Here is a 144,179-nt window from a genome sequence, read left to right on the forward strand (position 1 = left end):
TCATTAAAGGGCACCTATTATGCCCCTTTTTACAAGATGTAATATTGGTCTTGGGTGTCCCCAGAATGCATTTGTGAAGTTTCAGCACAAAATACCCCACAGTTAATTTATTATAACCATTTGAAAATGTCATTTTTGGGGCCTGTTTTAAAAAGAGCTGTTTTGGAGTGTACCACCTTAAATGTTAATGAGCTGCATATCCCCGCCCTGCTGCTGGACCCAGATGATGAAGAGACACGAATGAGAATGGACTAAACGTCTTGGAATGGTTATTTGATACATTTATGTACTTACAAAGTTTTAATCGCGTCCCCTTTGCAATTATGGATGTGCAACACACACACACACACACACACGAACTGTGATGAGGCTCGCGCAATTTTTTGAAACCACACACACACACACACACACACACACACACACACACACACATACTGTGATAACGTTTGCTAAGTACAAACGATTTATTTATTTTTTTCTTAAGGGGAGGGAGATAGACGTTTATATACTGTCTATGGAGATAGAGCAGACCTTAATTTATTTACATTTGTAATTGCTGCAAAAATGATAGCCTACGTGACATAAAACTGTCTGACGTTGTTTGTTGAGACATCTATGACGACGACAATAAATAGCTTTAGACACATTTCGTGAGCTTAGAATTATAAGGTTCTATCTCCGTTTAGGGTAGTTCTGAGATATTGAGCATCAAAGTTTTTACATCCCAGCTGGCAAAACTGTTATGTAGTATAATCTACTATTATAGCTCAACAAGACCATCACCCTACAGGTACTTTGAGGATAGAATATCAAAATCCTGGCACATTTGGAAATGGGATTTTTTAAGATGGCCCAAATGGAGATAGAACCTTATAATTCTGAGAGCTCTGATTCTGTTTGGAATTATAAGGTTCTATCTCCACTTTTACAAATAAAACCCCACATTTCAAAGAATAAATGTATATAACCATTGATTTTAATCAATTTATATATTTATAATACAAGCTTGATTGGATTTTTGATTTTGATTGGATATTGAATCTACTGGAGATAGAACCTTATAATCCCAACTCGGTTTATGTTTTTGTGAGATGGAACCTTTTTATTTGATTAATTATTAATAACTACTAAAAAAATTTTTTTTTTTTACAAAAATAACACCACACAGGCATTAATAAACACCTAATGGATCAGATTGTCAAACTCAATTTCGACCAAAAGTGGAGATAGAACCTTATAATTCTAAGCTCACGATTTGTTGTTGAACTGGCTGACATCGATTGAAATGACTATTTGCTCAAAAATCATAAAATACACTTACTTCTGGAGGTGACGTTGAATCGCGAACTGTAGGCAATGATCCACACTTGATTAACTTTGACCCTCGTTCACTAAACAGTCAGTCAGAAAATGAAGGAAGTTTAAGTGGCGCCGTTTCTTCATAAATAAAATCCATCCGCTGCGTTTTCAGTGGCTCTGATGTCAGTGAAGACTATATGTCCATTCTTAAATTCCACAACAGAACACCTAAGTTACACTTCTTATGAGACATTACACACCGGCTGTCGTTGAAACAATGGAGGATGCAGATCACCGAGGGCGGGGTCTATGCCAAAACCAGACTGTCAATCAAACCGCGTCGGTGGGGCTTAGCGCATTTCTACGTCACAGTGAGGGAAATCTAGAACAGGGCGTTCTGAGACAGTGCTTGTGATTTATTGAGATAGTAAAAAAACTACTGGGTGGATTTTTATCATTCTAGGGTGGTTTTGCTCACACACTGCCAACACACATTTATGTTCAAACATAATAGGTGCCCTTTAAAGTCCTCTTCCTGTCATTCCAGTTCCAATTTAACTTTCTTTAGGGGTGTGGCCAGTTGAAATTAATTTCATAATCATGAATTGAAAAATAGCTATTTCTTCAATTCTGAAATTTGTCCAACCCAGGTTTGCAGATGTGTTTTACCTTCTTAAAGCCAATATAACTTTTTAAAAAATAATAATTTAACTTTAAATTGTGGCATGTTTCTGAGTAAGACAGTGTATTCAATGAGAAACCCACTTTATTTATTGAGCTATTGTTTTCTTTTTGACCCACTTAAACAAAGAGAGCCATGCAATGACAGTGTTCACTTTTTTGGGGGTAATTAAAAAATGTATTTGAATGCATCAGCTCAAAAGTGACCCATGTCAGCTTTAACATATTTCAGGCTAAATGGTGACAAGCTTATGATGAGGTATGAAGAGAAGCGAGTGAAGAGAAAATTAAATGGCAACGTTCATAATGGGATGTTGAGCTTCTTTGCAGGTGACAGGGCGTCTGGGTGGCATTGGATGTGTGTCTGTTGGATGAATGTCCTTGTGTCTGTGTGCTGTGATTTAAATCAGCTGCAGGAGACACAGCTCTGATGGCTAGACAAAGATACAGGCAAGAACACAGCTGGAGGCATGAAGAGGTTGAGGATGAGCACGATAGAGACTGACTGTGACAGAGAGTGTTGTTAAAAGTAAGTGTGCAAAATCTGTCCAGTTTCAGAGGTCCGTTCACTTGGTTAGACAGAAAAAGTCTGATCAACATGTAAATCAATAACAGTTTGTTTTCTGCACATGATGTGCATGGGTTAAGTAAATCTGATTTGATGATACCATACTTTTATAAGGAATACAAGTAAAAAATTATGCTGAAACTAAAAGAAAATTCACTGTTAAATAACTAAACCGAAAATTAAACCAAAATGCAAAATTAAATGAAAATGAAGGCTGAAATAGATTAATATTAAAGTGGTTATTTACCCAAAATTGCCTTACTTTCATTTACTCACTCAAGTTGTTCCAAACATGCATTTTTCTTCTGCATGAAGACTGTTCAGTTTTTTTTTTGTGTGTTTTTTTTTTTAGAATCTTCTGTGTTTCACAGAAGAAAGTCAGTCATACAGTTTTGGAACAATATTTACATTTTACATTTATTTACATTTATTCATTTAGTAGATGCTTTTATCCAAAGCAACTTACAAATGAGAACAATAGAAACAGTTAAACTAACAGTAGGACAACAATATGCAAGTGCTATGACCCTTCTCAGTTTAATCTAACGCAGTAAATGTTAATTTTTTTTTTATATAGAATAGAAGAGAAAGTTAGTACAACTGGATCAAGTGCTGTCGAAAAAGAAGAGTCTTCAGCTGTTTCTTGAAAGTGGCTATGGACTCAGCAGCTCTGGTTGAGTTAGGCAGATCTACATGACTGGGCAGTTCTAGCAATGTGGTCTGTAAAGTTCAATTGATCCATCAATTACCACAACAAGGTTCCTGGCTGACCTTGATGGAGTTATGGATGACGAGTCTAGCTGAATGGTGAAGTTGTGATGAAGTGTTGGGTTGGCCGGGACCACGAGTAGCTTTAGTTGAAAAGCAGCAAAGGTTTAGTTGAAGGTGATGGTCCTTCATCCAGCCAGAAATGTCTGTCAGGCAGGCTGAGATACGATCATTATTAAATAATGATCTTGCAATATGAGGGTGAGCAAATGATGACAGTTTTTTCATGTTTGGGTGAACTATAATTACAAATAATTGACATTATAAAAATAATATTTAATAATAATTCAATATTTGCCTGATTATCTCTCACTTGAATTTGTTCTAGAACATTTGGCAAGATGTTATGGTGTGTTGGAAGCCTGCCGGGATAGTTTTCAAAAAACACTGTCTGTTAAGTCATTGACTGTTTGGCAGCTGCATTTTGTTTTGGACACAGCCTAAATGTGTATATGGAGGTGTATAGAAACATGAAATGAGCTAAACAAGATGTATTAGAGGTAAAGTTTGTCTGCTCTCATGTCACCCTGCCATCAGTTTAGCCACAGCTCAAAATCTCCTTGCAACTCCCATCTCTTTACCCACTTCTGAATGGCTTTACTCATTACTCCTTTAAGGGAGCTCATTCTTATCCTGATTATAGGCACTGACATCTCGGTTGCCTTAGAAACGAGTGGATCGTCACTCACACACAGAAAAATGCCATGTGTTTAGTACACACACATATTCCGGAATTAAGTATTTTTGTGTAAAACATAGAACTGTTTTCTCTTTTTGGTCAAGACTCATGGTCTCTTGAGTGTAGCATTTATTTTTCAAATCAGCTCTGTTGAAGACTTCTATTTTACCTCAATTTAACCCTTAAAGTGACCCGGGACGTGATTCACTGCCCTCCTCATTATTTATTTTTTAAAGTTAGACATCAACCTTCTTAGTATTCCTCAATCAATTTGTTATAAACAATATAATTTTTTTTATAACATTATAAAAGATTGCCTGTTTCCCCATTCATACTTTGTAAAAAATGTATAGGGTCGCTAATGAGTATATTTTTTATCTTTGATTACTGAATAAGTGCAGTTTACCTTTATTCCACAAGGTGGCGATTCTCTAATACAGAATGATGAAGTGACTTTCACTCATAGTTTCTGCAGGAAGAGAACAAAAGGAAGTATCATCAGCAAAACTTGAAATGGCTCAGCGATTTTATTGCAGAGCAAGTACTAAACACAATCAAATATTAGTGTCACTCTCACTTGATGGTGGATCTGGTGAAGAAGCTGTCAGGGATCAAAACTTTGTTTTGAAGAAGTTAAAAATGATAGTTTTGAGAATATGTTTGAGATCGGGAATATGAGCCAGATGCTGAATGTACTATGAAATGAGCTCTGACAAGGACAGTGATGATGGTCTAAAACATCTGCTCAAATGTAACCCTTCCAAGCTCCAAAAGGTAACAAACATGCTTTATTTTATCCTTCTGTAATTATTACTTTAATATCAGGAGTGTTTTTTATTGTTGCGACAGGTAGAGATCCATCCGTGTTAGATATAGATCCGGGTCGCTAAAGACCCGAATATGTAATGATGATTGGCGAAACATTTATGCATTTAAGCGTTAATCAAAACTTCTTGCATCGACTCTGATAAACACAACATGGTACTTATGACTTTCAAGGCATCTGTGAGAGCTTTCTGTTGACGTGTTAAATGGCATTAATTCAACAAGTACATTCAGCTTATGTGGTGCTTGTACACAAATACATGTGGTAAATGCAGCTAACCTGCTTCCTCTGCCTCTCACTCTTCAAGCACAAGCTGCATATTGGCTTGTCGTGTTTCAAGGATGTAGTGTAACTATATAATAGCCATGAAAGCTATTTATTTGCTGCTCTTGGTGTGCTCAAGAATTGTTTTTACACTGAATAAGCAAGCATTATGGAATGAGAGCGAGTTGAATAGAAATTGCAGAATGCAGACTGTTTCAAAAGCTAAACATCATATGAATGCATTCATAAGAGCAGAAACCTTGTGTTAGGAATCTACCATTCATTGTTATTTTGTTACACCATCCATTATTTTATATTGTAATAATGCAGTAATACTATTTATAATGTAGGATGCTGCACAGAGATTTTAGTCTTGTGGTTGTCAAAGAGGTTGACGGATAGATTCCTTGTTGGTTTCTGTGCTTTAACGCTCTCATCCCCCCCTTCATCTGTCAACTCATTTTCTATACTTTGGCTTTCCAGTGTTTAACAAACACCTACAATTCCAATAGGTTGTGTGGATGGGTGGCGAGGTGTCGATGAAGGAAATAGAATAATTCTATGGTCCTGTTCCCTGACCTGGCTGTCAAGGACTGCAATACACCTTGTTTCCTGTCTGTATGCATTTATGGTCTTGGATATTTACTATTGCAAAGTTCAAAACAAACATATATTTCCTTGTGGCTGTTCCCTGTTGCTTTATACTTAATATAATTTGGTTTGTGTTATTGTCATTGTTTCTATAGCATACTGGTTTCTGGAAATCAAACTTTCTGTACAAGCTGTTCTTTAAAACGATGCAATCAAGTACCTTTTTCCTGGTTTTTAAAATGTGTAAAAAACGTCATGTGTATTTAAAGGGTTAGTTCACGTAAAAATTACCCCCCAGAGGAAGAGAGTGATGTAAACTGATGTAAACTGTGCAGTGTGCTTCGGGGACCTGTTGTTTAATGATAATGTAAACAGGCATGCACTGAGATTGTCATGTTGAGTGGAAGTGAAGAGAGTGGAAGTGAAGACATTTATTTTATCTATTATTATTTATAGTTATAGTTAGTATTTATATGCTTTTCAAATATTTTTCCCCCTGATTTTACCATCTTGCGTGAATTATGACGACTTCTCATGAAGCAGGGCTGGAATAACTACATATTTTAATATTTACAAATGTATTATTTCGATAAGTGATGACTTAGCCTGAATATTTTGCCTAATGCAACTGATATATGTACTCATCCACTTTATTAGGTATACTCAACAGCTTGTTTAAGCAAATATCTATTCTGCAATCACATGGCAGCTACTCAATACATTTAGACATGTTCAAGACGATCTGCTGAAGTTCAAACTTAGCATCAGAATGAGGAAGAAAGGGGATTTAAGTGACTTTAAACATGGCATGGTTGTTTGTGCCATAGGCTGGTCTGAGTATTTCAGAAACTGAAATTTTTCACTTACAACCATCTCTAGGGTTTACATAGAATAGTCAGAAAAAGAGAAAATATCCAGTGAGTGGCAGTTCTGTGAGCGAAAAAGCCTTGTTGATGCCAGAGGTCAGAGCAGAATGGCCGGACTGGTTCGTGTTGATAGAAAGGCAAGGGTAACTCAAATAAACACTTGTTATAACCGAGGTATACAGAAGAGCATCTCTGAATGCACAATTCATGTTGTCGAACCTTGAAGAAAATGGGCTACAGCAGCAGAAGATACACCAGTGTCACTCCTGTCAGCTAAGAACTGGAAACTGAGGCTACAATCACCCAAATTGGACAATAGGAGATTGGAGATTGCCTGGTCTGAGTCTTGATTTCTGCTGCAACATTCAGATGGTAGGGTCAGAATTTGTCATAAACAACATTAAAGGATGGATCCATCCTGCCTTCAACGGTTCAGGCTGCTGGTGGTGTAATGGTGTGGGGGATATTTTCTTGGCACACTTGGGGCCTCTTAGTACCAATTGAGCATCATATTAAGTATTGTTGCTGACCATGTCCATCCCTTTATAACCACAGTGGGACCCATCTACTGATGGCTACTTCCAGCAGGATAACATGCATGTCACTAAGCTCAAATCATCTCAAACTGGTTTCTTGAACATGACAATGAGTTCACTGTACTCAAATGGCCACCACAGTCACCAGATCATGGATGCACATCCTTCAAATCTGCAGCAACTGCGTGACGCTATCAAGTCTATATGGACCAAATTCTGGAATGTTTCCAGCACCTTGTTGAATCTATGCCATGAAGAATTAAGGCAGTTCTGAAGGCAAAGGAGGTCCACGAACACAGTAGGTGTACCTAATAAAGTGGCTGGTGAGTGTATACGTTTGGGGTCAGTAAGATTCTTTTAAAGAAATTTTATAAAAGATTTTACGCAAAGATGGATTAAATGTGACAGTAAAGATATGTATGTTACAAAAGATGTATATTTCAAATAATATTGAATGTATTGGTTTGCAATAATAATCCTGTTCTTTTGAACTTTCTATTCATAAAAGAATCTTGAAAAAAAAAAGTCAGTTTCCACAAAAATATGAATCTGCAAAAACTGTTTTCAAAATTGATAAGAAATGTTTATTTTGCAGCTTATTAGAATGATTTCTGAAGGATCATGTGACACTGAAGACTGGAGTAATGATGCTGAAAAATCAGCGTTGCCATGAATAAATTACATTTGAAAATATATTCCAATAAAAAACAGTTCTTTCAAATTGTAATAATACTTCAACAATTTTTTATCAAATAAATGCAGCCTTTGTGAGCAAAAGAGACTTCTTTCAACAACATAAAAAAAATCTTACTGACCCCAAACATTTGAATGGTAGACTGGATATTTGTTTTATTAGTCATCATTACTTTGTATTGGTCGATTCTCTGCAGATGCAATAGATTTGCCAAACTTCTCTACCTTCCAGACTGTGTGAAAGGCCAACAGTCTCTCTATCAATCCCTCTTTCTGGTGTCTGGACTAATCAACGGCACTAATTGATTTGAGCGCTGGTGGGGGTGGGGGGCACCAGAGGAAGGGCATGAGCGGGTTATCTCTGGCCCATATCCAAAATCTTTCATATTAGCAGTAAAAGAAGAGTGAACAAGTGAAGAAATAATATACTCCCAAGGAAAAAATACACGATATTCATTCAGAAGTTCTTTCACAACAAATAAAAGCAATCATGGTGCTGATGCTATAACTTACAGTTTGTTCTTGTGTTGTCAGTACCTTGAAGACAATGACTGGTAACAGCCGAGGCTCTGAAAGAGAAAGTCGCTCATCAAGGACACACCAAATGTGGAGAAGGCCAGAGAAATAAATAAATTATAGACTACTGTGTGGAGAGAGACTGCTGCTTTTTTTTATATATATATACACTAAATCTTCATCCCCCAACCTTAACTAAGGGTAAATGTCTAACTTCATTGTGACTGTTTGCTTTTGTTCACAACTGGGTAGACCTCCATTTATTCAGTCATGATGTAGTTGTTGACATTTTGCCTAAATATTATGATATATGGAAATAATTAATTTAGATAGCAAAGCTGTCAGTTGATAAAACATGAAAAATGTTTTGCCAGGTTGCCTAACCTAAAAATGTGCTTTATTACATCTTAATTAACTGTTATTCATGGCAAAAAATTATGACTGAATCAATGTGACTATTAGGTAATACAATTAAAAGTAATTTAAAGATCTATATCAGGTAACAGCTGCCACTTTTTACAGTGAAGAAACCCGAGTTGCTGAAAAGCATTAACTGCTAAGTAATTATGTGTAACTAATCTGATGTCTGAGTGAGACTGCCTATAGAATGTGAACAATGCACTGTCAGTAAATCCAGGAAAATGTCATTTTCCCATTGTCTCTTATGAATTCTGAAATACTATTGATAAAAAAATATTAGAGCCAAACGTTTGTTTCAGACCATAAAGCAAAATAAGTAGCAGTCTAACCATGACATTTAGAAATATACCTAGCACATTTTAATTTATATTTAATCTTAAACTATATTTTTTCCATTTTATTTAAAAACGGACAGTGGGAGGAATATTTTTTTTTCTCTAGGAAAAATATGGTCAAATAAAATATCAATTAATAACAACAATAATAATAAACGATACATCCTGTTAATGAATAGCCACATAATATTCACTTTTTTTGACAAATGCTTTTCGACTAAAAAGAAACACCAAAATTTATTTGAAACACCACTTTATTTTTATTGATTGGTGTCCGTTGTTCTGCAAAAATCATTTATACAGAATGAGTTAAATGCTTTTGGTAAAAAATAAAATAAAAAAAAGTGCGGATTTGACAGGTAATTCCAACGTTGTGTTATAAGGAAACGGACAGACATTTTAAAAGAAAAGATGCACAGGAACATTTTTAAAGAAAAGATGACGCAAACGCATCGTTTGTGTGGCATAATCCCGTTATTATAAAGTGCAGCTCCACATTGAGGGCGCTGAGATGTAGCCTACTCAATACCAATATGCATGTTATGAGATTATCTTCATGAGTGCCTCCTTCACATAATTATTTAATTTATTAGGGGAACATTTGCTTAGTCTGCAAGGTTTTCTTTTCACATTAATTTTATAAAATAAACAAACAATTCATAACTAGTTTATGTACATGCATAATTTAGCTACATAAGAGCAAAAGTCTATTTAAATATGTCCAGAAATTGGTCCATTAATCATTGTTTTTACTCGATTCTTGGTCGCTCTGATCATCTGTGAAGCAAACATCGACGTCGCTGTCGTTGTCGCTTTTTTGCTCGGCGTCCTCGAAGATGCCATCCATTTTGTCGTCGGATTTTTTGATGCTTTGACCAGGATGCCTCGATTTGACGTGCCTCTCCAAATCTCGCCTGCGCACGAGCACCTTCCCGCAGAACTCGCACCTGTAGGGCGTGTTTCCCTCCGCGTGCAGTCGGATGTGTTTATTGAGATTGCTGGGATCGCCAAAAGGCCTAAAACACACTTTACATTTGAGTGGTTTGTAGCCTGTATGAGTCCTCATGTGAATCTTCAGCCCGTATTTTCGAGAGTACAGTTTGCCACAATAAAGACACAAATGTCCCTTTTTTGGCTTGCCCGAGTTTGGGTTCGATGCGGGCATAGACTCCAGTCGTGAACGGTTCTTCTCTACGGCGATTTCAGACAGCTGTTGCGTGTGCATTGCAATCTCCCTGTCGATATTCGTAATCGCGTTTAGATCTGGATTTAGAGCGGGCGCGCCGAAATAGTCTGGGTATTTCAGCAGGTTGCCGAAGTGAAATTTCAGAGGGTAGTAGGGGGAACTATAAAGGAGCTCTCCATTGTAAACCGTGAATGGCATGAGGGGTATGTTGCAGTCTCCATTGTAGGATTTTCCACCATCAAACTGTGGCAAGGAGAACCTCTCGAAGTGAAACCCGGCCGGAAGCTGGGAGTAGCGCGAGGGCGACAGGGTAGGGTGCATGCGGTTGTCAACGTGCTTGAAAGCTGAAGTCTCCTCAAAATGTGGCAGTAGAGGAAAGCCACGGATGGTGTTTGCGCAGGGGATCACGGGAGGGGTGCTGTCCATGGTGTGCGCGCATTTTGAGGGATGAACGTTTGGTTCGTTTAGGGTGCGCACTGACTTGATGTTTCCCAGCAGTTTACTGAACCCAATACTGTTTGGTTTCCCATTGGGCTCATCTCTCGCGACCTCAGCCGGGGAGATCTTTGAAAGTCCCATTGGTTTGAAAGCAGAGCGCACGCCGGGATGGAAACCCATGCTGTTGAGCACAGACGATGTCCCGCCGAGGCCCAGGATGTGTCCTGAGTTCCTGGCCGAGGTCACGCTCATGTCAAGGGCCCTGTCCTGCTCCTCTGCGCTGGGTTTTTTGGATAGTCCCGCTTTATTGGCGAACGGTTTCAATGCGTCTGACATGAAGGTGCTGTGGCCGATTCGTGGAGAGGACGACGTATTCGGGATGTCCCCTGATTTCGGAGATCTGTTGAAGTTGTCTGTGCCTCTCACTTGCTCGTTGCTCACCAAACTTCTGCCGTTGCTCAACGCACAGTGGAAATGCACGTGAGCTTTCAGGGTGTTCGGGTATTTGAATATTCTCCAGCAGTACCAGCAAATGTAGCGCTCCTCGCCTGAAACAAAAATTTAAAAAGCAATTAAATTACGTTATTCTCAGATACAAAACTCTTAAATTGCATTAGGAAAATGTTTTACAATCAGATTTCGTTGGAGACTCTTTTTGAAATAAAACTCAAATAGTGCGTCAAAGATGTTTTAATCTCTAGAGCACCATTATAACAAATCAAGAACGACTGTAAATGATTCTTGTTGACAAGATGGCCTTTTGCTGAATATGATAGCCTGCAGCCATGACTTTTTATCACCGCGCCTTGGTCACGTTGGCATGACACCAGTTGGGCAGTCTGGGGTCAATGATATAGATGTAATGATTTTGTAATCCTCAAAACCCCGTTGTTTATTGTCACTATCAAAAGAGCAAGCGCCGGCCCAATCTGGCGCTTACAAACCAATACATTCAATAGGGACTTTCCCTGTGCGCTTTCCCGTGGAATTGACGGCAGCTGTTGCTTGAAATCGCGAGTCGCATAAGACAATGAGGCTGGCCCATCTGTTGACGCTGGAGAATAGGAAGCGTATGTCAAGGAGCGCACCGTGTATTGGCCCGAGAGCAGCGCTCACAGTACAGCGTCGCAAATCAGGGCAATATACATCCCACATAAAAGTTTGCATTCACTAGCAAACAATACATTATGCAGCCAGCTAATTTACCGTAGAGCACCTTTTTGAATGTATTTGCTTTTGAATACATGAATATTAATGGCTAGATGACATTTGTTAACCCTCGCTGAACTACACCGCGCATCAGCCCAGGAGAGCACATCCAGGACTTTATTAGTGAATACAACTAATTAAGAGAGATAATGCATACAGACCGTAGCTGAGCATGAACGATCAATCATATGTAAATATATAGCAAATACAGTAGCCTGCAGTGTGTGTGTGTGTGTGTGTGTGTGTGTGTGTGTGTGTGTGTACTCTACTCAATAATTCTCAACCAATCACTAGGAGTTACTGCCCCAGACGCCAGACCTTTCGATTTACTAACTAAACAGGGATAATCTGACAACATTCTCAGATAAGCCTATTAAATCGGATTTGAATAGGATTTGGCTTTGATTGTGCTGGTGGCCGTGTTGCTTAAAAAATCGTTCATAGCGCATCAAAACTAATTTAGCCTATTAGTTTTAAAAATATATAATATAATATAATATAATATAATGTGCTTATTTGGGCTAATTTGGTAATAAACTTTCGCTTTATATGATAATTGCAAAATTACCGGAATTTCATTCGGGATTTTTTTTTACGCTAGGCGTTTTGATTATTATTATTTTTTTAAATCGTAATTTGAATGACTATATAGCCTACAGCTTGCAGGGTACTTTATATTTCTGAAATATATTCAAGTAAAGTGAAAAGGTCTGAGGTATTCTCTACTTCAAGAATTATATTTAATTATTGCACATTTCTAAATAAACGAAATTATGACGCACGTCTCACCTTTTTCGTCATGAGTTGGAGTTGCAGTCGTAGGAATGTCAAACCATTGCGCCAGTGCGTTGGAATACCAAACGCTCAATTCCTCTCCAGTCTGTATTTCTCTCATCACACGGTAGAATATCTTTCGAAAAGAAGGAAAAGTATTAGAAATAGTCTGTAATTTACATTGGATCAAATTCATTATTTTTTTCCTTTCTCACCTGTCCTCCAGGTAAATCCGAGACTGCCTCGAGGTTCTGTTCTTGACTGTTCCTGGCCGCGCGTATTAACCCGATCCAATCTGGAACGGCGCTGCCAGACTCATCCACGAATTCTCCCCTCACCAGACGAATCTACAAATACAAATTTCAACATGAATAACATAATATTGTTTACATGGTTCATAACGAAAGGAAGCTAAAATAGTCAAACTCTTCATTGAATTTGAATTATAAAATTGGCTCGTGATGTCTGCATGAAGCGGTTGAATATATATATATATATATATATGAATCATTTTTATGTAAAAATGTATACACATATAGGCTACCTAATATTCTTTGTTGTCTTTTTTTTTTTTTTTTTCTCCCCACGCATTTTTTATTATATCACCCCAAGGTATTTCAAACAAAAGCGCGTTAATGTCGTTTTATTCGGTCTATTAGACAATGGTGATAATTTTACAAGGAACAGGCCACATAATTGAGTTGATATGAGAAACGAATTTGAAGAGTGTCAAAGCATTTCCATTCTGTTCAAACAAATTAAAGATTAAAGCGTGACATTTGACACGGAGATTGCACCTGATGATCGCCCATGGCCCGCGGCGTTGCATTTACGCGCATCAATCACAGAAGCAGACAGCGGAAAGAGCTCCAGTCTATTTACAACTTATTTAGGAAAGTGAAAGCCGTTTACATGCAACGCCTTTTAAACCCATTTGATTTACGAATATTCCACATTGAATTTTTTTATATATATATTTCATATTCATACATTACATTTTTTTTAAAATAAAATACATTGGCCATATTGTGATTTTATACTAAAATTTAATATAATGTTTCAGTTAAATTGAATCAAGATTTTATATACTGATCGGTTAATTGTCTGATTTACTGTTATCTTATATCGAAATAAATTGGTAGGCTACTTGGGAAAAAACAGCCCTCAAGCCTTTGAAATGTAATAGGGTAGAAGGCATGAAATCTCGCCCAGAAACTCAGGTCACCCTATTAAGGCGGTTAAGTAAAAGAATGACATGTTGTCCTGCTAATATAACTCAATTATTTCTAACCTGACAGCACAAACCAATTAATACGAGGATGCTTTATGAAGAGTGACAGGTCAGCATCGAGACTTGGAAAAGTAAAGTGCACTAACTTTTTTTTTTTTTACGGTATAAATAATTACTTATAAATGTATAAACAAATGTTTTTATAAGATACTTTGTTTTCTTTGATTTAGTTTGATTTAGACTTTTTTCAGATTAAAGCATTATTAGTTATTATTATTATTATTAGTAGTAGTAGTAGTAGTAAACAATATAATCAAAATATAATAATAATAGTAGTTGTTGTTGTTGTTTATTATTATTATTATTATTATTGTATTATTATTATTATTATTATTATTGTATTTTATTTATGCTTGTATGTAGGTGTCATTCAATAAATTAAATCAAAAGCTGCAGAATAAAATACAAATGTGAGAGGCATATTTGCAGGTATAATCTATTCTACATTGTACAATATTTTGCACATCTTGTTTAAAATGTCCCGAATGCATAATTCACATTTCTCACGGTGTGCATTTTATAAAAACTTTCAAAAGTCATAATAAAATGTTCAACATTCTAATCTTTCTTAAAGAGCGCGTTGGAAATGAATCAAACTAACCTTCTTTTTCACTCCAAGTTCCTTGCGGTCCGAAACATACTTCCCGAGTTTGAAGATGCCCGGGACCGGACCTATCCGAAGCCCGGCTGGGATGCTACAGTCAGCGAACAAACTGATAGTGGGTGTCCGAGTCGCTTGCATGGCTTGCTCTGTGTGGGGCTGAGCTATCCGAACCAGGACGATCGAGCAGCCACTGATTGAGATGAGCAGAGAGTCTGAGATGAGGACAGACTAATATCCGCCCGCCAAGTGACGCGGTGGCGTGTGTGATCCGGCTTTTCTTATGGCGCAGTCAGGTTCCCCTCGGCACATTAATGCGCAAGGGCGAGCAGCGCGCTATGAGAGAGTTGCGCTCTTTTAGCAGCTGTAGAACCCTCCGAAATAGTCACATGGAGACTTTCCCTCACCCTCACGCATAATGAACCGCTCCAAACGGTCAAGAGACAATAGGCCCCAGCGACCTTCCCATCCCCAAAATCCAATTTGTCAAGGGCAGAGAAAAGAGAGTGCAGAATCAAAGGTCTGGCGCAACCATTAATCCTCAGCATGTGGCTTTGTCCGTCAGACAGTTCCGATATTTTAAGTGACAAATCCACTGTATAATTTCTCCATAAATTCTCTCCCCTTTTATTGTTCCTATACAAACCAGTTTTTGGAAATCAGTGACTACTTTAAATCTACTTGGCTGCATCCTTTTAGGTTTTATGTACTTCAAAGCTCTTTATTCTCTCCCTGGCTGCATTGTCTGTTGCCGTTTCAACAAAAGGAGCAGGAATGTTTGGGAGACTTGTTAACTTCTATTGACTCCCGGCGTGTGCCGTGCTGGGACCGGGCAGGTACTCAACGGGAGAACCAGCCAAAAAAATAAGAGCCGCTTTCAAAATAACCACCACCTTATCATTTCACACTTTTTGACAACAGGTCACGTATCAGGATGGTCGCATTCAGTTTTGATGAAGCACCCTGCAGGGCTCTAGAACTAATGGAGAGGAGAAAAAAAGATTTGATAAAAAGACGCAGGACAAAACAGAACAGAAAATCCTGTGCAAGACAATAGTTTCTGCTTGCAAATGTTTAATCTTTTAGCAGCTTTATACTAAGCTGTTATACTAAGTATTGAATAGTTTCAAGGGGAACGCAATAATATTTTCTAAGTTCATTTTATTCATCCAACATTCAGATAAAGTGATCATTTTAGCCTCTACGAATTAAAACACTTGGCCTATGTAACAGGCATTGCTCTTTTGAATAAGTTACTAAAGAGTTCAAACATCATAATAAATAACAGTTTAGTGTTTTATGTTATCATTTGGACATGTGTCAAGAAGAGAACACATGGCACTCTGATTTCACTCATGCAGGAGCATTGGGTGTCATTTGAAGTGACCACTGGTTTGAAAACTTCATTTGACCTCTTTGATCGTGGCCCTCAATGACTGAACAGAGGCCGAAGGGAAGAAACAAGAATTTGTGGGCGATAAATTCAAGCCATGAACATGTCCCGCTAACCTCTGCCCTGGCGACTCTGCGATGACACTACGCTGTAATTGGAGAAGCAGAGGTGGGATTTCTTTCTTCAGGAAAAGGTACCCCACTGCTCCTTTCTAGGAGTCTTCTCTTTGGGCTCCTTAATGAGTCAAAGAGCGTGAACGACACGCGAACAATTTTTGAATAGGCGCATGCAAAGGCCGGCTGTGCGCTGCGTTATTTATTAATGTTGCCATTTGTGACTGGTTCCCATCCGCTCTGCAACAGCGGGTCCGGCCTCTACAGCTCTCACACCAGCCGGGCCCATTCTCATTCTCGTCTTGTGTCTTTAAAGTCGAAGTTCTCCAACTAATAAATTGTGCACAAAGGCGGAAACGGTGACGTTTTCTTTTCTGTCCTCCTAACCGGGAAAAGCAAAGGGTGAAAGTCATCCCAAAGCGCTCATTGGAGCAGGGGTTTTGGAAGCTAAAGCAGTGTTCAGAGCAAATGGGATGGAAAATTAAATGAAATCAAATAGCTTGAACGCTCGCATTGTCCCCTGTCTTTTAAATGGCACATTAATTACACGGCAGCAGCTTTATTTCGGAACAATATTGTGGACCCAAACAGAGCATTCCAGAACATTTTTTTTTACCGTCGGATTGTGAGATTCAGAGAAAGTGGTCAAGTGGTTGAAAGCATTTTCTCAGGGTCTCAGCGTTACAATTCGAGCTAAATGTGGGATTTGATTTAACAGGTTGCCAAATAATGAAGCATGAATGTAGGGTAACAGCGACTGTGTGAAGAACTGCAGTGTCCCACCAGGGGTTTCATTCATGCGTCCAAACTGGGCTTGAGTGCCAAGGGTTCACCACTCTATCTGAACGATGCACAATGCCCGAGCTCTATAGAAAACATTTTTTTACTCCGACCATAAACGCTCTACCATACAAACTCCTTTTGTAGGCTCTTTCTTTTCTCATCGTTTTTCTTACATTCTCAGTGCAAATAAGGAAAACGTTTTGTAGGCTATACAAATCATTTGCTGCATTTCTTTTTACTTCAGTTGTATACGTCAACATTCCATGGCTTAATAGTATAATAGGCTATAATGAAGCTATGCTGCAAGAAACAAAGGTCAGACATTTTTTTTTTTAATTAATTAATTTATTTATTTAACATGAACGAAAATATGTTTTCCTACAAATATTAATCTTGCATGCCTGTTTGTATGCGCTGAACCTACTCGCTCTTGTTGCGGGAAAGTGCAAGCCTCACAAAGGGCGGACCAGCTGCGTCGCAGATAGGGGATGCGGGTGGGACATTAGTGACGCGATTGAATAGTAATTATGCTTGTATGGGAGTCCCACCAGATGACATGATTGGGATTTTAACCCAGACTAATATTCAAAGTCGCATTAGAAAGTGGCGAGATAAGTGGCTCCTGATTTGACTCTGTTCATGCGTGCTCCCATTTCTAAATGCTCTCAAAAGAAAGGGGGCTGCTTCGTTTCAGTATTCAAAGCCTGAACAAAGTTAGCTCTGCCTTTTGAACCGAATTTCCCCAACTTTACCTCTCTTGTCCCAGTTGAAAGGCCTCGCATAATGGGGTGTAAACTTGTCTGAATTGAAATGTTTCGGTGTACCTTATAAATTCATACCCTTTTTCACTCGAGCGCGTAAGAATGAACCTTCAGTCTATCCGATTCTCTCTGCTGTTGAACGCCTTTACCGCGAGCTCTATTTGTGAAGTTCATTTTTAGGCAAATGTATTCAGGGGAGGTTTGCAGTGAATAGTTCTGTGTGTCAGCCGGCCCTAATTGGGATTAAAGCACTAAAACCATATGCAAAAAGTGACAGGATTTCTCAGGTTTTAGAGAGCACCAACTTTTGCCCCCTTTTAATCCTCAGATCATTTAAGTGGACGCTGGGAAAAAAAGAAAAAAAAGACTGAGGGAGTTTTGTGTGATGCTATGTACAGACAGATCATTAGTTATTCCATTGAAGAGATTCTTTCAAGTCATGGATTGAAAACATTTTGAATAATTTGGGTGTCTGCATGACATTTTCTGATGATCTGAAAACGAAACTATTCAAAAATAATCTTCAAGTAGGCTAAATATGTGTTTCTGGATATAATTTGTGAGGATTTATTATAATTTTTTTCTGTGAGGCCTAAGCTTTATTTAACATAGAGAATCCCTGTTTCACCATTTTGGATGATAAATCACACTTCTTCTTTTTTTTCCTCAATATTTATTTTCGATCAAAATAAATGGAAATATGTTTAAATTAATAAATCGTCTTTAAAGTAAAACAATTGATTTTTCGCATTGATTTTAATAAGCTGTAATGACCATATTTAAATCCTTTTTCAGCAGCACTCGGTGTTCATGTGGCCTGGCAGGACCCTGGATAGCTCCCGTCTTTGAAAGGTCACTAGCCACTCACGTAAACGCAGCTAATTATATTGATAATGCACGCATGCAGGCAATGCATGAGGCAGATAATTTTTATCATGCCGTAATGCATATCACCAACTTAACAACGCCTATAGCTCGGAATGCATTTTACATGACTGGCAAAATTCATACTAATGATATGAATCAGCGACCATCACTGAAGACTGTCTGTAGCAACCTCATTAATGGACAGGATTGACATTTCTGGGTTTTTCATAATGTCCAGTGCATTTCTGCGGAGAAACAATGCAAGGCAAGTACTGGCCGTTAATTGCGCCTCCGTTTCGGGTGGGATGAGCTTGTGGAAATGATGACCGTATAGCTAAAGTAATGAGGGGCTATTGATTAACCCGATATGTTCAAGACCCTGAATCTTTCCAGTGCTGTCAATTAAAAAAAAGGCGAAATCTAGCGAACGAGGCTGAGATATCACAGTATAATAATTGTTATAATAACAATAAAACACATACATTTTGTTATTTTTTTGTTATTTGTCACAACGAACTATCCTATTTAGACGAACTATACTCATGACTGGATAGCTGTTTTAATGTATTTTAATCCGGTATAATCCCTTTTTCTTTGGATTGAATTAGTATTGTAATCCCAGAGGGCCTGTGATTCTCCCAAATCTGCTAAATAATCACATGACCTTAAATCCCCACTTACAATGTAAAACAAAAAGTCAACAGTGAGGTTAATTACATTGTGTTTGTGTATTTGAGCTATACAATATAATACATGTTGTGTTTATGTGTGAATTTAAAATGATAAATTAGTGTAATTTATTTAATAGGAATATGATTAATACAATAAAATATTAAGGTTTAATTTGTTAACATTAGTAAACATTAATGAACAATACTTCTACATTAGTCTCAGGTTTCTCAACATTTACTAATATATTTTTAAGATCAAACGTTTTATAACTAAAAAAGGTTAATAAATGCTGTAAGAATATATTGTTCATGCTAGTTAAGGCAATAACTAATGTTAACAAATGAGACCTTATTGTAAAGTGTTACCAATTACACTTGTCTTTATTGTCTCCAGTCAGCCTGTCTTTGAAATTCACACAAATCCTATGACACTGTGAAGAGGCCTTTGAATTATTTTCTCTCTTTTCAGATATTGGATACTTCCTTCAATATTTAGACTTCCTTGTCTTAATTGGTTAGTTCTAGCAACAGTCACACTTTTTAGTGCTTGTTGTGAGCATTTATCTTTTGTTTGCTGTAGAAGACTATTGACTCAAAGTGTGGTTTAAAGTTGTCTTGTCAGTGCTCAGGCTTGTGATCTGAAAGTTGTTTTGAATGAAATCATCAGTTCTTCATTTAAAGTCTAGATAAATGCATATAAATGCATATTTTTTTATTGGATAAATTGTGTCAACATGCTGCTTTTGCCGACAGTAGTTTTATGCTTAAGTACTCCAGTGCACATCTACCTCACACTTCTAGAAAGTTTTGAGTGTTTGGACATTTTCCAGTGTGAACCGATCAGGATGGATCAGATGCAGATGAAGAGGGCAGATTTAGATAGAATGGGGCCATAGTGAGTGTGATTCTTGTTGTGGCAGTATACCGTACAGCTTGGGGTTCCCCTTTGGCCAAAGAATCAAGGTCATAAACTGAGCCTTGAGTGACAATCACACTCCCTTAAGAAGTGTTCCTGTCTATTCCTTCCTCATCATAAACAGTCATAAGGTGCCCTGCATGTTACACCTGTTGATATTGTGTAAAAGCGGATTTTATGCACAGACAATGTTGAAACAAAACCCACAAAAGGACATGATGCTCAGAGCTTTATTTCCATTTGTGGACAAGCAATGCAAGACGCAAGCTGATCTTTGAGTAGTAAGGCACACGCATCTGAAGGCATGACTGGTGAGCAGAAAACACCACTACTCAACATCATCTGCTGCTCCAGAGATGGAATAAGATTTCTCCTGTGTGTTGCTCTCCAGAACGTCATCCTCGGTTTTAACTGTTCTGTGGGAGAAAACAATGCAATTCATTCAGCAGGCTAAAATGAAACTCTAAAATATTTATTCTACACTTTTTATTTGACTTTATATCACTCTGCAGTATCTGTTACATTTTCTTAGTTTATTTGAGTTTATTGATAGAACATTTAGATTTATTTTTATTATGCCATCACTCTCAGAAAAAAAGGTACAAAAGCTGTCAGGGTGGTGCCCTTTCAAAAGGGTACTGCCCCAGTGACAGCTTTTTACCTTTTATGTGCAGATATATTTGAGAGAGGACATGAAACACCGTGGAAAGGGATACAGGGAGTGAGATGGGAATATGATTCATGGCCAGAATTTAACCCAAGTTTCTACACAAACACCACAGAATGAGCACAGAACCACGGTTCTGACAGAAAGCTTTATTTTAATGCTACCTGATAAGCACAGTCTTCCTTTCTGTCATCTCCACAGCCTGCTCTTGATTATAGTCGACAGTGGTGCCTGGGCCGCCAACCCCACCGGTGATCCCATTGACAAAACCTCCGTCATTACCTCCGGGAAGACCACCACCAATGCCTCCTCCAAGACCTGTACCAAGACCACTACTAAGACCTCCAGCAACACCACCTCCAGTGCTTCCTCCAAGACCTGTGGCAAGGCTGCCACCAAGACTTCCTCCAAGACCTGTGCCAAGACCACCACCTAGACCTCCGCCAACACCGCCGCCAATGCCTCCTCCTAGACCTGTGGCAGGACCACCACCTAGACCTCCGGCAAGACCTCCACCCGCTCTATCAGCAACACCTGTGGCTCCAGCACTGTGAACACTCATGCTGCCACTCATGAGGGACATGGTTTGCATGCTCTGGACCATGGAAGATAGACGAGAGTCCTCACCCTCAATGAGCTTCCTGTGAACAACAATTAAGGAGGAAGAATTGAAGAAAATGGCACTTTTCAAAATGATTATATTCTGGTATGTTTTACTCTGAAAGATAAGTGTTGTGGGATTAACTGTTTTATGTGATCAAATATTTAAATTGCTAAAAGCTACCTGTATGTGGTAATTTCAATCTCGAGGGACATCTTCACATTGAGCAGATCTTGATATTCACGCAGGAGCAGCGCTATCTTCTGTTTGGAGGATTTCAGCTCAAGCTGCAAGGCCTCAATTCTTGCCTGTCAGAAGTGTTTATATAATTTATGCTTGGATTTCTTTCTTCGATTTCACTTTGCATGTAGGCCTAATTATATTTGTCTCACCTGGAATTCTTCTAGTTCTTTTCTGTACTTTTCCTGAGTCTCACGGATCTGTGCTTCCAAAGCCTCATTTTTGGTTTTCAAAGAGTCCATGTCACGCTCCTTATTTTGAATCTAAAAAACAAGAGGGAACAATGAATACTGGAATAATTCGAGACGTTATTTGTTTTTACTACTGTTATAGTAAAAATCAACAAAGTACCAAAGATGTATTGCCCAATGTAAGCACGTTAAATAAAGATCATTTATACTTACATCCTTCTTCGCAGTGACAATTTCCTCTCTCACGCTTCGCACCTTGTCCACATGTTTTGTTGTTTTGTTGTTGAGATCTTCAAATTTAGTTTTATACCAAGAATCCATTTCCTGTAGACAAATGAAAAGTAGTTTTGTTAATATGGAGACTAGGGAGTGTTGTAACATATTTTGTTTAAACTGCAGTGTTTTTCCTTTAATAAAAGCACAGTCACAGACAGTGTATTCAATGCTCATCAGCCTCCTCAATTCCACAATTTAAACAATATTTGTAATTTAAAAATACCCACCTGTAAGTTCTTAGCTGAAATGTCATCATACTGGTGTTGGATCTGCTTGAGAGCGCTTGAGAGGTCGGGGAGACTGTAGACGTCTAATGCTGTGGCGTGGGCTGCGTATATCTGTTTCAGAAGCTCGTCGATTTCCTGCAAGCGTGCGGTTTCAAATATTAAAACATTTCGATTTTATTTATCAAGTGAAAGTATAATTATTTTTGTGATTTAATCACCTGTTTGTGCACTCTCTGAAGGAATTCTATTTCCACCTCCAGGTTTTCTAGCTGCTTCTCCAAAGCAATGCGCGCGGAGGTGGCGGCGTCCACGTCCTGAGAATATAAAAGATGTTCGGAAGAGATCTCATTCTATCATATTTCTTTGTTAATAAAGATAAATGTTATAAGGCAATTTGATGGGAATCATACCGGACGGAAAGCTTCAATGTCAAGCTCGGCTTTCCTCCTCATCTCTAAGGCCTCCTCATATTTAATCTTAATCATCTCCAACTGACCCGCCATAGCATCCTTTGCAGCAATAGCAAGGTCCTTTAAAATTAATTGGAAGCATTATTATCATAATTCATAGACTTGTCGAAGTCAGAGACTATTTCTCCTCACTGCGAATTATCGCCTCAGAGTTGCATATCAAGGACAACATTGAGCAAGATTTTTGAAGTTTTAAAACAGGCTTGTAAATATGTACACTATCAATATTTTATGGATAGGCTAATTCTATATAAACTTGTATGTCTGAATATTAATTAAATAGGCCTACATTTATTGTAGCCGTTTTTAAAAATATGATTTATTTATGAATTATTATTATTATTATATAAAGATCTGTTCAAATGATTACCCGCTGCACTCTCATCTGGTCAGCCAGCCTCTTCAGCTCCTTGAGTTGCTCCTCGTACAGCAAGCGGAGGCCGGTGGGCTTCAAGAATCGATTCTTCAGGGACTCGATTTCCGTCTCCAACAATTTGTTTTGCTGCTCAAGCGACCGGACCTTTGTTTCGACAGGAGAACAAGAAAACAGTACGCGTGTTATGTGCCCTGTCTGTATCTGTATGCCTACAGAAGTGCGAATAATGCGCTTTATCTCGTGGGCCAGCAGTGGCATTTGCACTGCCAGTGAGCGCGACGCATTCAACCGTGGCCAAATCAGACAAATGCTGTCAAAGATGGCTCTAAAAATGAGGCTCGTCTCCAAGAGCATTAAGAGCAATGTTAAAGAATGTAAAATATATAGCATATTTGTTAGTCTATCAATAGCTTATGATGTTATAAATAATGTGACATGGCATGGGCTAATTGACACATCCATGGAATCTTTTTATTCCACAAAAGGTTCTTTGTTGTCATAGTGGCTCTTTAGATCATAAAAATGTTCTTCGTGTTAAGAAAAAAAAATCTATTGCAAGGTTCACTGAATGGAACTTTATTTTTTATTTTTTTAAGAGTGGATACAAGTGCTGCCAAAGCTTTGTGTGTGAGCTCTAATAGTAAGTGTTTCAAATTGCACCAAGGGCATATTCATTTTGTGCAAGTGCACTTGCCTTCTCAATGTATGCTGCCAGTCGGTCATTGAGCAGAATCATTTCTTGTTTCTCACTGGTTCGTGTGCTGAGGAATTCACGGTTTTCTGCAGCAGCCTGGTCGAGATCGAACCCTGGACCCCCTCCACTGAGACAGATGGCTCCCATTCCGACACTGCAATCAATTCAGTTTGCATAACTTGCATTTTAAGATAAAACACCATGAGACCAACTGTAAGTGAATGCAAGGTAGCGTGTTACTGATATTGTGAAGATTCATTTATTTGTCACTTTGGGTTTATTAGGTCACGGTCACACTGAGCGCTCTCGAGTCTCCTAGAGGCATTGTGTGATTTGTAACGGATCAATAAGTCAAATGAAAAAGAAAGTGTGTTCTATCAAAGCAATTATTTGCCACCAGTCAATAGTAGGCTAGGCTACTAATTAAATAGGAAACTTGAAAAGTAAAGTCAAAATATTAAAGCCACCTTTTGCAAGCAACCCAGTTTTTATGTTAGTTTTATATTGAGGTTGATTAAAAATATCTTAACTCATATAGCCTGTATAATCTGTATAAATAATCATTATTATAAGACAAAATATAAATAAGAGAAATCATGAGGACAAAAATAACAAAAAAGTCTCTATAATGGAAAATTTAGTTTTAAGCATGTATATAGTTACACAAATATTTTAAGTAATTGTATTATTAGATATTTTATTAAATATTTGCCATTTGTAATACTACAAAAATGATATACAAAAAACTATATACAAAAACTTACATGGAATTTATTCACAAAAACACAGTATGTGTGTGTGTGTATTAATGTAATATATAACTTACACATGCATGTATAACATTTGTAAGTTACACTGTGCACCTTCTAAATAACAGAAATCATTCATTCCATTGCTAGGCAGATAAGATATTTATTCTCCTCAATTGGTTTAACAAATTGCATTAAGTGTAATGCATGATGTTCAGTACTGTTCCTTTGCTTCATGTGCGATGCTTACCCAGTCATGAGGGGCTGGCTGCGTGAGGATGAGATGGTCCTCCGTCCCATGGCCATGCTGCTTCTCACAGCGGTGGCGTTACGGGAGTAGCTGGCTGAACGGCACCTCCCCACATCCCGTCTGACGGGAGAAGGGCTGCTGACCCTCACCTGGTAAGAGGAGGTGCTGGTGTCCTCGAAATGCCGGCGATAGGATGAGATCCTTTCTGGGCTGCGACTCATCATTGATCAGTGGCTAAACTTTAAGGCCTTACTTTGTTGATCTTCCTTTTGCAAGCTCTGTTCACAAATCCACACTCCCAGAGGTCCAGGCATTTTATACTCAGCTATAAACATGAGTCAGTGCTTTGGGAATGTTGAGCCTCTGCACCATCAAGAAATGGGCCAGTCACTCAAACATCTGTCAGGGTCTTGAGAGGTGTTGAATGGAGGGTTAAATTAAGAGGCAGTCGTGATGTTGATGTGCTTTGATATGTAGGGATTTTAATTACACATGCTTCTAGACAAAGCAAGAAATAGTGTCACGGGGTCAATCTGTGCAATGGGATACTGATATGTGAGAGATGACATTAATCTGGTCACTATTTACATGGAAGTACGTATAAAAATGAGAAATGCGAAGGGAAACGAACCACAGTGGTTTTCTAAGGCCTGTCTGAGATTCACGGTTGAGATGACTAAAGGTTTTAAGTGGGAAGTCCTCAAGAGTCTTTTTAATCATAATCTGAAGAACCTAAAATAATTATTTTTCCTTAAAAAGGTGCAGATAGAGTATCAGCCGAATTATGCTCTAACGTTTTCTTCATGACACAAAGCTGCTGTTGTTCTTTTTGTGCTGACAGAATGTGGTTTATGAGATTCTTTCCAACGATCTAAGATTTGCCAGCCATGTGGGAGGAAGGCTGGGTCTGCATCTCTCTGAGATGTGAACAGTGGCTAAATGAGCTGAATCACTCAGCCGTTATTTTACTCCTGCTATCTCATTCAATTACAGTACATTAGTCATTCCTCCAGCAGTGCTCATATACAGAAAATAACAATGACACCATTGATAAAGACAATAGGCTAGCCTCTTTATTGGCAATAATAAGGCACTATTGTCTTTGTCCATTTGTTGTTGAGGCTGCTTTGCTTATATATATTTTTTCAGATTTATCGGTGAAAACAGCTTTATCACGTCCACATTAATGGCAATGGTACACATAATTCTTATAATCGGACACATACTTATGGCTCAAAGACACATGCTAGTGTGTAAGAAATTCTGATGATATTATTATAAAATGGCAGTACAATAGCTGTTGTTGTCATAAGTCACAGATGACATTGCAACTTGTATAGGACTATAACAAAGTCTTATAAAGTGCCAGTCAGATTATGTATGGTGAAGAGGGTTTTCTTATTTGTAGGGTAGAAGTTGTTGAAAAAGTTTGGAATCGGTAAGATGTAATGTTTTTGAAAGAAGTCTCTTATGCTCACTGCATTAAGTAAGTTAAAAGTAGTAAAACAGTGACATTGTGAAATAATATTAGAATTCAAAATAACTGTTTTCTGTTTTAATATATTTTAAAATGTAATTTATTTTTGTGATGGAAAAACTGAATTTTCAGCATTATTACTCGTCTTCAGTGTCACATGATCATTCAGAAATCAGTCAATATTCTGATTTGCTGCTCAAAAAAACATTTCTTATTATTGTTAAAATGGTTGTGCTGCTTAATATCTTGTTAAAACCGTGATCCATTGTTTTCCAGATTCGTTGATGAATAGAAAGTTCAAAAGAACAGGATTTATTTCAAGAAATCTTTTGAAACATAATGAATTACTTTACTGTCTTTTTTTTTTTAACAATTTAATGCTGCCTTGCTGCATAAAAGGGCTATTTCTTTCTAAATAAATATAGGCCTATATTGCACATAAACCAGCAATTAAAGTGTTTTGTCTTGGTAGCTTTCTCTCACTAGATTACACATATAATGTTTACATTAGATTTTTATATTTTGTGAGCAATTCTGTACACGATGATATTCAAATGAAGGATGAGTTACATCTTAAATTGTAATATTTAGGGTTGGGGGTTTGTTTAAATTGACATTTTTATAGATACTTTTATCAAAAATGACAAATGCAAGGTAATGCAGATATACTTTTTCAAATAAGCACAATAAACACAATGTAACATTAAAGTTTTACTTTCAAGAATACAAAAACAACACTCCACTCTATAGTACTATGCAAACTGAACATAAATCATTGGATAAATGTTTTTGCCCTGATATTTGGATTGCCTGCTCAAAATATTTAGGTTTGCGTATTAGGCAAATAGCCAACAGCCCTTTGAACAGAAATTGTACCGTACACACTGCAGGTCACTGCACTTCCCATTCCAACTATACTACAGTATGCTATATGTCAAATGAAATATAAGAGTAGAATGTGCATTGATCCCAATATGTAATATACTAGTGCATCTTGGTTTATAATGTAATCACACCATTCCTTTACTTCCAGTCAATACCATTAAATTACACTGTCTTAGTGGTACATTTTGACTCAGTGTCAATTGAGATTGCAGTACAAGTTAAACTTCTATCACAGTGTTAGCATGATTACAATGGGACAATCACTCTTTGGTTTGTATTAATTCACGTTCTGCCCATTCTTGCCATCCGCCTGGAAAATGCTGAACCCTACCGGAAGAGAAAAATCAATTAGGCAACTAAGGCCATACAAACAGAACTTCAATATACTGTAGCGTATAGCTTATTGATATAAGAAACAAATCTGGTTTGTATAATCTGGTGCATATCCTGTTGCTTCTTCTTGGTGGACAGACACCTGGAGTATATTGTATAAAATTCACAGTAGCCCTGCTTATAAATGTACTACATACTACATTAAAGGCACACTATGTAACTTTTTTTTTGTTTAAAATGTATATTATGAGCGAGCACAACATGAATTCATCCTCCAAACTGTGTTTTTGTCTTATTTTCTATAAGAAGTGTTTATATTCAGACTAAGTTAGACACACATACCTGCATGACTAGTCATAAACAGACAAGTAGCTCCGACTACAATATTCTTCCACAAGGCACATGCAATTTTGTTTATTAAACACTAGAGTGCCAAAAGACACATTGTATACCTTTGATGTATTTAAATACTTGTAATAAGAATAACAATGGAAAACCATTAAAACAGAGGTGGCCAAACCAAATTTGGTCTGTGATGATCTTTGATTTGGCCTGCCATGCCATATCAGGAGGAGAAAAATAGGAAATAAACATGCCATTGAAGCATATCTTCATTTCTAATTTATATTTTAATTTTATTTTTGCATTTAAATGTAGAGAATATAAGTTAACTTCGTATAAATAAAATGCAAGATTTAATTTCGGCATACGGCCCTCAAACAAGTTCAATATTTGGCCCATCATAGTCAAACGTTTGGGCACCCCTGCATTAAAATAATCATACATTACAATTTAATGTAACTTAATGCATTTTAATGTAGGAGGGATGAAACATAAAGCTGAACTTTAGATTTGGTTGAACTTAACTTAATATTGCATTTTTTATTAATACTTATTTTGATATGTTTTTTCTTGACCAAATTTACTTTCAAATCAAATACTAATTGGTGACTCCCCATTTGAAGACTTGTGCCGTGAGGTATAGCCTAACAGATGCTGTAAATGCTACATTTAGAGTCATTTTCTTTTACTTCTGGACTGAAAATACAATAGTCTTGAGAGGTCATGCTTTTCAAAGTTTCGCTCAGAACTCAAACTGTGTAAAAAGTGGCAAAGAAACAAGCACTATAATAGTTATATAATAAGCATAATTGCTCACTTGGTGTATCCTAATGACACTGCAGCTTCCAGGGCAGTTTTGCTTCTTACACCAGCTAGGCAGGTGAACACTATATTTTGGGATTGTGATGGCATATCTCCTCCGTATTTCTCCTTGAATTCATCAGGTTTGAGCTGGAGAGCTCCATTCAATTGTCCCACTGCAGATGAGAGGGTACAGTATTGTAATTATATAATGAGACTTTAAATATACAGAAGCCTACATGGATGAGGACATACACTGACTTACGTGGAACGTTAATAGACCCCTGTATGTTCCCGTATTCCCTGAGTTCCCACGGCTCACGGACGTCTATAACCACACTGGATCGGGACACCAGCAGTTTCTTCAGCTGCTCATATGACACATCTATTGAAGGCTGACTAGAAGAGCTGAAATTTAGTAACGAACCACCATCATAACGAATGACGCGGGTATCTGAAAGATAACACACACACACACACACACACACACACTTGACCGATAGAGGCCGTTCTTTTGCTAGACGTATAGTTGTCGTTGTGTGATATTTTACCTTTAAAAATAAAAATGTCACCTTTTAGAACAAATTAAACAAGCTTGTTTTTTTTTTTAAAGTAACGTTTCTTATTACAGCCCAAACATTTTCAATAAACGCTGAGGGAGAAATCACATGTTAAAGCGGTAAAGACGAATGCAAGATTGGCCGGGATTTTACAGATCTGTACATGTCAATCACGATGTATTACATTTACACAATACAATATTTCAACACTCACGCTGTAAGCAACGTAAATGTGTCCAGCATGAACTCGTCAGTGGTCTTGTGACAAGAATGACACTTCTGCTCGCTACAACGCGGACAAAACTTCTCGTCAGCCGTGAACAGACATGTAACGCCATGCTAGAATTTATAGTAAGGAAAGCTGCAAGATGACGATATTACTTTTTTCCTTGTTTTGTGTCTAAATATTGACGAAAACACGGTGGGAAGTCAATCTATGCTACGTAGCAGGATTGCAGCTATCCACTACTCCTGTACGCATGCGCACAACTACTACGTATTACCAGTGACGTATGCTACTCTTTTTTTTAGCCCCAATTTAACTTTTAAGTTGTTAATTTATAACGATATAGTTTTTTTCCCTTTTCCTTTTTATTTGCATGTTTTCTTCATATTTTCTCCTTTCCTATTATTATTATTATTTTTTTATTTTTTTTGCATATGTGTTCAACAAAGTGTTATACTATATTTTGACATGCAAGTGATTATTTAACAGAATATGAAGTGGTTATGTCATGTTAATGCATAATTTATGTTTAATCAGACCCACACGTCCAATATTAAACTAATTATAAACAAATCTTCGTAGAGAAAGTGGGCATTCAGGAAATATTGGTGCTTGCAAATGAAAGCATTTGTTTAATGTAGAAGTGTGGTTTAATTGACGTTTGAATAATACATTGTTAATATAGGCCTAACTTTCATTAAAATGATCGCAATATGTATATTAACACAAACAATACCAAGACAAGAGGAATGTTCATGCACAATCAAATAATAATCAGCCGGTTATAATGCACTTATAATGCAAAGAATAACTGGTTAAATTATGCAAAAAATTAAATAAGAAAAAGTAAAAATAAAAAAGGTTTTTTTTCCCTTCTTTTTTTTGACACATTTACTCTAATAACAAAAAAAGAGTTAAAATGTGACACTTTTTACATGATATATAACAATAATTTTGAATTCTCAAATAGCTCTTTTGTGTTTACATTTTTACAAAACACTACAGTACTCGTCTGAGCCAAACAGCTCTATTATAGCTACAGTAGATAACCAAACGAGTTTGACCATACAAGTATCCGTAGCGCGTCGTTGAGGGTGTGACCACGTGACATATGTGATACTTGTGCTTTCTGTTCTTCTTCCCCAAATGCCACCAAATACGCTGAAAAACTCTATAAATCAGAATACAAACTGTCTCGGGATTGCGCGATTCCTGATTGTCGAAGTTTTAGATCCGAACACCAAACTACCGACAGAAATTCATCCGTATTTATAAACTTGGAAGCATATGCAAGTTATCAGCCTCGCTCTTCCACCTGGCCACTTGACAACTGACGTTCACTTGGTTGCGAGCCTAGAGAGGAGGGAAACATAAACAGGGTGAGTTGGGTTTATTACTATAATCCAACGACCTTTTACTGTTGTAGCTACTTTAACTGTGTGTTATAAACAGATCTTACTTAATACTAGGGAAGCAAAGGCCTTTAACCAGCCGGTACCTGCTGTCAGTAACTTACTTGTATCAGTTACCTGGGCAAGTCTCATGTGTCGTGCTCTTGTTTGCTTTTATACAGTGGTTTGCTAATAACTAATTCTCTCGTATTGCTTTATTATCCTCACTTACCGATTCGTCAGTTATAGTTAATGGTTAAACTGCTGACAGGATACTTCCCTATCTAAACCGTATTCAATTGCTGTCATCTTACAGTATTCATGAGTTCAGATAGATCGGGTAACTTAGTCTGCTACTGTAGTGTTTGACCACTGAGATATTTGAGATGGAAAGGAAAAATTCGCAGGAGTGTAAATAGATAATTCCTGAGCTTTCCAGAACCTTGTTCTTCACTAAAACAAACAGTGTTGTGAAAAAAAAAAAAAATCAGACTAAGAAGAAATATAATATCAGTTTACATGTTGTGCGTCCTTATTTTAGCATGTTTTAGTTGCTTTGGATTGTTTTATTATAATTATAAAAAAAAAGGGTTTTAGCCTTTAGTTACATTAAATTATATATATATAAAAGTAAGTTACAATGGATTATTTTAATATAAGTCTTTTAAATAATTTTGTCATTTTGTGCCCATCTCGGAAGTGTGCTGAGGCCCTCATGTGTATGTGTGTGTGTGTATGTTTTATGTGATAATGTTAGGCTTCAGAAACACAATTTTATCTGTGCTGTTGGTTCTCATACTTAGTGATTTTTTCCCCCCAGATACAAATGCGGTTGAAAGACCCCTTCTCTTTAAAAACCGCAGACATGACCAAGCGGTCTAACAAGCCAAAGAAGCCTCGCGATGAAGACTCGTCCGACGAGGTTGGCGGTAAGGAAAGGTTATGATGTCATTTTTCATGCCAGTACATTTTTCATTGATGTACGTTGCAAAATCACAGAGAAGCATCCAAAGCATTTATCAGACATTAAGGATCTATCATGCATGTAGTTCCTCAGTCATTCCAATTCAGATTGTGGATTTAACGAAGCTTGTGTAGAGTTGTAAACTCTTCAGTGAAGATGTATATTCTTGTGTCATCTAGGGTTGACGTGCCAGCATGTGAGCAGGGCTGTGGACCTCAGCTCAGTGAAGAAGGCAGTGACAGGCAGCCTGTGGTCGGTGTGCTCCGATTGTCTTAAGGAGAGGAATGTGCTTGAGGGAGAAGCAGCAGGAGTACATGACATCCTTGTGTGCCTCAAGTGTGGGTTCCAGGTGAGATCTTCTCATTCTGAAACACTAATATATTGTGTACTATACTGTCAGTGCGCAGTGTCAGGTTGTTTGCGGCATATTAATGTTTCACAAATATTAGAAACTTTACTGGCAAAACTTATAAAAAAATTATAAAGAAATTTTTCACAGAAAGTCATTTTAAGTATTTATGCTTTTTTGTGAATATGCTGTCTAAAAGTTTGGGGTCAGGGTGATTTTTAAAAAGTATCCTATGCTCACCAAGGCGCAAATACTGTAAAAACCGTGACATTATTATCATTTTAAAGGGGTGGTTGATTATGATTTCACTTTTTTAACTTTAGTTAGTGTGTAATGTTGCTGTTTGAGCATAAACAACATCTGCAAAGTTACAACGCTCATAGTTCAAAGCAAAGGGAGATATTTGCTTTTAAAGAAATTGCTTTTTAGGACTACAACAAACGGCTGGTAGGGACTACACAAGCTTTCCTTCTGGGTTAGTGACATCACGAACCCTAAAATTTACATAGTCCCGCCCCCGGGAATGCGATTTATAGATTATCATGACAGAATATGCTAATGACTAGAAGATAACTACACATAAGCTACATAAATTCATCAACTAACCATTCAGAAATGTCCTGTTGCATTCTACATGTTGTTACTTCTTCTTGAGTCTCTCCATCATTGTCTGACTCCGGTTTTAACATAAAAGGCTAAAAGTATTTGAAATTTTCAGTGCATGTCTGTGTGAGGTAAAAGGACACAAGCTCTTGAAGCTCCGCCCTCTGTGCCGGGAGCAGCAGCTCATTTGCATTTAAAGGGACAGACACAAAACGGTGCGTTTTTGCTCACCCTCAAAAAGTGACAATTTTAACATGCTATATAAAAATATCTGTGGGGTATTTTGAGCTAAAACTTCACATACACACTCTGGGGACATCAAAGACTTATTTTACATCTTGTGAAAAGGGCATTATACCACCCCTTTAAAATATTCCTGTGATGGCAAAGCTGAATTGTCCACAGCCATCCAGTTTTCAGTCACATGATTTGGTTGGTACTTAAGAATACTGTTTTTTTGTAATCAATGTTGATAAAAATTATAATTATTTTGTGGATTCTTTGATGAATAAAAAGTTCAAAAGAACAGCATTTATTTGAATATAATAATATATAATTTTTTTGTAACAATGCAAAAGTCTTTACTGTCTCTTTTGATCTCAAGTTTGACCCAAAACTTTTGAACGTTAGTGTTGTGAAAAGAGGTGATAAAAATGGCAGCAGTGGTTGTTGGGTACTGCAAGTGTCAAAACCAAGGGGAAATAAACTTTTATTAGGCCTATGCTTAAAAGGGCATATTATTACCCTGTTCGCACAGCATTTTTGAAAGTGGATTGAGTGACCCTACTGTTTCCTTTTCCTTTTACTCACAGTATTTGAATGGGTCATTTAAGATGTTCAGCATATTTGGGAGTATGGTAGAGACTTTGTTTGACAGTGGGAAAAAAACGTATTGACCAAAACTTGACTAGATCTTAAAATATATGCCAACCTTCAAACCTTGCTAATGTTGCTCTCTCTTCCAGGGCTGTAACCAGGCAGAAACCCAGCATTCCACAAAACATCAGCAAGCTCATCGCTCTGACTCTCACTGTATCACCATCAGCCTCAGTACATGGAAGGCCTGGTAGGAAACGTCAATTGATTATGCTGTATTGCATGATTATTTTATCATTTATCCATAGGTTTGGTGTCAGTAAGATTTAAAAAAAAAATTATTAAGGATGCATTTAATTGTAATATTTACATTATTAAATGTTTTTATTTAAAAAAAATGTTTGAATGATTTCTGAAGAATCGTGTGATACTGAAGACTGGAGTAATGGCTGCTGAAAACTCAGCTTTGACATCGCAGGAATAAATTACAAAACAGTGTATTAAAATACAAAACAGTTACTTTCACATTTATTATTTCATTAGTTCATTTATTATTTCACAATATTACTGTTTTTACTGTATTTTTGGTCAAATAAATGCAGCTTTCAAAGACGTCTACGCTCTTTTGTATTAGACATAAAATGCGTAATAGATTGCATTTTGACATTAGTTTTGCTCACCTTTAACAGGTGCTTTGAATGTAAGGAAGAGCTCTCCACTCACTGCAATAAGAAAGCCCTGGCTCAGACTCTGGACTTTCTGCAGAAGCACTCAGCAAAGGCCGCCTCAGGTAGTTATTCCACAGAAAAACATGCAGAAGTGTGACTTTATCTTTAATTATTGTAAAACACTTTTTCATCCGCTAATAGTAGTGACAGTCATTACGCTGTTGTGAAGATTCATCTTTGATCGAAGCTGACTCTTATTTACAGATTAAAACCTGAAAATTGCCTTGTTTTATAGAGTTTTTGGAGCTCAAATAAGAGCTGGGTTTTCTTTCAAATGGCTTTTTTTTTTAGAAGCTCCTCATTGTTTCTCTGTACACAGCAATGCCATGTTAGCACAACTGTCATCACTGACCTTTGCCCTGGGATCACTCGTTTTAGTTTTCCAGATACAATGAGGAGACATACACACTCTTTGGGCAACCTGAAAGCACTGTGATATTTCATTGACCAAAAAATCTGCTGTTTTTTGAGTGTCCTCTCCTATATTTACGTAAATTCAGTTTTGTGCATATAGCTTTTTTCTTCTTCTTTTTTTACAGTAAATATGAGGCTTTTCACACATTAAAGAGTTAAAGTCATTCTAAACCCCTAGAATCCTTGGATATGTTGTCTCAAGTTTCAAACTGCTCATTCTTTATTTCACACTGTACATTCCTAAGCCCTGAGTTAACAGTTTTATTTGGATATTTGTGGTGCCAGTAACCATGATTGGATACATACAGCGTATAACCAATTTAAATAATGACTAGTCTAATTTATTATTACATTACAGAACACAGTTTTTCAGTTACTGTACGAATCTCAAAAACATTATAATCTTGTCTAGAATATGTATGATAATATTGATTAATCAATTAAATGTTATGATAATAATTGTAAGCAAAAAGTGCATCTTTTGGCAGTAGGGTACAGTACAGAAACTGCAAAGACTTAGGCTAAAATTGCTTAAAGGCAACTGCAGTGGCCCTCATTTTAGCATTGATTTGTCTCTTAGGTGATATATTAAACTTTGTGTAATTAGCTGTAATTAGCTGATGCTTTCTGTCATAGAGCAGCTCCCTGGCTCCACCTAGAGCTCCAGTAGCAGCGATGCCTTGGACCCATGATAAAGTTGCTCTGCTACACTTTTGTTTTTAATCTGTTGGAGTGATTCATGAACTCACCATCATCACCATTATGCCCTTGAGCAGGAGGCTTAACCCCTGGTTGCTTGAGTTGAACTGTCCTTGTAGTAAGAGTATACACAACTTCCGGGAATGCATAGTGTAGTTTAACCCAATGTTTATTTATAACCACACAGCACACTAGAAGTCCTCCTCTGAATATTTAGGATTTCACCATTAGTTCTCCACCTGCTAATCTTGACTTTTCATCAGGTCCATGCACGTCATGATCATCCGCATCACAAACTTTACTGAATCTACATTTTGATGTCTTCCAATAGGCATACATTTTTTAAATGAATCTGTAAAGAACACATGTGGGTAACCTCACAATCAGAAAAAAAACATAATTAGAGAGAAATAAATTAAATTTCTATTTCTAATAAAGATAATGAAGCTCATTTTTAGTTTTCCCCTCCTTTTTTACATTGTGACATTTTCACAACAATGTGCTTAATTGTCATAAACATAACGTCACAATGTACACTACTGTGCAGAAGTTTGGAGTCTGAATTGTATTTAAATTTTTTTGAAGGAAATTAATACTTCTATTCAGCAAGAATGAATTAAATTGATCAAAAGTGACAGTAAAGTTTACATTTATAATGCTACAAAAGATTTATATTGCAAATAAATGCTGTATAAATGCTTTTAAATGTTCTATTCACCGAATAATCCACAAAAATATTAAGCAGCACAAATGTTTTCAACATTGATACAATAAGAAATGTTTCTTGAGAATCAAATCAGCATATTAGAATGATTTTTGAAGGATTGTGTGACACTGAAGACTGGAGCAATGCCTGCTGAAAATTTAGCATGGCCATTAGTGGAATTCATTTCCTTTTAAAATATATTTAAAAAAAATACCAGTTATTTCTTTGTAATAAGATTTGATTACTGATTTTACTGTATTTTTTTGTCAAATAAATGAAGCCTTAGTGAGCATAAGTGACTTGCCAACAAACTTTTGAACGTTTAAATATGTACGTTAGCTTAATTTTCTTCAGGCAAATTGTTTCTGTTGTAATTCATTAATATTGTAAAGCCTGGCTGAAATAATGAGGACCAGCATCTCAGAGTATTATCGTGAAACAACTTCGTCGTTTTTTTATTATTATTATTATTATATATTCATATTTCAACTATGTGCCATGAAAGACAGCTTTTTTTCTCTGGTATGTAAGATTAGACGACACCTCTCCAACCGAGGCACAGTGTCTGTTAAAATGCTCTCTTTTCAGTGAAGAGCAAAAGCTAGTGTACAATTTCACATATCAGTGAAATATGCTACCACCTTGTCCTTGCATGATGCTTAACAGTCATTGAATCCATTTCCGTCCCTGTCCATGGACTCTGGTGTATCAAAGTTAAGTTCAGTTAAACCCAGCCTAACTGGTCTCCCGCCACTCCAAGGGCAGCCAGGCTCTTGCTAGAGAAGCTGCGCTCCAATTCCGTTACTGCCGCATGGCTGCGCTCATTAATGGCATTAGGCGCTCGAGTGGTGCTCCCCGGTCGGATTCCCTGAAGAACGGCTGCAGCTGTGTGGGGATGGGATCCTGAGCTCTGCTCCTCCCCCTGCCCAGCCACATCTCCCATGATCCCTCTTTGCTCACTCCGAGCTTCTGGGAGAGGGTCTCGTTTTCTTCAGGAGGGGAGCTTGTTTCGTATATAGAGCATCCTCAGCTGTTGAAAGGCGGCGGATGTTGTGAGAGAGGTTTTTTGCTTATGAAATAGCTGTATTTATTCCAAACATGTGAAGAGAAAACTCAGTTTTGATTATTTCGCAACTAAGTTTGGGAACAAACTTTTATTCTTTCTTATAGAGGAAAACCTTTCCAGTCCAGACAGACTCGCTTATCTTTGCACCATAGCCTTGACTAAACTCAAACGTCTTGATGTTTGTCAGATGATCATTTTTTTTATAATTTCTTTCCAGTCAAGCCTGATAAACTCTTCGAGACAGAAATCTGAAGACAGAAAAGGGAAAACAGTTGCCCACTTGGTGTTTTTTTTTTTTTTTTTTTTTTTTTTTTTGAGGTCCAGAAGGTAGCTGGTGGTGGTCTGTGGTTTTGGGCCAGAGTTGGGCCACCTCCTGCCCACATCCTTCTTACCCAGCTCTTTAAATTACCTGTTGCCATTCTTCCATGCTCATTGTTCCAGGCGGGCTGACTAAATGAAGAAACAGGCGGCCATTGTGGCTGTGAAATGGACTGGCGCTGGCATAGAGGAGCTGGTGAAATTGCATTTCTGCAATATTTGAAGGCCAGGGTTTTTTTAGACAGAGCTTGTTGTTGTGTTCGCTTTTTCTCAAAGACCCGCAGCACAAAAGAGCCCCAGCAAGAATTTTCCAGAATCCATAATAGTTTTCCACAACAACAGCAGGGAGAAGAAAGAAAATCTATTAACCGCTCTCTCACCAAAAAGGCCTTCAGCTCAAGTACCAGAGTCTTGGTAGAAAGAGACTTGACCTCAGAGAGCCAGGCTTGCGCTTGAAACACAGCTGGGAAGGCATTGTTTGAGGAAATTAAAATGTTTTTGCTTCAATAGGCATCACAAGCTGGCACATGCAGCAGTTGAATCTTTATTTTCTCATATTGATTTTCAATCTCATTTCATATTTCATGAGGTGAGGGTTCAAACTTATTTTGCTTTACATTTCAGCTTTTTATTCATTTATTTTTTTAAACATGTTGTAGCCTTAACTAATCCCTGACTAACTGAATATCCATTTTTCATACTGTACATTACAATTATGTTATCCCCAAATTAACTTATCATTCATCTATTTTCAAATGTAAAAATGTTGTTTGTAGTTTTATTTTTCATTTATTTGGACAAAATAGTATATCATTTTGTCGATCATAGCATATTAAATAATTATCAGCTTATTGGTATTATCCAAAACTTTTAACACCAGTGCATTCCTACTTCCAAATCTACTAAATGCCTCCTAAATCGAGTGATGCAGGGATGACGTCAGAACTCCGAATAGGGCTGTAGCTATCGATTATTTTAGTAATCGAGTATTCTACGGATTATTCCATCGATTAATCGAGTAATCGGATAAAAAATTGTGGTAATAAAAATAGATCCAAGTGAACAACAGCCTTTAAAATTACTTAAAGACAAATAGGTAACACTTTACAATATGGTTCGTTAGTTACTCAGAATGAACAATATTTATTTCTACAGCATTTATTAATCTTAGTTCATGTTAATTTCAACATTTGCTAATACATAATTAAAATTAATGGTTGTATTTGTTAACATTAATGTAATGAACTAACATGAACAAACAATGAACAGCTTTATTTTTTATGAACAAATGTTAGTTACAGATGTAGCTATTGTTCATTGTTAGTTCATGTTGATTAATACATTAATGTTAACTAATGAGCCTTATTGTAGTGTTACCCAAATAACAATAACAAGCAATAATTATTGGTTCAAATAAAGTATCAAAGTAATCATATGGGTTTTATTAAACAACGCTGTTAAAATACACCATGTAAAATATATGATAACTAATAAACATAACATTTAATTCAAATGTCAACTTAATCTTTCATATTTGGTCACTTCTGTACGATAGAAATGCAACAGCTGCCGTAATTTCTTGAAAAGAACATGTGCACGTCAAAACATGCAAGCAGTGCAAGGGTTAAACTTCTATTTTGAAATCGCGATGAACAACAATTCGCACATGAGAATATATGCGATTGCGAATATATTTCTGAATATATTCAGAAACATACTTATGTATTCTCCTGTGTTGGCGAAGATTTATAAATGAGCTGCATTACGAATCTTGTGAAACGGCGCAGACTGCGTGCAGATGAACGTTATAAGCCACACAAACTCACAGCATGCAAAGATGGAGTTTGAGAAACCCGAGACGCTCCACGCATATAAATGATGACAGTAAGTTACTATGAAACACGCGTCCGGGGTTTTGCGTTCCCAAATGCACATTATTGGAAACTTAAACAAACAGCACATGCAGAGACTGAGTATACGTGTGGAGCAGCGTTTACTGTGAACGGAGCTGAGGTAGGCCTACTTTTAACACAATCTGCACGCATGTAAATAATTCAACCGTCATGCTTCTCTGTGGGAGAAAAAAAACAGCGCATATATTTATTTAACTTAATCTTAGCCTTTGTGATTTCACAATATCATGATTGTAAACAGTTAAATATATCGCGTAGCCTTAGAAAACTGTGTAATGCGGTTCATGGACTCTCATCTGTGGAATGCGCCACTTCCGGTATTTTGCCGGTTACTCGACACGGGTAAATTGCAATCGAGGATTTTTTTTAATCGAGTACTCGACTTTAATCGAGGAATCGTTACAGCCCTAACTCCGAAGACTAATTTGCCAGTGGTTCCTTTCGAGATTTTCCTTTGGGGTTGTATAATGGGTTTTTTCAATTTATGAGTAAAAGAAAGCGTGTAGTAAACATAACTTGACGATACTTCGACGGTTTGTTCTACAACGTAAATTACACGCACCCATACCAAAAATTATTATTATTATTTATTTTTTTAAAGGTATGTTTCTAATACGTCACTACATAAGACAGTTTGGGTGTTAGTGTGTGCAGTTTTAGAAGAGAATTTATATGTTTTAGAAAATAACTTTTAAATTATGTTAACCACAGGCTTTATTTTACTCATAAATTGAAAAACATTGACTGTTTTCTCGAATCTCAAATTAGCCTATATTTGATATACACTTGGATGGTTTTTAAACATTGTTTTACATTTAATCTATTGATGTTGAGGATTTTACAGCTAGGTCTTGTTGATTATCGAGGATGGTTAGCCTCGGGTGGGAGAATGCTTTTCTATTTAGGTCGATCCGGGGCCAATGTGAACAGCACGTTATGTGTGTGTGTGTGTGTGTGTGTGTGTGTGTGTGTGTGTGTGTGTGTGTGCATGAAGGAATCAAGACGTTGGATACCCTTGGCCTCAGATGGCAATGAAGCACGGTTTTCATGCCCCATGGCCACAACAAATTAACAAATTAGTAAGACATTTGGTGTTGCTCGGCCTTCCTCATGACTGCTTGCTGTCTTCAGCCTGAGGAGAGTTGTCCTTCACTTTGTGAGAAACAAGGGAAAATTTGTATGAATAGTGTACATGTTCAATGCATTAACTTCTATAAATCTTTGCTTGACTCTTCTCGGATAGTTCTCTGCTATGATGTTATTCATGCTTTATGACCTTTTGGAGTCATGTATACAAAAAGCAGATATAAAAAATAAATTATCTCAGTATGATGGTGTTTAGGACCAAGTGTAAATGGTTCACCTGAAATGAAAATGTTATTCGATCCTCTTGTCATTCCAAACCTGTATGACTATCTTTTATGCATGAAACACACAAAAACACAATATTTAGCAGAATGTCTTACCGTATAGGTTATAGGATGATATAAGAGACTTTTTTTTTTATTATTCATTTTGAGTGATATTGGTTATTTAATTGGCCATGTTCATTTCCCATATTTTTCCCACATTACTATCTAACACTGAATTTTTAAAACTAGTTTAATAGCATTGTTCAATATAATCTTCAGGAAATCTCTAAATAAATGTAATTTTTTTATTATGCACAACATAATGTTGTAATGCCTAAATTCACTTGTAGCATTTAGCAATGATTGAGTTTAATTTTAATTTAATTTAAATTTAATTTAATTTTATTTAGACTTCTATCAGTTATGGGCCAGAATGCAGTGTTGTTATTGTTAAACCTGCATTCTGTAATTTTTTGGGGTTAAATTTTTGAGCAAGTACATAACCAGCCAGTGTTTAAAACTATTTGCTTGCCTTAGCTCGATTCAAAACGGTAAGCTTGTAATAATGATTTTAATTCCAGTGGTACTGGTGGATTTCTGCTGTAAATTCGAGCACGTGTTTGCGTCATCACGCCACATCTGTACACATAAAGAAGGTGTCTCGGCTAGTAGGCTATATTGCGTGTGAGGATGTTGGAGGTGGAGATTTATAGCATTTTCTCACAGCACTTGATATAATTAAACTTATAAATTTGATGGTGGATCCAGAAAGGTCAAACGACAATCACCAGTGACAATTGGGAGAGTCACCCGTTGTAAAACGCAAAAGACTTCGGACTTCGGAGTGGCTACAGAAAAAAAGAGACTGCAACCGTGCCCATGTGAGCAGTCGTTAGATTTGATCATCGCGATTACTGCAATGCTTTTTTTCCCTTAGTTGGTCAGAACAAAAGTGGATGTTACTCGTTCAGATGACATTTTCTGATGAAAATTCTTATGTTGGTCATACTTCCAAAAAGTAGAATCTGTGATTCCGAAAGACAGTATCCACACCGGCGCAGTGACTGACAGCCGCACATTCGCCTCAAAACATTGGATTCATCCGCGCTGTGCCTCGGCAAAAGTTTTTACTCTCAAAAACATTACAAAACCTTAATGTTTCCAAACTTTTCACCGGTCCTGTATAATATATGAAAAAGGTTTATTTTTTATTTTTTTTATGTTACCTAGTTTGTTGAATATGTATGAAAATGACTAAACCTGAAATAAAGAATTAAAGCTAAATAGAAATATAAAAATGACAAAAGTTAATAAAAATGACAAAAGCACACTGAAGTACAAAAACTTGAAATTAAACTGTAAACTGAAAATCTAAAAATAAAAGCTGATTCAAAATATTAATAAATACAATAATCGCATATAAATAATGCTAAAATAACTCTGCTAGAATGTTAATATTGATGCCTGCTTTTTTAAACTGTGTTCTATACAACCTTTTTTATATACAGTGAATGTGGATGGGGACCAGGTACCACTGTGGTCACTGTTCGCTTTCATTGTATAGAATAGAACAGCTTAGACATTCTGCTAAATACCTTTTTTGTGAGGGCGAGCTATGGAAGGGTTTCACAGCTCTTGTTTTGCCTCAAAGCTCTTAGGGAAGATCTTCTTTTAATGCAGTTATCAGGAAACCACATACAGTTCACTTTGGCGCTTGTGCATTTTGGATAGAACTGGGTGGGGAGTGGGGAGTGGATTGCTGATCGTTTAGGCTGCCCTGGGGACATGCTCCACAGTGTCACTCCTGCCCATATTCGGTGGCTGAGCAAGGAGAGCCAGGTGGTGGTGCCGAGTTCAGGACAGTCAAGCGTGGCCGTGGTGCATGCTGACATTTGCCTTTGCTAACTGCTGCAGGGAGAGGAAAAATCTGTTTTTCCATATGCTTGTTCAGGGCACTGTCCTCCCCCCCCAGTCCCCTCTATGTATCTCCTTCGCTGCCACGCTGGCAGATGGCTCTCTGAACATTGTTTACCTTGATCAGCGGGCCCAGATGTGATGCAACTCCATAGACATTCCCACATTGCACCATTTATTCTCCTGGTGCACTAAAAAAATGGGACCGACAAAATGCAAAAAGTAACTTATTTTGACATCACTCTCGCTCATTCTCCTGTTTGCACATTGTATGAGCTGTGCGTCCCCATAGTCTACACTTGTTTGCACCACAGTGTTCATGGACATATGGGCTCCCTCTCGAAAGGCTGTATGGACACAGACAAACTTCCAGATGTTTTCGTGTAGCGCTCCAGATGCTTTTGGCCCCACTTAGGAATAGCAGCACTCCAGTCTATTGTTTTGATGCCTGATTAACCCCTGTGAGAAAATCATGGGGGCACAGAAGCTGCCCACTTCAGATTTTAATGGATTTTTCCTGAACAGGGCTTTATACTGGGGCAGTTTGTACAATAAGTGTGTGTGGATCTACATAACATTTGGGGCAGCTCCGGAGAGCATTATTGCACAAAGGAAAACCAATTTACTACCTGAATTGGAGAACATTGGTTGTCCTTGGACTTTCCCTCAGATGTGGCAGTGTGACAATACGGATTGGACGGGGGACTAAATAAGATGAACCTGTGGACACAGCAATGTTAGCTGAACCTTAAAGAAAACACAAGACATTTAGTTGCACTCCTGTTGTCAGAAATGATCTTTTCCACCCCATCATATGCTTGACCAAATCTGAAGGGTTAAGAGCATATATTGCAGCTTTAAACAGTTTTTAAATCCATCTATGTTACAGACCCCTGGTATTGTCCAAGCGGAGATTCGTCAAGGACAGGTCTTGAGTTGATCTCGCCAGACATGCAAACATCTCATCATCTACACAGCCATTCAACAGTCTTTTTCTTGTAATATTCTCAATTCTCTTGGGTGTACGAGAATGCAAAGGACATTTTTTTTTATAAGTGCTTTGGTTTTGTGTAGTTGTGTAGTGACCTCCAATACATCATATTCCATGTTGTTCACAGTGTGTCAGTGGGTGTATTTTTCTAACAGGAGGTAGAGTTGAAGAGGTAGGGGGAAATCAATGCACACTAAGGCATGTAAACATCATACCTACTTAAACTGCTAATTTTATCAAATTTTCTTAACAGAAATCATTCATGCAAGAATAAACCAATTGGGACACAAGAGTAAGGCATATTATTCCACTTGAGGGAAGAACAAGCTGTAGATATGTACAACACCTGCACTCATCTATATGATATGAATTACTTCAGGTCATTTTGAAGTTATTTGGGGCACATTACATGAATATGATGCATTTGTGTCTCATTAAATTTTTTACAGCATTAGATGTACAAAGAAAGAAAATAATGAATGTCAAATAACTACAAAACAACACTTGGTCCCAAATTAACGATAGTTCAATTTGGTCTGAATTTCCAATCTGTTACTTGAAACCCTGGTACCCATTTTGCCATATTTTTTATATTAAATATTTTTTTCATTTTATAAATGTATAGCTAATTTTGATGTTTATGTAATGGGAAAATGGAATTTTAAATATTTAGTTTAAATATTTATAAGTTTATATATATATAAGGACTCCTGAAATGCAAATATAATATTGAGCTGGTCATAAAATAAGTACTTTTAGTTTCTTTAATTGGCCGTGCTCCTGCTTTTGCATAAATAATAGTTCAAAGGAGTGTAACTAGTATTTAGTTGTGGCAAGCAGCACCATGCTGACTTTCACTTTCATTCTCAGTGCCTTGGGTGCTTGCAGTTGTTCATTAATGCTTAATTTGACAGAACACTTGTGTTCTCCTTCACAAATGGTGCCAGTGACAATAAAAAATATGAGTCCTGAGCTGTTCATGAATTCGACCTTTTGTTATGGCTTGTCCAATGCCTTGTTGCAAAAGGCCACCAACCAGATTGTCAACGATCCACCAAATCAAAACATAAATAAGTAGTGGCGGACAAATAAACTGCATTTTTCCCAAACGTAAATTAGTTGTATCTTTAATACAAATATGCCTGAAAATTTCTGTTGTGTATATGTAGTCCACTCTGTACAATCCACTGAGTTGCAACTGTTTTTTTTGCCCAGTGGAAAATGCAGATAATTGGTCAATGCGTCAATGCAAGGTAATGTTATCTCATAAAGGCTAAATTAAGCGGTGTACTTCATAATGTTCATTATTGAAAAATACGTCAACCCTATTTTACCAAGGTCCATCTTGGAGATTTCTGCCTTACCCCCATGCAAAGATCCATGATAACTAGCTTTAAGCTAACAAATAAAAAAGTTAAATGGATGTAGTTGTCTCTTTTTCAATCATGAATACATACCATGTATTTTGCATGTCATTGGGTACAGGATATCCACTATTTATTTATTCACCAGACTCACAAAATTAAGACGACTTTTAAATGACATTGATATTATTTTGTTTTAGTATTTAAATAGATTTTATGCAATATATATTTATTAGATGATCAAAGATGGTACACAATGCAGAACAAAAAAATACTGAATAAATATTAAGTTGTTACTCAATAATTGAATATTTTTTATGACCTTGTCATTGAATTGTGTATAGTATTCTGTGTCATTTGAATTTAATAGGTCATAGAACACAATATTTTTTCCACTATAACTTTTTAGATAATTTTTGTTGTCGTTGAATTAATGTTTGCTCAAAGAAGTTGCCATTGTTAGAAGTCATTGATAAAATAAATCGCATCATTTTATGTATCCTTATTGTTGAAAGCCATAGGCACCATCAGCCTCTCTTCTGAGGGACTGAGAGTTATTTACAGGACCGACTGCTCACTCTGAATTATCATGCAGGTTGCCTTCATGTCTCCTGAGTGTTTAGGGCAGTGCACCCGTCATTTCTCTGGAGTTTAGCTGTTTTTGTGTAGAAAAACTCTCTCTTTCTCTCTCTGCGGGCCTTGTGTTTAGCCGCCTGGGCCAAGAAGCTCCCGCAGTGTCGTGGCAGTAGCGGGGAGCAGCTGTGCTTGTTCCCTGCTCCCTAACCAGCGTACTTTTTATCCAGCTGTCATCTGCAGCCTCTCCCAGCTGCTACCCAGAATGTTAACCCATTTCTGCGGCAGAAAAATCAAGCGCACACTGAGACCAGGCCCACTCCAGGTTTGCGTTTCTCAGAAGCATTGTGAGCCAAGTTGATCGTAGTGACCAATGGTGCCAGTGGTTCTACGATCTACGTAGGCTTGCAATGCTTTTGAGAAACGTAGCCCCGATCTTCATATAACAGAAGATCCGTTTTCATTTCTCTCAAATAAATTGACTTAAAGTTTAAGTCGAGTTTTCTGCCTTTCTCCATTTTTGGTTGTAGAAAACCTACTTTACTATTTAGTGTTTTGACTAGAGATCTGTCAACTTGATTTCTGTCCTGTCTTTTAGCAACAACCTCAAAAATTATCAAGCTCAGAGAGGAATCCGCTGAGTATGTGGACACTCAGAGAGGGAAGAGTCCAGTGAATAGCACACTTATCCCGGTCAAGGGCATCAACAACCTGGGCAACACCTGCTTCTTCAATGCTGTGATGCAGGTAAAGTCTTGTCTGAGAACTCGGATTACTCACTTTACCTTTACTTTTAACTTTTGTTTGTGTCAGTTTTGTGTGTCAGTTTTTCCAAAGCATACATATTTTTTTTTAATTACCACAAATATTAAATTAATATACAGTGAGGAAAATAAGTATTTGAACACCCTGCTATTTTGCAAGTTCTCCCACTTGGAAATCATGGAGGGGTCTGAAATTGTCATCATAGGTGCATGTCCACTGTGAGAGACATAATCAAAAAAAAAAAAATCCAGAAATCACAATATATGATTTTTTAACTATTTATTTGTATGATACAGCTGCAAATAAGTATTTGAACACCTGTCTATCAGCTAGAATTCTGACCCTCAAAGACCTGTTAGTCTGCCTTTAAAATGTCCACCTCCACTCCATTTATTATCCTAAATTAGATGCACCTGTTTGAGGTCGTTAGCTGCATAAAGACACCTGTCCACCCCATACAATCAGTAAGAATCCAACTACTAACATGGCCAAGACCAAAGAGCTGTCCAAAGACACTAGAGACAAAATTGTACACCTCCACAAGGCTGGAAAGGGCTACGGGGAAATTGCCAAGCAGCTTGGTGTAAAAAGGTCCACTGTTGGAGCAATCATTAGAAAATGGAAGAAGCTAAACATGACTGTCAATCTCCCTCGGACTGGGGCTCCATGCAAGATCTCACCTCGTGGGGTCTCAATGATCCTAAGAAAGGTGAGAAATCAGCCCAGAACTACACGGGAGGAGCTGGTCAATGACCTGAAAAGAGCTGGGACCACCGTTTCCAAGGTTACTGTTGGTAATACACTAAGACGTCATGGTAATCATGCATGGCACGGAAGGTTCCCCTGCTTAAACCAGCACATGTCAAGGCCCATCTTAAGTTTGCCAATGACCATTTGGATGATCCAGAGGAGTCATGGGAGAAAGTCATGTGGTCAGATGAGACCAAAATAGAACTTTTTGGTCATAATTCCACTAACCGTGTTTGGAGGAAGAAGAATGATGAGTACCATCCCAAGAACACCATCCCTACTGTGAAGCATGGGGGTGATAGAATCATGCTTTGGGGGTGTTTTTCTGCACATGGGACAGGGCGACTGCACTGTACTAAGGAGAGGATGACCGGGGCCATGTATTGCGAGATTTTGGGGAACAACCTCCTTCCCTCAGTTAGAGCATTGAAGATGGGTCGAGGCTGGGTCTTCCAACATGACAATGACCCGAAGCACACAGCCAGGATAACCAAGGAGTGGCTCTGTAAGAAGCATATCAAGGTTCTGGCGTGGCCTAGCCAGTCTCCAGACCTAAACCCAATAGAGAATCTTTGGAGGGAGCTCAAACTCCGTGTTTCTCAGCGACAGCCCAGAAACCTGACTGATCTAGAGAAGATCTGTGTGGAGGAGTGGGCCAAAATCCCTCCTGCAGTGTGTGCAAACCTGGTGAAAAACTACAGGAAACGTTTGACCTCTGTAATTGCAAACAAAGGCTACTGTACCAAATATTAACATTGATTTTCTCAGGTGTTCAAATACTTATTTGCAGCTGTATCATACAAATAAATAGTTAAAAAAGCATACATTGTGATTTCTGGATTTTTTTTTTTTAGATTATGTCTCTCACAGTGGACATGCACCTACGATGACAATTTCAGACCCCTCCATGATTTCTAAGTGGGAGAACTTGCAAAATAGCAGGGTGTTCAAATACTTATTTTCCTCACTGTATCTTAAATATTTTTCAAGTTTGTAGTTTTGTTGTTCATTAATAATATTGATAATTAAATTAGTACAATTCTGTTTTGCTGCTTTGATAATATTAAAAGTTCTCTTATATTGTCTTCAGTGTCACATGATCCTTCAGAAATCACTTAAAATGCTGATTAGAGCTCAAGATACATTTCTTATTATTATATTAATGTTGAAAACAGTGATGTTCCTTGACTTTTGATCAATTGAATGCGTACCTGCTATTATTTTGTTTAACATTTTTTTACTGAGCTCAGAATTTTGATTGGTTTGTATCTAAATAAATATATATATATATATATATATATATATATATATATATATATATATATATATATATATAATATATATGAAGTCTTCATATGCAAAAACCTCTAAGTCTGTCTGACATTTTTCTTTTAAATTAGATTTATTTTTATTTTTATCAGGCTCCTATGTTTAGGTTTAATGGCAATGAAAAGGTTATTAGTCAGTTTTTGAAATGCCTTCTTTTAAGTCTTTTAAGACCTCTAATGGCGCTTTTCCACTGCATGGTACGGCCATCATTCATCTTGAAATTGTGATTCGATTCGCATCTTCTGATTGGTTCTGTGAACTTAAAGGCCTTTGCTGGCAAAAGGAAGTAGCTTTTAGAGGTTTCTGCCAACGAACCGGTATATCTGAATAGGCTGAGGCTGGGATTTTGCAGGTTTGAAACAAAAGTATTTGATGAGTGTATGCTATGTGCGTAGAGCATTCGCTCCGTATCGTTAATCTAATTTTTGACGGAGGTAGCGTTTAGCAGCTTTTGCATCTGAAGTCTACACACACACGCACACACGCACGTATATATATATGTAAGCGGAGAGTGTGATAACTAACTTTTTTCCATTGTTTGTTTTGGTTTAGAATCTCTCCCAGACTCACATGCTGAATGACTTAATTCAAGACGTCAAGGAAAAAGGCCATAAGATGAAGATCTGCCCCTCTGCTGAGACTAACTTGGTATGTTCCAACTAAACTGAACTGGACTAGAACAGTCTCTCTCATAATCTCATTCATGTTAGCTTTTAAATATACAGAAACCCTCACTGTTTGTATGTTAGATGTGATATCATTACTATGCTTTCTTGTAGGGGCCACTAACTGTGACATTGCCCAGCCCGGAACCCCTCACCTCAGCCATGTTTCTGTTCCTCCAAAGTATGAAGGAGCCTGGGAAAGGGCCTGTCTCACCCAAGATCCTTTTCAACCAGCTTTGTCAGAAGTATGTCTACACTGCCGCCATTTGTAAATATGTACTATGAAAGTCTCAAAAAGCTGTGTGGGTTAGTGGATCTAATTGTGGCTAATTGATTGTCACTGTGTGCCACGCAGTTTCAAGCCTGTTTTGAGCTTAAATGGTTGGTTGGTTCCCTGCTCTCAGGGGTTGATTTTAATGCCGTGTACTGGCTAAACGGTTCACTGGCTGTTTTTTAAACGTTGTTTGAACGTGCTGAATGGTTGGGTGGCTCAGACAGGAGCCTGCCAGGCAGTTGGGTGTCTCTCTGGTGCTTCTGTGATATTAACTCAGGTACTGTGCCTTTATCAGACCTGTGGGTTTGCATATGTGTACATGTGTGTCCTGCTCACCTGGCATCATCTCAGCCTTGAGCACACCAATTCGTTTGAGCATATACACATCACATCACTTCACATCACATCAGCCATTACGAATGCATAAAACATTTACAATGCTGTGAAAAAGTATATCCCATGAAAAAATAAAAAATTTTCTTTAACATATAGACATTGGCATTTTGCTGATGTTAATAAATAAAAAGCAATATAATTTGCAAGTATTACTTGCATTGTACATTTTGTAATGTTCTCAGAAAGGACATTCGCTGAAATTGATTCTTTCCTAGCTATTGAAAATTTCACCGCACTTAAAATAAATGGATTTAAAAATAAAGGTTTCAGAACAATCTGTTCTGGCTGGGCCGTCTCAAGAGCTGAGCACAAGATGCTTCAGGACGTCTCAAAGAACTCAAAATTCCCAATTATGTTGAAAAAGTATAAAACTTTCCTGGGGTATACTTACTTTTTCACATACACTACCATTTAAAAATGTCAGTTCTGTAAGTTTTTCTTTAAATGTTTTTGAAATCTCTTATTCTTGCCAAGGCTGTGTTTATTTGATCAAAAATACAGTAAAAAACGAATCATTTACTGCAACAAAGTTTGTTTCCAGAAGAAAATAGTGTCACAGTCCAGCTTAAGTAAGTTCAATGATGTTTCATTTTGTTGTAAAAAAAGTTATTCATTTAGTTCAATTATATGTATAGCCGTGATAACATTGTCCAGCTCAGTTCAGTTCTCATATAATGGTGTCAATGCAGGCAGATCAATATTATTGTTTAATATTAAATTAAATGTTAAATTTAATGTCCCCACTAAGCAAGCCAAAAGCCAATGGTAACAAAGGTGATAAAAGGCGAAAAAGGCGACAGTGGCAAGGAACCAAAACTCCATCAGGTCACTTTTGATCAATTAAATCTGTTTAAAATCCTTGCTAAATAAAATAAATAATTGCTTTCTGAACCCAAACTTTTGAACAGTAGTGCATGTAAATTTTTTTTAAAAAAGTAAGGTTTTGTCCTTTTTAAAAAATTATTTTTTTACATGTTTTGCAATGCAGGTACAGCTAACATTTTTCAAAAACAGTACATATGGTTTCTGCAGATGTGATTTATTTCAAAAGCTCAAATATTGACCATTTATCCACACTTTATTGGGGTTTTGAGACTGATCATTTTTGCAAAATGTTCACCCTCTCTAGTCACACAAGTCTGGTGTCTAACATGTGAAAGCATTAAAACACTGATTCTCTCTGCCTCGCATACACCTTTAATTTCGCTCTCTGCACAGCAGACCCACATTCACACACTTTCAGCACTACAGAGCAGCAGCTCGTAGGGTCAAGTGAAGGCCTTCTGTGCTGCACAGTTTATGTGTGTGTGCGCTTGTGCGTTCCAACATGTCCTTGACAGGAAATATCCTGTTTGTTTAATGCGTTTGTTGACTGGCAAACTGTGGGTCACAGCTGCTGGTCTAATGGAGTACTTGAACTACTGCGCCATCTTGAACACCATCTTGTACATTTGCGATGTTGGACAATGTGGCAGAATGGCATCTTTTGAGACATCGTGCTTTAAAGGACAGTATTTTTGAAGGTGGGATGAACACCAACCATTAAATGGGTGAAGAACAAGTAGTGTGTGTGTCAGTTTGTGTGTGTTACACAGCTGAGTGCTGTTGGCATGGTTGGTCGAGGGCCAGGTCACACTGCCAGCTGGACAGATAAGCAGCACCAGCGCCAACAGCGGTCCAAAGAGCAGTGAGCAGCCTTCCCTGCTCACCACACACTGCTCCTGGTGCTACTGAGGGTCCCAGCCTGAAACATGGCCTTATCTTATGTTTTCTGTAACTATATTTGAATTTTTTATCGTAATCAGCTCTCAAACCCTTTGCATATTTCATGTTGAGGTGGAATGGTACTTATTTTATGTCTGTTAGTACAGAGATTCAAGCATGTACCGGTTTGAAATACAGCACTTTTAATGATGTTCTGGGTGTGAGTGGTGGAATAATAGACTCTAGTCACACTGGCTGCGATTTTTGATCTTCATGTCTTAAATTCTCTCCATTGTTACTAATTTATGGGGTTCAAAACTGAGCCGGTTACAGGTTGCTTTCTCAGACGGTTTCACATTTATTAGCGTTAGTTTTGCTCTATTTCAAAAGAGCTAGAAAATCAGATTGTGTTTTTAATTTATTCCCTGTTGTTTGTTATATTTCTAGATGATCTGCGACAGAATTCGTGTTCCTTACATTTAGTTCTTGTCTATGTTAGACAGTTTTTATTACAAAATAAACCCAGAAAGGTTGATGATCAGGTTATTGTCAGTTTATTGGCTGTTTACCAAATAATTAATTGGTTCTCAACCAGGAGGCTGGTTGGGGGCTTCTGTAAAAGTCAAAGTGGGCCTCAAGATGTCTTAAAATGATTTAAAATAATCTAAAACTAGTTATTTCTCATTTTAGTTCATACTCTCAACAACTGTGTTTTATTTTTTTCTTTGAAAAAACAGGGTTCCAATGTTCTTGGGAAACCTGAATTTATGAAGTCAATTTTATGTTCATCAATTGTCAAAATCAGAACAGATCGGTTGCATAGAACTGTTTGTTGTGTATGTTTTGTGCTCAGTGTAAGATGGGAGTGTTTTATATTCGACTGATGTAGTATGCTTGTGTGTGCATGTGTGCTGGGGCTGCCTGGCGTCTGGTACTAACTCATCCGCTGTTAATTGTGTTAGTGGTTACAGCTGTCCGTCTGTGACAGGGCCATATTGGGCATACCGCTACAGGCTCCTTCAGCCTTCTCTTCCAGTGGAATGAGCTTCCAGAACATTCTCGGTCTCTCTCCCACCTCTCCTACTGGAGCCCATCTCACCCGTCAGCTTCCCTCCAGAACACATTCACTCTGTTCTGCTGCTTATGCTGAGCTATACCAGCATGATCGGCTTACTGTTTGGCAGATGCAGATATCTAGAGACATTTTAAAATTGCTTCTGCATATTTGTTTTTGGACACTTAAACATAAAAATAATCTGTATTGGTATCAATCAAAAAAAGTAATATTAGTGAATATATAATATACATAAACAGTGGGGTTCAAAATCTAATTATATTATTACAAATGATGATAATTATTAAGTTATTACAATTTATTCCTGTGATGCCAAATCTGAATACTCAGCAGCCATTACTCCGGTCTTCAGTGTCACATGATCCTTCAGAAATCATTCTAATATACAGATTGATCAATCACGATATTTAACAATGTAAAAGTATTTTTTTGTTACTTCCGATTAATTTAATGCGCCAAACTTTTTAACTAAAATGTTTTTTTGTTTTTTTTTTGAGTTTATCAGATTAATATATTAGAATGGTGGTGCAGAGAGAAAGAGGAGGAAGAAGGCTGTGTCTCCAGACCCCCTGCTCATGACCTGTGTTAGAAGCAGGTGGCTGAACGTTCTTAAACACACTCCAGTCAGATCCAAACAGAACGTCAGACCTCATCAGCCCATGGTAGAGGCGTTCCAGACTGCCTGACCATCCGTACTGCCCGTCCTGCCATTCACCTAGCCTGCCCTCACACTCACACACACACACACACACACACACAGTGCTTGCAAGCTTAGCAGGTAATAGCAAAATGCATTGAGCATCTGGACAGCCTCAGGGGTCCTAACCTGATCCAACACGACTTGCCCCTTTATCCTTGGGTTCATCACCAGACCAAATGGCCTTCCCATCATCTTGACCAGCTATCCAGCCTCACTGCTCAACAGGTTGATGCAGGGCCGGCTCCAGCTGCCCATATGTTCTTCACAGCTGGCCCACATCTGGCCTGTGTTGCCCAGCAGAGAGGCTAAAGAGATGTTTTTCCATTCGATTTACCTCTGGGTTAGCTGGGAGGAAGGACAAACATCCCCACTTTGCCACTGTCCTCCAGTCTGGCATATTTAGGGTGGTCTTGTCTGGTTCTGTTCTGTAATTTCAGTTATTTTGAACATGTGGCATTAAATGTGTTTGAAGGACACTAAAATATGGAAAGTGTTTAGAGATGCTCCGAAATTTAGGCTGCCGTAAATTTTTGTTCATAAATGCCATAAATTCTTGTTGTCGGTTTTAGAAAATATCTGGAAAATCTTGGCTGAAAATTACAGTAAAGAACTCTAATGGCAAATACTGGTTTATGAGGATGTTTTTTTTAGAAATAGCTTTTGTTTTCAGTTGATCTTTGTTAAAAATGGTTTGTTTAAAGGCAGTATCACATTGATCAACATTTACATGCAGAATTACATTGGGCAGCCATTCACTGTGGCTTCTGGGGAGCAATTGGGGTTTAGGTGCCTTGCTCAAGGTCAAGGGCACCTCAGTCGTTTCCTGCCGGGATTGAGAATCGAACCCGCGACCTTCTGGTTCGTTCTATTTTCGGTTCAATTTTAGTGAGAATACTTTTTTGCCGTTTGAAATATCAATTACAAAAGTAAACCTAAGAAACATTAACACCAGCCTAGAAGAATCAAACAAAATGACACATCAACAACAGTGAGCAAAGATGACACATACCCTAAAAATTACTTTTCTGTACAAGTTTTTTTTTTTATATATATATATATATATATATATATATATATATATATATATGAAGAGTTCAGATGCAAAAGCCTCTAAGTGCTATCTGAAAATATCTTCTAGAATGGTCATTTTTATCAAGCTTGTATATTTAAGTTCAGTAATTTCACTTAAATGACAATTAATAGGTAATTTTCATTGCCATTTAAGTTAAGTTACTGAACTTAAATATACAAGCTTGATAAAAATGACCATTCTAGAAGAAAATTTCAGATGGCACTTAGAGGCTTTTGCATCTGAACTCTTCATATATATATATATATATATTTTACAATTCTTCATTTTTAGATTTGTAATTATTGTTTAATTTGCAGTTCTTTGAAGTAAAAAAAGCAACAAATTCCATTCTTTGGATTGAAATTCAGTAGAATCCGAGAACTGGTTAATAAATGCTTTGAATACTTTTATATCTGGTAGCGTATGAAAGTATATGTGTGGCTGCATTTGTGTGACCGACCTCAGCTGGTTAAATGAGGAAATGAAAAGTGAATGAAAGTTGTCAGAGAAAAATAACAGCTGCCTCTAAGGTCCTGAAACCTGTCGAGAGACCTCATGTAGCAGAGAAAAGGCCTTGAGAGAAGATTATGTCCATTATTCTCTCGTCTTTACTCATCTATATGCTGCTGATTGCTTTTTGTGTGTGGCTAATTGGTGTTTGCGTGGCTTTGGCTCCTTTTGTCCCTTTGGATGTATTTACACTTGTGCGAATGTGTTTGTGTGACAGGAAATCTCATTCTGTGCCTCTCTGTGTGTGTGTGCAGGGCCCCTCGCTTTAAGGGTTACCAGCAACAGGACAGTCAGGAATTGCTGCACTACCTCCTGGACTCTATGAGAGTGGAGGAGACAAAGGTGAGTGTGTGATTTATTTTTTCTTACACATGGTATGAAAATCAGTCTACAAAAAGTCAGACCATTTAGAGCCGGCAGAAATGTGCATCATCTTCTGTTCACCATTTGTGATATCACTATGAGGGGAAGGTTAAAAATACTTTCCTTGCTCCATATCCAGATTAATTCTTTAAAAATGCATTAAAATAAAATTAAAATAATAATAATGAAATAAAGTATTACATTTTTTTATTTTTTTTTATATATTTTTTAAGTTGGTATTTGGCTGATCTAAATATAAAAACAGGTGAGTAGGCAGTCCCTAGCTTTTGTTTAAAGATTGAGCATTTAAACTACAAGTGCATTGTGGTCAAGTTCTAGAACTGTCGTCCTGATTCAATTGAATGCTTAAAAATTGATGTTAATACCAGGTCTATAGGGGGTCTTGTTCTCAGCGTTATGCCCTCAGTCCTCTTCAGTGCATATATAAACAATACCAGTCACTGCAAAGGGCTACTTTTGCATACTGACATTGAAGCATTGACCGCTCGTGAGCAGATGCATAGTAGATTGATAGGGTGCTTCTTGTAGAACGATACAGCTTGTGGGTCTCTTAATACGGACGTGCCAGGGGCCAAGATCCACACAACCCCACCAGTGGCCCTAACTGCCCTAAGAAAGCGGGTGCAGCATTGGGCGATGAGCCCCAGGGCCAGCCAGGCCCATTCAGACTTGTGAATGTGGACAGTTGTGCCACTTAGGAACCTTGCAAGTGGCGCGACTGGCCTCATTGTGCATCCTGGGAAACAGTCAGCTGCTTGTTGAGGCTTTGTGATGTAGGTCCGTCTCCACCTCCCTCCCTCCACACTTTGGGGCTGCAGAGGGGGAGAACACAGGAAACAATCTAGTTTAAATGTTCCTCATTAGTGATGGGCGTTATATCGAGTTAGTACAATATATTTATATATAAACGAAATAGGATAAGACAATACTGTTTATATCAATATACAGTAGTTTGATAATACGAGAGCATCTGAAAAATAGCGGAGGACACAGATTGAGCTGCTGCATGGGAAGTGCATAATCCAATTTGTCCTAAACATGAGACATGCTTGATATTAAAGGGTTAGTTCACCCAAAAATTAAAATTCTGTCATTACTCACCCTCGTTTCATTCCAAACCGTAAGCACACAAAAAGTATTCTAGTCACTTCATAAAGTTAATGTTGAACCACTGTAGTCACATTTTTTATATTTTAACGACATCTTTACTACCTTTCTGTGCCTTGAGAGTGGTTATTGCGTTACTGTCTATAGGGGATCAGAAAGCTCTCGGACTTGGATTTCATCAAAAATATCTTAATTTATGTTTCCGAAGATGAACAAAGGTCTTACGTGTTTTGAACGACATGAGCGTGAGTATTTTATGACAGAATTTTATGAACTAACCCTTTAAGGGCTTCAAAATAACTTGTAAGATATAGGTAACGCTTGTAGTTTAACACGGTTGCTCCATCAGATGCTCTAACAGATACTTGCGCTGTTTAATCATTTGAGATGTGGTGTTTTCCTCAGTGCATTTCTTACATTTCACAAGTATATTCTCCATCTGTAAATGTTAGAAGGCCATGCAAATATTTCCATTTTGCTGCCAGGAGTGGATGAGCCTTGTGTAAGAGAGTAATCATCAAATGTAGGCTATTATAATTATTAATCTCAGATGAGAGAATGTGTGGTGTTCTTACCAGTTAACTTTTTTCTTTTTTTTTACTTAGTGATTTTTGCTGGTTTAAAAAGCATTATATTTCGTTTTAGATTGTAAAAGTTGTTATTACAATGTAAAAGTTGTTGTTACAATGGTAGAATGTAATGTCATCTTTGCACATAATATATAGTGGTTACATTCACTATATTTGTTTTTATACCTTTCAATATGAACATTGAGCAGGATGTGAAAAAAAAGAGAAAAAAATTTGTTTTGTTTTTTTTTTCTAAAAAAGAGATTTATATTGTATATTACTATTCAGACAAAAAATACTGAGGTATTTTTGTCCATATCGCCCAGCCCTATACCTCGTTATCATGTACTTCAGTAAATTTACAGACAGCTTGTATTTCAATATATACGCATAACTTTTAAGATATATAAAAAAAAAAAAAAATGTATACATTAACTGTTCAAATGTTTAGGGTCAGTAAGATTTATTTTAATGAAAGAAATTAATACTTTTATTCAGCAAGGAAGCATGACGTTGATCAAATGTTACAGTATAAAATTATTTAATGTTATGAAAGACTCATACTTAGCATATTAGAATGATTTCTGAAATGACAAGGAAGACTGGAGTAATGATGCTGAAAATTCAGACTTGCCTTCACAGACATAAATGACATTTTAAAATATACTTAAATTGAAAACAATTAAATTGTTGTAGTTTTTCATAATATTGAAGTTTTTACTGTATTTTTGATAATAATCTGGTGAGCTTAAGTAACTTATTAAAAAAAACAACGATGTACTGTATATATAGTTATGTACTTATTTACGGATCTAAAGATGTGAAAGTGAAATATTCATTCAAGTTTTTGCTAAAAAAAAATCAATTTCAAAAATAGTTGGTGCTACGATCAAGATCATTGCGATTTTGATCGATTGTTTTATAGAAGCAAGCTTCAAAATGCTTTGATTCGTGTCTTAGCTACGGTGTAACAGTGCTGAGACCCCTTAAGCCAGTCACTAAACATGGACACCACAATATTTATGTCGATTAGCCAATAGGATCATTGCTCACAATATGCTAATTAACTTCAATGAATTATCACCAATTAGCTGTTGAATAAAAATGCTAAGAAAGGGGCCGTTTAAGTGAGCTCAACTTCTCAAGAGTTGTGTGGTGGCCTAGTTATTTTAGGGATGTGTGTGTTTGTGTGATTAATTAGTGTGTGTTGTAGCGGGGTCCGACACAGATGGGGGGTTTGGGGGGGTTGACTGGCTGAAGGAAAGGGATTAACCAGGCTTTTGACCTAAATAGGCAGTCCTGAGCGTGGGGACGGGACAATGGGGGAGACTGGTCGAGCCCCACAGACATCGCCACCACGGCCAATTATCTATTGATTGGTGCTTTACTGTGACTGTGTCTTCTAACAGCTCTCTCACCAACACAGTCACTGACCATGTCACCTCTCATTAAGAGCACAGCGACACTCGCCTTCAAAAGTCTTTATGCCCACACATAGATGGAATATACAATGCATGTGCCGTGTAAATATGTGAAGCACACATTTACTTTTCACCATGTGCACGTGTTCATGGCCTTGCGATTCCTTTAGTTAATTTACCACAACAAAAACCTGAGAAAAAAAAGAAAACATCCAAGGGTGAAAAGGTTTAAAGTCTGAGGGAGAAACGGCCATGTCTTATTTGATTGTTTATCGATTGACAAATACAGAAAATGTTTCACACATAAATAAAATGTTGACAGTTCTTTTTTTGTGTGTTTTTTTTTTATTATTTAATTGAAATGTCAACTTTTCATTATTAAAAGATACAAACGTCTTTACTGTGCATCTATTATTTTGAAAATGATAAAAGGAGCTTTTTGTGACAGCAACTGTTTGAGCTTCGTTATCTAACAAAGTGGCATCACATTGTGTTTACATTGACAGCGCATTAAAGCAGGCATCCTCAAAGCCTTTAACAACCCCACGGAGAAGACAGCTGATGAGGAGACAAAACGACAAGTGAAGGGTGCTCCACCTCTGTTTCTGTCACCTGCTTTTTACATCACTCAGAACAATATTGCCATCTAGTGACAGCTTGCATTCACAAGCTTCTAGAAATAATGGCACAATTTACATTTAAATTATCACTTAAAAAAGGATCTATTATTTGTGTTCTGCTTAATATACATATTTGAGTTGTATGTGTGTATCATTTTTGCTTGTTTTCTTGTTCTACAGCTTATGGAAAGGAAGGAGTGAAAATGAATTTTGTAGATCGGATTTTTGTCGGAGAGCTAACCAGCACAATAATGTGTGAAGAGTGTGAACATGTGAGCATTTCTCATTTGTAATGTACAATGTCCAGATACAAAGATTATATAAATATTGATCAATTAATTTAAAACATATATATATATATATATATATATATATATATATATATATATATTATTTATATATATTCATTGTGTGTTAAAATATTTTGTAATATTTTTATTTTATTAATAGATCAAGTATTTATTTAAATAATACAGTGATAAAGGGACTGCTTTAAGACAAATCATATGGGATACATTTTAGAGTCTCTCTGAATACCACAATATGACATGTTTATATGCTTCACTCCTAGATTTCCACAGTAAAGGAAGCCTTCATTGACATTTCCCTTCCCATCATAGAGGAAAGGGTGAGAGCAGCTTTAATTTGTCATTCCACAATTGTAAAAAAAAAAAAAAAAAAAAAAACCCTTCTTTCTTTATTGTACTTCCATTTCTTTTGAGGGTTTGTCTATTTTCTTGCCCAGATCTCTAAGCCCACAAACGCCGGTAGACTGGGGAAAAGTGGGCGGGAGCAAGACGGTCTGGTCTCTCATGATGACTCGTCAGCTGCCCACTCACAAGCCAATCGAAACAGCAGGAGGTTGAGCGGACAGGTTGGTGGATCCATTATTGTAAGAGAAGCATTATGTAGTTCTTATACACTATCATTCAAACGTTTGTAGTCTGTAAGATTTTGTTTTTGATAGAAGTCTCTTATGCCCACCAAGGCTGTATTTATTTGATCAGAATTTCAGTTAAAAAAAGTGTATTGTAAAATAATATTGTAATTTAAAATAACTGTTTCCCATTTGAATGTATTTTTAATTAAATGTATTGCTATGTGATGGCAAAACGGATATTTCAGCAGTCTTTAGTGTCATATGATCCTTCAGAAACATTCTAATATGCTGATTTGGTGCTCAAGAAACATCTCATATTATTATCTTTCTTTGATGAATAGCAAAAGAACAGCATTTATTTAAAATAGAAATCTTTACTGTCACTTTTGATCAATTTAATGCATCCTTGCTCAATAAACATATTCATGTCTTTAAAAAATGTAAAAAAAAATGTACTGACCCTAAACGTTTGAATGGTAATTTACGTTCTTCCTAGCATCCTTGTTTTTAATGTGACTTTATTTGTGTGTATGTGATCAGAAGCTACAGGGTCGCCATTCATCCACTTCTCACGATGAGAGAGGCGCAGACTCGGTTTCTAGCCGACAAGAGGAGGATCTCTGTGTGGCTGGTCGTGGCCTGGCAAGTTACCGGGCGGATACGATGGGCAGCCAATCAGACTGCAGTGAGAAAGACTCCAACCTTCTGGACAGCAGTAATGATGCAGACAGCGAGGCCTCTGAGAGCGAATGGTCTCCTCGAATCCCATCTGTATCCGGTCATAGTAGCACATCAGATAAAGTCTTAACTACCACGACTGCAACCACAACGGCACACAATCCAAGTCTAAAACCTAACCTGAGTACAAGCCACACTCCCTTAGCACCCATTAGACCTCAGCAGGGCGGCGCTGTAGAGCAGCTTGTCAGTGCTGTGTCCAAGCTGGGCCTAGTGCACACTTCCACCGACACTCTGCCGGTCAGCCACAGCCCAGAGGAACCAACTGAAATCCGGGAGAGAGACCGTCAACACCACCAAGGGGCCTTCCAAGCCCTCTGTCACAGCTACACCCCCAGCTCTAAAGAGTGCTCGGTACAGTCCTGTCTGCATCAGTTCACCTCTGTTGAGCTGCTCATGGGCAACAACAAACTGCTTTGTGAAAACTGCACTGAATGGAGGCAGAGACAGATGAAGAGGAGTGGTGTGTATTCTCACAGAACTATTCTCATAGCAATAGTAACTGTTTTCAACATTGATAATAATTAGAAATGTTTCTAGAGGACCAAATCAGCATATTAGAATACATTTAAAAAATATAGTAAAATAGAAAAGTTATTTTAAATTGTAATAATATTTCACAATATTACTGTTTTACTGTATTTTTGATCAAATAAATGCAGCCTTGGTGTGCATGAGACTTTCTTTTTTTTTAAACAAACAAAAAAAAGATTCTAAATTTTGAAATGTAGTGTATGAAATGTATAAATAAAGATATACTATTCACCAGTATATCAAACAAACATGTGGCCATATTCATAAAACATGGGCATAAAACATACATACAAAGTTTGACCCATCTGACAATTAATGGACAAATGATTTTACATACAATTTGCTCAGAAACTGGCAACTTGTGATTTATGAGGACCCAAGGTCTAAAATGTAGCTGTTTAACTGAAATAATGTTAAATATTAAACATTCTAAGTATTATTTATTTTTTTGGCTCAACTATGTGCTTGCCATCGTGTTAAGCATTGCAATTTCTGTCATCAATTTCTGCCTATTCATTCATTAAAAAAATGCCTTGTTCCCTCCTTATGCTTTCTGTGGTGTAGTCAAGATTCAGAATTAACACTTTATGGGTGGTAAGATATATTTATGGCTGGTAAATTTGTCAAAAAGCTTGAGTGTGTAGTTCTCCTTAACACCATTTGTTGCCTGTCACTTGTTTTATATGTATGTTTCAGATAAGAAGGCTGAGAAAGTGTACACCAGTGCCCGTAAACAGATGCTCATCTCTGCGCTTCCTCCGGTGGTCACTCTTCACCTCAAACGCTTTCACCAGGTATTTCACTCATAGAACTTGCACTCGTCATTTGTGTTGCATAAGTACATTTTTGTGTCATTTGAGCCAGTTTGTTACCTAAACACAACTGCAACAATATCATCACTATTAGACAAACAATGTCAAGTTTATATTGATGATATGCTCATTTTCATCTTCAGAGTCTATTAACAGAGCATACTTTAGAAAATAAATAAATCTATAATCATGTTTTTCCGAGCAAGGTTATGTTATGTGCTGCTTTGTGTGCCGATGCAGTGATTGAGCTGTCTTCACTTTCGCAGGCGGGGATGAATCTGAGGAAAGTTAATAGACATGTGGACTTTCCTCTTATGCTGGACCTGGCTCCTTTCTGCTCTGCCAATTGTAAGGTACTGATCGGAGTTCTACATAAAGATCAGTGATTTATGAATCTGCGCAGTTCTTTAACGTGTAAGTGTGCGATATTAATTTAGTATTTATGCGTGTGGCAGAACCTCGGGTCAGGAGAGCGTGTGCTTTACAGCTTGTATGGCATTGTGGAACACAGCGGATCGATGCGAGGTGGGCACTACGCGGCCTATGTGAAGGTCCGCACGCCTCAGCGTAAACCTGAGCAGCGCAGGAACCAGTCAGGTACATAGGCAGTATATAGTTTCCATGTGTGCGTCAATATGTTTTCTTCGCAGCTGGTTCTGAAAGGCCTGAATAACCTGTGGGTAAACAAAGGGTTGATTTTATCCTGGCATTGGTCCCCCCATTCACCACAACCTTGAAGATGCAGCTTGTTCAGTAAAGGCCAATCAGATTTTTTTTTTTGTTGTCGATATATAGATTCGTTCTTCTGTACTCACTACTCAAGGAAAGAGCCTGCCTTTCAGCAGCATTTGGGAAAAGAGAGTGAAAAGCCCACGGGAGAGCTGAGAGAAAAAGGGTGTATACCCTCGGTAGTTAACTGTTGTACTGCACAAATTCAAGCTGAATTGCTGTAATGAAGGTACAAGGTGAGAGTGCAAGACTCTTCGAAAGGCAGCAGGGAAAATACATTTTGCCCTTGTGTCTCCATGCTTTTTCGTTTTTGTGTTTGCGTTTTTGGAACCAGAAAAGACTAAAGTGAATAAAGAGGGTCAAATCTGCAAGGATGTGTATATAACTCCCGAAGCATCACATTGTGTTCTAAATGTGACATTTTATTAGAATGGGTTCAGGTGATGATTGTTTGGGTCTATTCAAATTAAAGGTTATTATGAGATTGATTGTCAAAAACTGATGAACAAATATGGTAATCTGATGATTTGCACTTAAAGACTAAATGATTGATTTCAAATATAATGTTAAATGGCTATAAATCAAAGAAAAAAATAACATTTAATAAAATACTTAATTTATTTTAAATGCACATACATTTTCATTTCAATGTTTACAAGTTTTAATATTAGGTGCGATTAAAAACTGCAATTAATTCTTTTTAATTTAATTCACAGCCTATTTTTTATCTTCACTTGGTTGTGTTTCACTGTTTAATAAATACACTGATCATTAGTAGCGCAATCTGGATGTGTTTTTGATGTTCAGCCTCATCTCAGCCACTTTGTGTTCCTCTGAATACCAACATCTCTGTATGTTTTTTAGGTTCCAGAGAGGCCAGTTCAGCCCCACAAGGCCAGTGGGTGTATGTTAGCGACACCAACGTACAGACTGTACCGGAGTCCAGAGTGCTGAACTCTCAAGCTTATTTACTTTTCTACGAAGAACTGCTATAGAGCCGTGCGGCCGCGTGAATGCGACACGATCCAGATGAATGCAACAGGCAATATCAGCTCAGTCAACCGCGAGCACTTATTGCATGCCTATATCCTTTTATTGTAATGTAGGAAGGATTCCATATACTAAAAGCTTGGACTTTCGACTCATTCATTACTCAAGGTTATCTGAATTCAAATTGGGAGCCATTATTATTGATGTAAAATAATATTCTGAAATTTAAGTTATTTATATTTTACAGCTAATATTTGAGTTTAACAATTGTGTGTGTGTGTGTGTGTGTGTGTGTGTGTGTGTGTGTGTCATTTTGCTGGAGAAATTGCCAAAGAGTAATTTAGGGTAAAAATATGTATAGAATATATTATATGAGAGGGAGGATTGTGCCAAAAGAGTCAATAACCTTTGTTGTGAAAGGGAAACTCCGCACAATATGCAGCTGTTGCTTTCAAAGCCGTTTAAACTGCACTGGATCACACAAGCTATTCACTGCACAAACATCATGTCATGATTTGTTAGGAGGCAATATTACATTCACAAGGCTGATTGACAACAATATAATAAATTGCAATTTGTTGATTTTCATTCATTTATTATTTTTGTTAGCACATTTAACTTTGATTTGCTTGGTCAAGACAAATTGTTCATGTTTAAAAAAAAAAAATGTATCAATAGTTAGACAGAGTGGGCCCTCCTGTAAGGTTTTATGAATTTACAACTGAGATGTAACATATTTCTCAATATCTAATGGTTAAGGAGTTGGTATAATATTCCTGGACTTTGCCTCATGCCTAACTAAATATGAATAGAAAACAGTTTTTTATATTATTATTTTTCACACACGACTACATCAGATCAGTATCTACAGTTTATGAAGGCTGAGATTGTTTGTGCATGCCTTTAGCAAAGTATTAAATTCATTTAAGAGTATAAAGAGAATGATTTGTGTATATACCGGTAAGAATTATACATAATTGTATGTAAAAAAATTAATCATGTTCAATACTATTTATTCTGTTTCCTGGGCAGATATTGTAACACCATAGATTTGTGTGGTGTGCAAGGCTTCAGGGTTCCTCAAGCTGTTCTTTTGCTTGAATTTTGTGAATATAATCTAGTATAAATCGTTTAAAATAATTTAAATACATTTAGTTGACAAAAACCTTTGAGTGGGCTGAACTGTTTTGTGATCTATGGGTGTCTTCTCTCTCTCTCTCTCTCTCTCTCTCTCTCTCTCTCTCTCTCTCTCTCTCTCTCTCTCTCTCTCTCTCTCTCTCTCTCTCTCTCTCTCTCTCTTCTCTCTATCTATATCTCTCTATCTCTCTCCATCTCTCCATGTTGTCGACCATTAATCTCCACTGTCGCCACAAATTCCAGGATGCCATTTTCACTGTCCACGGCTGCGATGCGGCATGACGGGTGAAAAGCCGTGCTGTTTTAGACCATGTCGCTGACTGGTGAAGAGGAGGTGGGTGTGGAATGCAGAAAAGGGCAACGTCCGAAACGATCCCATCCTCCTGCCTTCCTCCTCTCCTCATTCTGTGACATTCAAATCAAGCTGTTAGACAGTTATCAGTTACAACCGAGTGTAAAGACACCAACAAGAGTGCACAATCTTTTTGAAGCGTGTGTCTATTTTTAAAGCAGTGCTCTGGTTCTGGGACATTGTGCCGGTGATTTAATGTGAGTTAATGATAGGATGTGTTCCCTCAGTCTGAACTGACAGAGAAACCTGATCTGGGAGACGGGTGGAGATGCTTTTGCTTTCAAAAGAACCCGCTGAATGTGAAGACATGTCAGGTTGGGAAAGGGTTTTTGCTTTTCTTTATACCTTCAGGGCAGACATAACAAGTGGTTAGAGATGATGCTTGTTATCTTTTTTGACCCAGCTGTGTTTCTGGTTTACTCAACGACATGTAACCCATTCTGTCATTCTTGCAAATGCAACTCTGTCTGTTTGGGGTGGCAGTACAGTGTTACACTTGTCTGAGGCTGGGTGAATTGTATTCCCTGTCACTGGACACTAGAAACTAAATACTAGAATCGGTATGATGGATAGGATATCAGAGCTCTATTTAAGTGGCGGCCATCTCATTTCTTGCTATTGACCAGTACTAGCATGTGCATTTATCTGCTATTATGTGTTGAAGATGCCAGAGATGTTCTCTGGAATGTCTGGTGTATTCAACTCTTGGATGCTTTACATTTATTAGTTTGTTGAAGGTTTGGCCTTAAAATTCCTTCATTCCATACAAGCTTCAGTAACAGTGTGGTATTGAATTGCTCACTGAAACTATCAATACCACACTGCGCTCCTGTCTTAGAGATTAAATTCAGTTTTCACAAACTGCAACCAGAGAACCTAAAAGGAAAGACTATTACATTACATTCTTATAACAATACATATCTATTATGTTTATTGTCAATATATGGGAACTGGTAATTTTGAGAATGTAACTGCATTATTCCAACAGTTGAATCACATTTTCACAATACTGTTTCATATAAATGGTCCAGTAGTAAGAGAAATTCCATGTAATCTCTAAATTATTATAAGGTCCTGAAAATGGCTTCCATAATAATTATAAAAACCTATTAACCAATTTTATGCTTAGCAATATTTAAACTTGATTTATAATATGCAGAGGTGTCACACTGTTTCCATTCTGCTGGGCTCCTGGTCTTTTAAGATGATATATAGATTCATTATCAGTTGTTCATTATCAGCCATTATGAGACAAAACATGCTATAAAATAACAAAAAATCAAGAAGCTGAGATTATTTTTAATTTATGAACCCCGTCCTGAAAAACCTTGGTATATGAGGGGATTTTAAAAGTGTAATTGGGTCATTCCTGGGATTTGGTGCCCTTTATGTCCCCAGTAAAAATCATGATCTTACTGCCTTAAAATGTAAAAAAAAAAATATTGAATTTTAAACCTGTCTTAGTCATAAATAACACCATTTCAACTCTAAGCATATTGAAGTTAATAAAAAAAAAAAAAGTAATTTAAAACATTTTACAGCATTTTTTACAAGCAGCTTTGTCATTACAGAAGTACCACAAATATATTGGGCAGCGGGGGACTTTTGAGTAAAAAAGGTTGAGAACCGCTGACTTAGATTCATCCATAGACTTGATGATGTGCAGAAATTTGTATGTATAAAACAAACAAGCATTACATTTTGTAGTTCTAAGGGTAATTTAGACAATTTCAGTTATTCTTTTTAGTTTATACAGTAAGATCTTATTAGATTTTAGAGGATTATTATTGTTATTTAAAAAATATTATAATAATTATAAATTATAATAATGAAAAATGTGTATAGAAAGTGTTTCTAATTTTATTTTTATATGATCTTCACGCATATCCGCTAGAGGGCCTGTGGGGGTGAGGTCACTGTTGTTGGCATTGTTTCCGGGTCATCATTTCATCGCCATTTTACTGTTGAGAAGTGGAGAGGTAAGGAATCGCAACGTGTCTGTAATTCTTCAGCGAACTCCTTCAGAGTCCTGCGCTTCTCATTGGGATCAATTGCGGCGATTAGGGAAATAGTACATTTTGTGCGTTTATTATTATAATTTTTTTAATGAGTGTTGATGTTATAGACGCGCGGCCTAATGCTTGCACAGCCAGATTGACGACGACGCTTGTGTTACTTTTACTCTTGTCATAATTCTATTCAGTGAAATACAGAAAGGTAAATGCACAGAAAGACTTTGTAAAGCACAGGTGCATGTACCATCCTAGTCTGGTTTTGCAGGAGTCTGATTGCGATTGTGTTTTCTCTGTGTGTGTGTCTTCGGAACTGCAGCTGTGCGGGTTACATTACAAATATAATGATCCGCAATGAAAAAGGAGGGTTTGTTTTTCATGTCCTTGTAAGGAAACTGCTAGTCAAAACAAGTCTTAAATGCTCTGTTTGCTGTCACCCTTTTTTCCCTGTTAATTATGTGCAAATAATGTGTTTGTTTCATGCACATCTGCAAAATGTTTTTTAAATATTAGTGCTGCATAATCTGACAAATAGGCTTTTGGCACAGGAATCACAAGGTGAGAGATGTGGGACCAGGGAGGACAACCCTGGCCTCAGTGGCCTCTGGGCTCACAGCAGCAGTGGATGCAGTCGTTTCAGCATCAGCAGGATCCAGGTTAGGCCATTGTTCTTATCTGACTGAGATAACATACACTGATCATGTACTTCAGTTGTTTAAACTGTTAGGTGGTTTTGCAGGTCAAGTGGACTGGGCTGCTCTAGCACAAGCATGGATAGCACAGAAAGAGTCCACCGGAGGGGTTGCCGACCAGCCAGTGATTCAGCCCAATGGCCAGGAGATGCAGAACATGGAACCTCCAGCCCATAATAACCATGGTGCCTTTCCAGGCGATCCCAATTTTGGCAGGGGTTGGCAACCAGGTGAGAGAAATGTTTCAGATTGACCATGGGCATTTTAAAGAATGTCAAATAAAAGAAATTGAGTAAATAATGCATCCAGTTTAAGACTCATTGCTTACTGCATTGTTTGTGTCACGCCATGAAATGGAAATTTTATAAATGCGTCTTATCTTAATGATCTTATTGTGAATAGTTAATCCAAGCATGTTTTATTTTTATATATGTTTCATTAAATGAACTTGATCTTCTGATGAAACAGACTTCTCTGTGGTGTTGTATGTCAGTTTAAACCCCGCCCCTTTCTTAAAATCGACTATAAGCTCATTCAGATCTGCTTTCATCCAGTCAACAACCAATGGATTGTTTTCATTTTTTATTCATATATAAACATTGCTCAATTACTATTGGAAATCTCATCTAAATGTTTGCTCACTCAGTGTATTTGTGTTTTCAATGGACCAATTTTTATTTTATTTATTTATTTATTCGGGACAGTGCACATTAATAAACAATCTAACATTTCTGTACAGACTGTAAATGAGCCAGGTTATAGCATAAATGCTAATTTTCACCTGTAGTCCCGAGGCAGGAAGACAAACATAAAAAATAATGCAACACAAAAGAATATCCCCTTCCTACTTTTTTATTGTTTGATATGATAATTCATTTTGCTCATATTTACTTAAATGGATAGTTCACCCAAAAATGAAAATTAGCCCATGATTTACTCACCCTCAAGTCTAGGTGTATATGACATTCTTCTTTCAGACGAATACAATCGGAGTTAAATTAAAAATGTCCTGGCTCTTCCGAACTTGATAATGGCAGTGAATGGCTGTTTCTGTTTTGAAGTCCATAAAAGTGCATCTATCCATCATAAAAGTGCATCTATCCATCATAAAAGTGCATCTATCCATCATAAAAGTGCATCTATCCATCATAAAAGTGCTCCATACGGCTCCGGGGGGTTAATAAAGGCCTTCTGAAGCGATGTGTTTGTGTAAGAAAAATATTCAGATTTAAACTTTACAAACTGTAATCTCTAACTTCCTCTAACTGTCATATGTGCATTCACGAGACACTGGCATTCCAGTGTATCATTTGATTGAAAGCAGAAGTAGTCCTTTCCTTTAGGCTGCAGCTAAAGGGTTGCAAAAGGATAAACTATGGTGATGCATCGGAATTTCAAAAACCGAAGATATTCGGCCAAAACACCCACAAATATTTGTTTAGTGTCGGCCAAAATCAAATGTTAATGCTTACATAGCAGTTTTCTGATGCCTTTTAGTGTGTTTAATTTGCACCACTTGTATAAGCTACAACAAAAAAGCGTGTTTAGCAATGTAGATGCATTTTACAGGCACCAAAAATGCTGCTAGTGTAGCAATATGGAAAATTTGTTCAGCTGAAATATCGAAAGATCAAGATCTGATTTAATTCATCAACTGATAACACAACACCCTGAACAGCATACCGTGTTCAAATACCCACTTCAACACTTTTTCTACTTAAACATGCCAGTGCTGATCATAAGTGCACAGCTGATATGTTAAAAGTGTTTAAAATGTGATCTTACTTGTGGATTGTTTATAGAGTGGGCAATGCATAGCCAGCCTCCTCATCCCCCTCCAGAACAAGCATGGATTCCTCCTGGCCAAGGACCGATGGATGTCGTCAACCCGTCAGAAGACAGTAACAGTCAAGATAGTTTGGAATTTCCTGGAGACCCACACCATGGGGGCTTTTCTCAAAACAGTCATGGGTTTGGGGGTCAGCCTGACCCTTACCCTATTGGCCCAGTTGGTGTCAATCAGTTTGATTATCAGGTACGCTTGCTTAGGTCTGGGTTATCAAAAGTTATTTCCAATTTCCTAGCGTCTGTTTTAGTTACATTTTATGTCCATTTCACCTTAGCATGGAGCAGCTCCAACGGGGGCAGCATATGGACCACCCTCCACCGGGTTTCACGCACCTTATTGGCCTGAAGGACCGCAGAACAGAAGAGAACGGATTCCTACCTTCAGACCAGAACGGCCCAGATCCCCCAACCAGATGGGAATAAAACCAGAGACGCCTACTCTTGGTGAATATAAATATTGATTAATGTAGATGCATAAGGGCCATAACACACCAAGTTGACAGTCAGCCGTCAGTGATCGTCTGTCAGGCTTAGGGTTGTGCCCATATCGTCCATCGTGATGGTTGACGTCCATCGTGATGGATGAGCCACCATCGTGATGCCACGCCCCCCACCCTGTCAGACCAGCCCAGTCTCATGGCAGTTCGTGTTCGTGTGTACACCAGTGGTTGGGAACCTGCTGCAAGGTCTCTCACCCTTTACCAACGAACAATAAAAAAATTAAGAAGTGCGTGTTCAGTGCTGTTCGCGAGTGTCACGAGTCACCACAGCAATCAACTAACCGCTTACGTTTCTGTGGTAACCTAACAGTTACAGCTCCTGCACTGGGATTCAAGCAGCTGCTGCTTGTTTAAGGTGATGGATGGCGAAAATCAATAATATATCCTTTTATTGAAACGGGTGCTTTGCTGTTCAAAGAGACATTTCGAAACATTTCACCTGCTGGCCGCTGGTACTTTCACTTTTGCCGCAGAGACCCTTTATGTCCTATAAACAGTGTTGGGTAAGTTACTTTAAAAAAGTAATTAGTTATAGTTACTAGTTACTTCTCACAAAAAGTAACTGCGTTAGTAACTGAATTACATCATTACAAAAGTAACTAATTACCAGGGAAAGTAACTATTGCGTTACTTTTTCTTTTAAAAAATTCAAATTTAAATATAAGAAATTTCTTGGATACCCCCAATATGAAATGTTAAATGAATTAAGAACATGCTTCTTAAGAAATGTACCAAAAATAAATAAATAGTAATAGAAAATATAGCCTACATACACATACACTAGTGCATATCATTAAAATGATAAAACACACACTTTTACAACTGGTAGACATTCTGTATAGCCTACTTGAAGTATTTTCTTCCTCACAATATTAAGTTTAACAAAAAGTGCTCTCAATATAATACTGAACAATGTACCAACATAAATAATAATAATAAAAAATAATCTTTTGGGGCTTTATTTTTATAACCTACAGAGAACGTCATCATCAGAGGTTATTTTAGCCAAATTAGTCGTGTTTGCCGCACAACAACCGGTCAAACAAATAGCCATGTTTGAACGTTCCCTGCAGGTTATTTTGGAGTTTATGTTAGGCTATATAAACTAATTAAAACATTGCATATGATACCAATATGCTACAGAGATTATTCAAATGCTGAAATGTGTAATTTATTTATAAATAAAGTATTTATGCTCGTTGCTCGGACACACTCGGTCTCTCTCGCGCACTGTCGAGCGCGTTCTCGGACACACTCGGTCTCTCTCGCGCACTGTCGAGCGCGTTCTCAGACACACTCGGTCTCTCTCGCGGACTGTCGAGCGCGCTGGCTCGCGGCATTCGCCTCGCTTTTGTCCAGTCCGGTGCCTCATAAACACACACACACAGAGAGAACCTACTCGGATGAAAACCGCTTCAGTGAGCTCAATTATAGTAACGCCGCATTTTTATTGACAGTAACGGCAACGGCGTTGTAACGGAGGAAACAGTAATTAGTTTGATTACTCGTTACTGACAAAAATAACGCCGTTAGTAACGCCGTTTATTTATAACGCCGTTATTCCCATCACTGCCTATAAATGTGTCGTATTGTTGATAATCCGCACAGATTTCAGTTGACGATTCTGTTTAAAGTTATTAATAATAAAACATGAATGAATGAGAAAGAAAAGAGCAGGATGTGCTTTATATTGAAAATAAATATTAAAAGCGCGATAAGTCGCGAAAGAGAACTGAATTCTACTGACAGGATGCTGTGCGCGCGCTCAGAGCGCCACACGGACAAGTAGTCTTTGTCTTCGGTTGCGAGCGTAAACGGCCAAATAAGCATATAAATATTTCAAAATGCCAAGCCGAGTATTCCCGTGGCGTAAACACAGTAGAAGTAGCTACTCTCTCTCTCTCTCTCTCTCTCTCTCTCTCTCTCTCTCTCTCTCTCTCTCTCTCTCTCTCTCTCTCTCTCTCTCTCTCTCTCTCTCTCTCTCTCTCTCTCTCTCTCTCTCTCTCTCTCTCTCTGTTCGTGATGGTCAGCGCGATTCCGTAGCATCCCCCCCCGCCCCCCACTCGACGATATCATCGTCCATCGCGATGTTTTACTGTAAACATTGTCAACTGCCAATTTAGGGGACATCGCCCAACCCTAGTCAGGCTAGAACATAGGGCTGGAACTAACTGTTTCAGCTATTGATTATTTCATTTATTTTATCCATTATTTTTTCCAATTAATCTAATAATCCAGTGTTTTAATTTTTCCACCTAAATATTTTAATTTTTTCCTTCTTCTGAATAGTCGATTAATCATTTGGCTAATTAACCAATAAATAATAGCCGGAACTAATTTATGTATGAACTTTTAGATGCATTCGTGCAGAGCACCGTTTAAAAAAATTCCCACACTTTAGATCGGGCTCAATTTTTGTAATAATGGCTGATTTTCAGCATGCCCTGGGGTTTGAGCCGCAATCACTTGGAAAGAACAATAACCGTATGATATTAACTGTACAATTTACATAATTTTACCTGAGCATTCTAGTGCATGAGAACATGAGCCTCATCATGATTGATATTCAAATTGGCAAACAAGTGTTGCCGTTAAAGACATTTATTTCTTTACACGCATGCACTAGTTCAGTGTTTCCCAACTCTTTTTCAGTCACGGCACCCTTTGAAAATGTTCAAAAATTTGTGGCACCCCAAGGGAAGAACCACCTACTGTCATATAGATATTTTTAATATTATATTTAAAAAGTCAATCCATTGAATGTCTTGGAATCAGTCATTTCTTCTGAAGAGATCACTTTTTATGATTACATATTTAATTAAGGCTTTTATTCATATATAAACATTGCTCAATTACTATTGGAAATCTCATCTAAATGTTTGCTCACTCAGTGTATTTGTGTTTTTATATTGGGAGAATTTTGTTATAATTGCACAAGGTAGCTTGTTTTTAATATAAGTTTTTAATATATTTTATAATGTAATAATTTCACAGTTAATCTCCAAATTAATGTAGAAACAACATAAAGACAGTATATTTTAAATAATTATTTAATGGCATCTTTTTATGAATGAAGGCCAGTATCACTGATACAATGATGGGGTTTTTTTTCACAATTTGAAACATTATCACCATTCAGCCCTACAGTATAATTGAAAGCTATTAATTTTAACATTTATTAGGCTCCAAAAAATAGACACAGTTATATACACAGAAATTGAATAAAGTTATCAAACACTTTAATCTTCACTGCATAAATTATTAATTAAATATACACTCACCTAAAGGATTATTAGGAACACCATACTAATACTGTGTTTGACCCCCTTTCGCCTTCAGAACTGCCTTAATTCTACGTGGCATTGATTCAACAAGGTGCTGAAAGCATTCTTTAGAAATGTTGGCCCATATTGATAGGATAGCATCTTGCAGTTGATGGAGATTTGTGGGATGCACATCCAGGGCACGAAGCTCCCGTTCCACCACATCCCAAAGATGCTCTATTGGGTTGAGATCTGGTGACTGTGGGGGCCATTTTAGTACAGTGAACTCATTGTCATGTTCAAGAAACCAATTTGAAATGATTCGAGCTTTGTGACATGGTGCATTATCCTGCTGGAAGTAGCCATCAGAGGATGGGTACATGGTGGTCATAAAGGGATGGACATGGTCAGAAACAATGCTCAGGTAGGCCGTGGCATTTAAACGATGCCCAATTGGCACTAAGGGGCCTAAAGTGTGCCAAGAAAACATCCCCCACACCATTACACCACCACCAGCAGCCTGCACAGTGGTAACAAGGCATGATGGATCCATGTTCTCATTCTGTTTACGCCAAATTCTGACTCTACCATCTGAATGTCTCAACAGAAATCGAGACTCATCAGACCAGGCAACATTCTTCCAGTCTTCAACTGTCCAATTTTGGTGAGCTTGTGCAAATTGTAGCCTCTTTTTCCTATTTGTAGTGGAGATGAGTGGTACCCGGTGGGGTCTTCTGCTGTTGTAGCCCATCTGCCTCAAGGTTGTGCGTGTTGTGGCTTCACAAATGCTTTGCTGCATACGTCGGTTGTAACGAGTGGTTATTTCAGTCAAAGTTGCTCTTCTATCAGCTTGAATCAGTCGGCCCATTCTCCTCTGACCTCTAGCATCAACAAGGCATTTTCGCCCACAAGACTGCCGCATACTGGATGTTTTTCCCTTTTCACACCATTCTTTGTAAACCCTAGAAATGGTTGTGCGTGAAAATCCCAGTAACTGAGCAGATTGTGAAATACTCAGACCGGCCCGTCTGGCACCAACAACCATGCCATGCTCAAAATTGCTTAAATCACCTTTCTTTCCCATTCTGACATTCAGTTTGGAGTTCAGGAGATTGTCTTGACCAGGACCACACCCCTAAATGCATTGAAGCAACTGCCATGTGATTGGTTGATTAGATAATTGCATTAATGAGAAATTGAACAGGTGTTCCTAATAATCCTTTAGGTGAGTGTAGATTAATCCTTATTAAAGCTACTAGCGTTCTTTAGTCAAGAGCAGTGAGTAATTTTCTGTTACCTGTGTTCTTTGATTTGACAGCACAGACATAACCGATGTGTTTATGTGAATACACGGCAAGATATTTTTGTGTGATTTGACCGTAAGCGCAACAAGCCATGGAAAAGAGGCAGCTTTATGTACACTGGGAATGAAATAATGCGCAACCCCTGCAATTCAACACCGAAAACTTACAATTAGCATTTTTATTAAATGTGTGGGTTATTTGTTATTAGAGACATCCGAGATTGATGGTACGTAATACATTTATTTATTTTTCCACTTTTGAGCAATTTTAAAATGTTTGATGGAGTTTTTACACGGCACCCCTGTTGGGAAACGATGCGCTAGTTGACAGTCGCTAGTAGTCTTTGCGGTGTGTTCAAGTGCAGCTTTTTGGCGAAGACGCAGCCGACATGAGGCAACAATACCTTCACCTTCCGTCGCTGTTAGTTCTTTGACGTCGACTTGATGTGTCACGGCCTTAAGAAAAACTGCTGTTATAGAGGGATGCACATGGTAACACTGTCTTGGTTCTAGATGCTGTTAAACGGAGGACCTTGCCGGCATGGATTCGAGAAGGCCTGGAAAAGATGGACCGTGAGAAGCAGAAAAAGTTGGAGAAGGAGAGGATGGAGAAAGAGCGCGCTGAAATGGCAATTAATGAAAGGGATAGCGATATAGTAGAGGAGGAAGGTGATGGGCCTCGGTTGCCACGCAAGAGCAAATTTGTAAGCATCTTTTTCAGAATCTGTTTACAGCGAAGGAACCTGCTGAGGTTACTTTGGCAACTGTTGTCCCAGGGTTCACTGACATGCACAAATGTTCATTGACGATCATTATTATCTTAAGTAATTCAAAGACCCCATGAAATGGCTCGACAAGCACAATTTTATTTCTCTTGTTGATGTATTTTCCATTGAAACATTGAGTGCAAAAGTACACTACTTTTCAAAAGTATGAGGTTAGTAAATGTTATAAAGAAATTGCTACTTTTATTCAGAAAGGGCTGCATTAAATTAATCAACTGGAAGTAAAAACGTTTACATTGTTACCAGAAAATTACAGTTTCTAAAAAAAAACTATTAAGAAGCATAGCATAAGAAATATTTCTTGAGTACCAAATCAGCATATTAGAATGACTTCTGAAGGATCATGTGACACTGAAGAATGATGTAATGATGCTAAAAATTCAGCTTTGGCACCACAAGAATAAACTACATTTTAAAAACTATTAAAATGGAAAACTGTTACATAAATTTGCACAAATATTTCAGAGTATTACTGTTTTTATTGTATTTTTGAACAAATAAATGCAGTCATAGTGAGCATAAGAGACTTTTTTCAAAAAAATGTAACTTTCCAGGCCCAAACTTTTGAAAAGTAGAGTATATCTGCTACAACTTATAGGCATAAACTAGCACATAGATGACCTTAAAACTATCTGACAGGGACTGAGCCACAAAACTAACACAATTAATTTCATGGAGTCTTTTAAGTTGTTACATTGCTTGTTAGCTGTTGCACCCTAACACTAAAAATACCTCTCGGCGCTAATGTCATCCGCAAGCATGTGGTCTCTGGTCCAATCATCTACTCCTCTTTAATTCAGGACAGTGATGATGAGGATGGTGAAGATGGTGCCGGTGAGGATGGCGAATCTGGGAGGAGGCTGGAGTTTGGTGGTAGAACTTCTCCTGTTCAAGAAGACCAAAGTGAACCAGAAATGACAGAAGAGGAGAAAGAGTTTCAGCTGGTCTGTTCACACAATCCTCTGTCTTTGCATTCACACTCGTGACTTGTGCTTCTCACCGTTCCTATTTGCCTCTTATAGATGCTGATGACTAAAACTCTTCTCACCGAAGTCCTCCTTGAAGTCACAAATGAGGAGATCTTCCTTCTGGCTAAAGAGACTCATCGCAGAGCCACTAAAGGTCTGCTCCTGTTCTCTTCTGTCCGTGCAACTGTGCCTTCACGTTTAATTCTGAGGAAGAGCCACATTAGACTTGGTTATGTTTTGACTGATATACATGAAGATTTTTTTATCTGACTGATGTACCTTGGTAATACTTTGATAAGCAAAAGTATATTTCTTCATCGGCCATTCTATGCTAATGCAACAGAAGATGAAAACAAACCGCAGAGGGAGGGTGGATATGGTCACATAGATGCAGTTAAATGCAATCTTTCAAAGGGTTCCCAGTCAAATCCGTTCCTAGATTTACTTCCTGTAAAACAAGTACTTCCTCACTTCTGTGTTTGCCAGATGGCTTCTCATTTCGAAAGTGACACTGCATTAGTACAGACTGGTTTTCTCTTCCACTGTTTGCCTGTTTGACAGATTTTGTGTGATAACCTTTTTCTTCTCTCCATCCTTTTTTTTTTCTTTTCTTTTCTTTTTTTTTTTTTGCCGAAGGCAGCTCTTGTGAATAGTGCATATGTGTACCCTCATCTCTAGAGACTCTTGCCTATTCGAAAGTGGTGGCTGTATGTGTTTTAACATGTTGTTCCTGTTGTTGATGTGAATCAAAGCTCCTGCAAAACAGCTGGCACAGTCAAATGCACTGGCTTCTCTGACCGGCCTTGGTAAGTGTCTTTACATTTAGGTCCTCCGGGGGGGTGGGGGGAACTAAACGGGGGTGTGGGGGTTCTCAGCTCTCTAATGAACTTTGTTACAAGCTCAAGAGCTCAAGCAGCAGATCTTCTCAAAATGGTTAGCTTCCAGCAACACTTTATAGAAGATTATAAAAACGCATGCTTCTTTTATTAAGGTGGGCTTTAGTGAAGTATTATGTAGTCGAGTAGGTGAGAAAGGAGGGACTGTTAGCTTGCGACTATGAATGCTATGCTCCTGCAGTCCGTTATAAGAGGGGGGCTTTGTTGCCGCAGGAGGGCTGGGTGAGTACGGCTCGGACGAGAGTGAGGATGAGGAGCGGAGTGTGAAAGGGTCGGATTCATCGGATACAGACGATGAAGAGCTGCAGCACCGCATTCGCCAGAAACAGGATGCCTTCCGTCGCAAAGAGAGAGAGGAGCAGCAGCTGCAGGAGAGGCTGGCACTGGAGGTACAGACTATAAAAGGTTCGTACATCCAGAGTGTGTGTGTGTGTGTGTGTGTGTGTGTGTGTGTGTGTGTGTGTGTGTGTGTGTGTGTGTGTGTGTGTGTGTGTGTGTGTGTGTGTGTGTGTGTGTGTGTGTGTGTGTGTGTGTGTGTGTGTGTGTGTGTGTGTGTGTGTGTGTGTGAGAAGTTTCTTCTGCTCATCAAGCCTGCATTTATTTTATCAAAAATACTGGAAAAAATAATAATATTGTGATATATTATTACAATTAAAAATAATTGGTTTTCAATTTATTATACTTTAAATTATCATTTATTTCTGTGATGCAAAGCTGAATTTTCAGGATCATTACTCCAGTCTATCACATGATCCTTTAGAAATCATTCTAATATGATGATTCATTATCAAAGTTGGAAACAGTTCTGCTGCTTAATATTTTTTCATAACCTGTGATACTTTTAGGATACTTTGATGAATAAAAAGTAAAAAAATACAAATAAAAAAAGAAGCAAATGTTTTAAAAATAGAAATCTTTTGTAACAATATACATACTGATCAGTAATTTGGGGTCAGTCTTTTTTTTTTTTTTTTTTTTTTTATAAATCAATACTTTTATTCAGCAAGGATGTGTTAAATTGATAAAAAGTGATAGTAAAGAAGATTTATAATATTAGAAAATATTTTTTTATTTTTAATAAATTCAGTTCTTTTTAACCTTTTATTCATCAAATATATTAGGCAGCAGAACTGTTTCCAACACTCATAATAAATCAGAATTAGACTGGATGTGATAAGACTGGATGTCACATGTGACACTGAAGACTGGAGTAAGGATCCTGAAAATTCAGCTTTGCATCACAGAAATAAATGATAATTTAAAGTATAATAAATTAATATCCAATTATTTTAAATTGTAATAATATATCACAATATTGCATTTTTTTCTGTATTTTTGATCAAATAAATGCAGGCTTGATGAGCAGAAGAAACTTCTTTCAAAAACATTAAAAATAGTAATGTTTTCAAACTTTTGGCGTGTACTAATATATATACATACACATATCAGCAGTGAACTGTCATTATCACCAAAAGCGTGTGTGAATATATGTATGTAAATGTTTTTATATTCAAAATTAATCTAAATTATATACATTTAATGTATATCTTTTAATATTTAATTTACAAAAATGTATATGAATGCCTGTTCTATTTTTTATAATTATAAAAAAGGAAAAATAAATATAAAACATATACACTATTATTGAATGTTACAAAGTATATTTTGTAATATATATTGTTTTATTATAGAATAACTTTTTTATTTTAAAATGCGATTTATTCCTGTGATGGCAAAGCTGAATTTTCAGCATCATTACTCCAGTTTTCACTGTCACATGATCCATGAGAAATCATTCCAGTAGACGGATTTGGTGCTTAAGAAACATTTATCAATGTTGATACATTTGGTCAATTAAATACATCTTTGCTATATATTTTTCTTTTTTTAAAGCCCCCAAAAATTACCGGTAGTGTGTGTGGGTTTTTTTTGTTTTTTTATTGATAATTGTTTATTTTGTGTTATTAGTTGACAAAGAACATAACTATTATTCAGCCTTGTAAAATGTGTATACAATAACTTTTTGTGTTTGTGTTTTCAGAAGATTTGGCATCGGAAAGAGTGAGCAGAGAGAGAGCAGGTTATGAGGAGCAGACAGATTCCAAACACAAACAGGAAGTTAGGGAAAGGGAGGCAGAGCCTACAGTAGAGCGACGCAGGTCGCGTAGTGAGCCTGAGGTCAGTGAGGTCAAGCGTGCGAGCAAAGAGCACACAGGGCGTAACGGAGGAAGTGCCAGCCCCTCGCCGAGTGAGCGACGTAGCCGCACCTCCAGCTCTAGCTCTTTCAGCAGTCGGTCCTCTTCATCCTCCTCATCCTCCTCTCGTAGCTCCTCCCGCTCCTCCTCTCCTAGAAGGAAAAGGCGACGCAGCCGCTCCGCCTCTCGCGGGACTCGCAGGCGCAGCCGAAGTCGCAGCTCTCGCAGGCATCACTCAGAGCGCGACAAGGGCAGAGACAGGAGGCGGAGCACCGAACGTTCCTCTCGTCACAGGAAGCGTAGCCAATCGCGGCAGCGCAGGTCCAGCAGGGGCCGCAGGAGCAGGTCCAAAGCCAGTCGCAGCCGCAGTAGAGAGAGGAGGCGCAGCAGGGACCGCAGGCGCAGCCGGAGTCGCAGTACGAGCCGCAACAGGCGGAAACAAAAAGCCTCCAGCAGGGACAGGGACAGAGACAGGAGGAAAGAGAGGAGCCGGAGCCACGACAAGGAGAAGAAGAAAAAAGAGAAGGAATTAGATAAAAAGAAAGACAAACAGAAGGGCAAGGAGAAAGAGGGCGAGGGCAGTTCAGTAAGGGACGAGGAAGACTATGGCAAATCGAGGCGGAAAAAGGAGAGCGAGAGGACTGACTCTCACAGTGAGAGGTTTTCCCGGCAAGACAGCAAATCTAGCAAGAAAGGCTCCTCCAAAGCTAGCAAGAAGTATTCCGATTCAGAGTCCAGCAGGAGCAGGTCCCCTTCCCCTGAGGTTAGCAAAGAAAAAAAGTCTAAGAAATCAAAACGTAGTCGATCAAGGTCAACGGAAAAATCTCACAAGTCTGGTAAGAAGGCAAGCCGCAAACACAAGTCTAAGTCACGATCAAGGTAGTATCCATTTTCTTTCTACTTTTTTTTTATTTGTTGAACTGCTTTAATTGTTTGTGTGTGAATGATCAATAGTATTTAGAATGTCAACTGTTGCAATTCAAATTAGGTTCAAGTTCATTTTAAATTAGCATGGTACATTTAAATTTGCAATCACATAATGTTGAATGTATAATAGCCGAGTTATCCATAAATGGTTGGGCTGTGCTTCTCAAGTGCTACTGAGATTGAAATAATTTCCCCCCTTTTCTCATTCAGTGTTGATCCAACAGCTGTTTAAGGTGTGTGTATGAAGCTCTGGATGTGATCTGTTCTAGTGATTGCACTAATAGTCTGTCTCCCATTTCTCTTGCAGATCCACGTCTCCCAGCCGTCGCAAGCGTTGAGGGGTGTTCTGCCTCTTATCTGTGCACTTCTTTTAAAATTCCATGAGTTAACAGGCTTGTCTCATTATCGAGGCAACGTTGTAGGTGAACTCTCCACTCCAAATCCCTTCATTTTGTAAATATATGGTATTTTTAAGTGTTGTCTTCAAAACAGATGATTTTGAATGATAGTTTCTTTTTTGCCTTGTATTATGCAAGACTAAGCATTTAAGTAGTCAATAGAACCTTGAAACTGTAATATTTTAAGAACCTAACACCAGAGGAAATAAATTCTCATTTAATGTAAATTGTTCAATAAAACAAGAATGATTCTTTCTGTCTGACATGGCCTGTCTCGTTTTGTTTGCTGTTTGAAATGCCTTGTTCTGGGTGGAGACAGATTATCAACAATGTAGAATTATTATGAACATATTTACAATAAAATATTCATTACATGATTTAGCATTGTCTATAAACTACAGTGTTCTTTGCACAACAATTAAAAGTTTGATCACTTACCTTCATGTTGTTTTAAACCTGTGACTATTTTTTTTTTTTACTCTATGTAACAAAAAGTGAAAATATTCTGCCATTATTTTCAATAAAAAGAAAGTGAGTGGGGATTGGGCTCAACCTCCTAAAGCACTTTAAAGACGTCTCGTGCACTACTATTATTCTGGAACAAACATATTTGTCAGTTATGCACTGATAACCGTTAAGCACTGCGGACGAACCGAGGCAGTGAGTTGAACTCGAGAACTATGTCTGATTCGTGAACTCGCATCGTTCAGACTGAGTTTGTGAACTACATGCATTCTTCAAAAAATCAAGTCGTACATGTTTGAATTGACACGAGAGTGAGTATGATGAATTCCTATTTTCACGTGAACTCCTCATTCATTTCCTGAATTACATTTTTAGACTCGTGTGAGCCACATTTTTAATTTGTCATTTCATTTTTTTTTATTACTTTTTCTCATTTATCATCATGAACATGCATGCAAAGTTTCAACATGCTGATGTGTTTTGACATACAAACAAAAGTACTATTACGTTCGTTATGTTCGCGGGTCAGTTTGACCCTCATAGGCAGCTATTCAAAAGCAACTGTACAGACACAAAATAATAAAAAATATTTTATGTATGTCAGGGCACTTCAACTCCAGTTCTAAGTGCAAGTATGTAAAAGTGCTCTAACCCTAACCAAACACACTTGAAAAAGCTAAATCACGGTGTTCAGAATGAATTGCAAACTACAGGTGAAAATCTTTGTCAGACACAAGTAGTAAAATAAGCTCATTTATATATTCAAGATATCTGAAATATATAGCTTTTAACCAAACCTTTGATGTAGGATTTTCAAAGGCAGCTTCGCAGAGCCAATAAATAAAAAAAACATGTATTTGATGTATGTTTTTATGTTTTGTTGAAGATACAGAAAATGAATGGTCTTAGGAAACTAGGGAAAGTTAACTTAGGAAAAGTAAACATTATTTTCATTATACAGCAACATTTTATTGTTCAGTTGTGATGTTCTAAGCATTTAATGTAAAAAAAAAAAAAAAAAATTGGTTAAAACATTTTTTCATTTAAATCATATGTTCAGATTTTTTAAAAAGTGTAATGTTTGACTAATTTAATTTTGATATTAAAAGTTTACTGTTTGTACTTGAATCTTTGTTGTTTTTCATACTGTGATTTTTGAGGAATTGTATCCACATTATTCCTACGCCCATGACGCTTTTCGCGAATTATGGGTGTAACTTTCGTTTTTTAAACTGTGTACAATTACATTACATTATTCTACTCACCCTTCAACCATTGAACATTAAAAGGACATTAAAAAGAAAACATGAAAGAAAACTGATAGCTCATAATTGTGCCACCCATGAGTGCACGAGGGTTAAAACATACATGTAGTATTAACCATAAAGTATTAAAACGTATTCCACCTTTTCAGGTGTGTGGAAAGGGAATTAGTCGATAATACTACATTTGTTTATCCGAATGTGGGGTAGGAACGTTTAATTCCATTTTGAGTTTCTGCTCGGTCAGAAGTTCTACGAACACGCCACGGTCACATTGGATTTAATGACTGAAGTGCTCATTTAAGATACATGTGAGGCGCAATAAGATGCAGTCATGTACTCCAGTAAATTTGCACGATTAGCTTTCGGGCTGTTAGCAGAATCTACGTCCATATGCCGGCTAACCCGACACGTGTCCTCTAAAGGGAAACCATTGCGTTCTGTGTGCAGCTGGACGGTGTGCCAGCATCACCGACAGAAGAATCAGCTGTCAAATGGGTGAGACTGATTTAATCGACTTAACAAGCGGGTATATGCAGTTAAATGCATGCCTTTTTTTCTTTAATTGGTCAGTTTTCTAGTTTACCCGTTCGTTGTGTTTTTGTTTATAGTGAATCATAATTTGGAGATTTTAACATTAGTTTTCTTCTGCAGATTGACCCGTTTAAATGTCCGCTCGGTTTCCCAGAGTACTGTCGACCCCGCCGAGGTGCGCAAGTTTCAGGCCATGGCGAGCAAGTGGTGGGACTTGCAGGGAGATTTTGCAGCCTTGCACTCCATGAATGACCTGAGAGTGCCTTTTGTACGGTGTGTAACTTACTTCTACGAATAAAAGTGGCATGACTGTGAATGTGAATGTGAAAGTGAATGATGTAAACTGTGAGTGAGTGATAGATTCCTGAAGTGGAGAGTGTTTTTATGATGTGAGTGAAGTAATGCTTCCATGTATTATTCTATATTTTATGAACTTTTGTAAGTATGATATCAACCTGTCCAGGGACTGCGGGTGGAAATTAGCATTTTTTGCTATAACCTGGCACATGACATCTCTTCTTTCTTAGACTAATGTTTTTTGTGCATTGTCCCTGATTAAATAAAATAAAATTCAAATTCAAATGACAGCACGATAGTATTTTTCTTTACCATCAGAAAGATTTTAGGTAATTATTTAAAAATGTATAGGCCTACTCCCTTATACATTATAATATTTTAACCTAAAGGTGATGATACACAGGGCAACTTTTTGAGCAATGTTGCTGGGCAATCTTGCCGGACAATTGTTGCTTGGGCACTTTCCCATTGAAAATGGGCAATACATTTTTATCTGGATGATTTAGATCAGTCGTGCATATAGATCAGTAGATCATATATATGTATGTCTTTTAATTTATCAAAATTGGTAGTGTTAGAAGATATTTATTTGTGCATTCTCATTTTCATCTACAATTACATTTCAGGTGGCATAATCTGAAGACACTATCTCTAAAAACAGTAAAAATGTAATAACTGTAACAAATTAGTGTTTCATTGTAAACTTTTTTTGTAAAAAAACAAAACATTTATTTTAATATCAGCTATTTGAGTCACAACATGGCTATAAATAATTTTAGTGACTAGATTTTTCAATATGCATCGCTAGTTTAAAATAGTTTTATTTGAACTATAGAATATCACACCTACAACTTCCCAAAAGTGTTTCATGTTTTCCTACTCTACTGTTCAAAAGTTTGTGGTCAGTAAGATTTGTCATGTTTTTTTTGTAAAAGCATTTATTTAATTGAAAATACGGTAAAAACAGTAAATTGTGAAATTTTATTACACTCATTTTTTTCTGTTTTAATATATTTTAAAGTGTAATTTATTACTTTGATGCAAAGCTGAATTTTCAGCTTCATTACTCTAGTCGTCAGATCCTTCACACGATCCTTCAGAAATGATTCTAATATGCTGATTTGCTGCTCAAGAAACATTTCTTACTAATATCAATGTTAAAAACAGTTGTGCTGCTTAATATTTTTTTTCTAGAAACTGTGAAACATTTGTTTTCTCGAGATTATATGATGAATGGAGCGCTCTATAGAACAGCAATTACTTGAATTAGTAATCTTTTGTAATGATGTAAAAGTCGTTACTGTCACTTTTGATCTTTTTAATACATCCTTACTGAATACAAATATTCATTTCTTTCGTGTTAATCATCTGAACTGAATCGTCTCTATTAATCACTGTTATTTCAACAGTACTAGCATCTGTTCATTTCTAGTAGAATGTCCACAGATAGAAAACCGAAGCTTCTGTCTCGTGTCCAGGTAATGGTGAGTAGGGTGAAAGGGTGAGGACTAGAGATTATGTCTGTGTTCTTCTGTTTGCAGCTGTTTCCGCGAGAGTCAGGATGTATATTGCGATTGTCATTGTAAGGTTTTCCCCTCGTCTCCTGGAATCATCCAGTGCACAATTTCTTCCCCTTCCCTGAACACGGCATCAGTTATATCGGTGATGAGCATACAGCGGATCTGCAGCGTGTATGGGTATGGCGGTGCCCTGGGGGCTTGTTTAAATGAGGGACCTCAGTGCTGTTGCTGGTTATTATGTTGTACTTGAGGAGTGTGTGTTTGCTAGAGATCAGGCAGGGAATTCCTTCAAAGACTTGGGGGTTTTTTTCTGGCAGTGATGGGCTGAGTTAACAGGATTGGCAGTGAGCACCTCAGGCTGCTTTGCTCTGCAAGGCCTGTCCAAGCATTTGGGGAGAAACATGGGGATGTTGCCTATGGGTCCAGCGAGACAAATAGTGAGGATGTACAATTGCTTCAGGAGGACAAAGGCATGTGTCTAGCCAGAGGGACTAGCAGTAAGATGTGTTTGTGACTCAAGAAGCACATTGTGGTATTGCATGCTGTGATTAGCTTCAGATTTTCTGTTTTGCGTCAGTCTGATGTACATCACTTCAAAATTCTGCCTGACTTGTCCTTTAGACTAATGCCTTCTTATCCTCATTTTGTGACCTTTGACCTTATTTTCAGGGATAATTTGTTGAATGTGCACGGCGTCCGGCAGTTGGGCAAACCTCTGACTGGGCTCAGAATACTGGACGTCGGCTGTGGTGGAGGCCTTCTAAGTGAGGTAACTAGTGTTAATTATGAAAATTATGCTATAATAACTTGACTAGACAGATAAATATTGAGTCAGTTGTATTAGTTAGTGCAAGTACAGTTTTTCTGTTTACTGTATGATACTTTCTTATTTGATAGATCAGATCTGGGTCTCATGTTTGTTAGGTTTAATAACATGAATGATTATTTTTAGCTGGCTGCAAATGATAACTGAAAATCTGCCAAGTGAGCTACATGATTAAAACAGACAGCTTCACACCCAGTGGTGTCCTCCATTGAGATGATAACTTTATCTAGGCCGTCTCTGTGCTTGATGTGTCGTTGTTGTGTTTTGGTGAGCGTGATGTTTTTTGAGTGTCCTGTCATCCAAAAGCTTATGTCGGAAGATCCCCTTTGGCACATCAGTGGAACAGACAGTTGACTGGTTACTTCAGCCCGTTTTAGGAGCACTTCCCTGTATGACCAGCAGAGGGAAATGTGCAGATGTTTTTTTTTTTTTTTTTGTGCTGCTGATAGTTTTATTCAGTGCTTGTTCAAATTATTGTAAATAATTATTATTACATTGACAAGTGAAAAATGGATGCTTTTTTTAGTTTTTTTTTGCTCTGCTTCAACATTGAACAGTCCCTGCTGTACAATAGTAAACACCGATTTTTTTTTTTTCATTGAACCTGAACAATTACTTTTTTTTTTTTTTTACCAACATCCTAATTTTCTTTTCCATTTAATTTGTTTACCATACAAATTCAATACTTATCCAAAATCAATATTGAACATTTTTAGTTTCAGTCCCATGGATGTATTTTTATCATTATTTACATACTGTTAAAGTAGTAGTATAGTCATTATTGATATTTTGAATTGGCTTTTTTCTCTTCTTTTTTTTTACCTCAAGTAACATTAACATTTCTCAGCCACTAGGACGGCTTGGAGCAAATGTCCTGGGAATTGACCCAGTGGAGGACAGTGTGCGGATCGCAGAGCTGCACTCCTCCTACGATCCCGAATTGCAGGAGAGAGTTCGCTATCAGGCCTGCACCCTGGAGGACCTCGCTGAGGAGGAAGTAGAGGGATTTCATGCCGTAGTGGCATCTGAGGTGGTGGAACATCTGGCTGACCTGGATGCTTTTGCCAGCTGCTGCCAGCAGGTGTTGAAGGTGTGTCACAGCACCACTGACATCTCAAGCAATGACAGTAGCACAAAGCAACAGATTCTCAGCAAGGATAACTGAATGGATGGATTTAATCTTCTGGGTCAGTGTGTCAGAGGACAAACGGTCTTCCTAGAGTTACTCAAAATCCCCATAATCTTCCCTTATGCTGTGGCATCCAGTTAAAATAAGAGGCACTTTCGTCAGCCTGTTTCTGTTAGGCTTTCTTTTCCTTTCAGTTAATAGATTAAAATATATAATATATGTACACACGCACACAAAACTTAGTCAATATCCCTTTTACAGTGTATATCTCTTAAATTAAACTTAAATTAATCTTAAATTTGTTTAAAGGGAATGAATGACTAAAGTGCTGCAAAATTTAATTTCAAATTAGAGCTGCACGATTAATCGTTAAAAGATCGCAATCTCGATTCAAACATCCATGCAATCTCATTTTTAAATGACAACGATTTCGCCTGTGCCTATTAAGCCTTTGGCAAAATCACACTGGTACATTTAAAATCGGATATTAAAAAGGTTGGATATTAAAACTGATGTCTGTGAGGTAGTGATCAAAATAATCACCTTTTGATTTGACAGTACTTCAAGTAACGATTATATTGATTACATTGTTTCGCCACTAGGTGGCGACAAGTGACTATTAAAAAAAAAAAAAACAGTATTTGTCACTGAATCATTCATTCAAGAGATTCATTCAAAAATGCTGATTCATTTTAAATAATTGATTAAGCATTTTAAATAGACTGCAGCAATTAACATTTAGTCAGAACCTCTAATAAATTACGTTATTTTGTTTTGTTGTTTTGTGCGAGCATCGTGATCTCTGTTTGAAAGAAAAAAATCGTGATTCTCAATTTATCCAGAATCGTGCAGCTCTATTTCAAATAAATCTTTATTGAAATCTGAGATCAATTATATTTGCAAAACTAATGTGAGCTGGTGTTGTCGTTTCAGCCTGGTGGCTCTCTTTTCATCACCACAATTAACAAAACCAAATTATCCTACATTTTTGGGATTGTGGCAGCGGAGCAGCTGTTAAGGATTGTTCCGAGTGGCACTCATGACTGGGATAAATTCATCAGCCCAGAGGACCTGGAACGACTTCTGGAGTCTTGTGAGTGCCATTTCTGACTTCCATTTCTCTCACTATCATTCATTGATCAGTGTCTGGGTATTACTCCTCCACTTTTCTTTCATGGATCTCCTGTTGGAAAAACCTGGTATATGCATTACATAACTGCTCAATATGATCTAATGTTCCACTGCGACAGTGTTTATTGTACAGTTGCATTTGTTACTTCCTTTTACTATCTTTCTGTTTCACTGTATCCCAGTTGGTTTCTGCATGGAGGCTATCAGAGGCATGATGTACAATCCTCTCACAGGAGCCTGGAGCTGGCAGGAGAGCACTCCTATCAACTATGCTTTACATGCAGTCAAACCCAAAGAAGAGCCCCAGCCTGACCGGGTCTGGGCTGAGAGTGAGAATCTGGATGAGCCAGGTCGAGCCACTAGTCACAGTTGAGCTATGTTTAATGCTGGAACTGCTATCAAACAGACTTCACCTGCTCCAGAATAGAGTGTGATCTCAAAATGCTGCATTGTGCTGAACCAGTAATAATTTTTTGCCTTGCGTTCCTTGAGAAAACTTATTTTATCAGGTGCATTATTCATAAAACATATTTTATGACGCTCTTGTTAAGATAATTTGAGGTTGACCTTTTGAACCACACAATATAAATTTTTTGATGTATATTAATCACAATTTGCTTGTTTTGTGGTGATGATCTCTGGTTTATGTCAGAGGGCAAATAAACAGTGAGAATTATATAATGATATTTTTGATGGCACTTAGTGTAAGTACTTAATAAAATGAAAACAAAGAATAGATCTGATGAGTTGCGTGATTGAGTGTTTTATTCAGCCTAATTAATTATCTATTTTGAGTGCATTTACTTTGAGTCGCAAACAATCATGTAAACTTTCATGTATAAAACAGGAAATGCAACAGCAAGAAGTCTTCTAGATCAGCTTCATGTTTAACTAGAAAACAGCTGTTTGATTTATCAGCATTCACACAAAATATATTACAATTCATCAGAGCATTAACATGTATAATATACATTTTTATTTATATAAAAATATACTGTATACATACATACACACACAATATGAAATATATTATCTATAAAGAAGTAAAAATGCTTAATGTAACAAAGGGAAAAGGATTAAGAATTCAACAACATTTTACAATATATACATGTATATAATATATTAGTAACTCTGTGTCCCTCACATTATGCTTAGGCCTGCGTATTTAGTTTTATAAAAAGCCTGAATGTGTTTTGTTTGCTTAGTTTCCATGTGGGATGCGCCGTGACGTCACTCAGCTCCAGCACAGCAACAAAGGAGGATGCGGAGCTCCGTGCGGGAGCCAAATCCCGTTAAAATGCTTTTCTTTTGCCTTACGAGGCCGACATAGCACACAACCATGTAACAACTGTCCATATTTATATGGATAAATGAAGTGGCGTAGGATTCGTTGGAGGAAGCGGGGGAAGAGAGAGAATGTACTGGGTTGCTGGTTTCGCCTCCTCCCGGTCGTTCGTGGTTGATCTCGGCCGGAGTCAGAGCCCTTCCTTCGGGTTGTGTGGCTCTGATGAGCGTCACTTATTTTATGGGGACATAGTTGCCGTCCCTGTGCAGGATTTCGGTGGGATCATGTCGGGATTGGTATCGGATTCCTGGTGGAGGAAGACGCTTTACATCACCGGAGGTGCCCTGCTGGCTGCGGCTGCGTATCTACTGCACGAGCTGCTCTCCATCAGGTCAGTGATTTGGCCTACAATGAATGTGATGTCACATGATTTATGAAATTACCATCTGTTATTGTTCATAATATCGCATAATAAATGCTTTGTACATTTGAACCTGGAAAATGTAAATATCAGTACGCATGGTGTAGTGCCAGTTCCAGTGAGTTTTGTGTAGGCAGTGTTTTGTTTGAGCTCGCGTCAAGTCACGTTTTCTAGATTACATGCACTAGCGGGTTTCGGCCGCACTGGAGGATATGAAAACGCCCTGTCATCAGTATTCAGCTGGAATTGCTCTTGTTTACATTGGCACAGAACAACAGCAGCACCTTCATAAATTCGTTTCTTGTGTAAATGACGCGCCATATTATGCGGCACGTGATCGTGACTGTTTACATCACTGGATCGCGATGTCCTTGAGTTGTGTTGTACAAGCGACCTTTATTGCTGGGCCATTACCTAATAAATTCAGGTGAGCTGCTATGCTGTTGGAAGTCTTAACTTACAGACTTACAGCTGTTTTAATGTGGCAATACGTTCTCATCCTCATAGAATACTTCACTGGGGGATTTCAGCACCTTAAGCAGTGGACAGCGCCATGTTTGAGCCCTCTGCTCTGCAGCATTCAATTCATTCTGATGCTTTATGCTTTATTGTCTATTCAGTTTACCACAGAATGGAAATTAGTCTTTGACATTGACGTAAAAAGACATTAGACATAAATAGACATTGTTAGTGCATCAGAATGTTCATTTTAGTCACATGGAAGCATCTGAAATGTAAAGCTTAGAGGGTGAGGAGTCCTTACAAAACAGAATGGCCTTTTTAGACTAATTGGGCAAATAAGACCTGGAGTTTGTTGTTTTGGCCTGGTTAATGACATGTGACAGTATGCCAAAGGGATAGTTCACCCAAAAATGAAAATTCTGTCATTAATTTTGGCTACTTTAGTTGCGTAGCTGTCAATGGAGGGTCAGAAAGCTCTCATATTTAATCAAAAAGATCTTAATTTGTGTTCCGAAGATGAAAGAAAGTCTTCCAGGTTTGGAACGACATGAGGGTAATTAATAACATAATTTTCATTTTTGGACTAAACTATCCCTTTAACTTTGATAATTAAATACCATAAAACAATGCATAAGGTAAACTTTCTGTTACCATTATGATTAATTACAGACCCACAGGTGTAATACGCTATAACTACTCATGTTATGTAATCATTATGCAAATGAATCTCCAATCGGTTTTTGTATATTATTTGTAGAGTGTAGAAATCATTAATGTTTTTTATTAATGATAGCTAAATGTGGGCAGACTTGTCCTGTTTTCGATTATTTATTGAGATTGAAGAATTTGTATCTTGCAGCCTGTTGTTTCTAAAGTTGTTTGTGGTCAGAATAGGACTAGGTTGTGTTGTTATGAAAGCTCAGGCTTGGACTTGTATTTGCTGCTTGTAAAATAAGACCTGTCTGTGTGTGTGTCCTCCCACACACATCCTGCTGTTTCCTCATAATTACAGTATAAGTTGTTTTCCACTGCACTCCACAAGATTTTGGGGGGCTAAATGGCTGCTTTTAAGGCTAAATTGTGTTCCTGTAAAACCATTTTCTCTCTGTACTTCAACTGGTAAATCATGACGCTTTTGCCAGGGAACAATGATATAATGATAAAATGCGTATCGTAAATAAGCTGTAAGTTATTTTAGATAAAAATGCATGGCAAATGAATACATGTGAAGTTCTGTTACATGTCTGACTCTGATATTTAACCATCAGTATTTTGACTTACTCTACATCTGTTCATATCGAAATCTCGAATAGATTGGTCTGATTTTACAATCTATGTTTGATCGCCTCTTTACAGGAAAGAGCAAGAATTGGATTCTAAAGACGCCATCATCCTTCACCAGTTCTCCAGGCCAAAAAATGGGGTGCCAAGCCTGTCACCTTTCTGCCTGAAAATGGAAACATATCTGCGCATGGTTGATCTGCCCTATCAAGTATGCATGAAGCAGCAGTATGGATTATGGATTTCTTTTGATCAGTGGTTACATGCAGTTATTGGAAGTGGCACCATCTGCTGTTGAAATATCAATGAAATTCATGAAAGCCATTAGAAAATAAGATTGTTTTTATATCATTCACATCCAGATGCTCCAGAATAAAGATTATTATTATCATTATTATTATTATTCACATCTTTTCACCCTCATTATGTTTGTTTCATTGCAGAATTACTTTGACGGAAGCCTCTCTTCCCAGGGCAAGATGCCTTGGGTTGAGTATAACTACGAGCAGGTATGTGGAACTGAATTTATAATTGACTTTCTGGAGGAGAAACTTGGTATGAGCTTGAACAAGAGTCTGAGCGCTCAGGAGCAGGCGGTAGCGCGGGCCATCACCACCATGGTGGAGGAACACTTGTACTGGTGAGTCATGTGCTGGCATTCAGAATGAGTCAGTCTCCTGCTACTGAGCCGTTGCTGGAATGTGAGGGACAAATATGCACTTACTGTTATTGACTAGGGCAGGGGTTTATTTGGATGTCATGCTGGGATATAGACAGAAAATCTGGATTATAACACTGGAGGGTTGTGGTCAGGAAATGAACCTCTGAAAAAAAATGCAATATGTGATAAGTAAAAAAAACTCATTTTTGATGCAAGGGCTTAACTACGGCATACAAAAATAATTATTACCCAAAAGTATAAATCATGATTCATCCTTTAGGTTGGTGAATATATTTTATAATAATACAATTATTTAATTGATTCTTTTTTTATTTGTAATTAAAAATTAATTAAATAAATGAAATACATATCATTTATTTTTAACTTTAAAAATGTGTATATATCATTCTATCAAATAGTAATGATTTTTTGTCTGAATTTTTGACTTGGCCTTTTATTTAGAATGACTTCAAAGTACAAAGCTGCCATACACATTACTGATTTCAACTAGACCTTAGTAATTAGTAATCTTTATCATTTTTGTAATACTTAATCAAAGTGAATGATCTTTTTATGAAAATATATTTACAAATTATTGGAATATTTCCATTGTAAAATTTGAGTCCTTAAAAAATAGCCATTTCTGTTTGCATAATAAAATTAATGAACAGTTATACGAGTCCGTATATAGTAAGCCATTAAAATAAAAAATATGCATGATAAGCCTGGAGTGTACAGCTGGTAAGATTTGCAGTGCAAGCTTCAGATTTATAAAATGAATGACTCATGCTGAAACATTCTCCTACACATTGGGTATATTAGAGTAAGCATTATACTGAGGGGAAAAATCAAGGTGGGGGAAGAGCAATGGTATAGACATTCTTTTCTTACAACCTAATCTACTCCTCTTCATTGCTTTTGCATTATTAGCTTCCTTGAAATTAATATTTTTTTCTTTTTCTTTTTTTCTTGTGCATTCTGTCTTCACATTGTCAGAAACGCTTTACACTGTGCTATATATAGGCTCCCACATGGCTATTGATTGAATAATTCATGGGTTTAAATATCTGTCCACTTCAGAGTGGTGTTGTGTATGTCAGCTGAAAAGCTTGCTGAGCAGGGACATTTATTGAGCTATGAATAAGAGTTATGGATGTCATGCTGAGATATTGACGGAAAAAATGGATTATAACACTAGTTTGTTTTGGTCAAGAAATGAACCGCCTAACACACTTGACCCATTTCAATAAAAAGAAAGATAGTAATATATTTGAAGAAATGTTGTGTAGTATACAGTATTTTTTCATGGAATTTATGTATTATGTCATTACAAATTAAAATGCCATGTTGGTCAATGCAACATGTACAGTATGAATAAAGTCGTTATTTTGGTGCAGAAGTTGCACACTGAAGCTTTGAATCTGATTAAAGCCTGATGAAAGGCTGATTGTAAATTCCAAGTGGTGAGTTCAAAGCCATGAACCCAAAGTACGCTTGAAGCCATTTTGGATGAACGCTTTTATTAACGCTTTGCCTAGTGTGTAAAGAAGTTAATTAGAAGACAGCTTTAATTAATTTGATTCAGATAATCACAGAGCAGAGAATTAATTCAAAGTTTAATCTCAAAGGCCAAACTGAGTTTGTTTTCTGTGTGATATTGAAGCTGCACTCAGTTATAATAAACTCTGAATTATAAATAAGCCCATATTATGATGAATCGCTTGTATCAATTATTTGTTGTAGATTTCCTCATTTGCAAGTTGTTTTGGATAAAAGCAGCTGCTAAATAAATGTATTATGCATTTAAATATACAGTACATCCATACATATATTTACATACAGTAAAGTTTTAAAATATGTTAGTCTAAACTACCATACACTCTATTCTGTGGTTATACTGCATGTTATAATGCACTTACTATGTCAGATATGCTTTCTAAAGACTTAAGGTTTGAAATCCTTGAAATCCTTTGAAATTCTTTCAGGTTTTTATCTTTAAGAAATCAAAACGAATCTACATGTGGTTTTGTGAAGTCTCATCAAATACATTGTCATAGAAAAATGACACTATAAAAGCCAATTACTTATATTATAATAATAATTATTATTATTATTATTATTAAACAGGTTGTCTTCATTATATGACCTTTTCCCCCCACAGTACAAATGACTCTTTATACATATTTATGGAGGGAATCACCTCTAATTCACTCTTCTCTCTCGTGTCCTCGCAGGACCATTGCATACTGTCAGTGGGTGGATAATGTTCAGGAGACTCAGAGGATGCTGGACCTTCCCGGACCCCTCAGTGACCTGCTCAAATGGACCCTGTGTCAGCTGACTGGTGGGATTGTAAAGAGGGAGATGTACTGTCATGGCATTGGCTGCTTCACTAAAGAGGAGGTTTACGCCCTCATGGAGAAGGACATGCGCACACTGGCCACACTGCTAGGTGAGGAGAACAAGAAATCGAGTTTTTCTGATGTGATCACAATGTTTAACTGTAATGCATTTTGCAGAAGAACATTGTTTTGGTTGTGCTTCGGCTATGCATGACTGTGCGGATGTGAACCGTGAACTAAAAAACAGCTAACAGTTACAGCTATACTCACTAATAGACATGGTACTTCCTTGAAAATAAATTCCAGCACAGCACTACAACAACACATAATGAAATGAGCCTTATACTGTAGATAATGCTTCACTATGAACTCTGTTAGAGAGCTACATATGGCAATTTACACCATCTCTGTGTCAATTTTACTACATTTCAAACCTCTCAGTTCTCGCCCATCTCCGAAAAGCCAAGCCAATGTTGATTCTCCTTTTATTACGAGCTCTGTCTGTTTTCTCTTTTTGCAAGCAGACTCTCCTCTGCTCATTGTGACAACTAATGTATGCCATTCCCACAGCATACACGCATCAAAGTAGCCGGAGCAAATATAAATGTCTATATTTATGAATATGACGAGACACGCATGGGCGAGTGACGTATGTACACAACTACGTCAATATGCTACATTTTGAATAAATGCTGTTTTTTTACTTTATATTCATAAAATAATCCTAAAAATCACAGATTGAACAAAAATATTAAACACCACAATCGTTTTCAACATTGATAATAATAAGAAATGTTTCCTAAAGACCAAATCAGCATATTATAATGATTTCTGAAGGATCACGTGACACTGACTAATTAATTTTATTTTAAAATATATTCAAGAAAAGTTATTTTAACTTGTTTGGTTATAATAATTCCCAGTCTTACTGTTTATACTTTATTTAAAAAATAAATAAATGCAGCCTTGGTGAGCATAAGAGAGTTATTGTATGTGACTGTCCCCAAACTTTTGAACGGTAATGTAACTTTGTTATATTCCAGGCCATACAACTGTAAAAAATTATAAGCCTTTTTTAATTTATTTTTTTATTCCTGCATGTTAGTATCATATAGCTCAAGTGTCGAAGTGTGAAACTACACTTGTCACTAAACACGAAGACACAATATTTTACATACTTGTCAGCACATGGAGTTGTAGTTTCATGTAATCCATATCCGTCTGATCCAACTGAATAAACTAAAGGTTATAAATATTTTCTTGTAGTGGCTGTTTTAAGGTAATGTGTTTCTGAAACAATTTTAAAGAAGTCTGTTGTTTGTCTTACATTATGGCTGGGGGTTAATATTTATTTTCTGGACTTCCAGGGGATAAGAAGTACATCATGGGTCCCAAACTGTCCAGTGTGGATGCCACAGTGTTCGGTCACCTTGCACAGGCCATGTGGACCCTGCCTGGAACACGGCCCGAGCAGCTGATTAAAGGTGACCAAGACCTCACAACTGTAGTTTTGCACTCCTAATAGAAACATAACGCTCGGCATCAGTCACAGAAATTATTGCCAGGCCGATTAAAACATAAGCAGTAATATTTGGAGGACAAAAGGGAGATTCATGTATCTCTTGAGTTTTGGATGTTGTGGTTTTTAAAGGGACAGTTTATCTAATAATGTAATTATTTACTCAACCTCATGATGTTCCAAACATGCATTTTTGGGTTTCTTTCTTCCATGAAACAAGAAATGAGATGTTAGATGGAATATTCAAATTGTTCTATTCTATACAATGTTGGTGAATGGGGATGGGTTCTCTAAGGAGGGTTCTCTATACTAATTGCATAAATGAAGGTCTGTTTGTGATCCAATGGCTTTAGAATATATTTAACATATAGCGCACAAGTCTTTTGGATTTTGTTTATGGTACTTTGGGGTACATTTGTTATTTTTGGAGCTTTAATTGTTTCAAAAAAGAGCAGCATGAACATTCTGAATAACATATTTTGTGTTCAAACGGAAGAAAGAAAATTAAACATGGTATTGGAATTTAAATTTTTTGAATAAACTACCAGTATTTTACATTTTTGTGCCCTTGCATGGCAGTTTGTTGAATGTAATTATTCACTTTTTCCACTAGATGGCATTATAAGCATTTATTTGTGGCACAGAATGCCAATTCACCTCAGCAGTATAGATATATTATGTTACTGTATTCATAATAAAATTACACTCTTAGATAAAAAGTTCAGTGGGTTTCTTCTATATAGAACCCTAGAGTTCCTGACTCAAATTTAAAGAATCATTTATCCCAAAAAGGTTCTATTTAAGGAGAAATGTCTTAAATGATTGCATAACACTTTCATGTTTAACAGGTTTTTTTATTTTTTCTTATTGTGATAAAGTACATTTATGACTTGTTTAATTCATAAAATGTAACAAAATTTTTATATTTATTAAAATCAAATCTATAAAATGACCTCATGATGGGAATCCTTAAAAGAAACCCCTATATGAAGCACCTGAAAGAACCCTTTAAGGCTCTATATAGAACCTTTTCTTCGGCATAATTAACATTTATTCTAAATCCGCCATTCATCTAACCCTTTTTGACATGTTTCAAGAAAGCTACACAAACAATTATGTCTATCTGTGCACAGGAGAACTGATCAACCTCGCCATGTACTGTGAGCGCATACGGAGGAAGTTCTGGCCCGAATGGTTTGTGGACTTAGAGGACTTCTGTTATGACAGTGACAACGACAGCAGCGGGACGCCCACATGCCAGCTGGACCTTGGTCTCTTTTCCAGGACCGACACTTTAGAGGAGAGCGATCTAAGCCTGCCTTCACACTGTAACTCAAACTCTCAAGACTCAGACCACTCTGGACGCTCGCTCTCAGACTCTGACATTGAAGTAGATGGCTCAGATGTGGAGGAGGTCAAGGGTTAAATCTAATAGAGGTGGTTGTTGTTATCTGCTGGCACACAAAACTGATATTGATAATTCATGCCTGGATAAATCACACTTTGATGGACCTGAAGTAAAAACAAAACGTGTATACAACTTGACATCAGTCATGGACAAGCAAAAGTCGGACGCTCGCTTTAGTTCCCGTTGTGAGACGTGTAAAAGACCATCCGTTCTCAGTTGTACATCTTGGACAGTCACCTTTGTAAAACCATTATATCTCATCCATCTTTCTCAGATGTTTTAAATTACAACAGTTAATTTGTCCACAGTTTCAGTATGGTTTTGAATTAGCTTTCATTTCTAGGAAACAATTGAATTGAAATTCCACTCATTGAATTTGTAAGACCATTCAAGGCATTTCTCTCAAATGTTGATCAAACATTTGCACCAGAACAGAGTCATGTAGAAAAACATTAGCTTGCTTGATCCTAGGATGTTTGTGTGAGGTTGAGAGTTTATTTTTTTCTGTGTGAATGACTTGAGATAGTCTTTTCTTCCCTATTGTGATGTATATCCGAGTGAGACGGCTCCTCGAACAAGTAAAAATGTCGGAATTGATTGGGTCGTTGTGGTTGAGAGACAGGTCGTCCCGCCCTCGCGGCAGCAAGCATGTCATCAGAGAGGAGATGCAGTTGCAAGAGGGAGGAGAAGTTATTTTGATTAAAGATTATGAGGGCACATGATTTTTTTTATGATTTTTTATTATAAATACTGCAATATTCCATTAAAGGGTTAGTTCACCCAAAAATGCAAATTCTGCAGTAATTACTCATGTTCTTCCGACCTCGAAAGACTTTCGTTCATCTTCGGAACCAAATTAAGATATATTTGATTAAATCTGAGAGCTGTCTCACTCCTCCATAGGCTTCTCTGTAATTGAAACTTGCCGGCCCAGAAAGTTAGTAAAGACATTGTTTAAAATACTCCAAGTGACTACAGTGACTCAACCATAAGTTTATCAAGCGACGAGAATACTTTTTGTGCGCAAAAAACAAATTAATTATATTACAATATTCATTTTCCTCTGTGTGGGCCTCTGAGTGAGTTCACGTAGTGTAACAGCGCAGCGCTTCTGGGTTGTACTTCAGAACGTAGGCTCACTATTGGCCGACGCTGGTCATGTGTGTGATGCGTGTGACGTACAACCCAGAAGCTCTGCGCTGTTACACTACGTGAACTCACTCAGAGGCCCACACTGAAGAAAATGAATAGTTGAATAAAGTCGTTATTTTGGGGGGGTTTTGCACACAAAAAAGTATGACCAGGTGAACTAACCCTTTAAGATTTGTCAGTTTTGACTTCATGGTGACTTTAAACCTAATAACTCCTGCTCCCAGGTCAGCTAAAGTACTTAAAAATAGGACTGATGAAGATTTATAAAGCTTAAACACATAAAATAACAAAATGAGAATCCAATCTTCACAAATATTTAGGCTACAATAGAACAGAATCCCTTCCTATAATTTGTATTTGTTATAGCTCCAGTGTGTGTCATCAGTGTCAGCTGACTCTTGATCAGTCTGAATGGTGCTTAATACCTGTGTGCCTGACTGCAACCATTTGTACGTGTGTGTGTGTGACAGTCTTTTCTCTTCATCCCCATGTGTCTTCTTTCCGTTTTGGTTCTGTTAAACAGACCTGCTTTGCATGTCACCACCAGAGGGCACTGTGACCATTCACATATTGAGGTGGTCCTATGCAGCCACTTGTATTGCCTTTGCGGGCATCACTTCAAGTTTCTGCCTTAAAAGAATATTTCTAAATATTAATAACAACAGTAAACCTCTAGTGAAAACTTAGCAGTCAGCTTTGGTGGAGTCTGGTTATACATTTTCTTTATCCAAGTGTCTGATTTGTGTACCAAAGTGTAGAGCGTGCAGATGAGCAGATTTGCCTTAGTTGAGGGAAAATTGTTGTGATCAACAGCAGCATGATGAGATCACCCTCTTTCTGTTCAATTTACTTGAAACCCAAGCCTGTACTAAATGAAATTATTTAAATCCCTGTAAGGTTCGATCTTTTGTGCAGAATTATGTTGTTTACTTTCCATATTGTTGTTTTGCACATTTTAGATTATTGGACAATGTAAAGTTGGATGGATGGAAAAATGAGAGGACTTAAAACAGGGTCCATACAATCAGTGTGATGTGTTATATGTGTGTGTATGATATACAGTAGCTAAATGTAATACATCATTTACCTGCATGTGTTTGTGTGAGCTGGTGTAAAGTGCACCAGTGGAAATCTTTATTCCCTGCATAGATCCAAAGTTAAATACACGTCGTAAACTCAGTCTCATATTTATTTTGTGTTAATATTACTTAAATTTGCAGATTATTTTTTTGGATATAAAGTAGCCTAATAAAAAAAAAAAAGCTTTTTCATTACCTAAAGGAGATGCTTCATTTTGATTTATAACAGTTGCAGCCAAATTCACATTCCAAAATGTGCATTAACCAATGCATTTTAATTCTTCCCTGTGATATACGTTTATTAATAGACTTTTAGAGATGTGTCTGTGTGTTGAGAACATAGCTGGATTATGCTCTCATAAAATATCAAAGTCCATTTTGCTATAGATCTGTTAGTAGATCTTGAAGCCATATTACAGAGTTAATTTGCTGTCTATTGAAGCAAAATGATGGTTATAAATATATAGGCTATGTAGACAAAGTTTCTACTATTTAAAATGTGCATAACTGAGATCCTCCCATGAGTGCTTAGTTATCCTGAACTCACTGAGTGGTTGTTTGACAATGATTGCTCCAAAACATCAATTAAAATAGCTGTGGTGATTTCAAAGTGTGTGTGAGCCATGTTTTTCTCTTCCAAACCATTTAAGCCAGTGAATGCAATTAGCTACTGGTTGTTATTTGGTGGTTTGATGCTTTACTTTTGTTTTCCACTTTTACATTTATTAGGGAATTATGCAACAGTTCAGGTCCTCAGATTTGACAGGTCAAGTGGCACTTACTTTTTACTGTTTGTGTCAATCCATTTGTCTCTGTCCTTTCTTCAGGTCACATCGTATATTATAACCAATTAGTTCAAAACAGATTCTTTCAGCAACAAAACAAGTGACTGTTTTTAAGATTGAGTTATTGAGTCATTCACTGTAGCGATTCATTCAAAAACACTGATTCATTCAGTAAATTAAACGAGTGACTTTTTATGAGCGAGTCATTGAATCATTTACTCAAATGGTTCATTCAAAACACTGATTCATTCAGGAACAAAACAAATGTCTGGCTAAGTTATTACTTCACGACCGCTAAAAAGTATGTTTTATATAGTATAAATGTGTGTAGAATTAATGTAATGCTGTCATTTACATGTGACCTACCAGGGTAAGTTGCGTCACTTCACTGACATTCACAAATCCTCTCCTCTGGCCTCATGGTATGTCCATCGTATGCACACTTCAGAATCTCACCGGAAGTCGGTCATCTGGGATTTTTTTTGGCTTCTCTTTTAGGAGTACTGTGAATTCGAACACTTCTTTTGTCACACAGTTTTTCGCCTACTATAAAGTAGGTATGCGATTTCAGAATGCAGCCTTTTTTTATGTGTGAGACATTGAATCATTCACTGAACCGATTCGTTCAAAGCACTGATTCATTCAGGAATTCATTTTTATGAGTGAGTCATTGAATCATTCATGGCACCAGTTCGGTTAAAACTGATTCATTCAGAAACGAAAAACAACTGCATCCCAAACCGCATGGGCTACTCTGAGTAGGTACTTTTGAATAAGTAACTACTGTGCAACCATTAAAAAAGTACTTTCTATATAGTATGAATAATGTGTGTATGAATGTAATCCGGACAGACTACACTTCATCACGTTGTCGTTGTCATGTGAGTTACCAGCATCAGTTGTGTTGCTTCACTGCCATTCGCAAATCCTCTCCCTTGGCCTCATGCCATGGTAGAGTAAAGCGTCCTTCAGATGCACACTTCAGAATCTCAACAGAAGTAGTAAGTCATCCAGATACTTTTTGCCTATACTGTTTTATGAATACTGTGAATTTGGACAAGTTACTCTTTTCATATATTGTTTTTCATATACTGCGATTTAGGATACAGCCACTGTTTTTATGAGTAAGTCATTGATTCATTCCAAACTCTGCTTCATTCTCAAACAAAACACCACTACTGTGTGTTTCTTGGATGTTTGATTTTACTTTGACAACAGTATTTTCATTGCTGAAGCAAAAATAGACCAAGTACCTGGCAATACTCTGCCTAAAATTTAAGTTACCTAATATTGATGTTTTGTTTGTTGAACTGTTAGTAAGTTACTCAGTATTAAACTTTTGTTTATGACCTGTCATGCTGATATTCGGAACAACAACACTCTTGCATTAAATTGCTTAAATGTAGGTTTTAATATTCAAAAAGTCAGTGTGTGAATGTTTTCCAACCTGTGTGTGCATGTGTGTATGCATGTGTTTAGCATGAGCTACCATCTTTTCAATCAGGCTAATGAGTGGCAGCCATTCATGCGCAGAGGAGGGCTGATTAAGGCGTTTCCAGGCACTGGAGGCGTGCAGAGGAAACAGCAGGGGAGAGAGAGAGGGAGATAGAGAGAGAAGAGAAGAGAGACAGGAGAGGGGCCACGGATCAGGAACCAGGTTCCCGCGGGATGGAGCAGGTGCAGGCTGCGAGCAAGGCCTTTGGGCCCGACGGAGCAGCCAGAGCTTAAAACAATCTGCATAGTACCTTCTATTAATTTAGGCTCTTCTACACCCCATCTCTCTCTCTCTTTTTTCCTCTCTCTTTCTTGCTCTTACTGCTGCTTAACAGATCAGTGCTCCACAAAGAGGGGTAAACAGAGAGAGGCAAATTAAAAAGGGAACTCCCCAGATACCCCAAAACAAATTAGTGCAAACAAATTACACAGAGTCAACACACAAACACTGCAGCATCTGTGGCTTTGGACTGAAGATGGCAGAGGCACAGCCTGCACACACTCAGCACCAAGACGGGAAGACTTTAGGTCATTCCACTTTCAAACCGTGGAGCGGATCCCTTTTAAAGCTCCTGTTTGTTTCTGCTAATAGCCAGAAGCGAAGTGTCATACTCATATAAATGTGCCCCCTCCAATTTTTGAGCCAAAAACATTTTATTTTTAAAGATTAAGTAAAAAATTAAACGCTGTAGCAAAAATCACCCAAAATCATTTCACGATATGTGACCCTGGATCACAAAACCAGTCACAAGTCACATGGGTTTATTTGTGGCAATAGCCAACAATACATTGTGTGGGTCAAAATTATTGATTTTTCTTTTATGCCAAAAATCATTAGGATATTAAGTAAACATCATGTTCCATGAAGATATTTTGTAAATTTCCTATCGTAAATATATAAAACATTTATTTTTGTGAGTGAATGCAGCACAATCGCGAACATAAATGGACAACTCTAAAGGCGATTTTCTCAATGTTTCGATTTTTTTTGCACCCTCAATTTCCAGATTGTCAAATAGTTGTATCTCGGCCAAATATTTTCCTATCCTAACAAACCATACATCAATGGAAAGCTTATTTATTCAGCTTTCAGATGGTGTATAAATCTCAATGTAAAAAAATTTACCCATATGACTGGTTTTGTGGTCCAGGCAGGGTCACATATGAGAATTTTTTTATTTCACGATAACATTATATATCACGATATCACGATATAGCTATTTTAGTTATTTTATTTTAGTTATTAAATAGAACAAATAAGCAAATAATACAAACAATAGGAAAAATACAATAGAACAAAGATGCAAATTAAATAAACTTTCAGGCAGTGTACAGTAGGTTTATTTAGCATATAGGCTAAGTACAGAAACTGAATAATTAAATGTCTTTTCTCTGTTATGAATTAAACACAAATTGATCATTTTTAAAGATACTAAAGTTATTCAGTCAACAGCAGTGATTTATCTGTCTTTTGATGACAGACGGTAGGTATATTAGGCTGCTGTCACTTTAAGACCAAATGCATGGACCTACAGACATAGATATGTATATATACGAATGCTGATCAGTAGGCATAGGCTATATTAATCCGTTTTTTCCTGTTCACATTAGTTTTCTTTTTTTTGTGTGTGGCTTTTTGCAGACAGGATAGTGGAGATTGACAGGAAAGCTTTTGGGTGGAGAGAGAGGAATGGGATGACAAAGGACCTCAAGTCGGATTCAAACCTGGGTCGGCTGGAGGCACAGTTGAGCCATATGTCAGTGCGCTAACCACTAGGCTATCAGCGCCGACCTGTTTACATTCATTTAAGACATAACTAATTGTGTTGATTTGAATACTCCACACTATGGGCATTTTGACATACTTGTGTGTTTATATGACCATTCAAGCGCGATATCCGCTAAAGAGAACTAGATTCGGATCGCATGCTGGCGGCTTCTGGCACGCGCGTTCCAGGTGTGTTTCTTTTTTCACATTCACCTTTTTTAACATCATGCAATCCCCGCTTTTTATCTGCTACGCAAATATATACCGCGACATAAACGATATACCAATATCTCTATGAAAAAAATATTTAGAGTCGTATATGATTACACACAAACCCACCTCCCCTCATTCACTCATTTCATTTGCTCCAGATGAATATTGTTGGTGTTACAGGGATTGCATTTCAGCGTGGGATTGCATATGCACATCATTTTATAGATTTTGTGCTCACACTCAAAGTGCTCGCACATAAAGCCTCCTCACAGTTCTAAATTGAGTTTGTTTTTGCTGCTTATTGCACTTAAACAGTCAAATACACACTTAATGTCGGTCTTGGTAAGTATTCATGTAAAAACAGTCAGTTATGTTTTAAGTTGAATGTAAATATGCACTTAATTAAAACATAACACAAGTGAACGTAGTTGAGAAAGAAAACGCATGTGTAACAGTTGCGTCAGGTCTTAAAGTGACAGCAGCCTAATATACCTGCTGCCAAATTATGAGATAATATTAAAAATATCTATACAGCAGTTAGATTGCATTGCAGCTATGCCCATTGATATCGATATCAGAATTGTGGCCAGTGAAAATACTGAGTGGCAAGTAACTTTGGAAAATCACAAGCCACAGTGGCTGGTGAGCAAAATATATTAGGACTGGATTTGAATTATGAACTACTGAGTTGTTAAAAATGGTTGATAGATAGATACTGAGTTTGTTTTCAAAAGAGAGTGTGTGTGTGTGTGCGTGCGTGCGTGCGTGCGTGCGTGCGTGCGTGCGTGCGTGCGTGCGTGCGTGCGTGCATGTGTTTAATGGTTTAGAATAAAAAACAGTCTTATGGGTAATCAGCATGCAGGAAAATGGCAGAGACACTCTCTGCTATACACTTTCATTTATTCATTCAGTCATCTGCTCACTTGTTTGCACACTGACTCTAGGAAAAGTCACGAACACAGCTGAAAGTCTAAACATATTCCACAATCCATATGGAACATACTTCCTTCGCACCGTCTGGAATAGACAGGGAATTGTAAGGCTGTGAATCAAGATATCTGGAATCCAGCCTGTGCTGTCTCGATCCCATTCTATTTCCCTGTACATCCAATCTGTCCTATAAAGTTAAATGCACAAAGACCATAACCATAAATTTGAAGAATGTCTACAATCTATGCCCATTTCTTTGAACCGTTATGTGTATAACATTTCTGTTTCTCAATCTGTGTGTGTTATGCGAGAAGAATCATTTCTGGCTTCATCCTCAGGCCCCCTGGCCACCTGGCAGAGATACTGACCCTTCCATCTGCCCCCCGCTGTCTTCCTGTTTGTGTGTGTTTTGTGGATCCAGAGAGATGGGAATAAACGGCCCACATGAGCCCAGAGTGAAGCTCTGCATGTGCCAGGTGACTCCCTAGGCCCTCCCGAAAACCTCACTCCCCTCGGCCTTGGCAGCCAGGCTCAGGTGCGGTTCATAAAGACCGGGCTACAACGCCAACAGGTGGCGCTGTTTTCTTCACCAATTACGCCTTTGTTTGCTCTTTGGCATCCAGTTTGTTTTGGACGAGTCCCCTCGCCCGCTGGACAAGAGCCAGGGGGAGTTTGTATGTGTGTGGGCTGGTCTTTCCACCGACATCGCTTCTCAAAGCGTCCTCGGACAGAGCCAGAAACGATAAGCTCGCGGTAAGCTCCTGTTTTGAATCGAATGCGAATGTGCCATGTTCTTGATTATATTCTTTCCAAAGACCCACATATGTCTGACCATTTGTCTCACAAATAGATGAGGACAGAGAAGCCACTCTCACTTTTGATGCTTCCAAGGGTGCTTGTTCTCTGACCTACAGCTTTTCAAGATCTGCTCTGCAAGGACGTCTTCAACCCCCGTCATCCTGGTGGATTAGAGCAGGTACTTTTTCAAAAGAGAGAAAGAGAAAGGGCGAGTCACTTTGATACCCCATGACTGAAAGGGGCATCGGAGCAACAGAGCGGGGACCCATCCCAGAATCCTTTACTTTTCCCTCATTATCTCCTTCCCCAAGCTGCTGTTTCTCTTCCCCTGGATGTTATCTTCAGCTGCTTATGCCCTAATACCACAATTGTTGTTCTCTAAAAACAATCATTAGCAATCCCATTGAGGCTGAGGGTTTTTTAGCAGCTTTCTCTCTCTCTCCTGATGGTTTCTCCTGGCTTTTTATCTCACCCTCCTCTTTTTTCCCCGCCTGAAAACAGAGGGATATTGGCAAAGCCTCTTTAAACTCTCTAGCATTACGGTGGATTATTTTGTGCTGAGACCCTTGGACATGTTTTTTCCCTTTCTCTGTCTTTTATTATTTCCCTCACTTCATGGCTAAGGCAGACACGCTAGGTAAACATTTTGGCGTCACACTCGATTGCGTCCCAGAAATTAAAAAACGCAGAGACAATGGGCCCGGGACACTGACACGCTAAGACCTTGGCTCTGGGGGGATGGCTTGTACGCCGCATGACAGCACGGCCCTGGCGGGCGGAACAATGCCGGCCCGCGTTCTTTGGTGTGTGCGCTCGGAGCGCCGCGCTTTAGACTATCTGCTCTAGGCCATCTGTCTATCCTCCTCCTCTTCTCTCACCCCTCTGCCACGGCGGATTTGAACTTGGCTCAATTATTCATCTGTTTACAAACACGAGCGCAAACAGAACAGTTGGATCAGTTAGGCGTGGGCCTTTTTTGGGGGGCACTGATACTGAAAGTTTTCCCAAAGGCGGCGCAGTGTAAGAGATTTATTTCGCAGTTGCAGGTACTCAAGCGGCGACCTGCTGCAACGACGCCAGACGTGCCACAATATGTGTTGTGCTTATGAGCTTAAGTGGACAGCTGTTTATGGATACAAGTCAATAGCTTCACTTAAACAGTGAAAAAACTAGCTTATCCCTCAGTTTTATATCTTCTTCCGGTTCCAGTTACGATACTGTTGTGCCTGACTACAGATTTATTGCTTCTTATTGCTATTGGTGGTGGTGACCTATCCGGGGGCCTATAGGCCGCTATAGCTGACACTCCAGAGAAAGACCCACAGAACACATTCTCACTACAGCCTATAGAGGGCACTATAACATTAGACAAGCTGAATAATCAAAAGTCCAACTTTTTCATTCCCACCAGTGACTGTTTTGTGTCAGTTACAGTGTAAAAATTCCTGTTCATGTTAATAAGATCATTATACATACAATAAAAAATGATGATGCATTATTTTTAGTAGACTAAAACATTTTAATATTTTATATAGCACCACTGTTCGTAACATGATTTATGAAAACCAGTTTTGCATAACATCATTGTGGCCATTTTTGTGGGGGAAAAAACAATAACAAAACAAAACAAAACATATAGGCTATAGGTGTATCTTCAACTGTAATTTATTCCTGTGAAAGCAAAGATGACTTTTTTTAGCAGTCATTAGGCCTACTCTCTTAAAGGAACACTCCACCGTTTTTTGAAATAGGGCTTATTCACCTTCTTTCCCACATTTAGATAGGTGGGCAAATGCATTTTTGTCTCAGTGCATGCATTGTTTTAGTTTGACAGGGTCGGCGTGAGCTTAGCTTAGCATAATGAATGGAATCCTTTGTTGCCAGCTAGCATGTCCTGAATAAAAGTGATATAAAAAAATTAAAAACCCCACCTAATTACTTCTTGTGGCCTGCGTATTCACAACAAGCACAAATAGCGATGCAGATTAACACTAGGCGATTTCCTAGGCAGATATTGACTTATATATTAAGGACTATATTAGGGGGAAGCACAGGCGAAGCACTGCTACTTGGGCGTGATATCTCTGTGCCCAAGTAGCAGTGCTTCGCCTGTGCTTCCCCCTAATATAGTCCCAAGTCAAAATCTGCATATGAAATCGCCTAGTGTTAATCTGCATCGCTATTTGTACTTGTTGTGAATATGCAGGCCACAAGAAGTAATTAGGTGGGGTTTTTTTATTTTTTTATATCACTTTTACTCAGGACATGCTAGCTGGCAACAAAGGATTCCATTCATTATGCTAAGCTAAGCTAGCGCCAACCCTGTCAAACTAAAACAATGCATGCACTGAGACAAAAATGCATTTGCCCACCTATCTAAATGTAGGAAAGAAGGTGAATAAACCCTATTTCAAAAAACGGTGGAGTGTTCCTTTAAGTGTCACATTATCTTTCAGAAATTCAAAAGTTCAAAAGAACGGTATATTTATTTGAAATAGAAATCTTTTAACATTATAATGTCTACTGTCATTTTTTTTATCACTTTAGTGTGTCCTTGCTGAATAAAATTATTAATTTCTTTTTTTTTTTTACTTACTGACCCCAAACTTTTGAACAGTAGCCTAGTGCATATGACAAGTGTCATTTTCAGTGGTCTTCTGCCTTTGTGAATACCCTTTTGCACTTAAAGTCAATATGAATTGCCATTTACAACTTATTTTACTTCCAGATTGTGACGTATACTAAGCGAAACAGTATATTATTAATAAAAAATAAGGAAATATAGGAAATAGGATCAGTTTTGATTCCTTGAAAGTGGTGAGGCTTGGCCAATGAACTAGAATCTCTGCCCTTGTTGCACTTCAAGTCTGAATTTTTTGTCATAATTCCACAATCCAATTTCTCGTTTCTCCTCAAGCACTAATAACGACTAATAAGCTCTCAAACAAACTACCAGACTCCGATTTTATGAACTCTCAAGAAAAACCTGTTTTAATCACCCCTCTCAGCTCTCTCAGTCCACTTCTGTTCTGTTTCGCGTCTCGAGACTCCTAACTCTCTCCTGTAATTCCCAAACACGAGTTTGCAATAAACGATTTGTACATCGCCCTTTATTCTTGGCGTAACGCAGAGGCAGATTGCACCGTAGCTGTCAATTCTCTCACTTCCTTCCTGAGAGACCGAAAAGGTCTGCCCTGAAGCAGCAAGTGTTCCTCCCCACATATAAGCTGCTGCATTGTCACTGTGTACTAAGCCATTCCTCAGAGAGCTTATAACGTTCATTAATCTAATTAAATATGTCTTATTGCCCAAATGAAAGGCTGGAAGCTTAGCTGTAGGATAAGTGTAGAGTAAAACTGGGTCCCAGCAGAGAGGCACACAGTCAAGTCGCGCTAACGGTGCTGTGCTTCATTAGGCTCCTAATTACCTATTGTTTCTTAGTAGTTTGTGCTGTTTTAATGAGAATCTACAGGCACTTAGATCTAATCTGAATTTTCTAATCTACTGGTCCATTCCCGGAGAGTCAAAATGTTATTGGTTTATTTGTAATCATACTTTTAAATGATGGAGATTTGACTCCCCCTGGGGCTATCGCTGGGTTTTGAGTGACTAATTGAATTCTTGGCTCACAGACGCCATTTGGGTGTGAGTCAGAGATGAGTGCTCATGAGTGCTCAGTCAGTCAGTCAGTTAAGTGAGAGAACGCACATGCGGTTCAAACCCCTAGGACTCACCTTTAGGGTCTCCATGGCAACACCCCTCTCTCTCTCTCTCTCTCTCCTGAGGTGCTTGTAAAGTTTGGTACTTAGAACCCAAACTAAAGCAAATGTGGTGAACTTTAGCCAAAGTGTGACACAAGTGTGGTCAGAAATATCCTTAATTGTTGAAAAAGTGAAATCTTCCTGAGGTCCACATAAACGTAGGCTAAACCAAGTTGAAAAATTACAATGCATAGTTAGAAAAAAATAAAGCAATAATTCAATCAAACTTTTTTCAGCAAAAATTTACTTTTTTTATTTTGTGGAACACAATGACAATATATATATATATATATAATATACATTTTTTTTTTAAATGTGTCCATATAATGAAAGCCAATGGCGTCCAAAACTAATAAAAAAGAAATATATATATTATTTTATTTGCTAGAACTAGTACATTTTATTAGTTCTAGCCATTCAATCATAGTTTGTAACCGAACACTTTTCATAATGAAACGGAAGTAGTGACAGATCTTTTCCGTATTATGACATACATCTGTGTTTAAAGGTGGGGTATGTAATTCTCTTTTTTGGCCATTTTTTTCAAAATCACTTGAAATCCTATTCCTAACCCACTTACAGCCACTGAGTTAGAAGCACTGAAATGAAAATTAAGCAATTTAATCATCTGTGGAACGGGCAGGACTCGAAAAACTCCAGCCAATCATTTCCAAGACCACCTAGAATCATTGGACAGTAAGTGCGTCAATCAAACGGTCGTACCATCCCCCCCTCCCCCCATCCCCCTCATGTTCTTTGAATGGGTGGAGTCAAAGGAAAGAAGGTAGGACCATTTGAGTTGTGTATTTTCAAAATCTGCTGGCCGTTTTGCAAATCACATACCCCACCTTTAACATTGTCAAAAAAGAAAACTTGTAGTTATGACGATTTTGATTAAATATTACAAGGTAAAAAAAAATCATATCGATGGATGAATTGCTTACAGTGAGATCTATAGCACATATAGACGGGGAATTTTCATTTCATGCTAACTTTAAATTCTTTCTGACCTCTGCTGATGTTTGTGATGCTGCAGAGAACATGTGCATTCATAATTATATTAACATTTTATTGTTCGTTTTCTGGGTTCGGGCCAAATTTCGAGCTCAGAGTCCTCTCCTCAGACAACATGCCAAATACTCATATTTTATACTATATATCTGATTATAAGCCAGGCTTGACATTAACACCCGACAACCCGCCCAATTGGAGTGGTTTCAGCAGTGGCGTGTAACGCAGTCACTACTATAGCAAGTTCAATTGTAGTCTTTTAAAAAGGCATCTGAAATAATAAACTAAGTGCAATGTAGTGTTGTCAAAAATATAGATTTTTCAATACATAGGCTATCAATAGCCTAATGAAATATCTGAAATGCTTCCAATACTCATTTTGAGAGATGCTCTCTCATCTCTCCAACAGCGGGTTACACACAAACCCGCATCCTGTCACTTACCCATTTCATTTGCTCCAGATGAATATTGTTGGTGTTGCAGAGCTTGAATTTCGGCGTGGCATTTCTCATTGCGCAATGCGCATATTGCGCATAATTTGACTCATTCCCGCATATTTTGTGCTCACACCCAAAGTGCACGCACATAAAGCCGCCCCTCACAGTACTAAATTGAGTTCTTTTTCGCTGCTTATTGCACTTAAAACAGTCAAATACACATAAAAGAAATGTCAAAAATGCCGCGAGTATTCACATAAACACAGTCAGTCATGTTTTAAGTGAGTGTAAACATTTGAGAAAGAAAATGTAACAGTGGAATGGATTCGTGCGTTAGGTCTTAGAGTGACAGCAGCCTAATATACCTGCTGACAAATTATGAGAGAATATTAATGTGGCTTGTAACTTTGGAAAACCACTTGCTATGGTAACTGGTGAGCAAAAAAGTTAATGTCAAGCCCTGTAAATGTAAGTGTGAACTCATGAAAATAAGAGTGGACCCAAACCTCCTTGTGAGACATAACATATTTTCTATTCTATACACCAGAATGTTCACACTTTTATCTCTTTATTAGTGTATGGTGGGCTGTATGTGTTGATCTATTAGCCAGGGTTTGCAGTGTCAAAGTGCTCATTTGATATGTGACCTGCCACTGAAGAGTCAGGATATTTATCATCTGCTGAATGGAAAATGCAAAATGGCAGCAATACATTCTCAAAAGAAACCGCTTGAAGGTTAATGAGTGGCAATTGCCCAGTGAGGACTAAATCTATTAGCGTTTCATAGAGGAAATCAATCAACATGACCAACTCTCACTGATTTGTCATTTTGAAACATTGCCCGTTTGAATTGAACAGCACATTCTGTTACTTGGGATCATCTGTGATGGTTTGATTTGCTCTTCATTAAGGTGATTAATGCTCTTTATTCTAATTCTGTCTCAGTAAACAAGCTGTTTCATCCTGTGGCGCTGTGCTGCATTAGGTCATCCCAGACAGTGATATTGACTCCAGAAGATTACAGTCCAGAACTTCAGCTACTCGCTTGACGTCTGTCAAAGGAAGAAATCTATGAAGTCTACAACCAGATTAACCTTAGTGCTGGACATTTTATCTCCTTCATTGGCAAGTAATCATTGTCTGTATTCAGTTTTATTCCCCATTCTCTCTGGACATAAAACATCAAATAATGGAGCATTTGGAGCATCTAAGATGGCACAACCTGGGTAAAACATCGCACACCTAATGAAAACAAAATGTGTCAGTGGAACTTTCAGTCAAAAACATTCAGTCTGTCTGCTTCAGTTCAAACCACTGAGCCCTCGCGAACAAACACACCGAAAATGTTGTGAGAGAGTTGAAGGATGGCAGAGGAGGGAGATTCTGCAGATTGTGTGATGATGAAGAGCTCTGTGCCGGGTTCTCATTTGCTGGAAATCTCCTGTTATCATATGTGCTCAGACTGCGCCTCCCTCTCAGTCTTCTACTCAGTGTGTATTATTGATTGATGCGCTGTGTTGCTGGGGTTTGGTTTGCCCCGTTGGCTCTTGAGAGTATGTATGTCCAGACGTACACTCAATCAACGGCTCAAAGCACAGATGGATGCTGCCTTACAAGATTCCCTCTCTCAGTTTTTGCTTGTCTTATCTATCTTTTTTGGAAGGAAATTGCTTCATAAATTATTATATATACAGTTCTTGTTTCCCGAATTTGACTGATTGCTAAAAATATTTTTACAGTATACAAGAAAAAGTGTCTGTATTGAAAACTGATCCTGACTGTTCCTGTTGTCAGTGGATGTAGAGTTTTAGCGCAGTTCCAAAACCTATTTAGCTGTCTATACACTATTGTTCAAAAGTCAGTATCTAGATTTCAGTTTCAAATAAATGCTTTGAATCGAAGTGTTACTTGAGCAACAAATCAACAACATGAATGATTTCTGAAGGATCATGTGACACTTAAGACAGGAGTAATGATGCTGAAAATTCAGCTTTGCCATCACAGGAATTAATGACATTTTAATATTCAATTTCATTTTCAAAAGTAATAATATTTCAACTCTTCTTTTGACTCATTTTCCATCTTTCTCTGTGAAAGATATGTACATTACTGCCATATAATTTGGCCAAAACAAACCATCTTAGGAGGCACCCTTCATGTCTATGATGACTCAAAGTGCTGTCTACATAGGCAGCTTACTAGGTTTTGGAACAGAGCAGTTATGATGTTTGCGGCTAAGAAACTAACACAGAGATTCATGCCTTTTCATAGCAGTAAACTGCATCCTCCTTTGATTGATGACAGCTTTCAGACGCGATGGGCTTGTTTTTTTATCACGCTGGCGCAAAATGACCGGGGACAGACACAGGCAGAAGTACCGCTTCAGTGGCTAATGAGAGGCATTATTCAAACTCCTGCTCTGGTGTCAACATCGCATGTCCTGCGTCTCTCACTGCCTCTGCATTAGTACAGACAAGCAGCCCAGTGACTGTGACAATTAAAGCTATTCCTCCATGCTTCATTTTTACTAGTGAAAAACACATCTAAATAACATGGCTAAATTAGGCACAAAACGGTGCCAACTGTCATGTAGACATGTCATTGTGGCATCCGTTCGTCTTTTTGATCAGTTTCCTTTACTGATAGTAATTGGACACTTAGTAAGACAGGTAACACTCCTGTGGAAACCGCTGTCGAACTTTACATCATTTAGCTTTGTGTTCAGACCGCCTCCGTCACAAGCCATTGGCACTGGCTGTGTAAGTGTTCTCGGACCATCAGACCAGAACGGCTCGAGGTAACAGCAACATGTTCTTGTCTCAACTTTTTGATGGAGTCTCCCTTTTGTGTGTTTATCACTGAGGGAGGATGCACCTGGGGCAGCTGTGGAAAGAGACAGGCCACCACACATGACAGGCGAGAGAGAGAGAGAGACAGAGAAGGACTGAACGGAGGAGAGCACACTGAGGAGGAGAGAGGTGCCCGTGGTGTTGGAGGAGCTCATCAGACAGAGCCCTTCTCCATCTGTCACAAATCATTTCTGCTCTGGAAGTAAGGAAAGGCAAAATGTCAAAATATTTGAATACATTCCATGGGAGTGTGTCATACTCGCAGAGGGAGATGCTTGGCAGCTGTGTGGTGGAAAGGAAAAGGGTCGTCTACTGGATGAAATGGGATTTCATAGCGTTGTATAAACTTCAATTAAAAATGTGTATATGCAAATATGAATGGATAGATGGATCATGAATAGATTACAACAATAATGACAAAAATTACTTTTAAATTACCTTGAGTGTCTGGGATGCAACGCTGCAAGTGGTCGATAGCAGTTCTTTTTTTTTGGACTCCTGTGTTCATTTTAATAGTTTTCACAGAAGTAACAATTTGGTCAGTGTTCATTAATTGAAACGTTAATTAACTATCAACTTGTATATTCACCCCATAGAGTGTTGGTTTTTACTCTCAGAATTACAATAAGTTGATCAAAAATGTTTATATTTCAAATAAATGCTGTTCTTTTGAACTTTATTCATCAAATTATCCTGAAAATTATTATGGTTTCTAGAAAAATATTAAGAAGCACTATTTTCAACATTGATAATAGTAAGAAATGTCACATGAGAATGATTTCTGAAGGATCACATGACATTGGAGACTGGAGTAATGGCATTTTAATGAATTTATGAAAAATAGTTATTTTGAATTGTAAAACATATTTAGCAATTATTACTGTTTTTACTGTATTTTTGATCAAATAAATGCAGCCTTGGTGAGCATAAAAGACTTCTTTCAAAATATGAAAAAAAAATTTTCATTGCTTTTACAGCATTGTAATGAAATGAAAGCATTTAATACTGTAGATTTGAAGGACTAATGCTATTAATACAGCATTAAAGTTGATTTCTTCTAAATCATATATACAACAACAAAACCCTTTGGATTTCATTAGCTCTCTTTAGCCTTCATTTTTAAGCTTCACAGGCATTACAAAAATATCATTTATTGCCATTTTTATTTCCATTGTCTTCTATTGATTTTTCTTTTTTTTTGTTAAAGATTGTTTTTCTCAGAGAAAGTGGGAAAACTGGTATGCGAGTTTCGCAAGTGTCCATTATTTCTACACTTTCTCCTGGATTGCTCTTTTTGAAAATTGTAACTTTTAAAGCTTTTCTCAAGAGTGAGTTCTACTTCGTATTGACTAGAAAAGAAAAGAGAGGCAGGTGTGAAGGACGCAGGGATTTGATCTCTGTACCTTTGAGGAAAAGTGAGATAAGTGCTCTCAGAAAAGGTTTTACGTGCCAAGACTGCAGAATGAAATAGCTATTCAGTGTCTAACCTGTCCACTGTTTATTCACTTACTCTGCAACTTATTGAAAAAAAATTATAATCTGTATCCTTGTTTGTTTTTTGGATCTATAAAATACAAATTAAAATACTGTACATAACCCCATAACACCACATAACTTTAAAAATAGTCCTAGGTTGTGATGTGTTAGTGGTGGTAGAAAAAATGAACTCAGTGCTTTCAAATGATCATGCACTGTTAACATTTTTTATTGTAATTACTGCTACAATGAAATCTGTAATCGGTTAACAGTAACTCTTAAAAAGATCTAACCGGACATGTAATTTTACAGTAAAATTCAGTTAAATGTACAGATTTGTCCCAAATGATAAAAAAACAAGTAATCTTATAATTTACAATAAAAAAACATAAATTTGCTAGCTCGGGGGGGGAAACTTCTGATGAACTTTGATTCATCTCTTTACCACCTGTGCTTTTATGGTGGTTGTCAGGATATTATAAAGGTACAAAACTGATTTTTATTTGGGTTGAATGAAAGTAACACTGCTGAATGACACTGCTGCACACCAACGTTGTATTAAAAATGGAAACGTTTTTCCTTGTGTTTTTGAAAAGTTTCACGTATCCCTATTCACTCGTATCCGCAAAAACGTCTAAAAATGCTGTATTATCTGCCAAACCAGTAGTTGGCGATGTCACTTTGTAAAGAAACACTACGCATCTATAGACTGAAAATGTAATATGACACAAATCAACAATGGTATCATTTTCAAAAAGTTTGCGTTTTCAGGCCCCCAAAATGCTATTGTTAGTAAATGAACGGCCAAAACGCTTAAAAGGTTTCCTTTTTTAGTTAAATTGGTGTCGTGTAAATGCCCCCTCAATCTCTATAGCCTGAAACAGTGCCACTTACAGCCATAAAACGTATTTAATTCCTATTATATGTATTCAAGCCACTATGTAGCCATTTCTGATCATTATAGATGGAGGAGCTACAGTAGATCAACTCAATTGTGTCAGTCTCTGCCACTAGATCAGTGCACCTCTTGTCTCTGGGCCACTAAAACACTGTGATTAATTATTTCTCTTTAATCAGAATCACAATGGAATAAAATAATGTTTGTCTGTTTACAATTCTCCCAGGCTGAGCCTGAAATTTGCATGTATTTGATGGCGAAAAAAGAGAAATCTCTTATCCGGGGGAAGATCAAGGTTATGACTTCCTCAAAGCAGAGTTCCTGAAACCAATTAAACTCTGTGTAGTGAAGTTCAGCTGGAGGACACAGTGCCGTAACAATAGGAGAACGTGATGACAGCCAACACCACTATCTCCTTGCATTTCCACCAGTGCTAATTATATTTGCAGATTCTGTCATTTAGACAAAAGGCGAATAACTTTGGTAATCATTATGAACCATTTAAATCACTCCCTGGCCTGTGCAAATAGTCGACCTTTCGAAATGAAGTCAATTGCAAGATATGTGTAATCAAATATCATTTTGATAAGCGGAATATGGATATGAAATGTGAATAATTATAAGCGTTTACAGTTACATTAGCAGCAGGTATGATCTTCATGAAAAGCAATGAGATTTTTTTTTACAAATACGCCTTTTGAATGCCACTAGGGATTAAAAAAACAAAACAGGTGTGTATCATTTTGGACAAGAGGGATCAAAAAACAGAAAGTGTTAAAAATGAATAATTCATATGTGCTCTTATGTTCTGAAGTTAAAATGTTCGTGTTCACACGTGTGTGAGCGCTACATGTTAGTTTAACTCAAAGGAAAGCCATTGCGCTACGTTGAGTCATACCCAGTTTTGAGGCACTGGATTTACAAAAGCTCTTTATTTCAAGTGTTTCGCCCGTCCATTGTTAGTGATCAAAGCCATTCTAATTCAGATAATGTTGTTATAGCCACAGGTTCCTCCCCCTACTCTTGCTCCTGTTCAAAAGACTATCATGCCAAAGAGAGCTGGAGTAACTGCTTTTGATTTGAATGTGAAGTGTCATTCAGTTGCGCGACTGCCGAGCGATTTGCCATGGTGATAGGCTTGCGTTTGAGAACACCTGGCAAGGTGGCAAATTTATTCAAATCTATGTGAATTGTAATGCTCTCACCTGGAGCCAATGGGCCGTGATGTGTGTGTGTGTGTGTGTGTGTGTCTGCAAACACAAGTGTGTATGGAAATAATCAAGCCTCATTACTAAAAACAAGGGGGGTTAAATCAGAGCGAGATGCATAGAGAAGGTGCAATGGAGAAATTAAGCTGATAATATAAGGTCAGGTTTTGACCTTGAAAAGCAAGTTTCAAATAATGATAATGGATCACACTGACTTTAGTAGCCCTTTAGTAATCCAACCAGTTCAGTTATACAGCCACGCATGTTTAAAGACTTGTCGTGCATCAAATGTTTGAATTTTACATTATTAGGAAGGCTTGAGTGGGAACCGGAACATTTTTAGCGGGTTTCAATTTTGATTGCTTCGATCCTGAAAATGGTTGCTGTTAAGTGAATGGGTCTCTAAAGGGAATGAGAGGATGAGATAAGAAAATTCACAGCATAGTCTGAAAATGGTAGCATTAAATGGCTTGTCCTCCTAGCATGGAAATGCTGAGAGCGATTTATGTTTTAACCTTGTACATGCAGCCATTAAAGTCAATGGCATTCAGCAACCATAAAGGTCTGTTATAGAAAATATCTAGAGTTATTATGTGGATGTCTGGATTGAATACATAATTCTGATTGTTCAGTAATGGCAGTCAGATATTTCAGAATAATGCTGTCTGGAAATAGTGTTTCAGCAAGCAAGCTTATAAAAAATCTGTTTCATGTGCATTTTATTTGTTATAGCCATGTAATAAGAAGGATAATTTACAGCTAGATGCTGAATTTCTTTATTTCTTTAGTCATGTAATAAGCAGGAGTGTTTATTTAATTAGTTAGTTTTGTTTCATTTTAATCACCATCTCACTATACACTATCCCACTTAGATTACTTCAAATATGGATGTCTAGTTGGCGCTTTGTTAACTTTTTAAAAATAAATTGAGGTTGACTACTGTTTTAAAAAAGACAGTTACTGAGTCATTATTAAAGTCATTATTTCCAACAATATTTGTATTGATTTTCCACAAAATACAAATCACAAATAAAATTTTAAAAAGGTGTCATTATAGTTGGCGTAGAGCAATTCTCATCAATTCAATCCTCAAACAACTTAATGTTTGCAACCACAGGGTCCAGATAATTTACAAATGGTTCCCATTGTAAAAAAATAAATAAAATAAAATAATAATCTTAGAGTGAATTATATAAATCAGATATATCCAGTGGTATTAGCTCCATTAACACTTTTTGCCAGCCCTTCACAGAGGGGTCTTTATCAGTGGTCCACTTTAAAATAATGTTTTTGGTGCTGCAAAGGTCATAATATTAAAGAGCCTTCTGTCATTATTCATTAAAAATTACTTTACAGTACATTAACGTAGAAATTGGGCGCCTAATGCTTGATCAACATTGTGTCTCTGAGGGATCTAAAAGGAGCTTGGTTTGTTTTCCTCCTCCTCCTTCTTCCCTGTGTGTGTATGGTCTTTGATCGACAGAGAGAGGATAATGTCATAGCAAGTCTTATTTATGACAGCTGATGGAAAGATAGCCGAATTTTAGTTGATGCTGTTGTCTTGTTCCTCTGTGGCTGTAAAGAGAGGGATTAAATGGACTGAGGTTTGTTTTTGGTTTTCCCTTGAGGATCCTCAAACTCCTCTCTTTCTCTCTCTCTCTCTCTCCCCGCTTCCCCTCCCCTCTGCCTTTCCTTCAAGGAAAATGGCCAGATTCATTATTTAGCTGTGCTCTTTTTGACAGCTGGGTCGGAGGGAGAATAGGGCTTTGGCGTGTGAGTGTGTGTGTGTGTTTGCAGTGTGTATGGAACAGCAGGCTGGAACTGAGGCCTGACAGAAGACAGGAGGCCTGTCGGTGATGCCTGCAGGAGCTGACAGCTGATCACACTGTCAGTCAAGGGAGCCGTCCACGCTGGAGGCTAACAGACTCAACACCGTCAACCTTCTCTTTGTCGTTCAGGCCGTTCTTCCTGTCAATCCTTCCACAACCCCCTTTTTTTTCTTTATAAATGATCCACTGCTTCTCTGTATCCTCCGAATCATCCAAGCTAAATGCATCCAACTTCTCCTCTCATCAAACCATCAGCCTCCTCTAACTCGTTTTCTCATTGACCATCAGATTTGTTATTGTGTATTCGGGCCCGAATGAACTAGATCATTTTTTCACCATTTTTTTAATTGTCATCAGTCCATTTGCAAATAAAAACAGGCAAAAAAAATTTTTATATAAATTTTTTTCAATTCATGAAAATCAAGCTTATAAAAATCTCTATTTTATGTCTATGTGTATTTTAAGAAGGATAATGTACAGTCAGATGCTGATTTTGATTATTTTATAATTTATTTCAATCAATTGTCTTTTTTTATCTGCCATACAGCTCTAGTCCAAATGAGAGTTTGGCCTGTGATTGCCTGTGACGCTTCCAGAGACTCAGTGCTCTTTGTGGTGACAATGGGGCTTCAATTCACCCATGAGACAAACTGACTGGACAAGTCATTCATCGATGCAAATGCCAGCCAAGACGTGGTCGTATGCATCTGTTTCCCTCTGTGAGCCCACCGCTTGCATGATGGACAGCCAGCGGCACGTATTCTTTGGAGCCAAGCCTGCGCGGCGCCTTCTATCCACCAGAGAGGCCAGCAGGACAGGTCACGAGGGAATGTGGCCATTTACGATGAAATAAATGTCACAATCGCCACATTCTCAGTCAATTCTAACAGACAAATGTATTATTCAGAACATCAAAACAATGTCTTTCTTCTCAATGGCTTGTTACATGAGAGAAGGAGTGAGCAACAGAGTGATTGGCCAAAAATTATTTTAGACAATATAAAATATATGCATACCATAAATTATTTTAGACAATATAAAAGACACAAATAACTCCAGTACTTTTCTGTTGTAAAGTAACATTTGAAGTTAAAGACACATCAGTGGCCTTTTCTGATCATTTTTTATAAACCCTATGGGGACTAAATGAAATGCGTCCTTTTTTTGGTCAGGAAAACAACTGAATATGTTTGTATAAAAATCATTATCTCTATGGAAAGTCCCCATAAAACATGAAAACACAACTTGTGTGTGTGTGTGTGTGTTTATTTGATAACACACAACATCAATGTCATCACTGTTTTTAGTAATATTTTAAGTTAATTATGACAAGCCAGACTAATCAAACCAACATTCTTTAGATTGATGGCAATTCCAGCTCAACTCATTAGGGTTCCCATAACTTTTTACAGTCATCATTATTCAAATGCCACATTAAATGATTTTGTTTCACACCATATAATAATGAGAGAACTGAATGAGACCATTTATTACCAAATTACAATAACTTTCAATAATAAACAGAAATAAAAAAAGCATTTAACAAAGATTTATAATAAATAGCCTGACAACCCAAATATACTGCATATACAGTTTTAACCTGATGTTTTTTCATTTACTGTCTAATTCTTTCTCAGAGAATGCTGTTAATTATTTCTCTTCCTGGTTTTATTTGCACCTTATGTGTTTATAATGTCTCTTTCTGAGATTGAAATATACATTACTATAAAATAGCTATAAAAAGGTATACCACACATTTGTTTAAAAAAAATCTGACAAACATGTTTTGTTGCAATAGCAGTGTAATATTTTCTATTTGTATAGTCTATTTAATAAAGTATATTTGTCTCTACACGTTAAAATCGTGGCTCAAGCCTAATCTATCAACTTCTCAGTCATAACTGTGGTTCTTCAAAATATAAAGTAGAGTAGCCTAGTTATTCAAATCAGCCGAGCTGCAGAAAGGATTTCGTTAATTCAATAATGATGTGTGGTAGAACTCCACTTCCCACAATGCATTGTGCGGAGGTGAAGCGGATGTTTATATTCCGCGTGAACAGTGAAGAATGTGCGAGCAATGACAGCTGAAGTGAGAGATGGATCGAGAACGCAGAACACACTCAGCTCAACACTCCAACACACCATTGCATCGTCTGTAAGTTGCCATTGTTTTAAGTCTGTCAGTGCGGTGTGGCATGACAGCCTGCGTTATTGTTTAGCCGCTTCATAACCTACTGAACTAATAGCTCAGCTCGCTAACAGTTCCTCTTTTCGGATTACATTTTAAACAGTTCGATCATATAAAAAACTATATATGGATAGAATGTAAAGTAACGACAGAGCTAGTAGCAATCAATAAAAGCTTTCAGGCTAACATTAAAGGAATAGTTCACGGTTCGCCCCCAAAATTAAACATTTGTCATCCTCTCCTTTTGTGTTCAACAGAAGAAAGTGATAGGCTGCAGGTTTAAAACAACATGAAGGGGATTTAAGTAATGATTTATTTATTATTTAAGTGTGTGTGTGTGAAAAATAAATACAGGTTTTTAGGTGAACTATCCCTTTAACTTGCTATTAGTGGTTTGTCATATTGTCTGGTTTTGAACATTTGAATACATGGTGTATATCGTTTGAATATTTTTCTGCAGACTATTTTCACTGTTTTGGCATTAAACAGCATGATGATAGTTTGCTGTTTTAGCTTAAACCACCAGAATATATTGTGCATGTCACATTGTGATGGCTGTCAGAAGTCATTCTTTCATGTGAATCTCTCATCAGGAACTTTCCTCTTTCCTCTTTTCCCCTTCAGGAAGTTATGCAATGCAGTTTGAGATATATTTTATACATTATGACATGCTTTTTGACTGTCCTCTGATTAATATTCTGAGCCACATTCAAAACTATCAGAATAATTTTTACTAACTCGTTTTATAAAAACAAGCCAAACAATATTTACAGAAATACACTTACAAACAGATGTACAAATGTCATTATAGTATTATTATGCTATTATAGTTTTTATTATTAATATGAGTTAGCTTTTTTATATTTTCAGTTTTCATTAGAATTTTAGCTCAGTTGTTTGTAAGGTTATGTTTTTGATTATTATTTTTTTTTTTATAATATTACTATTTAGGTTAAAAAAAATTTTTTTTTTTTTTTTAGTTCAAACATTTTCATGCTTTCTTTAACTAGTTTATTTATTTATTTAGAGGTTTAAAATCATTTTTGGAAACTTCTATATCCCAGAACTTTTATTTTAGCATTCAAAAAAAGTCTATTTTGTATTATTATTATTTTTTGGCTTCATTCATAGAACATGAGCAGAAATAATCTCTGTGTATATTGTTCATAAATCCATTCTTATGTAAATTCTCATTGCATGCAAAATAGTTGTTGTTTTTTTACAAATAATACACAATTTGATTTAATGTGTGCGTCATGAATGAGGCCCTTGGAATTACAGATATCCTTTGACATTTCAAGGTTCTCACAATCTTGTGTGATTTTTTGTTGTTTGTTTGTGTGTGTGTGTGTGTGTGTGTGTGTGTGTGTTTGTGTTTGTGTTTGTCTCTCTAACCCACAGGTCATGCATGCATCTTGGCCTATAGCCTGTGCTGTGTAAAGCCTATCACGCTACAGCGCAGGGAAGGGACGAGGGCTGTGCTTCCTGACTCAAACCCAGACCTGCTGCTCCATGTTTCCTATGCTAACCCTTCTGAGCATGTTTTACTATATCTGTCTGCGGCGGCGCTCCAGGAGCGGGACGAGGAGCGAGACGTTGGGTAGCCGGCGGGCGGTGGAGCTGGGTCAGCGTTCGGCGCTGCCCGTCACCGTGGAGGTCGAGCAGTACGGCAAGGAGGTCCTGGACTTCAGCTCTCATTACGGTAGCGAGAACAGCATGTCTTATACCATGTGGAACCTGGCGGGAGTGCCTAACGTCTACCCCAGCTCAGGAGACTTCACCCAGACGGCCGTGTTCCGCACTTACGGAGGCTGGTGGGCACAGTGCGTTAGCTCCGCTCTCCCGTTCCGGCGTACGCCGCCCAATTTTCATGGCCAGGACTTCCTGGAACTGGCCTTCGAGGAGCCTGTCTATCCCACAGCTGTGGAGGTGCTGGAGACCTACCACCCCGGGGCCATTGTCAAGATCCTAGCGTGCTCACTTAACCCTTTCTCCCAGAACCCACCGGCTGACGTCAGGTAAAATGTTAGGTGTGAGCTAAAGTTCTGAACTTGTAATCAAAAAGTTGTAGGTTCTAATCCCACAAGGTGTGAACATAATAGCATTAGCATACTGTAAGATGCTGTGGATAAAATGTCTACTAAATAATTACCTTCTAGGTAAAAGCCTCAGAACCCTGCCTTAGCCTAAGAATTCATCTTTTACGTATAAAGCTTGTCCAGATATACAGTGAGGAAAATAAGTATTTGAACACCCTGCTATTTTGCAAGTTCTCCCACTTGGAAATCATGGAGGGGTCTGAAATTGTCATCGTAGGTGCATGTCCACTGTGAGAGACATAATCTAATAAAAAAATCCAGAAATCACAATGTATGATTTTTTAACTATTTATTTGTATGATACAGCTGCAAATAAGTATTTGAACACCTGAGAAAATCAATGTTAATATTTGGTACAGTAGCCTTTGTTTGCAATTACAGAGGTCAAATGTTTCCTGTAGTTTTTCACCAGGTTTGCACACACTGCAGGAGGGATTTTGGCCCACTCCTCCACACAGATCTTCTCTAGATCAGTCAGGTTTCTGGGCTGTCGCTGAGAAACACGGAGTTTGAGCTCCCTCCAAAGATTCTCTATTGGGTTTAGGTCTGGAGACTGGCTAGGCCACGCCAGAACCTTGATATGCTTCTTACAGAGCCACTCCTTGGTTATCCTGGCTGTGTGCTTTGGGTCATTGTCATGTTGGAAGACCCAGCCTCGACCCATCTTCAATGCTCTAACTGAGGGAAGGAGGTTGTTCCCCAAAATCTCGCAATACATGTCCCTGTCCCATGTCCCATGTCCAGAAAAACACCCCCAAAGCATGATGCTACCACCCCCATGCTTCACAGTAGGGATGGTGTTCTTGGGATGGTACTCATCATTCTTCTTCCTCCAAACACGGTTAGTGGAATTATGACCAAAAAGTTCTATTTTGGTCTCATCTGACCACATGACTATCTCCCATGACTCCTCTGGATCATCCAAATGGTCATTGGCAAACTTAAGACGGGCCTTGACATGCGCTGGTTTAAGCAGGGGAACCTTCCGTGCCATGCATGATTTCAAACCATGACGTCTTAGTGTATTACCAACAGTAACCTTGGAAACGGTGGTCCCAGCTCTTTTCAGGTCATTGACCAGCTCTTCCCGTGTAGTTCTGGGCTGATTTCTCACCTTTCTTAGGATCATTGAGACCCCACGAGGTGAGATCTTGCATGGAGCCCCAGTCCGAGGGAGATTGACAGTCATGTTTAGCTTTTTCCATTTTCTAATGATTGCTCCAACAGTGGACCTTTTTTCACCAAGCTGCTTGGCAATTTCCCCGTAGCCCTTTCCAGCCTTGTGGAGGTGTACAATTTTGTCTCTAGTGTCTTTGGACAGCTCTTTGGTCTTGGCCATGTTAGTAGTTGGATTCTTACTGATTGTATGGGGTGGACAGGTGTCTTTATGCAGCTAACGACCTCAAACAGGTGCATCTAATTTAGGATAATAAATGGAGTGGAGGTGGACATTTTAAAGGCAGACTAACAGGTCTTTGAGGGTCAGAATTCTAGCTGATAGACAGGTGGTCAAATACTTATTTGCAGCTGTATCATACAAATAAATAGTTAAAAAATCATATATTGTGATTTCTGGATTTCTTTTTTTTAGATTATGTCTCTCACAGTGGACATGCACCTACGATGACAATTTCAGACCCCTCCATGATTTCCAAGTGGGAGAACTTGCAAAATAGCAGGGTGTTCAAATACTTATTTTCCTCACTGTATTTCAGACTCACTAAATGTTAAAGTTTTTTTTGGCCTATTTTAATCAAATTTATTAATGCACAATATGATAATAAAAATTCAGTTCCTTGACTATGCAAATTAATGACCAATATTACTATTTTATTTATAACATCGTAATATTGGTCATTAAATTGCATAGTCAATTACAAGCAACTAACACTAACCCTATTGTAAGAACTTGTTAAAATAAAGTATGACCAAAAGTGATAATATTTATAAAATATAATATATAAAATGTTTCTAAAATAATGCCTTATCAATTGAATATTTACAAAAACTTATTATTTGGTCAACCAAACATTTTACTTATTTTAAGTAAACCATTTTTACCAAATGGTGACCAAATGTCAGATTTCGATAATGCATCAATCACATCTTTAGTAATTGAATAACAATATCACAGATTGTTTTACAGAGCTGGATGCGGTTTTTGTTTTAAGTATGGGTTGTGTTGTATTTTTTTTGCAGGTGGGAGGTTCTGTGGGCCGGCAAGCCGAACAAAGCCGTGACCCCTCAAGCTCGCCAGTTCTCCCCCAGCATCAGACAGATCAGTTTTGCCACCAACCTGCTGCGTCTGGAGGTGAACTGCTCTCTGTTGGAATACTACACAGAGCTGGACGCGGTGATACTGCGAGGCGTTCGAGAGAGACCCATTCTGGCCCTCTATAAGATCCCTGTCATCGACATCAATGATCTGAGTGACAGCGAAGAAGAGATCAGTGATGCAGGAGGCCTCTGCTGCAGGTCGGGTGGAGAAAACAGGCAAAACCTGGGAAACGGCTTCTTCGATAGGCTCCCTTATGAGGTTAGCATTGGAAAATTTCACATGATTCCTGTGAGATTTAGAAAGTTTTGGAATGTGCAGTTTCATGCCATCAGCATGTTTAGTAAATAGCATGTAGGCTAGTTAACAAAGACGGTTTTCAAGGACTGTGGATAACAACACAAGTTGGACCACAGAGTGTTGAAATCTTTTACGTACCAGACAGATATTGAAGAAAAATAGTTGGGATTCGGTCAAGTCCCGACTTGTGTGGTTGCAGTAGGTCTTCTGCAGTCATTTTCAGATAATTAGAGACCTTTTATTGTAATTTAAAAATACCTTTCCAATTCGTAAGCCCTCATTAACTGCACGCAGCTCAGATCTCCTGTCCAAACCACTGTCACCCTCACAGTCTCGTCAAGGCAAACACGAATGTGCTTCAGAAACATAATCTGGCTATTATCTGCTAACTGATATCCAGCTTCACACTCATACTATTGTTCAGTCTTCCCAACAGTGCACGTACCAAAAACATAATCAGAGCCTCCATAAGCGTCTTGAGAGTAATCTTAGTAGCTCTGTCTTTGCAAGTGACACAACAAGAATATTTAGCATGCTGTGTTCTGGTCGCTGTTTGTTTTTGTCACCGCAGTTAATCCAGCTGATCGTGAGTCACCTGCCGGTTCCGGACCTGTGCCGATTGGCTCAGAGCTGCAAGCTCTTTCACAAGCACTGCTGTGACCCGCTGCAGTACATCCAGCTCAGCCTGCAGCCGTACTGGGCCCGGCTCACTGATGCCTCTCTGTGCCACCTGCAGAGCCGCTGCACCCTCCTGCAGAGACTAAACATGTCCTGGACGGGCAACCGCGGAGCCGTGACGGCCACTGGCTTCTGCAGGTAACGGCGAGAGTCTCTGATCCAGATATTTCAAATAGTTTGATCTACTAAATGTGCGTAATAGTCACTCCATCTCTGTTGTTGTTTTTTGTTTTTTCTCAAGCTTTATGAAGGCCTGTGGGGTTAGCCTGGTGTGTTTGGAGCTGTCTTGCTGTCATTTCCTGACTGAAGCGTGTTTAGAGGTGATCGCCCAGACGTGTCCGTGCCTCCAGGAGCTCAATTTGGCTTCCTGTGACCGTCTGCAACCTCAGGCTTTCAATCACATCACAAAACTCGCTAATCTACGCAGGCTGGTGCTTTACCGCACTAAAGTTGAGGTGAGAGCAAGACTGAGAAAACGATGACTCATTTTCTCACGAAAAGCATCTGGTATACACTGAACTGTAGCTTGAACAAAAGGAAATTATGAATTTAATGTATTTTTAATTTGTAATATGATTAGAATTTAAAAAAATTTACATTCAGTATTTAAAATTCAAAACACTCACCAAACTTTCAGTCAGTTCACTTTTGCATCCATTCCTTTTTCAACATAGCATTTTATTTATTTATTTTTTAATCACCATGAAATCAAAATGGATTAATCTTGAGTGCATGAGTGCGGGGCAACCTGTCACTCACATGAGATCACAGCAAAAGCAAATGACAATGATCAAATTCCCGATGGACATTAGTCCCATCCTACTATTTTTTTTGTTCACAAAGCTGTTTCACTCAGATATATGTCACAATAGGGAAGACTATTGCAACTTCTGTTTCAGGATTTAAACAAGATTCACTATCAGCAATCCAAAAACAATCTTGTTTGCAATTTTTACCTGCTAAAAACAAGTGAGCCAAGTCGATTTGAGAGTTATAATTTGTAGGAGAGGCCATTGTGAGGAGCAGCCAATCACAACAGTTTGTTTTCTTGCTGCAGTACAGCTCACATAAATACACAGAAAGCGTCCTCAGTTCCATACAGATTAGAACATTGTTTTTATACCTCATTGTGTACTCTGTAATTTTTTTTGTTGGCAAAATCTTGATTCTGTTATGTTTGCTGTATTTCCTGAATCACACGTTTGACTGTATTCATGATTAAAGCGATAGTTTTGGGTGGTAATAATGAAGGTTTTTAACATCAAAGCTGAAATTGTTAATTACTGAACTATGAAATTTTGTGTTCCCCCAAAAGTTGTCTGCTTTATCATGCACCACATTTGTTTATTGTTTATACTGCATCATTAAAAAGGCAAGTTATCTTGGGAATTGAATAAGAAAACATGATTATGCCAGCCTGTTTTAAGCTGCTATAGTTACCTGTCCTTATGATTATACTGCATTATCACCTTTAGATCAGTGCTACATGCTGGTGCAGGCCCAAGCATGCTAGGGTCATCCCGTCCCTCCGTGTGGTTAACTGTGAATCAGCGTTTGTAGGTTTATGCGTGCCTCTGCCAACAGGTATAATGTTTCTGTAGCTTTTTTGTAGTGATGGCGACTGCATGTAAACATACACAGGAACACACACTGTGCCTGTAGCAAACGCACCTCTCTGTCATCATCGCTGGAAATATACACAGAACATTTGTCTACTAACTCACACAATACAGTCAATCTTCAGCTGTTTTGAGTTTAAATTAATGTGATTTTTTTTTTTTTTTTTTACCGAAAACAATGCCTGTATTATCTTAGTGATGCTCGCATGACACTTCAGGTTTAGAAATCCAAAACATCTTATCACTATATATTAGATGTGAGTGTCAGCCATGTGTGCCAGACCGTGAGATCATTATTTTGACACATCTATTTGGAAGAATATTGAATTGCGGAGTTAAATTTGTTGTCATCTTTGATTTGTGATATCAAATATGCATTCTTTCGTCTCCTTTTTACTCCACTGCCATCTGAATATAAGGATATGTTATTCTCTCATTAGTGCTGTGTGTTAATTATCACTGTTTTCTCTTTTTTATTTATTTCCACATGCAGCAATCAGCCTTGTTGAGCATCCTCACATTCTGCCCAGAGCTCAGGCACCTTAACCTGGGAAGCTGTGTCATGGTGAGTCTACTGGACAGATCAAATATGAAGATGGTGTACGTGACTGAATGATGTTCTGGTGCAACAGAGAGGCTTTTAAAAATAGTCATAGCATTATGAGAACCATGTTTAACTGACATACTAGCCATACTATACAGTATACAAGATTAGGTTTAGTGTATCACAAATAATAATAACAATGTAAGTGGTGCATCAAAGGGACCTGTATGATGCGCTGTTTTTATTTTTAAGGAGGCATGCATGCATGTTTATCTGAATATTATTGCCCACAACCCCTTCTACACAAGATTAGTTGCATCAGAGTGCAGTTTTATGATGTAGTATATCTCAGTACTGGCTGACTTCATATTTATTTCATTGACAGCCATCTCACGGTCACAAAGTGGCCAACCCTGCTTTTCATATTTGTTATGAAGTATGCAAATCGGTATTCAACCTCTGTTCCACTTCAGCCACAGGAACATTGGCTTGTCTGGTTGCGTGTCTTCACACGCAGCTCATAGTATAGCTTAGAGACGCTCAGTTAATCAATGAGTGCTTCACTGTGGCTACATGGTGATTTCATCACAGATTGAGGACTACGATGTGGTGGCGAGCATGCTGAGCGCACGCTGCCGTTCTCTACGCTCCCTCGACCTGTGGCGCTGCAGGAACCTGAGCGAGCGTGGACTGGCAGAGCTGGTTTCGGGCTGCAGGCTCCTGGAGGAGCTGGACCTGGGTTGGTGCTCCACGATTCAGAGCAGCACCGGCTGCTTCAAGCACTTGGCCCGCAGCTTGCCCCGCCTACGCAAGCTCTTCCTCACCGCCAACCGCACCGTGTGTGACTCCGACCTGGAGGAGCTGGCCGCTAACTGCAGCGCTCTGGAGCACCTTGATATTCTGGGTGAGATGAGTGTTTTTTTTGTTTAAAATGTTCTGTTTTGAAGAAGATATTTTTACAAATTTTTCAGTGTTCTTGTGGTCGTAAGATGAAGTATTTTAAAATGTAATAAATGCTGCCCTCAAGTGCAATCGAAATTTCCTTGTCGGAAATTGGACATGAACGTCCTCTCCAGTCGTATTTACAAAATTATCGTCTTGATAATTTTGATTCCCGAGTTGGGCGGGCCATAAACTTTTAACGTGGCAGAGAGGAGAAGGATTGCAGCTGTGACTGGTATTCTTTATTAGTTTATTTAAACTATTTGTTTAAGACACTTGTCTTGTCGTTAGAGAAGTGCATATTTACATAAATGCTTAACCATTTGAAACATATTGAATGTTTTATACACTGTCAAAATAGCATGTATTTAATTGAAATTTCAGAATTGTCAGCAAGCTGTCTACATAGATAGGGCAGTTAATGTTTATATGGTTGCTAACTAAATTTTCTTCCAAATTAAATATCTTCAATACATTTAGGCTTTAATAAGATTTCCCCAAGAAACAGGCAAGAATAAACCTGGTGTCCTCCTTGATCCCTATTCTTTCCGACAACAAAGCACTTGAACGTGACGCGCTTGTAATCACGACTCCAGAAGTGGGAATTAGGAAATTTCCGATAACGCATGAAGGCAGCATTATTCCTGAGATGGCAAAGCTGAATTTTAAGCAGCTATTACTCCAGTCACATTATCTTTCAGAAATCATTCTAACATTTCCTATTATTATCAGTGTTGATAACAGTTGTGCTGCTTAATCTCTTTGTGAATTTCTTTTTTCAGGATTCATTGAATAGAAAAAGAGCATTTGTTTTAAATAAAAATAGCATGTATTTAATTGAAATTTCAGAATTGTCAGCAAGCTGACTATATAGATAGGGCAGTTAATTTTTATATGGTTGCTAACTCTTTTGAAACATTGCAAATGTCTTTACTGTCACTTTTGATCAATTTAATGTATCCTTGCTGAATAAAAGTAATGATTTCTTTCTAATAAATGACGACACAGCAATCAGGTGAACTATCCCTTTAACTTTTCCTTGTGTTTTCTCAGGCACACGGATGGTGAGCCCTGCTTCTCTGCGGAAATTACTGCAGTGTTGTCCTCGGCTAAAGCTGTTGGACGTGTCCTTCTGCTCGCAGGTCGACTCTCGCTTCGCCCAGGAGCTCACTGGCCTTTTCCCGAATGTGTCCATCAAGAAGAGTTTCACTCAGTGAAACTCAATGGGCCCTCCTGAGCAGAAGCAGCTTCATGGGACGGACTTTAAGACCCTTGGAAGAAGGGTGGTGCATTCTGGTGCTGTGGACTTTCTGCCTTGAACTGCACAGAGCTGTGAACTGCCGCTTGGAAGATGTTATGGATGTTTCACACTCTCTCAGCTTGAATAGTCTCACTATGTATTGAATCTCACACACTTCAGCAGACCTCAGTTTTTGATCTTAATCTCAGGGTTTTATTTTTGTCTTCAGAGAGAGACGTTTGTAGAATGCTGTACAACAGCCGAAGGGTTTTGTTTTAAACATACTTATTCAAGTGTATCAGTACCAATGTTTTATTTGCATTGTTAAATGTCGTCAAATCGCTGTTGAATATTGTGAAATAGTAACATGGTGTACTATGATTATTTATTAATTGATCGATTATAAATTCAGGGCCACATTGACTTGAATCGTGGGCACAGAAATCTTTTTGTGGCAATACCTAGTTTGTGTGAAACGTTGCCCATATTTTGAGTCAATCCTGTTATGCACTTGTATGCACACTATAGGGCAAATACCAAAACATAAGCTTTTCTCTATTGCAAAACTTGACGTTTTCTTTTACACAGGCGCATGCTAACCGTTAGATTACATATCCTTGTGCCTTAGGTTTAAAGAGAGAAGTGCTTTGTATATTTGCTGGTCGTCTGTATTGTGCTATGCTAAATTGCGATTTGCCAAAAACACCCTAAACCAAAGGGTTTTTCTTTCTTTTTTAAATACACTTTAATTTTGAAAAACACAGATGGCAATGTGCTGTGTTTTCTTTAGAGGTGTACAATTATTCATGTCAAAACAAGGATAAGGAGAAATTGTTTAGTGCTTTTGGTAAAAGTTTAAGTGCCATATTTTTTTTATTATTATTGTTCTTTCAATTTAACTTACCTGTTTTTCACTAGCACCCTGTAAACAAACTCTAAAGTTAATTTGAAGCAACTGAACATTATATAGATTGTATTTGTGTTAAATTATACGGTAGCTGCAGTGAATTAATGTTGTCATTTAGGATATTGTATTAAATTTGTGCTGTTTGGAAGAAGCAGGCTTTTAGCATTATTTCAGAGTGACTGAGAGTGACACTCATGAGGTCTTGGTTCAATAAAGTGAGGCTTAATATTTTGTGTTCTTTTTTTCCCGTTTGAAAATACTATGCTCCTTCTTTTCTGTGATTATAAAATAATTGAATTTATTAATAGTGCTAAATCTTCTCACAGATTATGTTTTGTCTATACTATTTCCACCAGTTAGATTCAATAGTTTGGTCAAACTGAAAGTCAGAAACGTCCTTAGTCTTAATCCCTCTGAGTTTAAGGGCGTATTAATATTGCATCTGGCAGTGACAGTCTCATTGGACTAACAGTGATGTAATGAATTGTTTATGTCTGCTTTAATGATGGACTGAGGAGCTCTAATGTGCCCTGAGGACCTGGAGGGATGCAGTTAATTAGATGAAACGATTTCTTGATTTCTATACAACTATTGCTAGTCAGTACACGCAGAAAACTGTCATTACACCCCTGTAAATAGATCAACAGTACAACGCATAACAACACTGTCAGCCTCTGCCTTTGAACCCTGTCATTTAGAAGCGGCAATGCACTCCTGTTACAATGGTTTTAGCATCAATATTCATTTGAAATGTTCTCTGTTTCATCATTTAGCAACAAAAACCAGTTTGAGAAATCTTATTAACACCTCATTTGTGCATGCTTGATTCCTGACATTGTTTTAGTAAACAATTTTGAATAAACGAAACCTTGAAAATGTCGTGCAATGCTTTTGCAGTTTTAACCGTATTATTTTTATAACATGAACATAAAATAATTAATTTGCTAATATAAAAGATGTACCCATCATAGGTTTGATGTACATTTTTAAAGCACTTTTCAAAGTGTAATCAAGTTTTAAAGAGGTTTTGTTAAAAATGCAACATTTATAGGCCTTCAAATTTTTAAATAGGCATATGTGAACGCTAATCTGGTGGAAAATTTCAAGTGTTCGTGTCTTGTTTGCCTAACACCTCAGCAAAACTAGTTTAGAAAATTATAAAAAAATCTTTAGGTTTTTTTCAACCAAAGTTTTTTTGGGGGGAAAACAGGAACAGCTATGATTCATTATGTGTGTGTGTAACGTAAATGTGCAAATGGCTGCCTACTGAAGTCAGGGCGCATGGAAGAAAACCCCGGAGTGTTGAGCTATAATAGCCATGTGCTGCTGTTGTTACGTTTAATCAATGTTGCTTTAGGTGTCCTAGAAAATATCTCACTAGGTGGCACTAGAGGATAAGGATATAAGCTCTTACACAATCACGATTTTAATACACTCAATTCTAGACTTAAAATGTTTTCTCAAATATGGAGAAAAATTTATCACTTTTAAACTTTTTTAAAAAACTAGTCTAGCTGTAAATTGTCCATATTATGGAAGAATGTCTTGACTTTGAATATTCTCTGAATTGTAAAGAGATTGAAATGTGCCCGGTTCACTTCCAGGCAAAGCACCACGGAAGACTCATAAGAGCAGCCCAATTCACTATCATTGGTCATTTCAAAGACGGCGTAATATCTCACATTGGATCCGTAATTTGTATGCCCTATTATTGCCACAATTATTCTAAAAGTAATTCTTTGCAACAAGAATAGCAAAAAGCCTACACGAGAAACAAAGCCTAATGCCATATGGGAATGATACATTGAGGTCCACGTTTTGATGCCACAAAATTAGTGACACTTTCAAAATAGTAGGCTACTTCATCCATAACTGTTCTAGTGACAAAATATACCAAATTGAAGGGTTCAGTTTTTCTAAACAATGGTCGAACATTTTTATAGGCTAGCTACTGCCTTTACCACAAAAATCAGCGTGTTTTATTAAACACAAGAATACAGGCCTTAGCAGTGTCAGTCCTCAATATCTCAGAATGTAACGTTAGCTATATCGGCCTATTTTTTTCCCCTTTCAGAAAAATAAACAAAACTTCTCGGTTTGCATTTGTTGTGGCTTACACATTTCACGCTTTCAATTTCACTTCAGATTGAGTTGACATTTCAACCCATTTGAATAGGTTAGCCTACTTCCGTTTTACATTTTAAAATTTCGTTAAAAAAACATGACCGAGACGTCAATAAATACATTTTTACATCCCCCGCATAATTTTTACATCCGACAACACAATGTCAGTTTTGATTCTGCGATTTATAAAAACATAATTTAGCCTACTACAAAATCAAATTTCTATCACAACCTCTGCGCATTTTATTTTACCCACAAATTCATCCAGTTCAAGGTTTGATGGTGTCTTTCTGACAGAGGAAATAAAACGACAAATAAATAGCTCCCACAGTTTTTGTAGAAATACATGACAGTTTGATCAATTAATCTATGTAAATGTTTCTTTTGAAAAAAACAAAAAAGTAGAACGATAATAACAGATGTCCCTGGAATTTCTGTGGAATAGATTTACACAAAAATATTAATTAAAATATAAACAAAATAATACAATAAGAAAATAATAATAATAATAATGATAATAATAATAATAATATTTTCTGATTGTTGTATTGTATTTACACATAGTGACGTATAGCAAGCCCCTTGGACAAATCTTTCCATTTTTCAAATATTCCAGTGTTTACATTTTCAGTAAATCATCACTGCATCGTGTCCCAATAAAAGCGAACGCGGGACTAACACAACGAAGAACCATAATGCAGAGAAAAAAAACAAAAACAAAAACAAAAAACAGTTAAAACTAAAATCCAAGTAGGATTATCCTTTTACTATATGTAGGCTATAGCTCTGATGTTGGGTAAACGTGGAGAATATTTAATAATAATAATAATAATAATAATAGCCTAATAATAATGATAATAATAGTGCTGCTATGTTTCAAATTGATACTTGATAAATTATGGAAATATAAAATACACAAAACCGCTTTGTCATATGAAACAATGAAGAGTCGTTTGACTTTAAATGAAAATATTGCAGGTCACATCACTTGATTTTCCCATTCTGCACGATAGGCTACTGTGTAAATAATCTCTATTTCAAAATAATTAAAAAAGACATTCAAATGATTCAGATATATAATAGTATTGAATTCGTTGGGTAGAAAATAGTGCTAACATTGTTGAAGACTGAACATTGTTTACTATACATATAGTAAAGTCAGCTCATAATTTATAAAAAAGCAGCTGAATGTGGGTTAAAAAGCAACTGACTCACGCAAGAGATAGCAAGCAAAATTCGGCTAAATTAGGCTACTATAAATATAAAGGCAAAATATACCAGCTCTAAAGTTAAAACAAATGAGACCAAAATAAAATAAACAAACGCCTCTAAAATCTTTTCCAAATTCAAAATAACACGAAAAAGTGCTCAAGTGAGAGAATAACGTAACATGTACTTTAAAAATTATACAATATTTACAGCACTGTGTGGAGTCCTGTGAAACAATTGTATTTTATGGTAATATGACTAAATCGAGGGAAATGCCAGGTTTCTATCACTAGCCCTTCGGTGACCTGTCTGCAGCATGATGCTAGAAGTTTGATGCTGTATCTTTTTATTTTTCCAATTTAGACCCATCCGTATTGATAAGATGGAGACGCAGACCAGAATCAAGTGTGAGACTAATTTCTTGGCGCCAAGACTACAACATCTGTTTAGTGTGACCTTGCACCTCACTCTATGAGTAAGCGAACTGGTACATAACCATGCTGTATCTAAAATAATAATAATAATAATAGTAATAATAATAATGTTTAAAGGCCTTTGATCCCAAGAAAATTGTTGACTACTGTGGGTGGATAAATGTCACACTGATGTTGCTGTTTTTTGGGGGTTTTTTTTCAATCGAATCGATGTTCACCCTCAGTCGCCCACAACAAAAGTAAAAAATGGCGTGTATTTGTCAAATGCTGCAGCACTAGTCACTTTTCAGGCTAATCGTGGCAAAGAAAATGCAGTGAATGTGAATGTAAACAACTGTCTATGGGACACCCATGCTCGCGTTTGAGGGACATTTCGCTCGTCTCAAAGTGTTTGATAAATACTAGGGTTACACCTTAAAACTGCGTCTTTTCACAGTGCTGGGTATTCACAGAACAACCGTTCTCTTTGCTCGCGCGGGGAACGCACGGTCCCCTCTGTTGCAGCGGTACGAATTTTGAGTAACATTGAAGACGGATATAATCTGCTCTCCCGCCTCAGTAGTCTAAACCGCAGCTGCTTTCACTTTGGATAGCTCCAATGTGAACATAATCATAAATGAAGACTGAGGCAGTCAATATGATAGATATGTCCTTGTTTTTGAATTGTTTTTGTGTTTTTTCTCTCTCACTGAACTGGCGTCTGAACCCCGTGATGCGGCGGCGTGTCTCCGTATACGTCCTCGGTACCCGGTAGAGGTCCGCCGGGAGGAGTCATCCGTTTTTCTTTCTGTCTCCTGTTACAAAACCAAACCCTCACTACCTCTTTTTCCAACTGCAGACTGTCCGCCAGTGAAGTAATTTCCGACGCGGCTGGCTTTGGGCACTTAAGGAAATGGCTCTCCAAAGCCCCTTTGACGCTTACCTCGATGGAAGTCCTCTTTTTCCGTTTCCTCCCCTGCGCAGCTATCTTGTCCAAGCTCGTGGGGCTGCCAGATGTGGAGTCTGCCTCCTCCAACCACTTGTTCAACAAAGGCTTGAGCTTGCACATGTTTTTGAAGCTGAGTTGCAGGGCCTCAAACCTGCATATCGTGGTCTGCGAAAACACATTTCCATACAGCGTTCCCAAAGCTAGTCCGACGTCCGCCTGCGTGAAGCCCAGCTTGATCCTCCTCTGCTTGAACTGTTTCGCAAACTGTTCCAAGTCGTCCGAGGTCGGCGTGTCCTCGTCCGAGTGGTCGTGGTGACTCTGGTGCGGCTGGTGCTGGTGCTGGGACGGTGGATGGCCGTGGTCGCTGAGATGCGGGCTGTGGTGGTCCTCGTGCGCATCGCGCATGCTGTGGTGGTGGATGCTCTGGCCGCTACCCGGGATGAGACCGTTCACGCTGAAGCCGGGCTGCGAGTAAATAAGGCTCTGTCCGTTCGAAGTGGCCATACTGGGGATGTGAGCTGCCGTCGTTGTTCTCCATGCCCTTGAATCGTGATGGTTCCCGTGCGTCTGATGTACCAGGTGGGGTGGCCGCGACTGATGCTGTAAATTGCTGGAATTGTGCATGTCGTCCCGGGGGCTCTGCACCGCTGGCTTGATGTCCTGCTCGCCGAGGGGACTGGACGACCACGGTCCTCCTTCTCCGTGTGACAAGGCTGTTATCCACTGGTGCGCGTGGCTGAGCGGGTGACTGTTGCTCTGCAGTGAGTAGTCACTCTGCAACAGGGTTTGCGCGTCCCTGTAAGCCGTAGCTTGCTGCATGCTCCCAGGCTCCGAGTGTACAATAGATGAGCTGGAGGTGAGGATATTGTAATGATTGGATGCTGTAGTCGCCATGACTCTCGGAGCCGGACTGATCGCTCCTATTAAAGGAACCTTGCATTTGACAGTTACTCTTTTGCCACAGGCGTCTCCCAGGCTCTTTGCCAAGTGGACGCAGCGGCGCGCACCTGAGCTCCGCCCCTCGACGGCGCTCATTGGGTGGAAAGGAACGATGGACGCGCTTTTTTGGAGGCAGCCTTCAGTTCATTGGATGCTCGAGAGTCTAAACAAACACTGCCTCTTTCCTTCAAAAGAACTCCGTGTCCTGCAGCACCTCTGAAATGTGAGGGACCGAGCTACGGGCCACCAAGACCGGAGCGAAGAACATCAAAGGTTATGATTTTTATAACTTGGAGAGAAATTCATTTCAAACTTGTCTGTTATGGAATTTGCAATTGTGTGAGTATGTAGGCTATGTGTCTTATTTAATAGAATTTATGCAATGCAAAAAAATAAAAAATAAAAAAATCTATTTTATATGATGTCATTTTATACATTTATTGATTACAGGTTCTGGGGATTCATTTGTCAAAGAAGGGAAACTATTTAATCTTTCTAGCGCGATGTTTGCTGGCCTAACTATGAGCAAGGTATTTGGACAGAGTCAACTTTACGGACTTTACAGCAAATGTCCAGAGTTCTAAGAAGAAAAGAAAAAAACAAACTGCTTTAGACGAGGGAAAAGGTGTTAACTAGTTTTTAATGTTGTTTGCCTCAATCAGGTGTTTGATTTTGAAGAACTGCCACAAACAAGGCTTTAACGAATATCATTTTTTATTTTTTATTTTCACATCTTAATGAAATTATGCTGTATCTGGAGAAGATTATTAAAGTGAAAATGTTGTTGCTTTGTAAAATTGTTATTTATTTTGAGGAACATATTTAATTTAACATTCGTTTCTATTACATATTTATATAGATATATAAATATATGGCTATAGGCCTATATATAAATGTTGCTACTTTACAACAGTTTTAAAGTATAAATAATAATGAGAACGAGAAAAATTATATTATGTTTTATGTTTTCTCATGTTTGTTGTTTGTAGCAGTAGGCTATAAGTTTTACTTCATCTCTGCAAGGCATAAACAACTGATATAAGTGTTTGTTAGGACGCCTTCTACAAAGTGAATGAAAGACAGCTGCACTAGGCTACTAGGTAAACAAATAAAAAATAAAAAAATAAAAATAAAACAACGGGGGAAACCCCCCCCCCAAAAAATATGAAACGTATTTATGTATAGATTGCGTTCACCTCAAAGTGATCCCAGATCAAACAAAGATGTCGATTTGGTTCAAACATGATACAATTGACAGACAGAAGCACATGTGCTGCAGAGCATGGTTCTCTTAAACATGCCATTTATTCGGAGTAGCAAGTGACCAGTAGGTTTATTTTACTTTTTATGTCTAATTTAATTAAATATATAATTATAGAAATATAATTACTCCGAACATCTAATGGCCATTTTCAATATCTAATTACAAATCTCTTTTAGCCAACAACTGCCTCTATAAATCCTTTTTAAAAAATATTTTTTTCTCTCTCTCTGGGTTTGCATGGTGTAGCTTCACACGTGAAAGGAATATTTCCGAGGGAAAAGAGTGGGCCGTTTGGGACCGCAGGTGTCTAAAGCTGACCAGCTGGCTCCTCTGTGAGCCTCTGTAAAGAAAAGCACACGACATTGTCCGAGGAGGGGGACATTTTTTCAGCAGCGCTGCTGGTTGCTATAGAGAGCAGTAAATTAAACAACGCCTCATACGTCACCAGTATCGCCTCCTCTGGAAGGCTCTACGTAAATCAGAATGGGTAATGGACAAAAGACAAAAAGAAACAAAAAAGAAAGAGAGAGAGAGAGAGAGAGAGAGAGAGAGAGAGAGAGAGAGAGAGAGAGAGAGAGAGAGAGAGAGAGAGAGAGAGAGAGAGAGAGAGAGAGAAAGAGAGAGAGATCAACTGATTTTAAGGAACTGTTCAAAGGCAGTAAATAAAGTGTAATTTGCACAACTAATGAACTTTAAAGCAGGGCGTACAGCACCGTCCAAATTACGCATCACTGAACAACAGCCAACATGATAAACAAGCTAGAAAACCCAATAAAGTCATTGACAGATCTGCAAAAACATTAAACACATTTAGGCTAACTTAAGCATTATAATCTTCAGTCTTTTATAGCCTAAATGAAACATATTAATTAAAATAAATGTTGCTACTTATAGAAGAGAGCATTAATATTTGGTGTTTATAGCTTACATGTAAAAGTGTTTATGGGCACACATACTCATTTTGTTTGAAATGTTTCAATTATTTGTTTCCAAAAAAAGAGGGCCTAAACCTTTTAAAGTTCTTGGTCTACATGACTAGTTTTATGATTTTCCTATATCAAAATAAGATTTATAAAATTGAACGAATACACAAACACGAAAAAAACAAGAGGCACATCAGTCAACCAGGGAAAACCGGCAAAAGACGCAAAAACAATCTCCACAGTCAGACTAATTGTGTTCAAGCGCGTGGGGGTTAAAGGGTGTTCCAAAAAAAAACGAAAAAAAGAGAAAACTTTAAAGACACGTTCCGGAAATTCATCCGCGTAATAATGAACATCATTGTAGCGTAACAGTGAAATCACCCAAATCAAAAGAACATTTATGGCAATTAAGGTTGTAATTCAGAGAATTACCACAACGCCACAGAAGCTTAAATAGTCGTGTTGGGAGAAAACCAAAGCACATTACTTTAATGGTATAATATGCAAACTATGGATCGTTCAATTACATGGCTTAACAACGCATAAATGATGCGAGTCTTGTTATTTGGACTGTGGGGTCTATGGTAATTCATTTGGAAGGGCCAGCGCGCTCTCAAATACAGTGAAATCTATTTCTGAGCTCCGGGAGCCGCTGCCAAACTACATTTAAGGGAATAAAAATTAATGACAGAGAATCTGAGCGTTAAATTAACAGTAATTATATGACCCGCATGCTGCAAAGATTCCATTTTTTATGGTCTAATTAGGTAACTGTCTCCACATACATCAACATATTTCCCTCTGTGGATTTCACACAAGATCCCGGTCATGTTCAAATACTGATTGAAAATAATTAATTACATTTTACAAAGACATGCTTTAAATCACACAATAATCAAACTCTTCTCATAGTCACGCTAATCATTGGTCACCTGAAACGTAGCAAAAGCTAAGATTAACAAAATAGGCTATCTTGCAATTAATGCAGATAGAAAATTGGGGGATGTCTTAAGTAGAAGTAGGCTACATATTGTTTCATACAGGTAGCCTAAATAGATTTCAAACGTACAATATGATTTTATACACCCCATGCAGCACTTCTTTTTTGCATTAAGTTTTGTACAATATGTTTTAGTTAGATTACAAATTAGTCTGAGCATGTAGGCTACTTTAAAACTGTTGCCAAATCCGCAAATAAACAGGTAACCATAGCAACAGCAGGCCAGTCACGCGTTTTCCTTTGCGCTTTGCGGTCAGCGTCTGGCGGAAGTCAATAATGCACCACAAATCATTAGCCTATTTATATTACAAACATGCAATGAAAACTTTAGTGTTTTGTTCAAAAAGTATTTTCTTTAGATAAACAAAGTATTTTCGTTGCAAAAAAATAACCTCAACAGATTGCGCTATTTAGCCTACATTATAGGCGTACGTACGTTTAAAAATCTATTTAAAAAACAAATAGCTGGTCCCTGAAAGTCAATGTATAATTCGCATACTGAAAGCTGGGTTAAATAACATTCTAGAAAAAATGTGAATTAGTTGTTAATTCTAAAAAGGAAATTAGCCCTTGCGCGTGCGTGTGATTGTTTGGGAATGGGGAGAACCATCTCTGTCAGTGGGGGAGTAGAGCTCTTGTTGAACAGGTCTTGCACCGAGAATCTAGTAATTCCATGCAATTAATCCACACAAAGACATCGTTAAATCTGTCCCTCACTACAATTGGCTTCCGATTGTCTGCATCCATTGTGGGGGGCGCAAGAGACCACCCCTGTGAGGCAAAGTGGAGACCTGATATGCGATCCATCCACGCACCAAAAGTGACTCCAGCATATTCAGATCTGTGTGTCATTCCATTTTAACAAGATCAGTAGAAGAACTGTGGTATTTTTTCCCCTTCACACAAGAGCCATGATCAAATGGCACATCCTACGAGATGGAGAGATTCGAGAGAAATCATCTATAGCCTACTGTGCTTATTTACTCTTATTTATTCCTGAATAAATAACACTGCCAAATAACAGACTGACTCCCTGAATTAATTTGAACCGAGCAACTAAACCTTTAATCGCTTCAACATGGTTTCCAAAGAACAACAGGTTGCGGAAAAACCCAAATTTTAAGGATTTCAAATACGCACTTAATTGCAACATTTCATTACATTACATTACATTTCACTTTTTAAAACACTGAACTAGTTTTAAATTGAGCAAACCACTTCTACTGTTAAAGAAGCACTCAATACTTTTGCTAATTAATTTTTTTTATAATTTATATTTTAATTGATTTGGAGAAATGAACAGCACTTGATGTACACTCATGTGAGACATTTAAGCATGTCAGTCAAAAGAAAGCTGTTTTATTCTACATGGAGCTGGTTTTTCCCCATCATGGGTGCCACTATATTGAAATTCATGAAGTTACTAATAATAATATTAACATCAGTAGCACATAAACAAACCTCATGCAATCAGTCCCATAGGAGTCAGTATAAAGGTCAAAACCACTGACTATTGGGACGAATAACAGACTAAAAGGGTAAAAATAAATAAAAACTTATGGAGTGCACTTTTAAGGCTGCCTATAGTGACATTAGCAGAGTCAGTTAAGACTTAGAATCCTATAAAAAATAAACATATCTCAAGTGGCAACAAGTTATTTCAGAAACAGTACATGTCTTTTCCACAAATAGGGTTAGCAGGGCAAACTCCGGGACAGCTGTCATGCGCCCAAGCACATTAACTGGAGGGATTGTAGGCAGGTTGCCTACCTGAGATACCGGTCCTACAAACTCCTCTCAATCTGTATAGAGACATGAGCGAGCTGCTGGTCCCATCGCTCATGTGCAGCTCGATTAGCCCCACGTGTCTCGTTCTTCATATGTGGAAGTGCAGCAGATGGTCGGAGATGCACCGTGTTACGAGGCTGTGGCGGTATGTAACGCTGTTCTAATTGAAACATCAATATTGCAGCAGAATCCCACAGTGGAACAACACTGCAAGTTTGGACAAAGATTACAGATGAAAGTACTCCTGGAAATTACATCTGGGAACAGTTTTCGTGTAAATCGCTTTATGATCCGTAATGTAGTGTGGATTGCATATGTTAGCATTAAGTGATGGGTTCCCAGCAAGTGCAAGACAATAAAATAGTTATCCTGGCCTGCAAGGCTTTTAATTAATAGTAACACTTTGTATGCACCTGCTTGTCACTCTTATAGTAATCATCATATAAATGCACAAAAACTTCCTAAGATGGTGTTACTTTTGTGTAAAAAAAGACTTAATTTCTGCAAGACTTGTGTCATACTAAACCCATAAGACTTTGGTTAATCTTCAAAACAGTTAAGACATTTTTATGAGACCTGAGAGGATTTTGTCAGTCCACTGAATGTCCAGTGTCCGTTTGTATAAACTACTTAGACTATAGTCTTACAAGTTAGCAAGGCGGTCATATTTTTTTTTAAGTCAGTTTCATAAAAAGGTAGAATTGATCTAATTTGAGTCTGAAATGTAAGACTGATCAAAATTTGATCAACACTAACTGCTAGTTGGTCAGACTAGTTCAGACTAGTTCTTAAATTGGCATGTTTTTGAAACTGGAAGCAGGTCACCAAAACGTCTGAATTGATATGAATAGAGCAGTCTTGTGAAGAGATGTAATTGCTTGATATGATTAACAGATTTATTTTGTTAATTCACAAGTTTTTACATCAATAAATGATACATTTGAAGGTTCAGACCATCATTAGAAACTCGCTCTGCATCTCATGCACTCACCCACAAGCAGACAAATCCACACATGCACATAAGTCGCTCTCTAAAGTTTGACCTTTAGGACAAGTTTGCTCTGTAGCGGAGACCTGAGATTTGTACTTGCACCAGTTGATCTTGACTCTGTTTACTGTAGTGGTTTGAGTGTCACTGTCAGCCCTATATATGGGGTTCAAGTCATGATTGAAATACATTTCTTCTGATCCATGAGGACGATTTTCGTAAGCTATTTGAACACAGACAACAAGATTCAAGAATTTTTACCAAACCAAAAGCCGTACAGTGAAATTATGCCCTATCTGACATTGCTGTTTGAAACTCCAGACACCCTTCCCCCAAGCATGGACCAATGTCCACCCCAAAATGGTAAAGGTTCTCCCAACGTTAATGGATAAAACAAAGGACATCATTTGTAGGTCAAGTCTTGTCTGAGCCCTCTCCTCAGCCTCTGTCAACCAATCCAATACAGCCCTAAGGAAAATAACCAAAGCTCTGCATTTGGACTGAGGTTGGAAGGTCTATTTGCCTCTCCGTCAAGCATCGATTTATCCTACTCTCCAATTTATTTCTCCTCCTCGTTCCTGCGATCCATAAGGCTCCTGCCTCTGGGGGAAGAACCAGAGGAGAGACGGCGAACAGACCCCCCCCCCCAACACATTCAAAACCTGATATACAGCCTTCCACAACATAT

The 144,179-nt window shown here is 37.8% G+C and overlaps 9 protein-coding genes and 1 long non-coding RNA gene across 14 annotated transcripts in view; 5 read left to right on the plus strand and 5 right to left on the minus strand.

Moving 5' to 3' along the window:
* Nucleotides 1–9,778: 9,778 nt before the first annotated feature.
* prdm13 (PR domain containing 13) lies at nucleotides 9,779–14,682 on the minus strand (the record flags this gene model as incomplete). The annotated part of the gene is made up of 4 exons (XM_082149402.1): nucleotides 9,779–11,214; nucleotides 12,665–12,785; nucleotides 12,865–12,996; nucleotides 14,542–14,682. The coding sequence occupies 4 exons, from the start codon at nucleotides 14,680–14,682 to the stop codon at nucleotides 9,779–9,781; spliced, it is 1,830 nt and encodes a 609-aa protein (XP_082005528.1).
* A 5,660-nt stretch (nucleotides 14,683–20,342) lies between these two features.
* On the minus strand, nucleotides 20,343–25,905 carry LOC309483533 (desmin). The gene is made up of 11 exons (XM_082149420.1): nucleotides 24,787–25,905; nucleotides 23,788–23,941; nucleotides 23,088–23,237; nucleotides 22,658–22,777; nucleotides 22,466–22,561; nucleotides 22,248–22,382; nucleotides 21,958–22,068; nucleotides 21,706–21,816; nucleotides 21,497–21,621; nucleotides 20,877–21,353; nucleotides 20,343–20,461 (listed from the first exon to the last, which is right to left on the minus strand). The coding sequence occupies exons 1-11, from the start codon at nucleotides 25,008–25,010 to the stop codon at nucleotides 20,374–20,376; spliced, it is 1,791 nt and encodes a 596-aa protein (XP_082005546.1). The 5' UTR covers nucleotides 25,011–25,905; the 3' UTR covers nucleotides 20,343–20,373.
* A 1,056-nt stretch (nucleotides 25,906–26,961) lies between these two features.
* tstd3 (thiosulfate sulfurtransferase like domain containing 3) lies at nucleotides 26,962–29,673 on the minus strand. Its single transcript, XM_082149418.1, has 4 exons — nucleotides 29,399–29,673; nucleotides 28,890–29,078; nucleotides 28,641–28,800; nucleotides 26,962–27,475 (listed from the first exon to the last, which is right to left on the minus strand). Exons 1-4 carry the CDS (start codon nucleotides 29,520–29,522, stop codon nucleotides 27,409–27,411), a joined length of 540 nt encoding a protein of 179 aa, XP_082005544.1. The 5' UTR covers nucleotides 29,523–29,673; the 3' UTR covers nucleotides 26,962–27,408.
* An 810-nt stretch (nucleotides 29,674–30,483) lies between these two features.
* Nucleotides 30,484–64,183, plus strand: usp45 (ubiquitin specific peptidase 45). The gene is made up of 18 exons (XM_082149397.1): nucleotides 30,484–30,789; nucleotides 31,622–31,730; nucleotides 31,945–32,114; nucleotides 33,683–33,783; nucleotides 34,223–34,323; nucleotides 46,170–46,318; nucleotides 48,968–49,063; nucleotides 49,195–49,325; nucleotides 55,066–55,153; nucleotides 58,799–58,880; nucleotides 59,093–59,184; nucleotides 59,484–59,540; nucleotides 59,658–59,786; nucleotides 60,333–60,993; nucleotides 61,761–61,858; nucleotides 62,143–62,229; nucleotides 62,332–62,473; nucleotides 63,470–64,183. The coding sequence occupies exons 2-18, from the start codon at nucleotides 31,628–31,630 to the stop codon at nucleotides 63,598–63,600; spliced, it is 2,418 nt and encodes an 805-aa protein (XP_082005523.1). The 5' UTR covers nucleotides 30,484–30,789; nucleotides 31,622–31,627; the 3' UTR covers nucleotides 63,601–64,183.
* Nucleotides 64,184–67,016: 2,833 nt separating this feature from the next.
* pnisr (PNN-interacting serine/arginine-rich protein) lies at nucleotides 67,017–81,131 on the plus strand. Of its 5 annotated transcripts, none has more exons than XM_082149392.1 (13): nucleotides 67,017–67,063; nucleotides 67,645–67,752; nucleotides 67,836–68,018; nucleotides 69,591–69,823; nucleotides 69,912–70,080; nucleotides 74,007–74,063; nucleotides 75,216–75,406; nucleotides 76,288–76,431; nucleotides 76,510–76,609; nucleotides 77,208–77,261; nucleotides 77,565–77,756; nucleotides 79,393–80,425; nucleotides 80,781–81,131. In XM_082149392.1, exons 2-13 carry the CDS (start codon nucleotides 67,662–67,664, stop codon nucleotides 80,809–80,811), a joined length of 2,478 nt encoding a protein of 825 aa, XP_082005518.1. In that variant the 5' UTR covers nucleotides 67,017–67,063; nucleotides 67,645–67,661; the 3' UTR covers nucleotides 80,812–81,131. The 5 variants fall into 5 exon arrangements, with proteins under 5 accessions (XP_082005518.1, XP_082005521.1, XP_082005522.1 ...); XM_082149395.1 differs by having other exon boundaries at nucleotides 79,396–80,425; XM_082149394.1 differs by lacking the exon at nucleotides 67,017–67,063 and adding an exon at nucleotides 67,141–67,164.
* A 1,703-nt stretch (nucleotides 81,132–82,834) lies between these two features.
* coq3 (coenzyme Q3 methyltransferase) lies at nucleotides 82,835–88,778 on the plus strand. The gene is made up of 6 exons (XM_082149410.1): nucleotides 82,835–83,096; nucleotides 83,253–83,405; nucleotides 85,619–85,718; nucleotides 86,623–86,865; nucleotides 87,838–87,997; nucleotides 88,218–88,778. Exons 1-6 carry the CDS (start codon nucleotides 82,933–82,935, stop codon nucleotides 88,406–88,408), a joined length of 1,011 nt encoding a protein of 336 aa, XP_082005536.1. The 5' UTR covers nucleotides 82,835–82,932; the 3' UTR covers nucleotides 88,409–88,778.
* A 291-nt stretch (nucleotides 88,779–89,069) lies between these two features.
* Nucleotides 89,070–99,745, plus strand: faxcb (failed axon connections homolog, metaxin like GST domain containing b). The gene is made up of 6 exons (XM_082150969.1): nucleotides 89,070–89,711; nucleotides 91,560–91,695; nucleotides 91,928–92,124; nucleotides 94,380–94,597; nucleotides 95,855–95,971; nucleotides 97,140–99,745. The coding sequence occupies exons 1-6, from the start codon at nucleotides 89,452–89,454 to the stop codon at nucleotides 97,430–97,432; spliced, it is 1,221 nt and encodes a 406-aa protein (XP_082007095.1). The 5' UTR covers nucleotides 89,070–89,451; the 3' UTR covers nucleotides 97,433–99,745.
* A 21,365-nt stretch (nucleotides 99,746–121,110) lies between these two features.
* On the plus strand, nucleotides 121,111–132,122 carry fbxl4 (F-box and leucine-rich repeat protein 4). The gene is made up of 8 exons (XM_082149029.1): nucleotides 121,111–121,257; nucleotides 122,692–123,308; nucleotides 125,589–125,925; nucleotides 126,536–126,780; nucleotides 126,884–127,097; nucleotides 128,755–128,826; nucleotides 129,397–129,709; nucleotides 130,801–132,122. Exons 2-8 carry the CDS (start codon nucleotides 122,803–122,805, stop codon nucleotides 130,962–130,964), a joined length of 1,851 nt encoding a protein of 616 aa, XP_082005155.1. The 5' UTR covers nucleotides 121,111–121,257; nucleotides 122,692–122,802; the 3' UTR covers nucleotides 130,965–132,122.
* Nucleotides 132,123–133,618: 1,496 nt separating this feature from the next.
* On the minus strand, nucleotides 133,619–138,490 carry pou3f2b (POU class 3 homeobox 2b). The gene has a single exon (XM_082149030.1). The coding sequence runs from the start codon at nucleotides 137,622–137,624 to the stop codon at nucleotides 136,347–136,349; it is 1,278 nt and encodes a 425-aa protein (XP_082005156.1). The 5' UTR covers nucleotides 137,625–138,490; the 3' UTR covers nucleotides 133,619–136,346.
* A 4,527-nt stretch (nucleotides 138,491–143,017) lies between these two features.
* The window catches only part of LOC309483534, a 15,586-nt gene continuing 14,424 nt past the window's right edge, over nucleotides 143,018–144,179 (minus strand). Inside the window, exon 5 of the long non-coding RNA XR_014200583.1 lies at nucleotides 143,018–144,179. This exon is cut by the window's right edge and continues 397 nt beyond it. This is a non-coding gene — a long non-coding RNA (uncharacterized lncRNA).

This window comes from Leuciscus leuciscus (assembly GCF_965113295.1).
Source record: "Leuciscus leuciscus genome assembly, chromosome: 20".
Taxonomy (NCBI): domain Eukaryota; kingdom Metazoa; phylum Chordata; class Actinopteri; order Cypriniformes; family Leuciscidae; genus Leuciscus; species Leuciscus leuciscus.

Excerpts from the sequence above, each read along its gene's own strand:
- pou3f2b (XM_082149030.1), bottom strand. The coding sequence starts at position 137,624 with ATGAGCGCCGTCGAGGGGCGGAGCTCAGGTGCGCGCCGCTGCGTCCAC.
- tstd3 (XM_082149418.1), bottom strand. The coding sequence starts at position 29,522 with ATGGCGTTACATGTCTGTTCACGGCTGACGAGAAGTTTTGTCCGCGTT. Across the intron at positions 29,079-29,398 it reads ACATTTACGTTGCTTACAGC|ATACCCGCGTCATTCGTTAT; the intron begins GTGAGTGTTGAA and ends GTTATCTTTCAG. Across the intron at positions 27,476-28,640 it reads GTGTCATTAGGATACACCAA|GGTTCAGCATTTTCCAGGCG; the intron begins GTGAGCAATTAT and ends CTCTTCCGGTAG.
- faxcb (XM_082150969.1), top strand. The coding sequence starts at position 89,452 with ATGTACTGGGTTGCTGGTTTCGCCTCCTCCCGGTCGTTCGTGGTTGAT. Across the intron at positions 92,125-94,379 it reads GTGGAGGAACACTTGTACTG|GACCATTGCATACTGTCAGT; the intron begins GTGAGTCATGTG and ends GTGTCCTCGCAG. Across the intron at positions 94,598-95,854 it reads CACACTGGCCACACTGCTAG|GGGATAAGAAGTACATCATG; the intron begins GTGAGGAGAACA and ends CTGGACTTCCAG.
- usp45 (XM_082149397.1), top strand. The coding sequence starts at position 31,628 with ATGCGGTTGAAAGACCCCTTCTCTTTAAAAACCGCAGACATGACCAAG. Across the intron at positions 49,064-49,194 it reads CCTCTGCTGAGACTAACTTG|GGGCCACTAACTGTGACATT; the intron begins GTATGTTCCAAC and ends GCTTTCTTGTAG. Across the intron at positions 62,230-62,331 it reads TCTGCTCTGCCAATTGTAAG|AACCTCGGGTCAGGAGAGCG; the intron begins GTACTGATCGGA and ends TGCGTGTGGCAG.
- LOC309483533 (XM_082149420.1), bottom strand. The coding sequence starts at position 25,010 with ATGATGAGTCGCAGCCCAGAAAGGATCTCATCCTATCGCCGGCATTTC. Across the intron at positions 22,778-23,087 it reads ACCAGATGAGAGTGCAGCGG|GACCTTGCTATTGCTGCAAA; the intron begins GTAATCATTTGA and ends TTAATTTTAAAG. Across the intron at positions 22,562-22,657 it reads ACATTGAAGCTTTCCGTCCG|GACGTGGACGCCGCCACCTC; the intron begins GTATGATTCCCA and ends TTATATTCTCAG.
- fbxl4 (XM_082149029.1), top strand. The coding sequence starts at position 122,803 with ATGTTTCCTATGCTAACCCTTCTGAGCATGTTTTACTATATCTGTCTG. Across the intron at positions 125,926-126,535 it reads TCGATAGGCTCCCTTATGAG|TTAATCCAGCTGATCGTGAG; the intron begins GTTAGCATTGGA and ends TTGTCACCGCAG. Across the intron at positions 129,710-130,800 it reads GGAGCACCTTGATATTCTGG|GCACACGGATGGTGAGCCCT; the intron begins GTGAGATGAGTG and ends GTGTTTTCTCAG.
- coq3 (XM_082149410.1), top strand. The coding sequence starts at position 82,933 with ATGTACTCCAGTAAATTTGCACGATTAGCTTTCGGGCTGTTAGCAGAA. Across the intron at positions 83,406-85,618 it reads CTGAGAGTGCCTTTTGTACG|GGATAATTTGTTGAATGTGC; the intron begins GTGTGTAACTTA and ends CCTTATTTTCAG. Across the intron at positions 87,998-88,217 it reads GGAACGACTTCTGGAGTCTT|TTGGTTTCTGCATGGAGGCT; the intron begins GTGAGTGCCATT and ends ACTGTATCCCAG.
- pnisr (XM_082149392.1), top strand. The coding sequence starts at position 67,662 with ATGTGGGACCAGGGAGGACAACCCTGGCCTCAGTGGCCTCTGGGCTCA. Across the intron at positions 76,432-76,509 it reads AGGAGAAAGAGTTTCAGCTG|ATGCTGATGACTAAAACTCT; the intron begins GTCTGTTCACAC and ends TGCCTCTTATAG. Across the intron at positions 76,610-77,207 it reads TCATCGCAGAGCCACTAAAG|CTCCTGCAAAACAGCTGGCA; the intron begins GTCTGCTCCTGT and ends TGTGAATCAAAG.